Raw genomic sequence first — 143,404 nt, forward strand, 5'->3', positions numbered from 1 at the left:
TGGCACCAGGCTTTGAGGATCCAGTCAGACTCCTTTCCCAGGCTAGTGACATGTCTGAGTCTCTCTCTGCAGTGGGCAGAGACACCACAGCTCAGGGGCTGCTCCGGGGAAACAGTCAGAGGGGAAACAACAGCCTCCAAGCTGTGCCCTAGGCTGAGACATTCATGGACACAGATGTATAATGCAGATTTCCCACGCATATGGACGGCCTCCAGCTTAGGAGGGGTTTATTGGAATGAAGGCCCACCGTGAGCGAAGAAGCACATGACCTTATGCTGACACACGCATATAAATCGTGTTGAGATGTAAACCATGTGCCCCACACATCCCCCGGTTCAGCCTTCAGTGATTCACGGAGTTGCACAACCATCGCCACTATTTAATTCCAGAACATTCTCATCACCCCCAAAGTGAAATCCCTGGCCCATTAGCTGTCGCCTCGGATTCCTCCCACCCCACGGCTCTGGTAGCTACTCATCTCTGTCTCTCCCTCGGCCTCTCAGATAGTTCATGTTGGCACACTCACGCATGAGTACTGATGGAGTCTGGCTTCCCTCACCTGCTTTCCGCTGAAAGTGGTACTCGTGGGAGACATCCCCACGTGACCCACGTGACCCACGTGACCCGGGCTAGCGACTCCACTCCTCTTCTCTCCCCTGGCTTTTGGCCTCAGTTTCTCTATCTGTAATGGGGAAAGTTAATCCTCTAAGAAAGAACATCTCCAGTATGTGACTCTGCAGAGGGGCCTTAGAAAACTGTAGAGGGCGGGGCCAACAAGACCAAAGTTGTCCGCCAGCGGTGCCAGGCTCCTGGCTCCCCTCTGCTTACTGGCTTTCATGGCTGGAGGAAGTTAGCTCCCTGCTTGTACTTTCTCCTCTACAAGATAAGGAACCAGGTATTGTGACAGCTGGGTGAGGGAAGTTGGTGTACCAGGGGAGAGGGGGAGGGCAGGAGGGTGTCACACTGCATCTCCCAGAAAACAAACAAACAAACAAACAAACAAAAACCCAAAACAAACCGCATCCAATTGGAAGTCCACAGTGTGGCCCCGTTGGGAATAGCATCTTGGCACAAGGAACAGCTTAAAGTGAGGTTATACTGGAGCAGAGGGGGCCCTCAGTCAAACAGCTGTCATTATTGCAAAAGAGAGGAGCACCCAGGGTGGAGGAGAAGGAGGGGACACATACTAGAGGACCTGGCCTAAGCCTATGAGAGCGAAGGGTGACAGACAGCCACGAGGATCTGAAGGAGCAAGGGCAGTCCCCTGGGGGCCTCCAGCTGTCTCGGTCCTGACATCTGTTCCCAGGCATGAAGGAAGCAGCCTAAGAAAGACCGTCACACACTGACATTCTGAATTGCGCAGATTTTACCAAACAAAAGCGGATGGGAGCTCTCCCAAGGTCACACAGCGCACCAGAGTCCATCCCAGGCTCCTAGAGCCAGGAGCACAGGCCTGGCAGCACTGAGTGTGTATACCCACGTCTGCAGACCCAGAACGTGGGCTACTCCACTTCTTTCCTTCCCCCATCACCCAAGGGCAGGTTCTTTTGAACTAGGTTAAAGAGAAGCTGAGAGTTCAGCCTCCAGCCTTGGAGCTCATGCAAGCCACTGAGGCCCTAGGGAAGTCTGTTGTTTTGTAGATGCGGACAGAATTAGGGTTCTGAGCCTCCTGGGGATGCCGCCTCTCCACCATGGCACCCGTGTGGCCTCCACAGTGGGACAGACGCAGCATTTGCTCAGCAGGGTGGGTGTGCCGGATGCCTTTGTGTCAACTTGACATCAACTAAGGTCATTTGAGAGGAAGGAGCCTCAGTGAGAAACTGCCTAAGATGGGGCCAGCGTGTAAGGCATTTTCTTAATTAGTGACTCAGGTAGGAGGGCCCAGCCCACTGTGGGTGGTATCACCCTGGGCTGGTGGTCCTGGATTCTGTGAGAAAGCAGCCATAGTGAGCAAGCCAATCCCAGCTCCCTCCTATGGCCTGAGCTTCAGCTCCAGGTTCCTGCCTCAGTGATGACCAGGGATGTGGAAGCTGAATAAACCCGTTCCTCCTCAACTTGCTTCTGGCCATGGTGTTTCACCACAGCCACAGTAACCCTAACTAAGACAGCAGAGGGCACGCCCCCCACCTCCCACCCCACCCCCCAGCCCAGCTGCCTCCCTGTGCCATGGCTTGCGGTTCTGACTGCAAAGCTCTGCAGCTGAGGATCCAAGCTCCTGAAGGCAGCATGGTAAACAAGCCCCGTCAACCTACTTGGCGTGATCGAGTGAGGCTTGCGGTCCTTGTGGTCCCGGAAAGTGATTCCATGTCTCATGCCTATTACCCTAATGTCCAATTTGAGCCCTCGAAACCAGATGGGGTTCAAACCTTGAGGTCAGAAAAAACCGCCACCTGGTTCCAGGAGATCAGAAACACGTGGCTGGACGTTGGGGACTTCTGGGATAGCCTGGGCTTTCCTCCTGTTTTCCATAGGAAGATGCGAGTATCGTTCTGAGAAGGGGGAGCAGGAGAGAGCTGTGTCACCTCTGCACCCCTCGTGCGCACACTGTACCTGGCACACGTGGCTTAGGACACGGTTACTGACATAAGAGAAATATTGCTGTTATTAGGTGTAAGTGGTCTCTGAATTCTCTCAACAAACCCTGGACATCCCACAGTGCCTCAGCCTGGTGCCTGGTGTTGAAACTGTGACTGTAACACAAGGAGAGAGTAAACCCCTCTTACTTGCTGGGAGACCTCACACTTAGTCAGGGGGCAGCCAGTGAGAGCTAACACGTAACACGTGGAAAGTGGCAGGCGGAACGAAGAGCCAGGAAGCCAGGGAGGAGGTTGGAGAAGAAGCTCCCAAAATGGCCCCATCTCCAGACAATTTGCTGGGAACAGAAAGACCTGAGGGGGTGAGCATGTGGCTTCCTGGGTAGGCTGCTCCACGCAGAGGGAACTGGCAAGCCAAAGGCTCTGTGGTGAGAGATGTGTCAGCTCTGACGAGGTTGAGGAGGTCTAGAGGGCTGGTGAGAGGAATGCCCTCTCTCAAAAAGCATGGGGGGGGGGGAGGGCTGCCCTGCCTTTGTTTCTGCTGGAGACAGAGCAGACATGGCTTAGATTCTAGAAGATAAAGAGGTAGAGCTGATCCGCCCAGGTTAGGGCCTTGGAGACGTTTCCTCTTGAGGACTGGAACTGAAAGAAAATAGAACTTAAGACCTGTGATACATGTAATTTATGTCAAATAGCCCAAAGAGTTGTTTGTGAGCTTTGAAACCTGGGGCTGAGGACATAGCAGAACAGGACAGGTGCTGGGTAAGGGCTGTGGGGACAGGCATGGTGGATGAGGTCTGGTATCTAGGCAGGAGAGGTACCCAGCTAGCTTGAGGGCTCATCTTAAGCATTGACTGGTCAGCTTCTCCTCTAGGTACTTCTATTTTTTTTTATTTATTTATTTATTTATTTATTTTTTACTCAGGGGACTGACTCAACAAAGGGAGTTCAACAGACTGTGAGGGTGAGCCAGCCTTGACCACACATGTGAGAGGTACACATGAAGGGTCACTCCTCTCCTCAGACTTCTGTTTGGCCCTCATGTCTCCCTTTCCCATCATCCATTGCCCTGAAGATAAAGGGGAGCCTCTGCTCCCTGGCCCTAGGCCAGCTTCCCACTACAATGGGGATAAGCCTGTTTTCCAAACGCTCTCCAACCTACCCTGGGTGGCCCTAGACCCAATCCAGATACCTCATTTTCATTCCCACAAAGCCAGATTCATCAGCCTCCACCACGCTTCTGAGTGCGGTCCCACCCAAGCCTGGCCTTCTGCCCTTGGCTGTTCTCCTTCCTGTGGACATGTCGACATATCTTCTGAGAGGCCCTCCCTCCTCCCACCAGAACTAATCAAAGGCTCTGCCGGGAGCAGGTCACTGCCAGGCAGGGAGACATGTGCCCAGGACTGGTGCTTCTTAGCCATGGTTCAGTCACAACTCCTGTGAATCAAGGGAGAACCAGCACTGGCTAGCGAGGCCTGGCTGCACTGCCAAGTGGGGAAGCTCACAGCTTTTGAGCTTTTCTCAGGCTACACCAGCCCTAGGAATATACAAAGCGCCTATGGAACCCCAGATGGCTCACAATGCCACACCTCTGCAGGGTGCTGGGGAAGGCGAGAGACCTTCTCACAGGCTCCAGCTTACTCTCTTTCATTTTACCTTTCTGCTTCCATGATTTCGCATCCCCTAGCAAGAAGAGAAGGTGTCTGGAAACATTGCTAGGAGTCGTGAAATCATGGAAGCAAAAAGAAAAATAAAAGAGGAGGAGAGACCAGATGCCAGACACCGCAGGAGCATCTTTGCTGGATGAGTTAGACTCACCTCTAGAAACAGTTCCAGCCATGAACCTGGGCAGTTTCCAGCAGTAAGGGCAGAGCGAGACAACCGGGGAAATGAAGAGGGATGGCTGGCCAGTGGCTGGAGGGTCCTGGCGCTCAGCTCTCAGAGAAAGCCAGGAATTTCTGCATCTCTCACAGCCAGGTCTAGGGTAGCTCAGTTTCATGGATGCCAACTCACACCCAAACCAAACCCAGAGCCGTCAGCAAGGATTAGGAAAAGTGCGGCTGATCTTACTCAACTCTGAGCCCTGCATGAGTCAAACTTTTTCCCCCGAACTCACTGTTTGTACAATGGGGTCCACACTGATGGATTCTTGGCTGTGTGTCCTTCACTGCTCAAATTCAAGATGGGTTGTCCTGGTGTGCTCCCAAGAACCTGTGGCCAAATCCCAGACCTCCTGGAGCCAACAGGGAATCGGGGAAGCCATCACTCAACATCCCGCCAGGGGTGAGCCTTGAGAGTATTGGCCACACTGAAATGTGTCTTCAGGGCCTGTTTGCCAACACACAGCAGCTAGGCAAAATCAACAGGCCAAAAAACGTCAGTGGAGAAAGTGCAAAAAGGTAGTCGAAGAACCTCCTGCTATCCCTAAGCGAGCGAAAGGCGGCGCCACGCCCCCTTCCAAACCTCAGCCTCCTCTGGCTTGAAAGACTCACTTTTCTGGTAATCCCCTGTGACATCATGGGAAAAGAGGTGGTTTCATTTAAGACCAGTATGTGTCCAGAGAGCTGCCCAGGACAGAAACCTCCTAAGACAGCTGTTGCCATACAAAACCCCGGCTGAAGCTGCGAGCTCTTTGTTTTTCTGTCTGGGTAAGTCTATAGCAGTCTGTTTTCTTCTCAGGACTGTTAAATGGAATGGTAGAGCATGTCTCTTAGCAAAAGACAACTAACAGAAAGTGTTCTTGCTGACTTACGTCTTGGCAGAAGAGATAGGCTTCAACCGTTCATTTTAAAAGGATTTTTATCCTATGTCTGGTCTGTTTGGGTTTGTTTCTGGGTTTGGGAGGGGGTGGCTTTTTGTTGTTGTTGCTGTTTTGAGTCAGACTCTTTCCTGTTCACCCCCAAATTGCTTCAGGCCCCTCAGCTCTGGATATGCAGGTGTAAACCACTATACCCAGCCTCTGGTTAGGGATTTAACAATCTGTGTGTGTGTGTGTGTGTGTGTGTGAGAGAGAGAGAGAGAGAGAGAGAGAGAGAGAGAGAGAGAGAGAGATTCGATAGAGACAGCCCTTGCTGTCCTGGAACTCACTATGTAGACCAGACTGGCCTAGAACTCACAGAGATCCCATCTCTGCCTGTGGAGTCCTCTGTCTGACTAAAGGTGTGTGCCACCACGCCTGACCCTTGTCCCTTCTTAAAAACTCATTTTGCCTGTGTGTATGTATGTGCACTGTATGCATGCAATGCCTGTGGAGGATAGAAGAGGACACCAGATTCCCTGGGACTGAAGTTAGAGATGGTTGTGAGCTACCATGTGGATTGCTGGCACACAAACTCTGGTCCTCTGGAAGAGCAGCCAGAATTTTTAACCAATAAGCACTTTCTCCAGCTCCTACTAGATCCCTCTTTTAACCTAGAGGTCAGTCCTCTCTTCCTCTACAGAAACTGGTAGTAAATATTGTCAGCTTTGCAGGCTAGACAGACTGTGCTGTGCCCGCTCTAGTCTGCCATCATAACACACGAAAATCGTTGCAGATGCTCTCTACATAAGCATTGAGTATGGCTGTGTGCCAATAAAACTTTATTGTCTGGGATAGACCACAGCTGGGCTTGGCCTCCTGTACTCTCTACTCTGTCAATTTCAGGTTCCTGTGGATGGCGTCCCAGGCCTCGCTGGAGCCACAGCCTTCTAACCAAAGCCAGCAGGCTCCTGCCAACATCACCTCCTGCGTGGGCGCCCCGGAAGCCTGGAATCTGCTGTATCATGTGCTGCCAGGGTTTGTCATCACTGTCTGTTTCTTTGGCCTCCTGGGGAACCTTTTAGTCCTGTCCTTCTTCCTTCTGCCTTGGCGACGGTGGTGGCGGCAGCGGCGGCAGCGCCTAACCATAGCAGAAATCTACCTGGCTAACTTGGCAACTTCTGATCTGGTGTTTGTGCTGGGCCTGCCCTTCTGGGCAGAGAACGTTGGGAACCGTTTCAACTGGCCCTTTGGAAGTGACCTCTGCCGGGTGGTCAGCGGGGTCATCAAGGCCAACCTGTTCATCAGCATCTTCCTGGTGGTGGCCATCAGTCAGGACCGCTACAGGTTGCTGGTATACCCCATGACCAGCTGGGGGTACCGGCGGCGACGGCGAGCCCAAGCAACCTGCCTGCTCATCTGGGTAGCTGGGGGCCTCTTGAGCATCCCCACGTTCCTTCTGCGTTCTGTCAAAGTCGTCCCGGATCTGAACATCTCTGCCTGCATCCTGCTTTTCCCCCATGAAGCTTGGCATTTTGCAAGGATGGTGGAGTTGAACGTTCTGGGTTTCCTCCTCCCATTGGCTGCCATCCTCTACTTCAACTTTCACATCCTGGCCTCCCTGAGAGGACAGAAGGAGGCCAGCAGAACCCGGTGTAGGGGACCCAAGAGCAACAAGACAACGGGGCTGATCCTCACACTGGTGGCCTCCTTCCTGGTCTGCTGGGCCCCTTACCACTTCTTTGCCTTCCTAGATTTCCTGGTCCAGGTGAGAGTGATCCAGGACTGCTTCTGGAAGGAGCTCACGGACCTGGGCCTGCAGCTGGCCAACTTCTTTGCTTTTGTCAACAGCTGCCTGAACCCACTGATTTATGTCTTTGCAGGCCGGCTCTTTAAGACCAGGGTTCTGGGAACTTTATAAATGATGCATCTCTTTATAAAATGCCCGTATTGCCCAGTAGGAAAGAACTCTTCCAACTGTCCTGCTGGAATTGAAACAGCATCGAGCCAAGAAGCCTGGCTTCTTGACCAACCGTCTCTGCTATCATAGGGACCATCTGGTTGGCTGAGCCACAGCCCACAAAGATGCCGGAGGACAGGGTAGCCAGAGGACAGGGTAGCTGGGACCTCGCAGATGCACTTAACAAGGATCCGGAGATTAGGCTGATCCTGAAGCTTTTCAGGGGCAGAGCGAGAAGAACAGCCACAGAGGCCCTTTTAAGACGGGATTAGAAAGGGCTGGAATGTGTGAGGAGAGAAGCATAGGTCAGAGAATTGTAAGGAACGGACCACCAGCCAGGATGGCAGGCACCCTTAGAGGCTGGAAAAAAAAAAAAAGAACACAGACAGACATCCTCTCTGGAACTTCCAGAAAAAACCCCAGCCTGGCCAACATGCTGACTTCAGCCGTGTCCCCCATGACGGTGAGAGAATAAAGTTGTGCTCTGATTTGCCAAGTTTGTGGTTATTCCTACAGCAATGGCAGGAAACTTATACAAGCACCCAGCAAGCGCCGGTTTTTACACTTCCATTCACCCAGACCTTCCTAGGCGAACGCTGAGGAGGGCAGAGGTGAGGTAGCTGCAGACCCAGCCCAGAAGGAGCTTGCAAAGCTCTAAGTGACCCTAACTTGGAACAGGAAGCTCCATAGGCTGCAGACAGAGCAGCTCCCAGGGAACAGGTCAGTTCCTTCCTAAGCTCCATGTAGGGGCCCATGGAGTCGGACAGGAAGAGCTAAGTGCTTACCCAGTCTTTGCAGTGGGGAGGTTGTTGCCTGGAGTTCACATGAATAGTATCAAATGCTGGAGCCTCCATCCAATCTCTCCTTGGCTTCAAGGATCCAAAGGGGACCCTCCCAGAACCTCTGCCTCCAAAGAGCTCTGGATGCTACCCAAGATAGTGTCACAAGACAGAAGCATCCATCCAGGTGACAGGATGGGTATGAGAGCACAAAGCGGTGGGGGCTGGCTGGGACCGGTGGAGAAGTCTTCTGGGGAGAGACAGAGCCTGGCTTTGAAAAAAAAAAAAAACAAAAACAAAAACAAAACCCAGCAGTTGGCCAAGCAAAATGGGGAAAAGGCATGGTCCAGAAAGAAGCGCCAAGCTAGATGCAGAGTTGTGGGCTCGCAAGTTAGGATAAAGGAGTTGGAAGAGAGGCAAGGATGTCACAGAGGCAGGAGTTAGAGGAGAAAAGATGCAGCGTGTGGCTCTTTGGTACCCACCGACAAATGGAGCTCACAGAGCCAAAGGTGTTCTGGGGCTCCAAGGAGACCTGCTGAATACACCGAGCAGGATTCTGTGGTGGGAACTTATTCACTGATGCTTTGCAGGCACCACAACGCCTCCAGACCGTGCTGGGGTTGGATTTTGGCATATAGACTGTCGTGGTTCTGGGAGGCTGAGAGTGTCAGTCTGCCCGTGGGGAATGGGCTGAGGGATAGAAGGAAGCAAGCCTGGGTGGTACAGTAGTCAGCTTCCCCTCGCTGTGACATTATACCTGGAAATGTCAATGTAAGGAGGGGGAAGGTCCATCTCCACTCACAGCTTCAGAGGTTGTGGGTTAGGGGCAGTGCAGGGCATCTTGGCAGGGGTGCATGGTGCAAAGGCAGACAGGAGCCAGGGTCCCAAATATCTCCTCTAAGGGCACGCCCCCATGGTCCAACCTCCTAAACATCCTACCACCCCCCAGGAGCATCACAGGCTGGCCAAGCCTTTGCCCTGTGGGTCTCTAGGTGACACTGCAGATCCTGGCATTAGCAGGGGTGACATCAGAAGAGAAACAGAGCAGGGACGATGCTGTGGGAACACCTGAACCAGAGTGCAACAGAGAGCAAGGGTGGTGTCCTCAAACATCCCAGCAGGATAGCTGTCCCAGGGGTGACAAGGACAAGACAGGCACTGGGGCAGGGGTAGGATTGGGGGATGAAGGATAGTGAAGGAGATAAGGAATAGAGACTCAAGGAATTGCACAGGTGGAGGTGGATGGATGGATGGATAGATGGATGGATGGATGGATGGATAGATGGATGGATAGATGGATGGATAGATGGATGGATAGATGGCCAGACCCGCCATCAGGGAAGACCTTAAAGGCCTGAGGAAGAGAGGAACAAGGTCACTGTCCAGGGATGGGGAAGGCACAATGGCTAGACATTCTAGATGCATGGGAGATAGGTGATGAGCATCTGTCACATCTGCACAGAAGGGGTTAGTGGTCACAGAGCAGCCCAAACACAGTGATATGGGTTGATATGCCCGGCCTAGGGAGTGGCACTATTAGAAGGTGTGGTCCTGTTGGAGTAGGTGTGTCACTGTGGGTGTGGGCTTTAAGACCCTCATCCTAGCTGCCTGGAAACCAGTATTCTGCTAGCAGCCTTCAGATGAAGATGTAGAGCTCTCAGCTCTTCCTACACCTTGCCTGTCTGGATGCTGCCATGTTTCCACCTTGGTGATAATGGACTGAACCTTTGAACCTGTAAGCCAGCACCCAGTTAAATGATATCCTTATAAGAGTTGCCTTGGTTGTGGTGTCTGTTCACAGCAGTAAAACCCTAACTAAGGCACACAGATTTACTCAGTCACTGAAAAGTATCCCAGTACTCCTGGAACTTGGCCATGGGTTTGCCAGGCGGGGCCCCCAGAACCTTGGTACTTACTCTATGGCCATTTCCCTAGCTTAATGTTTTCCTGGAGAGTATAGTGTGGTCTGAACATACCCATAGGATCCAACCTGCTTGTGTGTCCACTTTGGACCCCATGGATTTAAACAATGCTTTTGAAATCATTGCTGATGTGAAATCCCATGTAAGAGTAGAGATCTCCAGCTTGTGTGAACAGCAGACAATGTGCTTGTCCAGTCAGCAGGTGGTCTAGCCTCTGGCCACTGCTATTGGCACTGAGAACTCTGCAAGAGTGAACAAGAGAGGGACTCCCTGGGACACAGGTACCTTGTGGCAGTATACTGAGTGATGGTATACTGAGAATAGTGTCTTCCCACAGGTGTCACACATGCCTGGCTGCACCTGATATAGTTCAGTGCTTTGGTTTATAGTCTAGGATGCTGGACCAGTGTGCCTGCCCTAATGGGTCCTATGAGGACCACAGCATCCTGTGAGCCATGTGGGACTGTGAGTTATCTTGCATCTTCTTGATTCCCTGGTGGGGTCTGTCACTTTATGTCAGCTTCCAAGGGAGAACAAGATCCAGGAAGATGGCACATGCCTCAGGCACAGGGGCTGAATGTACCGGCTGGTCTGACTTCTGTGCTGGTGTGAGTTCCGGGCCCCTAGACAAGAACTTGGCACCAAGACTCTGAAGCAAAAGCAGGAGATGGTAGGTCATTGACACAGCACCAGTGTCTCCTCCAGTGCTGAGATCAGAACACAAATGTATTTCTAATGGCTCTGTGTGCGTGTGTACAAGTATGCAGGTACATGTGAATTCAACAGGACAGACTCAAGCTGGAGAGATGGCTCAGAGGTAAGAGCACTGACTGCTCTTCCTAGAGGTCCTGAATTCAATTCCCAGCAACCACATGGTGACTCACAACCATGTGTAATGGGCATCTGATGCCCTCTTCTGGCATGTCTGAAGACAGCGACAGTGTACTCACATACATGAAACAAACAAACAAACAAGGACAAACATATATCTTTTGAGAAAGGGCCTCCTATTTGCCTAGACCTCAACAATTAGGGTGGGCTGGTTGGCCCGGATGCCCAAGGACCCTCCTCTCTCTGCCTACCCAGTGCTTGCATCACAAGCTCAGGCCACCATGCCTGAAATTTTACATGGGGGCTGGACTTGAACTCAGGTCCTGGAGCTTGCCAGACAAGCACTTGTCTGAGCTAGTCCTCTGGCCCTGAACTCTTCCTTCCCAACCTGCATAGATGGAACGGATGGTTGACACAACACTTCCTGGAGTCCCACCTTTAAGAGGGAGCTGGCATGTGGACCTTGAAAACCCTGCCCACAGGTCTGCAGGTTTCGGGGACACAAGAAACTCTGTAAGGCAGACACCTGATTTATTGGGCGAGGCACACAAAAAGGCCTGGAGTTCAGCTGGACAGCAGGATGGCAGCTGGCAGCACCACACAGGAAGGCTGCTGTGGTCCTCTGTTCAGCTGCAGGGGAGGGTGTGGCCTTGGTTCAGAGCAAGTGCTAGAAAAGAAAGAAGTTAGTTTTCAGTTCCCATAGGTCTGGTGACTGGCTCTACTGGCACATTTCACTTAGGACTGGGCTCAGTCACACCTGGGGTGCCAACACTGGTGTGGACAGTGAATTAGCCAGAGGTCCCCCATATCTCCTAGGAACTCCCACTTTCTCTTTTAGAGGGGCTAAGTCCAGAGGTCCCCCAGGGTCCTGCCAGCTTCTGGACCTCTCTGACTTTTGGTGCTCTGAACAGGTAAGGAGACAGGCTCTCATCAGGGCTAAGCCCCTCCAAATCCTAGCTCGGGGTGGGGGACACCTCCATATTGCAGTGGCCAAGACAGGTTCTTGTTCTCTGTAGATGAATTAATGATGTTTGGTGGGAAAGCTCTCCGCAAGCCTCCCTCCACCCCACCCCCACTGCAGCTGGTGGAGGCCTAGGGACCAGACTAAGGCTATGTTAATGCTTTGGTTACAATTTAGCTGATCTCTGAGTACCTTAGGTCCTTCCTACCAATAGAGCTGCTGATTGCTTCATAGACTGGGTCTGGCCACCCTAACAAGGAAGGCATTTCATCTTCAATAAACCACTTACAATAGAGAAAGTAGAAACAGGAGATCATCCAGTACGGCCACAGTGAGAGGATGAGGAGGCCAGTGACTAACTCTCCACAGGCCAGGGGTACGAGTACCTAAGCCGCTCTGGTCAGGGTGTGGTCCTTCCTATCACTGACCCGTCATGGTCTCAGCTCCAGTCTCGCTGGCAAGGTGGTCCAACAAGCTGTCAGAGCTGCATGGCATCTTTCTGGGAGATTCGTTCTCCTCTGACTAGCACCAAGCCTCAGCCTTTTCCTTGCCTTGCATGAATCCACCAAGGGATAAGGCCATGGATCAGGAGTGTCCCAGCTCATGAGCTCATGGGGGTGTCTCATATTCAGACCATAGCACCAAAGTTTGGAGTGTTTTTCTGGCCAGTGATGGTAGGTGGTTGAGCCTTGCTTCTCAGACAGCTGTGACTGCCATTCTTGCTGCTCATTCAATTCAGAGCAAGAGTGGGCTCATTCAGCCGGGTAGTGGTGGGTGCACGCCTTTAATCCCAGCACTTGGGAGGCAGAGACAGGTGAATTTCTAAGTTCGAGGCCAGCCTGGTATACAGAGTGAGTTCCAGGACAGCCAGGGCTACACAGAGAAACCCTGTCTCAAAAACAAACAAACAAAAAAACAAAACACATACACACAAACAAACAAAGAGTGGGCTCATTCGGCAGCGGGAAATGAGCCCCACACCATGGAAGGTTCAAGGTCACAGACCTCCATGTCCTTCTGTTACAGCCAACGTGGAAACCCTGTGTTAAAATGGTTCATAAAGATCTGGCCAGGCAATGGTGGTACATGCCTTTAATCCAAGTGGGAGTCAGGGGCAGGTTGATCTCTCTGAGTTCGAGGCACGCACGCTCTTACCAGAGCCTAGCTCTTAGATATCCCAACCTATACAGGACTATACAAAATTAAGTGTCTTGGAGCAGTGAGGTTGCTCAGTGTTGATAAAGGCATTTGCCACAAAAACTGATGCCCTGTGTTTGATCCCAGAAGCCCATATAGTGGAAGGAGAAAAATGACTCTTGCAAATGGTCCTCACACCTGTGCACACAGAGTGTACACACACACACACACAGACACACACACATCACACAAACTTTGAAAAAGAAATAAGTATATTTTAAATTTTATATACTTTTCTTTGTAAATTTCTGTCTTGACTGCTTGGCTATAGTCACAGGAAATGGACTTAGCTATGGGAGCATTCTATATTACAGGGAACTTAAATTCCAAACACTGGGTTGTCTTCTACTGTTTACATTTTGAGACACCCAAAGCTATTCAGATTGGCCTTGAACTTGGGACTCAGTTCCTGTGTCCTGAGCAGGTGGGGCTGAAGTCTCAGTGGGTTCCGGTTGAGAGTTACACAGCACTCTTAACTCAGGGTGTTATAAACTCAAACTGCACAGCACCACCAGGAATAGCCCACCCTACAGAATTCAACACAAATGTCTCTGATCTGACGGGTATTTCATAGGTGTGAGGCCTCTTCTCTCCAACCCAGGTAATGTAGTCCAGTTCCCCAAGAGCAGCCTCCAGGGCAGTGTGGTTAGCCTTAGAGGTGAGACCAGATCTGAGCACTGAATGGATGTGCAAAGCCAATGACTGCAGCAGGGGAGGCTGGGCCAGTTGTGACAGGATGAGGAGTGACAGCCAGCTATGTCCTTCTCTCAGACCTGTCTCCTGCCAGGGAGTGCAGCCCCACCTATCGCCGACTAGCTTTTCTCCTTCCTCATCTACTGCCCATCTGAAGATGGGAGCAGGTATGCCTGAATTTGGGCTGTCAGGCTTTGGCAGCAAGTGCCTTTACCCACGGAGCCAGTCAGTTTGCTGGAGTGACATTTTTAAAATTTTGAATTGAAACAAACCTCAACTTAGACACAAGCATGATTCTGGACAGGATTTTTTCTGAAGCCTGTGCAAATAGTCTCATATCTTACCCAGTAGAAGGGGCCACACTAAAGGGATCAATTCCCAGTTGAGAGCATGGGCGCCCTCTGCTGGCAAGGAAGGCAGCTTGCTCTGCACACTTTTTCAAGCGGAGCCTTCTAAGGACCACAAGGGATCTGCTCCCAGGCAAGCCTGCGCATGCACTCCCTGCTGCTTGGTACTGAGAGAAGGAGGAAGCAGGACCAAGGGCAACATAGAAAGGCTTCATCTCAAAACACAAACCCACAGAGCTGGAGGGATGGCTCAGAGATGAATAACGCTTACCACTCTCCCAGACGACCTGGTTTGGTTCCCACCATTCACAGGTGGGGCTCACTACCATCTGTAACTCTGGCTCCATGGGGTCTGTCTCCCTCTTCTGACCTCTGCAGGCAGCAGGCACCCACGTGGGATACAAACAAACATGGATGCAAGTGCCATCATGCACATAAAAAGTGAAATCTCAACAACAAACCCCCCAAAAACCCTACAAACAGCTCCAAAGTCAAACAAGGCGACTGTCCCCCTTTTTCTGATCTCTTTAAAATGCTTTAAAAGGGCTAGAGAAATGGCTCATGAAGTGGTTGCCATGCAAGTAAAAGGACTTGGGTTCGGATCCCCACACTCATGTAAATGCCTGGCACAGGACAGTCACCTGCTACTGAACCTAATCAGCAAGCTCCAGGGTCAGCGAGAGACCGAATCTCACAGTGAGAGATGCCCTCGTGGGGGGGGGGGGCACAGCATTCCACGGGGCAGGAAAGGCACCAGAGGGAGAAAGCCAACCACAGATAACTGCTGCCAGTTTGCTTGGAGCACTTCTTTTGGCGTGTACTCATGATAAATAACTGTTGCATGTCCAGCCATAAGATGGACATCTATGGTACCCCCTCCGATGCTCGGGGACCATCACCAGGAAGGCGGAAAGAGCCTAAGAGTGGGAGGGAGCGGGAGAGCATGTGCAAAACTCATTTCTGGGCAGGACGTAGCCTTTGCACTCCTAAACTCCCAGTGACCATGACCAACTGCACTAGATCTGCCCAAGAATGGCTCATCAACACCTCATCATGGCAGAGGGGAGGGAACCCTGAGGCCCCATTCTTCTCTGAGGAGCTATTGACAGTTAATGGTTGCTGGGGTAAAGAGAGAGACAAACCCTTGCCCATGCTCCATTGCACGCGCACGCAAACACACACACAGTAATTGCAGAAAGCAAGAGGTGTGGGGATCCCACGAGGCAGTCTCTGGACCTGTCTCTCCGCTGGCAAACAGGCTCCTATGCAGAGAGCACTCTGGAAAGCCTGGCTGACGTGTGCATCTCACACAGGCCCCCTTTCTTCTTTCTTGAGAGCCCAGTGAGCCGCCTGACTTGTCCCTTGCACCTGACTGCCAATGTGATGGTTAGAGAGTGACATGCCTCTGCAAGACTCCTTTTAAGTGTCTTTTCAAATGTCTCGTATGCTTCTCCACACAGATTTGCCAAGCACTTATCTAGATTCCTCAGCCCAACGCTATAAAATGTTTCTGCCCAAAGTCCACATTGAAAGGATAATGAATAATATCATCAGGAATGCCACCAAGGCAGGAGTGACACTTTAACAAAATAGTCGGAGACAGCTCAGAAACCGGTGGCATAAACATTAGACTGGAGGTGCCAGGATGAAGTATCCTTGTGAAGTCTCCCCACCCAAAAAAGTGGCTCAGGCAGGCTCAGGAAATGGCTCTAGTAACAGACAATACTTAAGTTTAAAGCAAAAACGGAGAGGTAATATTTTAATTTTTTCACAAGTATTCTTAATGTCATATTTTAAATAGTTACACTAACAAGTTACATTTTTTCACAAAAATACTTGTACAGAGGAGTATTCTTATTTACATCCAGAGTGGCCATACTTAGGAAAGCCGGGACAATTGGCAGAGAGACTAGGAGGACTCACAGAAAAACTCACGTGGGAACCCAAAAACTCCACGAACAAGTGAGCAGCCCAGTGCGCCCAGCAGCTACACAAACACAGCTAGACAATTCCAACCAGAGTGCAGTGAGACAGGAGTAAGATGTGTGAAGGACGGGGAGCCCCGAGAGGGGGCAGCCGACAAGATGCTCACCCCGGAAATGGAGCACAGGCAGCTTTTCTCTGATGCGGACTGAAGTGAATGGCTGCCCAACCCCAGTGTTGGCCAGAGAAGGCTGACACGGGCCTCTGAGCCCTACATCTACAGGAACTAGTGAGATTCAAAATGTGAAATGCTAAGTAAGACTCAACGATTTCCCCCACAAAGAAGCCTATCGTGGCAGCTCATGAGGATGCCTTTTCTGTCTCAAATGGAGAACAGTTCCGAGCCATGCAGGCTGACTTGCAACTGTGCACATGGAATCTCTCAAAGGTTAAGTGTGCCCAGCACAACCCTGAAAATGTCCACACCAAAGCTGGCAAGTGACATACTAGTGTTCTTACAAGACTGGTCCTTCCTGTACACTAAAATAAAATTTCCTGATTAAAAAAAAAAGAGCTTCATTTCGATACACTTCTCTACGCCACACAAATCACCTCTCTTTTCAGCCTTTTCAGCGCAAACGTGCCTTTGATTACTTTGATACCAAGTGGCCCGTCCAGCTGCAGAACATCCAAGTGATCATAAATAAGCCAACTCCCCTGACTTCTGCGGGGAGTGCTCTGTATGTGCAGCCTGCTCCAGTCAGAACATTCAACCCGATTCAACCGTGCAGCATGGTGCCAGACCCTGAAGGTGTCACTCTGAGAGCAGAGACCTGGAGTATCCCACAGCTGCCATGGTATGGCATAGCCAGTATCCATGTGATGGTGCCCACCAGCCTGGCATGGAAGGTCTGGGCACTTTTTGTGCACATGTCACTGTGACCTAATTGCCCAGAAATTCCCACAAGCCTTGTCCCAAGAAACCTCTTCACTTACAGAGGGGACCCTGGGGCTGAGTGAGACAAGGTGTTTTGGGCAAGTGAAGTCATTTGCTTGGTGACTGCGGATGAGGCAACCCAAGGACACTCACTGCCAACACACTGTATGACATCACAAGACCAAAGTCTGAGCAGACACCTTTTAAAAGAAACCACAGCAGATATGTAACTTAGAAGCATTCAAATACAGATAGGTCCTCGCTGGTGCCTCAACAATGCACAAAGACCTGGGGGCCAAATCAGCAGCTCTGGCAAGAGTGAAGCAGGAGATGTCACCTTTTTATAATGGCTTCATCAATTTAACTAGCTGGAAGAATTGTATGCTGCTCCAGGCAAAGGGGCCATTACTCCCGACTCCCATGCACACTGACCTTAAATGGAACCAAGGAGGAGAGAGGTGCAGGGTAAAGCCTGGCCAAATTCGACAGCTGTCACACATTGCCTGCTCCATTAGAGGGGCAGATACAGGCCAGCCAGTCATGGCAACAAATGCCACTACTACCTGCAGTGTCTGCTCAGAGCCATAACAGACATGGGCTCCACCTAACAAGGACGAAGAGTCAGCAGTTCCATGAGGCCCACCAGTGGCCACTCCAAGGTAGCTTTTGAAGTTTCCTGGCAACAAAAGGAAATCAAGCGAATGCAAATGTCTATAAGACTAGGTTTTTTTATTTTGTTTTGTTTTTGTTTTTTGAACCAGCTCTAGAGGTTGGGGTTGGGGCTGTGGCTGTGAGTCAAGGTTGACCTGGTTCCTTGTTCAGAGTTCTTTGAGGGTGAAACTGACTTCCTTCCTCACGCACAAACCAAATGCTGCTGTGGTGTCCAGCATCCCCGAGAGCCACCAACATTTACAAACCAAGAGGGAGAGCATGCAGCACTGCAAAGCCCCAGGTCCATTCTGCTGGACTACTCTCTAGGCACAAATCACACACAGTTACTCCTCCTCCTAACGAGTGACAGTGACAATCAGCTCCGAGGTATCTCCACATGTCCTTTGGTCAATCAGAGCACTGCATCAACAAATATGCTTTCAGAGAAACAAATGTTCATGGACGTATGCAACAATCTTACCTTTAAATAAAAATACTTTATTCATTCCCAACAAGTTATCAAAATGTACATTATTAACCAAGTAAAAATGGTACTTTGAATTAGTTGTCTAGAACATACTGGGGAGTATTTTTATTTATCTTTCTAAGAATAAAGCCCACTTCCAATGTCCTTGACACTAACGGTCTGCACTAAGTACTTAACAGTGGACACATAAGCAATGCGTGGGCCCCAGCTCACCACAGAGCTCACATTCTCACTTGCATTTAGGATACAGAAACTTACACTAGGTTACCTTCCTTTACCAAAAACTCTGAGACATCTTCACTTCACATCGTATTTATATAACCTTGTAAATAACACAGAGAACACAGCATACCTTGCATCATATTACAGATGTGCGCACACAACATACACACAGACACACACACAGACACGAACGCACACTCACAGAAGATAAAGTGCAGCACAGCACATGTTGCCTGAGGGAGGCACGGCTTTCGCTACCTGACAGACACTAGAGCCCTAGCTGCTTCACTTTCCCTGTAGCTTCTGTCACTGTGAGCTGAAAAATCAACTCCTCAGAACTATGAAGAGTGCTCCCCAGGGCCTCAGGAGTGCTCCCCTTTCTTTAAGCACTCAACACTGTTTACAAACTCATTCCCAATGAGCTCTTGTCAGTAACAAGTACAATTAGAGTCACTTTAATGAAAGCAAGCATTCCACAGGGCAGCAAATCTCTAGTGACTGTGACACCAGCCATTCCGAAAGGCAAGTGCCAGGCCCTAAAATGTCACAAGTTTTTGGCTGTGTGTTGTTTTGATATTAAATTATTTTACTAAGAACTGCTTTTGTTCCTGAGATGGGCACATGAATTGAACTAGTTTCCTAGGAAGCTGCCACTAGGCCCCTGCCCTCAGCTCCACACAGTGTGGTGCAATCAGTCACACTGTGGGATCAGTCCTCCCCATGGCGCCATTTCTGTGACTCGTCCTGCCGAACGTCTGGTCTAATTTGGTTTCTCATGCCACCTAACACATTTGATGTCGCCTCGGTGGCTACAATCAGGGGTCTGACCACTGCCGGTGGGATCTGCCGCAGAACTTCACCCACAGCACCAGTGACCCCTCTGCTCTCGTGTTCTCGAGCCGCCGTTTCATAGATGGTCTGAGCTGTGTCTGTGATTCCCTGCAGAGGTGAGAAGGCAGAAAAGAGGAAGAAAGCTCAGGTCAGAAGCTAAGGTGCCCGCACTACACACTTGAAGTGCAGCTAACCAATATGTCTCCACCTAGACCAACAGAGAAACAAGCAAACACCATGCCACCCTCCCCCAGCCGCTCAGGAAAGTGGTGCTCCCCATGACTCAGCATTTCTCTGTCATACTAGTGTGTAGAAAATGGAGCTGAATTAGTTCAAGCGAGGAAGCCCACAGAAACACATCCTGACCTAAAAAGCAACTTCTGCCTCAATTACTTCCTCTAGCTAAGTACAATTCTGCAAATAGGGCCTCTTGAGCACATGCCCGATAGAGGACCACAGTGAGGACTTTCTGATGCAGCACAAGAAAGCTCCAGCTGCAATTAATGGCCTTGTATCAGAAAAGAACCATAGAATATTCATTTAAGATAAGAGGCCAAATTGAACACTTTATTGGCTTACAAAGAAAATTCAGAGACCCTGAGGTGGAGTTCAAACCACAGTTTCAGCAGCATTCCACCTTTGCCACAACTTCTAAGCTTTAGGTTGAGTGTACACAGGCTGGCAGTGACAGCAAACTTTAGAGTTCTGGATCTGTGTCATTTACTGTGTCACTGAATCTGTGAGACTGAAGCGTGGGTCCACTGTGACAGCTTCAGTGATGAGTCCAGAAGAGACAGCCTGAGGTCCTAACCCAGAACCTAGCTGTCTGTCTGTCTGACAGGCTAGCTCACAGACAAACCAGCAGCAGCACAGGCAGACACAGGTCCAACAGGACTAAATGGAGGTGGGGTGCTCAGAAAGTCCTATGGAGCCGGAGAGAGTTGGCAGGGCCAGGAATCACCTGGGAAGGGAGTTTCGAGGAAGGACTGTCAGGATTAGAGAGGGGCTCCGTGGGGATTGTCTTGATTACCTGAATTGGTGAAGGAAGACCCGCCACTACTGTGGGTGAGACCATTGCCTGGGCAGGGAATCTTCAACTGTACAGAGTGGAAAGCAAGCTGCCTACGTCCTAGTAGCAATGCACTCTTCTGATTGCAGAAGCCATTTCCAGCTGATTCAAGCTCCTGCTGCCTTGACTTCCCCAACGTGGCACACTGCCCTGAACTGTGAGCTAAAATAAACGCTTTCTGCCTCAAGTCCCTTTATCAAAGCCACACACACAAGCAGAAGGACCAGAATCTGGGTCCCAGCACACACATAGAAGGTGGGGTCAAGTGGCTGTCTGTAACCTTGGCACTGGGATTACGAGATGGAAACAGAGAAAGAACTTCAGATCCAATTCTCTGGGAACCAAAGGCTACTCCTGTGCCATGAGGACTGCTGTACCTTCTGACTGTTGTCAGATTATGGTTAGAAACACACCCAGTGAAACCCTGGCATCAAATCCTACATAGAATGACCACAAGCTTCTCTGTGTCATAGCAGTAAGGAGGCAAAAGGAAGGAAGCCAGTGCCTGATACCCAAGGAGCACCAGGCCTCGCCAGAGAGTGAGAAGACAGCAACACAATGCTCCTGCTGCCACGCCTGGACCTCAGAGAACTGACCACACAGTAAACAGAAAAGTAAGTAAGCAAATGGCAAACACTAACCTGGGGCTTCCCATACTATTGCTCAACAATTCCACCCCGGGGAACTTCTTGCACATATGAACTCAGACATTCCCCATTTCAGCGTCACACAGGGAACAAAACAGAAACTAAATGCCCACCATCAGGAAAAGATGAGTGACCTATTCCTATGACAAATGCTGTGAGGCCATGTAAATGGCATTATGTGTCTATAGGTGGACCTTGAAAGATGGGTTACAGGATACACGTGTATATAAACCCTCTGTGTTCTACTTAGAAATACTTACATAATCTAACTGTACAAACCTGTCTAGAAAAGCTGTGACATCTTCACAACAGTGAAGGCCTGGGAACGGGGGCAGGGCTGGGGTCTTCCTTGAAAAGTAGCACTACCTAAGCAGACCTAAGGTAAGCACGAATAGGCACTGAACCCAGCAGTGAGTACTGGCTGTCTGCAGCCTCCCCTTCACACCACTGCATGCAGCCCACCACTCACTACCCGGCAATCTCCGAGTCTCACACACGAGTCACATGCTGTTACTGGCAGCTTACATTCCAATCCCATGGATTCCTCCAAAACAATAAAGTCAGTGAATACTCTGTGGGGAAGCCAGGTGTGCTGGCTGAGTTGTAGGTCAGTTTGATAGGGTTACAGTCATTTGGGAAGAGAGCATCAACTGAGAAAATGCCCCCACCAGTTGGCAAGCCTATGGAGCATTTTCCTAAGTGACTGATGTGCTAGTGTCACTGCTGGGCACGAGATCCTTAATATAAGAAAAGGGCAGGCTGAGCCAGCCGTTCTGAAGTGGTAAGCACTGTTCCTCTGTGGCCTCTGCTTCAGTTCCTGCCTCTAGGTTCAGGCCAGGTTTGAATTCTGCTCTGACTTCCCTCACTGATGGACTGCAGTGTGGAGCTATAAGCTGAAATAAAGCTTTTCAAATCCCCCCCAAGTTGCTTTTGGTTATGGGATTTCACCACCTAACAAGACAATAGAAGTGCATGCAAGCAGTCCTGACTTATCCACAGACGTCTCTACATACCTCTTTTACAACGCTGTAGGCCTTGGCCACGCCTTCCCTCAGGTCTACTGGCTGGTGGGCTAATCGGTGATGAGGAAATCTCTTTGCCTTCTTGGGCTCAATGGAAAGGGTACTCGGAGACACCATGTCATATGCAGTCTCTGCAGCTGCCTGGGTCATTTTGTCAGAAGGAAGAAATGGATTAGAAAATAGCCTGAGAGCTGGGCCCCAAGTGTGGAGGGAGAGGCTCTCCTGCGGGGGTAAAGAGAGCCCCACAGAGAGAGACAGACACACACACACACAGTGCCTCTGCTTCAACACTCAGAACAAGAGCTTAGGACTTCCCTATTATGAACAGGGATGCAAAGCTAGAAACTGGCATCTGGACTTTGCTGACGTACTCAGCCCCTCCTTCTTATTACCCAGAATGCCCATGTTACTCTGCGATGCTTAATACTTCATAGCGTAACTTCCATTACGTGTTCTTAAACTTAGCGGACCCTTTCACACAGCTCAGTGATAAAGCCCCTGATGACTCAATGGTTACCTTCTTAAACTGTGCATGCAGACTCAGCACGTATCCTACAACTGTTACAGAAGTGCTCAGTACCAGACATCTCAGTAACTACCAAGCACCAAGCACCAAGCAGGGTGTGGTGGTGCACACCTGAGTAGTTGGGAGGTTACAGGTCAAAAGTATGAGGACACTGGGCACTAAGCATAATAGTAAGTCATTACAAGTGATGTCCACCCTCAACGTTTCACACATCTTCATGGTGCCATTTGAAAAAGTAGCCCAGTTGCTGCCCAGGGCACCTATCTTTCCAGATGAGCAGGCCAGGAAATAGTACCTGTATGGTTTGGACCATTCTGTTTGTGAGTTCTAGGGCAGCCATTGCAGTTGAGGTACCAAAGGAAGCAGCGCCTCTCTGGAAGCCCCTGACGATTCGGCCATCCTTCCGGTATTGCTCAATGGGCAGCCACACCAAGTCCTTCAGGCCTTGCACTGGACACAGAAACCACAATGAGAAGTGTAGGTGAAAGCGCCCAACCCTGTGGCTCCTCATCTCATTCTCACCGAGGGCTCCAGAGCCCAGCTCCCAACAGAAACACAGGCTGGGCCATCTGTGTGGTTGAACGTGTTCTAATAGTCATTTCAAAAAGTTCAGTAAAAAAAAGTTGGGGGTGGGATGGTGGGTAACTCTATTTTAATATTTCTGTATCAGGTATATCGAGAACATTTTCATTGCAATGTAAAACCATCATGAAAAGCGCACACACACACACACACGCGCACACGCACACATGGTCTAACCCTGATGGAGGTTCTGACTGTGAAACTAGAGGCAAGCTTTTAAGTGCACGTTAGTATGCAGGTAGGTTCCATAGAAAAATATTCTTCACACAGACTCTCAAGGCAACCCACCTAGTTGAACTAGTGAATGCATAGGGCCAACACCTCCCAGGATTCCTGGTAGCTGGTTCTTCTTAATGTCACTGAGCCATTCCGAGATTGCATATGAGAACAATTTGTCAATACCTAGCAAACTAGAGCAAATGACCGTCAGTGCAAAGATGAAGTAAAGGTACATGTGTAAGTCAGGACTTTCCCCATTTAGAAACTACATATTACAAGTGCTACATACAGATGCTCCAAAATGGCTAAGTGCTTCTACACACAGAGAAATACAGATCAGCTACTAATTTCCCTTCCTAATTCTTTGTGTGAGTCAGTCAGAAGACTGTTGAGGGCTACAGATAACACAGAGACACAACAGATGGAGAGAGACCTATAAAGACTGGAAGTTTGGACATGCAGGACTGTCTCCCATTGTGCTTCTCCCTCCATGGTCCAAGGCTCAGCACAGAGTCCGACCAGTCACAACCAAATCTGTGTGCCTGCATGCTGAGTAAGCTCATTTACACTTCAGTAAGTTACAGTAACTATCCTGAACTGCAGACACTTTCAAGGAATACCTGCTCTGTTCCAGTCACAAGCAAACCCCAGCCCTGGGCAGGACGGTGCTCCAGGCTGAGCTTCCCACAGACTCACAAATGAGCATTCTTGCCTGTGAGAAACTCTGCTCTTCTCTACACTAGCTTTTGTGCCCTCACCTTCACGCCTCAGCAGCTCTGTCTACTCACCCATGCCGATAGAAAAGCCTTTTCAGCTTTAGCTCCGAACAGTTCAGCTGGGCCAGGCCAATCAAAATCCCAGCCAATGTACCCTAAAAACAGGAAGAATGGCCAATCAGTCCATAAAACAAGGAGAGACTCAACATTTAACACAGCTGTTACTAGGGAAAGTTTAAGCAACATTCCTTAATGACGAGAAACACTTAAACTATTTACAGAAAAATATATTTTATATGGCACAGCCCATCATATCAGCTAACTGCCGACATGTATGAAAGTCACTCACAGTACTTAGTGTTTACTTTAAAAGCAAGTACAGGTGCTTGGCACCAAGCCTGACGACCTGAGTTCAATCCCCAGGCCCTACACAGTGTAGGAGAAAATCTGCTCTCATTCCGTCCTCCACATAAGTGCTCCCTGCCTCACACACTCGCTCCCTCTACAATAAGTCAATGTAATGTTTTAAAGACAATTGTGTACTGTGCATGCATGCAGAGTCTCCACACCTGATCCATCGACACGTGCTTGCCGTGGTAGTCAAGCCGGATGGGAACTTCTGCCGTGAATCTAAATTCTCTGGGAACAAAAGGAGTTACTTACATTCAAATTACTGATCATGAAATTAGACCTAATTTATTAAAAATAAAAACAAAACCACAACATAAATTATAAGCACATCTTATGCTCTCAATAAAAAAGGATGCCTTTTAGTTCCCCCTTGTCTTAAAATCATGACTAAACATAAATTTTCTTGTTTTTAACTATTGTCACAAAATTCTTTTCTTAGTTTATTAAGTATTTATTTAAATGTTCTCTATTGTGTTTAAATGCATTTAAATATTGTCACCAAAAACTTTCCTTGGTTTACTAAATGTTTAACCATAGGAAAGTATGTTTGCATATTCTCATACAGAGGACAAATGATAAAACTGACCTTTACACTTAAAGCAAGGAGACCATCCCTGTTCAATGTGAGCAGAGCCAGGCCTGGCCCCTGTTCCTAACACCACATGGGATGCAAGTGTGTATGGTCACAGCTCTCTGAGCCTCAGTTCTTCATCATTGTAAAAATAACATACACTGGCAAATTTTGGTAAGAATTTCTGAAATTAATGCTTGTGGGCAGATACCAATATACCAACATTGAGAATGCTGGGGATGAAATTAAAACTATGGACTGATAGCAAACAGCCAATGAGCTATATACAGCCAATACAATGAGCTGCCTTCCAAAAGCTGACTGCAAACTGAGGGCTCAGAACCTGAAACAGGATTTTGCCCAACAGAGTAAATGCTCTTGGTTCCAGCAGCAAACTATCTCAGAGAAGCCCACCCCAGCACTACTGCCCCAGCCTTCCAGCTCCTCTCTTCCCCATGGGATAGGACGTGTTAACAGACAGAGCACTGGTCAGGCATGCATTCGGTAAGAGCCACTTGCAGAGGGAGAAGGAAGATTCCTACGGCATCACTGGGAAGTCAGCAGTGAGCAGATGGGTGAGGATCAGGACCGTAACAGAGCGGGCCAGCCTAACTCTGTGGACATTAACATGTCGAGGAGCGAGTAACTGAGACTCTGCTACGCTACCACTCATTATCACCTCAGGGTTCTGGACCTTCCAGAACAGGAATGAAATCTATAAGGTGTTTTCCACATTTCAAATAACCTAGCAAGAAATAAAAAAATCAACACTTGCCTAAGTAAGCAGGTAAAGCTACACAGGTCTGCCTTCCTTCAGTTAGATTATCAAGAATGGCACATGTCTGCATCCCCAGCTACTTGAGAGTAAGGAGGGAAGATCTAGGGTTTGAGGCTAGCCTGGGTCACACAGTGAGACCTGTCTCCATACAAAGGGTCAAATTTCTTGCTTTCAGGATTGTGATTACAAACTGGCAATTTATATGTGATTACTACAATATAAGACCTGAAGTTGTCACTAAGATTTAATTTTTCCTAAACATAAAAGAATCACTGTAGGAGACTAACAAAGGGAACACGTTACTGGAGAAGCGCCAACCCGGCAGAGTACATACCTGCCGTCCTCCCTGCCTTTCCTACACGGCATTATTTCTACATCTATCACCACTATTATACGGCATTTTAAAAATATCTTCTGAATATGCCCACTTGGGCCACTCCCAAGGTCTTCTCTCACAACATAGAAGGGAAAACAGAAAAACTGGAGGCCCTGGAATGAAAGAGGGGTACAGACAACGGGGGTGGGGATGAGTTTCTCTTTGATCTTTCTCTTTCCATAATGCCAAGATTCTAGCCTTGAGCAACAAGGCTAGGAAAGAGGAAAGGAGGAAGGAACAGACTGTCCGGCTGGCCACACAGCCAAGCAGCAGCCGAGCAGGGGCCTGGGCTTCCCAGAGTGCCCACAGCCTCAGGAAAAAGACCTGGCAGGGACTGAGAGGAGCAGACTGAGGGCTCAGCACCGGGAAAAGCGCAGCTAGTGGAGCGGCAAAGGCGCAGCGCACCGTGTTTATGAGGTGCAAACATTCACTCACATGGGGACCTGAAGTGGGAGGGGCAGCAGGCGGAGAGGAGCTTCCAGCAGAGATTCCAGGTTACTAAGTGGTGCCAGCTACACAAACAGCCGAGTTTATACATCAACGTGAAAGAACACTGACGTCACCTCATGCTTGTCAACCCACCCACACTCTCCAGAGCCATCTTTAAAACTGCAAGAGAACTTCACTTCTTAGCAAGATAAATGCACTCACCTAAAAAACACAGGCTGGTCACTAAATGAAGTTTCCTCAGCAGAGACGTCCTCCTCCAGTCCATTACCGCCCTCCGCTGAATTGGCACGATGGTTCGGGGAAGCTTGTTTTGGCCCAGGAAAAGAAACAACTAGATTTGGCTCCTTTGAGGTACTCAAATGCCTTGGCAAACTGCAGGTGACATCAGCTCCAGGAGACTTTGTAACTGAAAACACAAGGGGCTTTTCAAGTTAGCTCTGCTCCTGTTGAGCACCATAGCAATTGATGCTGGTGAGGCTGCATACTGCACTTGACTGACGGGTGCCCGAGCTCTGCCCTGAAGCTGTAACTGTTACATTAACATATGTGTACTGACTCAAAAAACTGTGCTTGGAACATGAGCTTTGAGCTTTTCCTAGCAGTGTGCAGTCCTGTCCTCTGGTGGTGCTGGGTGGCCATGTCTCTTCAGTCAGCAGTCACTCCACAATGGCGTGCGGCTGACCAAGTACTACGTGGCTTCAGGTACTAGACTCACTTCTGAGTGACTTCCTACTTAGGGCAGAACCCTCAGACTGTGTCAAGTACCTTCTGGATCTGGAGTCAGTAGAAGCTCCACTTCTGTAGAAAGACTTGTGAAGAAATCCTTGAGGAAGAACAAGGCGTCCTGGAATGGAGACAAGTCACTGTAACTGACAGGACAGCGTCTGAGGTCTCTGTCCCTGTCATTCACCTCACACAGCAGTCATTGCACCTGTCGGTGGCATTTCTACCACTCTGCCTCTGCTGCACTCATTCTTGTTCTACACACACACACACACACACACACACACACACCCCTCATCCCTTTATTTTTTACAACCATGAAAACATTTACAACATTGCAAAATAGGGAAACTAAAAACCAGCTAGGCCTGGGCAGGGCATGGTAGTATACGTTATAGGCCTTTAGTGCCAGCACTCAGAGCACTGGTCCACAGGGAAGCCACCTGGTCTATATCACTAGTTCCAGGATAAGCAAAGCTACTCAGGTCCTGTCTCAAAACAAGAACATAAACAAAACTAAACATAAATGTGGAGAAAGGATTTATAGATCAAAGTGCCTTTCTTTTGCTCTTTGCACGAGCAGTGGTGGGTGGCATCAGTGCTAACAGCAGTGCACACCCTGTGCGCTCACCTTGTGCACTGAACTCCATGGGAATCACTCCTTCTTTAACCACACCCCGTTACCTTAAGACAGCTTCCTTACTGAACACGATACCAAAATGGGAATTTAAAGCTGGTGAGGTGGCACATGCTTATACTTCCAGCATGCAGGCAGCAGAGGCAGGAGGACTGACAAGAGCTCAAGAACAGCCTCAGCGACATTAGCAGACTCCACATTAGCCACAGCATAGCAAGCCTGTCCTTTAAGGAAATAATAAACACAAACCAACTACCTCACCCCCTTTGGTGTAGTCTTTTCTGAGATCATATATGAAAGGCAGTGTCCAGCTCTGGGACAACAGTCCTCCAGTTGCCCCAAACTTACACACAAGTGAGCTAGAAGGGGTGGCACACACCTTCAATCCCAGCACTGGGAAGGTAGAGGCAAGCAGATCTCTGAGTTCCAGGCCAGCCTGGTCTACAGCATGAGCTCCAGAAACCAGGGAATATACAGAGAAACCCTGCTTCTAAAAACCTAAAACAATAACCAAAGAATCCACAAAATAGGTGCAGTGATGGCACACGCCTTTAATCCCAGTGCTCAGGGGGCAGAAGCAGGTGGATCTCTGTGAGCTGGAGGCAAGCCTGGTGTTCAGAGTGAGTTTCTAAGCTACACAGAGAAACTCTGTCTCAAAAAATAATAAAAACAAAACAACCCACAAAACCGAAAGTCTGAACTCACTCCTCCCTACCCTCCCCTCAATCAAAACCTCTAAGTTTATAAACAATTCACATTGCACCAGATACAGTACTACTTTGAGCTACAGGGACACAATGTTGATACACACAAAAGTCTGACCCACTAGTTACAAGAACTTAGTTACTGGCCATTCCATGTACATTATATTTAAATGACACAGATGACAATATTATAGGTACTATGGTGCCCAGAGGTCTGAGACAGGTCCACCAATATGGAACAACCTGGTTCTGAGGCAAGGAGCAGGTTCACAGAGGGTTCGTCGTTATGCCATGCTAGGTACAAGCACATACTATTTACCCTGTACATGCTTATTACATGTATGTATCATACTCAGCATTACATGTTAACAGTATAAAATGCTGTTCTTTAACTACCACTAGATGGTGACAGTTGAATTTTGTAAATGTCTTAACTATAACACTGTTCAAAAAAAGAAAGTATTAGATATAGAGTTGTTCTTGAAGAGGAAGACACAGAAACCCTGGCATTTTATGATGCTCTTTTTATTATTTACATCCCACTACAAAAACAGCAAATCACAATACCTCACAAAAGAAGATACAGCCAAAAAGGATGTGAAAAGGTACACATCACCAGCCATCAAGGAACCCCAAACAAAGACACAGAAACACTACATACAACACAGAACTTCTGCTTTTATGTACTATATGTATTAGATGTACATATACATACTACAAGTATGTATACATGTGTAAAAATAGACACACATTCAAGTTACCCAAAAGAAATGAAAAATATGTCCACAAACACTTATAAACAAATTTCACAATGGTCTTATTTATAAGCACTAAAAATAAGTGCAAACCAGCAGGGGGTAAGCCGGGGCCCATGTAGAGTGACCCCAACCTGTGACACATGAGCCTCACAGACACAGTCCAGAGGAAGAAGCAAACATACTTCCTTAACCCATACAGAACCCAGCCCAGGATGACGACAACTGAGGTGATGGAAAGAAGAATGGCTACCTCAAGATGTGGGGAGGAGATACAGCACTTCAGCCGATAGAGCGAGCAGCTACTCCACTGTAAGAGTATGCCAAGCTCCCCTGCAGACCTAAGAGCTGCATGCTTTGTTATCTACGAATACTTCAGCACAGTCATTTAAACACTTAAGACTTAGGGTCTGTATTCAGTGTTAAGCTTTGACTGTAAAACATTTATGCCTAGCTGAGGTTCCGTGACAGAGCAGATTAACAGTACAGTCAGGCTTAGAGAGTCACGGAATTGCTTTAATGTTATGCTCACTCCATGACACAGGATGACGTCATGTGACCACAGTTTTCGCTAAGATCATTCTTCCCTTACAGTATTATGCTTTATGGTTCTGCAAAAGCAATCGTAGTCAATACTAAAGGAAATGTGTACGTCCTACTCCAAGTGCTCTCCCAGCCCTTGGTGAGGGCCTGCATGGCCTCCACCCAGGCCCAAAGCCCTGGTGCCTTCACAGACACCCTCCCCTCCCTGGTCTTGCAACTGGTGAACAGGCCAGAGGAGTGCCATGGCCTCCAGAAAGTCCTTCCTGAGCATCCCTTCTTCCTGAGCATCCCTTGCTCTCTCCTGCACAGGCACGCCTGTGTCCATGCCTGTGGCCATGGGCTGTACTAAGTGCACCTGCTCAGTTAGCTTTCCCACCACAGAGGTCTTTGGAGACAGGGCTGCGTCTAGTGCAGGGTAGGGATGAGGACGCATTCCTGAGAGATCTTTACGCTCTGTCCTCCTCACACGGATTCCCAGTCAACAATACGGGAGGTCAGAAAGTCCTGCTTCTGACATCCTAGCTCTGCACGGCCCGGCTATGCAACCTCCACGGTCCTCAGCACCACAAACAGGACCTAGTCCCGCACTACTTGTCGCTAACTGCCTAGCTACAGGCCTAGGTGCTCTTTGGATGCACATGTGCTTCACTGCACAAGCAATGCAGTTTTTCAATACAGGAGGAAGCAGTGTTTTGGTATGGAAGAGGCTAGGCCAAGCATTATTACCCATTAACTTACTTGCTTTCATGAGAAATGAGAACACAGACATGTGGTCTCCTACACAATTATGGTGTGATATTTCAACGTGTAAGTGAGGAAGAGGCCTTAGACAGCTGTGGCAGGGCTGAGGTACTTTATAGTCTCAGGGGACTTTTTTCATTCTTCCTCAATGTGACCAGTTTGTTTCCTTTACTGATGCCGCTAAGATTAATAATTCTTCCTTACAGTAGCTATGCTTTATAGCTTTGCACAAGGGATTATAGTCAATATTATAGAAAACTGAGCTTGCTAAGATTGGTAAGGCCATGCAATAAAGACGACTCTGACTTAGTCTTCTCTACCCACAGATCAACATCCCCATAAATATTTCATTATATTTCTAGGAAGCCATCATATGAATAAACTACAATATGGATAGCAAGGGGCTAGAAGGATGGCTCAGTGGGTAAGAGCACTTGCTGCTCTTACAGAGAACCCAAGTTCAGATCTCAGCACCCACACTGTGCAACTCACAAGCACCTACAGATACATCTCCAGGGAATCTGAAGCCCTCTCCTGGCTTCTGTAGGCACTTGCACACACACACACACACACACACACACACACACACACACATATAAACAAACATATAAAAATAGACCTGTAAAAGTATGCATATCAAATATATTCCCATAATAAAACAAACAAACAAATCTTAAGTTTGACTGGCTCAGAACCTTGCAAGCATTATATGCAAGCCCAACGTGCTCTTACATCCATGACACATCCTCTCAGGCTGGCCTGCTCTGTTCACAATATGGGCATTTCACTTGATATCTGAGGTACCTGTCACTTGCCTGAAACAGATTACCCAAATTTTATTTAAGTGACAATACTAAATCAGTATTATTTAGGCAAATGAATAATGGTATCTACAAATATGCCTACCTGAACCCAAAGAAATGGAAGATGTATCAAGAGCTTTTGCTCTTTACAATTGCATGTATGCTCTGCAGCTGCTGCTTGTTTTAGCTAATGTTCATCTAAGTTCATATTCCTGATCTCTATATAGCATGCGATGCCAGGCACTAAGTAAGCGAAATGTTCCCCATACATCATCCCATGTAATGCTCATGAAACATGAGTTACTGCCTCTCTCCTTCAGAGGCCCAAGGACATCTGATAGAAGCTCGTCTGAGTATGAGAAAGGACTTTCTTTACAACCCGCCACAAATCTGCTTTACGGCTTCTTTACTAATCATTTACTAGCTGTCATTCTGCCTAGGACAAAAAAGACTCTTGTAGAATGTATAACATAATCCCTTCTAACATTTAACCTATCCGGGAGTCCTTAAGTCCGTAAGATCTATGTAGACCTGAGTTGGGGGTCCACGTGGAAAGAATCCTCAGTACATAGCATTCGCTCACCAAAAGGCCAGATTTCAAACTTCACATTGAGCTATATGACTTTCTGAGTCCAAGGTAACCAACAGTGACTCCTCACTCTGCTCACACAGATGGCCAACGGGAACAGCCGCTCCTCACTCTCACAAATGCATTGACCTGCCCACGGCACAAACCTGGTCAATATTGAGGCGAAGAGGCATCAGGGACACTCTCAAGCAGCATTCCTGTGGTGACCTGCCAGACTCCGGACGTACGTGCAACGCTTTAATTGTCAGCTACAAAAAAGAGAAGCGCATTTCCCCAGTGACATAATGACCTTGGTCTCGTTCAAATAATAAATAAATAAATAGTAAATAATCTTATTCCCATCTAAGGAAAAAACTGTAAAATTTTGAGTTTGAGGCCAGCCTGGGCTAGATAGTGAGAATCTGTGAAAGAAGAAAGAAGGAAGAGGAGAAAGAGGCTTATATTTACCCTCCCTTCCTTAAAAGCTTGTCCAAACCGCAATAAAATCTTCTATGGCTCTCTTTGGGGGACAAGAGCAAATGAAAACTCTGCAGATGCAGGCTCCAAGGCGCTTGCTGAGATCTCAAAGCCAGTGCACCGGCCCAGCTTCCCAGCCAGCCTCTGTAAGACCACCTCAACTTAGAGCCTGCCACCCCCACCTCACTAACATTTAAAGTCTAAGTGTGAAGAAGGGCCAGCAGCAACCCTAACCATTCTCACACGGCTCTGTACCTGAGGTGTGAGACACTGGCAATTATAGTCAGGAACACAGTTTGCACAGTTAACTCTTAAACACAAAACTTGAAATAGTACATTTAACAGGAATTTTCAAATTAAAAAGAGATAACCCACTTTTTTTTTCCACTTCTGGTAATTATCCCCACTCCAATTCTCCTGCAGTTAGACAAAAATAAACATGTTTTTCTACAACTACTAAGAGAGCGGGGCTTGCAGGCCTCTTACCATGTTGGAATGGGCTTTACGAGGCATGTCTTTGCTGCAATACAGGTATAAAAACTTATTCATCTGTGATGTTGCCAGCCGATCTCGAATTTCAAGGTCCTGCACGATGAAGACCTGCCTGGAGACTGGGTGTTCTAAGAGGCTGGATTCACACTCAGGCTTACACGGAGGGTAGACCTCATGCTGAAACTTCACCTTAACAGATAAGAACAACACAGCAATCTTGACTGTCACTTAAATTTGACTTTCTCCATTTTTTATGCGATTTTATGTATGTCTATTTTTGTGGCTGAGCTTGTCTATGCATCATGTACATGCAGTGCCTACAGAGGTCAGGTCTAGGGGATAGAATCCCCTAGATCTGAAGTTAAATCTGTGAGCCTCTTGGCCACGCTCCATCAATGTGAATGGCCTCCAGATGTTCACAGGGACTTTCCACAGGTACAGTCCAAAGGCAAAGGCAGGCCTTCCCAGTGAGACACTTCAATAGAGCAGAGGTTCTTCAAGTGACTTCACAAGAAAGGCAAATGCTGGGCAGAGCTCAGAAACCTCATCTTGCAGTGGCCACCAGGGGAGTCCGGGAACCCCTGCTCCAGGGGTGGCCGGGAAAACAAAAACACCCCAGGCTTCTCAAAGCATCAAAGAAAAAAGGTGAGACTTGTACAAGATCCTTACACTTTTCTACTCTGCAGGGCAGGGGCTGAAGGGCGAATGCGTGGGCATAACAAGAGATCACCTACGATCATGGCTACTGAAGTGATTCTTCCCTTTCCAATAAACACCATCTTACCTTGCTTAACTGTATTTCCATCAAGAAGTCATGGTTCCTTCCTTTGCCCCCACAGACTGTGTGGCGCCCGTGCCTTGTAGGTGTTTGAGAAGGTGAGCTGTGGGGACTACTAAAAATGGAGAAAGAAAAGGAAAAAACCTGTTAAAAAAGTATTCGATTTAGTAAATGACACCAGAAAAATTAATAAAATAAAGAAAGCACCAGAGAACTACAAGAATATTGCATAAACAGCACAACAAACCAAATCATACCGCTTAGCCAGAACCGGTGGTACAGGCCTGTAATACCTGCCTGGGCCCGCGGAGGGAGCGTGGGTATCTAGCACATGCTTACCACATGCAATGCCTTAGGCTCAGGGTCTTTTATTTTTGGATATGTTGAAAATGCAATTTGATTACCACCATTAGAGCAGGAGCTTGTTTGCTAAATATTCAGACCTAGAGCAAAACCAAGTCATGATGCTGGGCACTAGGAAACCCACGTCAACAGCAGAGCAGGGCTCGGTCTGCACAGAGCACTCAGACAGCAGCAGGAGGAAAGGGAGCTCAGCCACTGGGCCACACGGTTCTGCCCTCCCGGGAGCTCCCATGCCAGCCCACTGGCACACCCACCCACACACACACGAGCCCCAGCACACTCTTTCTATTTGTCCTCGCCTCCCATGACTGAATGCTGCTTTCCTTAATCAAACAGTTCTGGGAATGGAGAGATGGCTCAGAATCTAAGAGCAATGGCTGCTCTTGCGGAGAACCCAGACTTGGTTCCCAGAACGCACACGGTGGTTGAACCATCCATAGCTCCAGTTACCGAGGACCCAACTCCCTCCCTTCTTCTGGCCTCCAAGAGAAGCAAGCATGCATGTGGTGCACAGACCCTGACAGACAAAACAGTCACACACATAAAGTAGTAAGAAAAAAGTTTACAAAATAAAAATACTTGGTTCTGCTCCATACCCTGTCAGCTACTAGGGGCTCAGGGCAAACATGAGCTCTGCCTCCTGACACACTCACTTCATTTTGTGGACACTATTCAGTCATACAACTTTCTCTCCCTCTGGAACAAACACATGACGGGTTCCTGAAAATGCTTGCTGAGTGAAAATCCAAGTCAACATTTTAGTGAATACGTGAGCACAGCCAATTTTAGGTATGACTTTTAATGTATTTGAATACGAATTCATTCATCCTTAAGATAAACTCCAGAGCTGGAAAGATGGCTCAGTGGTTAAGAGCAATGACTGATCTTCCAAAGGACCTGAGTTCAAGTCCCAGCAACTTCCTATAACTCCAGTTCCAAGGGATCCAACGCCCTCTTCTGGCCTCTGTGAGCACTGCACATGTAGTGCACAGACATAGAGGTGTACTGATTCATCACGTGAACTTACATGTAACTCTTAGCTGGAGAAGTTGGAGGAGCTGTTGCAAAGTCCTTGCCTCCATAAAGATGCCACACCAGAGAGACCTCTTTAACAACATATCGGATGGCAGGAATGGGAAAGTGGAGCGGCGCTTTGCTGCTGTCCGTCCTCGTGATGGGCAGACTGAAATAGTCATCTTTGATCACAATGGCGTCATCAACCATGATCTTTATCACTGGCTCTTCTTCCTTCTCCTGAAACACACCAACAGTGGTACCCTCTCCTCACACCGCAGACTAAGGGGCTCCCCCAGGCTACATTCTCCCTCATTATTTCGGTATGTAAAATGGGCTAATTATTTTCTCTGACATGGACTCTCATACTATAGCTCTGATTGGTGCCTTGAACTAGTGATTCCCCTGCCTCGCTCCCGAGGCCTGGGATTACAGGCATGCACCACTACACCCACTTGGGAATAGTTTCTGGCAGTAATCATAACATACTATACTTTACTGTCCTAACAAAAAACCTGTTCTATAAAAAAAAAACACCTTATGAATAATTTCTGAATTTGTAATTTGGATCTTAGTATTTGATAATGAAAGTACACAGATTTTGTGTATGTTTCTTTTTTTAAAGATTTATTTATTATATACATTAAGTACACTGTAGCTGTCTTCAGACACACCAGAAGAGGGCATCAGAGCCGGGCGTGGTGGCGCACGCCTTTAATCCCAGCACTCGGGAGGCAGAGGCAGGCGGATTTCTGAGTTCGAGGCCAGCCTGGTCTACAAAGTGAGTTCCAGGACAGCCAGGACTATACAGAGAAACCCTGTCTCGAAAAAACCAAAAAAAAAAAAGAGGGCATCAGATCTCATTACAGATGGTTGAGAGCCACCATGTGGTTGCTGGGATTTGAACTCAGGACCTCCAGAAGAGCAGTCAGTGCTCTTAACCACTGAGCCATCTCTCCAGCCCGTATGTATATGTTTCTATTATTACTGTTTACAGTTATACTGCATTCTAAACCAAAACCTGACAAATTTCAACATTGGTTAAATTATCATGTTTCTAATTCTAGGCTTATTCTGAGTGTCTCTGTTCGTTTTTCTTTTACCAGAGAGTTCTCAGAACCTGTCCCATGAGCACGGTCACTGTGAGGGTGCTATAGGCTGTTCTGTGTGTGCACTCATCTCAACCAGTCTTCACAGACGTTTCCATTCTTGCAGAGTTTACACTAGCCATTCTGTAGCCCACTTCCTGTCATTTAATTACACTGCCCTGACACACAGCAACTGCATTTCACTAATCGTGCAAGAAACTGTGCAAGCGTGAAGCATCGCTGACCCACGTGTTGGAACGGTAGTGATGTAGATTACAAGAGGGAGTAATGTTGAAGTGGGAAGAGTTACAGATTCAAAACATCTGCAAATGCCCTTGGTCCACTTAATTTGTAACTGTTGTCAGTTTATTACCTGAACGGCTGCTTTTGGTGCAAAAAGAATACAGAAGTCATCGTTTTCAGCGGTCACACCGGTCACCCCATCACTGATCAAGTGGTGAGTGAGCGACGGATAGGCAGGGCTGGACTCCTGGGACACATTTCCACTCTCATCTGGGAACAGGAAGAGGTCTGAGCAGCACGGCTCCTGAGTGTGAGACTTTTCATCCAGGACACCTAGACAGCAAGACAGAAACATCCGGCCCTCTCTGAGCCACCGACAAAGGTCTCTTAACCACAGGCAGGCGCAGTGTACTGAGTGCCCTCATCTACGTGACCTTACATACTTCTTATAACAACAAACCTTCTCTACTTCTTACCACAGCTCTGGGAAGCTGGGGTTCATGGAGGGCTGTACTAACTTTCCCAAAACATCTCAGCAAGACACAGAAATACCTCAACAGCACAAACAAGTGACTGGTAACCAAGTTCAAGTTCTCTACTAAGAAAATGAATGACAGTGTCAAGAAAGGGACAGCTCCTTCCCAGCTATCCTGTGCAAGAGAAGCTCAGGCACTCAGCTCTGGTTGGCTCCCATTAATTGGCGATTTGACTTGGCCAGGATTCTCTTGTAGGTGGAAGAAACGGAAAAGTGTCCAGAGTTCAATCTTGGAAACCCTTGGGTAAAATTGCAAAGGGAAAGAAAAAACATTACAAGTAGCAGACCCCCCACCCCAAAAAACCTACAGGACTCTGCGTGGGAAGGCCGAGCTGATACCTGGGCTCCAGAACCCATGCTGAAACTTGTTCCCATGCAGCTTTCAGAATGATACCATACATACCAAAACTCTGTGCTAGAAGGGCTTAGACTACTTAGCCGTTATCCATTCTTTCTGTTCATTCAAACCAAATGGGACATGTCAGGAAGAATATAAAAATGCCTAAGTCAGTGCTTTGGTCTCAAGACTCCTGGACAAGCTTTGAACACTGCCAACAGCCCTGCCCACCAGCTCCCTCACTGTCCAGATTTTAATGAAAATGTGTCTATAATATGCAAGCAGGGTCCCTTCCTATTAGCCACAGCTATTATAAAGTGCATAGGAAGCTGGAAGCTTAGCTCATAGCCTTAGTTTTAATCTACCCTAAATTCAATGAATGGAACATTTATTGCATAATATTTTATAATGTCATGGATCTTCTTAAGATGCACTGAGCACAGGCTGGCCTTACACTCACTATGGACAGCCAAAGCTATCCATGAGTTCCTGACACTACCTCTGTCTCCCGTGCACTAGGTTCATAGGCAAGTACCACCAGTCCATCAAGTATTATTTTGGAATTAAGGTTTACAGAATTTAGAGTTAACAAGGTTCCCCACCAGGTGCTGTAGTATATGCCTTTAATTCCAGCACTCAGGAGGTGGAGGCAGGAGATCTCTGAGCTCCAGGTCAGCCTGGCCCACACAGTAAGTTCTGGGAAAGCCAGGATTTATATATAAAGAAACCCTATCTGCAAACAAAACACAGAGATAACTATGCCCATCGAATATACAGGATGCTATGGATATGTGCACGCTCCATGTGGCTGTCAGGCTCTTCATTCATCTGCTCCCTGGTGCTTATCCAACTTTACTGAGATGGGCGTGTACAAATCGCACACACCTACCTCCCTCTGTATTCTAGTACAGACAAACCTATGGCTTGCCAGGCTGCACCACCTCCACAGCCAGCTAGCCTGTTTTCACCGGACCCTAGGACTCCCAGGCCACACTCTGAGTCTGTTTTGTGTCATGTCTCAGTCACTCCGCAGTAGTGTCTGTCCCCTGACGGCTGGTTCTTCCAGGGGACAGCCTGCTTCTTCAGATGAGCTGATTGCTAGTGCGTACCCACACATCCAGATGAGTCTTAAGTTCCTTACTGAAAATGTGATGAGAACACAAATAACGTGGCATCTGCTACCCTAGCAGCGCTCCCAGGAAAGGCCCTCCTCACCATTAGCCTGTGCTCCGACGGGGACAGAGGCCTGCTGCAGATCAACCTCCTCCATGGCGTCACTCATCAGGTCCCGTAAAATCTGCTGATCTGCTTCAGGAAGCACTGGACCATGTGAAGATGACCGAGCGCTGGAATCTACCTACAACCGAAATCGGAGTTAAAAGTAAGTGAAGCCGACCACACTCCTGGCTGCTGCAAGAGGACCACAGGGATCCAGGTACGCAAGGCCAGCCTGGGAAACAAAGTAAAACACTTCTCAAACAAAACCAAACCCATCTGTGGTGGCTTGAATAGGTACGGCCGTATAGACTCCTGTGTTTGAATGCTTGGCCCATAGGGAATGGCACTACTAGGAAGTGTGGCCTTACTGGAGTGGATATGCCATGTGGTCTCCTTCTGCTGCCTTCAGATAAGGTGTAGAACTCAAGGCTGGAGAAATGGTTCAGCATTTAGGAGCCCCGATTGTTCTTTTAGAGGACCTGAGTTCAATTCCCAGCACCTACATGGCAGCTCACACCTGTCTGTAACTCCAGTTCCAGAGGATCCGACACCTTCACACAAATAGCATTAGCAGGCAAACACCAATGAACATTAAATAAAAATAAGTTAGGAAAAAAAAAAAAAAAAGACGTGGAACTGTTGGGTCCTTCAGCACCATGCCTGCCTGTACACTGCCGTGCTTCCTTCCATGATGATAATGAACTGAACCTCTGAAACTGTAAGCCAGCCCCAGTTAAACATTTTCCTTTGTAGAGTTGCCATGGTCATGGTGTCTCTTCACAGCAGTGAAACTAAGACTCCATCTGAAAATACTTTTTACAGAGGAGACAGGCAAGCCACTGAGCCTAAGAGCAGAGCAGAGGGCAGGCGAGCTGCCTAGAACCACAGCACTGCAGACATCAGGAGCAGTCCACAGTCACCGAGTACACTCATGGGTTACAGTCTGCCCAGCAGTGAGCTTTTAGTGTAATCATTATCATACCATTAGCTACCAACAAACCCAAATAAATATAAACATAGCTCAGGAGCAGACAGAGAACCAGGACCCTGCAGGGGGGAGGGGGTCCTTAAAACCCTGCTGGGCAGCCAGGTATCCCTGACCAAGTGTCATCCACTCAAATCCTTCTGCTGCCCTGTAGGTCAGGGCCTCCTTTCCTGGACTCCTGAGTGCAGTGGAAATATAAACAGGAGGGAATCTGAATGGGGATTCACAGGCTCCGCTCCACCACTTCACCACTGGTTGGTAACTAGATCCATTACACCCAGGCAGTGCTCCTTAAATGTGAGTACGGCTCTGAAATGGGAAGATACAAGCTGAAAGTATCTTTCATAAACTGGGCCATATTTTCAAGAACAGCAGATAGTAGAGGGGGTATCTTTGGTCACCTCACAACACAGGAGCAGGGGGAACAGAAAGGAAGAGCAGGTTGACTTAACAAGGCTCACTATGCTGGTCAGACCCTTGCTAACGAACTCTGACCTATCTGAATAGGTTCTGAGGAGACTGAGGAGTCTGTTCACAGAAAAGGCTGTAAAGAACAGCATTGCAAAATAAAATCACCAAAGTAAGTGCAGCACCATTCAAACTGAACACAAGACATCAGAAAGGGGACACTGGGCATAAGCAAGCAGTGACCTGGAAGTGAACCGGGGATACCCGCTGTTTCCCCTGCTAACCAGGGAAACACTCAAGCAGGCTAGGTGTGAGCGCTGGAGATAGCCTGCAGCCTCTCCTCACTGGGCTGCAATGGAGGGAGAGGCAGCTCCACAGAAGAAGCTGAACAGAGTGCACAGAGAACAGGGCAGACACTGCTGTAGAAGGAAGTCTTCCTGATGATGGCAGTAGCTGCCATCTAGCTGCCTGCAGCATTCTGACAGTTTGTTTAATAAACAAAATCTAAAACAGAATTATGCCTGCTGAGATTAATGTTCTAAAACAAAGCATGAGCAGTAGACGGCTTCTCACAGAGAAGGGTGACTCGGGAGTGGCCCTCCAGACAGACTCGGTACTCCCACTGAGTGACGTCAGTGGGATGGGTGCCTTCCCCGTACCTTGGGCTTTCTCTGTGGGACTCCAGGCTTCATCTCTGCTTTCTGAGGTACATGTAGGTCCCCGTAACTTGCGACATACTGAATGAGATTCATCAGCGCAGCGCACGAGTCTGAGCATGTTCTGATATGCACGACATCGCTGGAACAGTGCAACTCAAAGCGGGGAGCAGTCTGGGAGGGCACATGGAGAAAATGACAAACACTCTTTGAAGACAAGAGTCACCAAGTCCTCTCCAGGAGCACAGGAGGTAAAACATACATTCCTGGGCTGGAGACGCAGGTCAGACATTTTGAGCACTTTCTGCTCCTGCAAAGGACCAGAGATAATTCCCCAGCACCCACACGGTGGCGTGGCCCACAACTGCCTGGAACTCCAGTTCCAGGGTTCTGACGCCCTCTTCTGACATTTGCAGGTAGCAGGCATATACGTGGTGCACACACATGTAGGCAAAACATTCATACACATAAAATAAGTCTGAAATATACACTCATTTGTTTTGTCACATGAAAAGTATTTAAATTAATCCCAGTTTCCAAAAATTTTGAATAAAATTGGGTGGGAAAAATATGTCCTAATACACTATATTTATTTAAAATCTTTTAAGAATAGGACTTAAATAAAAATTTCCACTTATTACAACTGACCTGTTCTCCATCAGAATCAGATTTTACTGCGGTTATGGTCAGCTCTAAAAGTCCCATGTCCATCACACGAACATAATCTAAAATTTAATACAATATTTATTGTAGTATTTTAAAGACTATTTCTACAATCCAAACCTAACCTCTGTTTAAACTCCATGCACAACCCACGCACAGGTCTGTAGTGTGTGAGCTACAGACAGGTTAACCCTACCACATCACTGTGACTTCATCTGATACCTCACACAATTTTAGCTACAAGAGATGACTGCATATTAAATAGATATTTAGACGATATCTAACACCATTAGCACATTAAAACCTCAAACTGAAAACTCTGAAGATGTCACAAACATTACACATTTCAACATCTGTTAGAAGTTCCCTTATAAGAGCCCACCTTTCCAACTCCACTTCACACTAAAATTGCTTTAATACATTCCCACACAGTTCAGCAGCAGTAATCGGCCCCAGAATTTGTTTGGAACGCACCTCTATTCAGGTTTACAGTGACAGTGTTGCACTTGTCTGACAGGTGTAAAGCAGCCTCGTCCATGATGATTCTGGAAAAGACAAGAAACAACATCTGAAAATGTAAGCTCTGAGCAGAAGCACAGAGCCATCCACACCTCACTGCGCATGCTCAGTGTACTTCACCCCCAAACCTGTGTGACCCAAAACACATGAAGGTGCTAACACATGGCCATTTAGGCTTTTGGGCCAGTTGTTTGTTTCAAATGATGCCCGAGTCTAAAGATTTCCATTTCTGAGATAACACGTATCTGGTACCTGGATACCAATCAAAGGGTCTAAATTGCCACCTGAGAGTCTCAGGGATGCCGTCCTCCCCGTTAAAGTGGAAACATGACAGTGAGAGGAGCAGGGGAGCACGGCCCTGAGAAGGATCCCTGAGGAAGGATGACTAAGTGGTTCAGATTCAGCTGATGTTAGGGGCAGTTTGGGTAAGGGAGCCCGGTATCTCCAGCTGATGCACTTGAGCAGCAGCTGCTGCAGGGCGAGTTCGCAGGTACCTGAGAGTGGAGGAAGATTTATCCAAAGCAACACTGCTAGAAATGCTGAACGTCTCAACAGTAAGAAGGGATCGGATTGGCAGGTGAAGGGGCCTGGCAGCAAAAAAAGCAACAGATTACCAGCCAGATGCAACAGAACTCTTCCAAACACACTTCCAACTGCAACTCCTCAACTGTGGCATTGTTAGAGGGCTCTGCTTTGCTTGTTAGGTATATTCTTTTTGTGACAGAATCTCACTATGGAGCCCAGATTGGTTTCACATCTTCTGTCTTCTTACCCAAGCCTGGTAAGTATTGGAATTGGAGGTGTGCAACCCCACAGCAGGCAGAATTATTTATTCAAAAATTAGTATGTTTTAACTTTTATACTTTATTTATTTACAAATGTGTGTATATGGCTGTGTGGTACATGTGTGGAAGCCAAAGGACAAATTGGGGGAGTTGGTTCTTTTTTTTTTTTTTTTTTTTTTTTTTTTTTTTTTTGGTTTTTCGAGACAGGGTTTCTCTGTGTAGCACTGGCTGTCCTGGAACTCACTCTGTAGACCAGGCTGGCCTCGAACTCAGAAATCCGCCTGCCTCTGCCTCCCGAGTGCTGGGATTAAAGGCGTGCGCCACCATGCCCGGCGGGAGTTGGTTCTTTTCTTCCATGACTGGATCCCAGGAAATGAACTCAGGTTATCAGGCTTGGTGGCTCTAAACTCAGTGTGTTTTAAGTAAAACTGTTCTTTGTTCCAATGGACTCACCTGTAATCAAGTGCACAGCTCCAAAGATGGACGTGGAAAGTTGTGAATGAAGTTGGAGGGTTATATCCCAAAACAGGTTCATCAGCAATATTTAAGAAGTTTAAAATCTATAATCACAAAGACATAACTACCTGCTTTAAAAGAAATAACATTTTGCTAGAATACATTTAACAAATACGTAACAGAGTGACTTAAGATACTCTAAGAAAACACTGTTGTTCTGAAGGGATTCATTGTGAAAGTGTGTGCCTGACAGGGATGCGGAAGAGGAGGAGAGATGCACTTACCTGTCTATAGCAACTGTCTTTCTGTGTGTGTGTGTGTGTGTGTGTGTGTATCACAGCCTGGTGTCTTACTGTGTGTGTGTGTGTGTGTGTGTGTGTGTGTGCTTATCACAGCCTGGTGTCTTACTGTGTGTGTGTGTGTGTTTATCACAGCCTGGTGTCTTACTGTGTGTGTGTGTGTTTATCACAGCCTGGTGTCTTACTGTGTGTGTGTGTGTGCTTATCACAGCCTGGTGTCTTACTGTGTGTGTGTGTGTGTTTATCACAGCCTGGTGTCTTACTGTGTGTGTGTGTGTGTGTGTTTTATCACAGCCTGGTGTCTTACTCTGTGTGTGTGTGTGTGTGTGTGTTTATCACAGCCTGGTGTCTTACTGTGTGTGTGTGTGTGTATCACAGCCTGGTGTCTTACTGTGTGTGTGTGTGTGTGTGTGTGTGTATCACAGCCTGGTGTCTTACTGTGTGTGTGTGCTTATCACAGCCTGGTGTCTGACTGTGTGTGTGCGTGTGTGTGTGTGTGTGTGTGTGTATCACAGCCTGGTGTCTTACTGTGTGTGTGTGCTTATCACAGCCTGGTGTCTGACTGTGTGTGTGTGTGTATCACAGCCTGTGCCCCTTACGTAGCACAATTACAAGGCTAAAGTGGAACTTGAAATGAAGAGTCACATCCAATCACTGAATGCCACAGACACCTTAGAAACCCCACCTTACGTCTGTGGTCATGCCACCATAAACACTCTCAATCTCCTCCAGTCTTGGAAGCTAAACAGGACTAGACTGGTACTTAGTACCTGGATGGGAGAAAGCCCTGTCTTATGAAAATAAAAAGCATGCACAATCATACAACTGACATATTGTTCAGAACAATTCTTGGAAAGTCTTTGTTGAAGATTACTTTTCAAAAATCTGGTTTCTTCAGGAGGCAGAGCTAAGGAAGTAGGAACTTGAGTGTCATCCTCGGCTTCCTTAACTCTATGTCCTGGACGTCTGCTGCATTCATGTGCTGCTGGGGTCCAACGCAAGGCTTTGCAGTCTAGTGGGCAGTAGACCACTCAGTGTGTGTGTGAGGCCCTGGGCTTAGTCCCAAACATGGGAAAAATAAGTAGGTAGGTAGGTAGGTAGGTAGGTAAAGGTAGCTAAGAAGGCAGGAAGGCAGACAGACAAAAAGCGTATTGTTAACCCTAACCCTGGTTTTCAGAACTCAGCACCACTGCTGCTCTCCCAGGCTGGGCATTCTACATGCGCGTCTTTTCCTGACTGATCTAACAACAGCAACGCTGACACTGAGAAGCTATAGGGACCGCAATTTAAGCAAAAAGTCACCTGCCTTCTGGGCGTCGTGACTTGTAAATGCTATTAAAGTACTTGACAGGTGACAGCTCTTACCTGCTCGTGCCAACTGAGTCCGGCAGGCAGCACCCTGTGTTGTAGAGTGGCTCCTTTCAGCCCCACAGCCACGAGGAACTCCTGCACCACAGGACAACACAAAGACCACATTAATCCACAGAATCCCCAACTCAAATTTTTCCAAGAAAACAAAGGTGCTGCCACCCATACAGTCACCGTGGAGAGCAAGCAAGTCAATACGCCTAGCTAGCAGTATAAGGCACACACCTTCGTGTTGGACTCGGACTTATCAGACAGTATCTTCACTGCGACTGAAAGCATATTCAAATTGTCTCCCCCAACCCCATCTGAGGCAGCTCGGCTGAGGCCATCTTCTTCAGAGGAATAAATTGTAGGTTCCAGCCAGTGTGGGCGGGTGGAACAGGGCAAGCGCGTCTCTGTAGGGAGAATGGCTCCATCTACCATGCCTAGACACATGTTGAGATAAAAACACCAACATGATCACTTGAAATTAGCTCCGTAATTGTTTGGACTTTCACAGCTCACAACAAAACTCTCTGTGCAGGCTGAGTATGCTTTACCCAAGCGACTCAGAATCAGAAGTAGCTGGGCATTTGTAGGCAATGCCCACATACATTAAATGAGACATTAGGGAGCATATAGTTCTGCACATGACTCATTTTTGTCTTGTGTGCTCTTCAGACAACAGAGTCAAGGTCACTCATGCCTGATTCTGGCTCACCTGTGCTCTGATGGTAACCCGTCCCAAGAGTCAGGCACAGAGCATCCACTGCGGCAGCTCACTATCAGAGACATCTGAGATTCAGAGCATTTCTAACATAATTTCCAGGACAAGTCTATATTTCTTTGAACCTTGTTGGGTGCACAGAGGTCCTAGTGCTCACAGACAACCACTAATAAACCAGGAATGTTAATATACAGGGTTGTCTCTTCAAAGGAAGAGATATAGAACCTGTCTTCTGCCCAGGAGGCTGGAAATGGAGTCAGTTAATGGTCTGGTGACTCCTATGCTCTCTCTAGGGCCATACCTGGTTCCCCAGACTCTTACAAACAGGACTGGAGGTAGGGGATTCTGCACCACTGTATGACTAAGACCGCACCAGATCTTCCTCAGGCCCTTAAGATGGTCTATCTATACAAGCCTTCTCCATGGAAGAAATGACATGCACTTTGAGGAGAGTTTCACTGCACACAGGGCTGTTACAGCAGGAGACTGTTCCAAACGATGTTGTACTGAAATATGCCTCAAATAAACTGCCCACAGACTCTGCAGTTTGAACCACACTGGCTACTGATATGTGTTGAACTAGACTTTCTTCGTGCCTCACACCATCAATTACTCTACTGGTTGTTGTGTTTGCAAAGATCCCCACAGAACCCAGCATGGTTCTGGTGGCATAGGGTCAAAGGCCAGCATGGCAGCAACGACCTACTTCTTTGTGATTGTTGGTAAAACTGAGAGCAAAAACTCAGAAAATAAAAAAACAAAAATAAACTAAGCTTCTGAAATACTAGGGAAACAAGATTTTTGTATCTTTGTGCCTATTCACAGAGTGATTCAGGCAACAACTCACAATTTCTAAGTTTTAGTCAGGTGAGGTAGTGTGTCTTGAATCCTAGAACTTGAGAGGCTAAGGCAGGAGAATCTCAAGTTCAGGACCAGTGTTGGCTATACAGTGAGACCTTGTCTCAAAACAAAAAAATTTTAATCTATAAGTATGATTTTGACAACAAAACCAGAACTCCCAACAGAATAAAACTTACATCCACATTGTATTCTCAAAACTGTCTTTAACAGATAGGAAATTCACTCGCCAAACAGAGGAGAGGAAGATGCACAATTCCCTACCTTTGTGGTACAGCCTGAGGCTGCTGGAATGCAAGCAGATGTAGTGCTTGTCCTCAAAGCCCTCATACTTTGTCACGCAGAAGAACGAGCCGCTATTGAATTCTAACCAGAATTCACCATGCTTACTTTCCATTGGATCTCCATTCTCTTGCTAACAAAACAATCGGGGGTGGGGGGTTATAAGTCACTTTTTATTTTTTTTTGGTCAAATTTCAGTACTGTAGATAGAACCTAAAACACACAGTAGTTGCACATAGTAGGTAGGCTCTTGGTCACTGAGCTTCATACCGGACAACCATTATTTAAATGCAGGAAGATTGTGTCTTGGCATGCTCATTCTGAATCTAACTCAGGAAATTCTTCCACACCACACAAAGCAGTCTGATTCTTGAGCCATTTGATACAGTGGGACAAAACGCTGAATAATGTGTGTGCATAATGTGAATAAGTCCTCTTTAATAAATAGCTGTGCTTCACCCTCTTTTAAAATGAGGCAAAAAAAGCTACAATTACTGCCCTCACTGGCAGACTTAGCGGGTGCTGTCTACAGGGAGGCTACACAGCCTTAGAGCAGCAGAGAAAGCTAGCCCCCAAAGCAGCTGTGTTCCAGCTCTGGCATCCTGGAACACTGCTCCCCATCCCCCACACTAACACAACTTCACCCCACTTGATTATAGGAGACTGCGCAGCCATACCTTTACATCAGTGAGCACTGCCATTAGTCCATGATTGACACTCAGAAGCACTGAGAGGAAGCTCTGAGAGTTCTTGTTCTGAGAGTCCGACTTTTTTTTCCTACGGGAACGATAGTTGGGATCAACAGCAGAAAAATACTGCAAAGTCTCTTCTTCAGATCCACTGTCTTCATCTATGCGGGAAAAGACCTACGATTACAGGTTCTGACAGCTAAGCAAGGCAGCAGCTTACAATGACCACAACAGTACTTTGCATTTTCACAAAGGACAGAACCATGAGGGAGAGGGGCCTCCAAGTGAATATCAAACATGTACATGATCACTCCAAAGATTCCATGTTTGAGCCGCAAAGTTCTTGTCAGCATAGACACAGACATGGGGAAAGTCATAGAAATTTCCAAAGAAATTATAGCATAAAAATAGAAAACAAGTCTGAGACTTAGAAATAAGGTGTTATACCAGAACCAATGTAAAAATACATTACCATAATGAACTGCAGATTTAAAGGGACTGAAGCTATCTTTGCTGAAGGTGTTGATCAGCTGACTGGCCACGGAGAGTCCGATGCCATAGGAAACGTTTTCAAGTGTCTCCACTGGTGAAGGAGCTGTTGGCTCCCAGAGAAGCAAGTCATTAAAGATCCTAGACACAAAGCACAAGATGAACAGGAAACTTGTCAGTGGAGACAGACGGAGAACCCTCTTTCCAGGATCCTGTGTGAAATAAGGTTTCAAGCAGAAATGGAAAACAACCCTGTGAAGGGGCTTTAAAACAGCAGTCACATGCTTTCAATGGGAAAGCAAGAGCAGAGAAAGGAATCTGAGACTGGACCCTAATTAGACATCACCTAGTGTCAGCCATGTCAATACACTGAACGCCCTAATCACACTGCTGAGAACACTTTAAAGGTGAGAGAACAAACTACAGAGAAAACCTCAGTCAGATATAGTGAAGTATGCCTTCAATCCTAAGAGGCAGAAGCAGTCTCAGGCCAGCCTGGTCTACACAGCAAGTTTCAGACCAGCCAGGGCTGTACAGTAAGACCTTCTCTTTTTTAAAACAACCAACCAAACAAACAAACAAACCACTCCCAGATGACAATAGGAAGACTGCTGAGGTGCTTGACAGCTTTCACTTGGCAAACTGCTATAGGGACACTCGTAACAGACGGGAGACTCGCTACCCCAGACTCACTGACTCATGAAGAAGCCACCACTTAAAGCTTAAGTGATCTCCCCAAAGATACACTGCCAAGCAGAAGAAAAGCTGGTGTTCAAGATTAGACTCAGCTCCCAAAGACACACAAATACAAACATATACAAACATGCACACACAAATACAGATACAAACACAAATATAAACACAAATATAAAACACGCACAAAAGCCCGGAGTGGTGTCACCCGCCTTTAATCCCAGCACTCGGGAGGCAGAGGCAGGCAGATTTCTGAGTTCGAGGCCAGCCTGGTCTACAAAGTGAGTTCCAGGACAGCCAGGGCTACACAGAGAAACCCTGTCTCGAAAAAAACAAAAACAAAAAAACAAAACAAAAAAACCTGAGAAACCTAGCCAGTGCCTATTGGCCTGCTATTCAAATCTCCTAATGCTCTTCACACCACTGAAACCAGCACTTCTCAGCAGCTCGCTGGCAGACAGTCAACAGGCAGCACACAGGTTGGTGAGGTAAGCATTTCACACACCCACAACACAGGAGAACATACATGCAGAGAACACAGTTATCAATCAATCTTGGAGTTATAAACTATACAAACAATTTATGAACTATTCTTGTTGTTTTGGCTGTTAGGAGGGAGGTGTTGGTGGTGCTCTTTCTGACACAGTTGGGACTCTCAGCTCCACGGACACCATCAACTGCATGTTAAACAGTATCAAAGCAGGAGCTGGAGGCTGGGTGCTGGGAGCTCCCGCGCACCTGTTATAGAGCTTCTCATAGAAGCCTTTGCTGGGCAGCGTCAGGTGGATGTTGGGCAGCAGGAGCTCCAGCACGTAGTGCGAGTTGCTGATGGCTTTGTCCTGAAACTCCGTCATCTCCACAGGGTCTCCCGGCATCACCATCTACAACACAACAGTGTAATGTGAGACAGCACACCAAAGAAGCAACCTATGTCTAAAATTGTAGCAGCATTTTTAAAATTACTATAACATTTACTATGTGAGCAATTAAATAAAACATAACCTTTAATTAGGGAGAATATACATCAAGAAAAATAGATGACAAGAGTTACAAAGAAGTACAAAAACCACACAGATTATTTTTGTTGTTGTTATTGCTGTTGGGGAGTTCTTGCTGCTGGTGATGTTACTGTTGTTTAAGGGTCTTGTAATGACTCCCAATCTGGTCTCAAACTTGCAAACTTCCTGCCTCCACCTCCCAAGTAACAGGATTACAGTGTTCTTTCAAAAATAACTAGCCAAGTGTACTGCACAAGCTGTAATCACACAACTCAGAAGTGAAAGCAAGAGGATCACAAGTTCAAAACCAACCTGCGACACAAAGAAAAAAGGAAGGGAGGATGGGGTGGAGAGGAAGCGGGGAAGCATCTCCCCACGGCCAAGCAGGGTAACTCCCTGCAGTGCTCGCCATGATTCTCTTTACCTGCTCATTCTCAAACATCACTCGACGAGAGGAAAAGGGAGACGGGGCTGGCCGCCTCAGGTCACAGACATCTTTCAGGGAATGAGCCCCTCCGTCCTCCTCCTCCTGGTAGTGACCATCATTCTCTTCCTCTTCCTCGGCTGCTATTCTCTCCAAAATGGAATGCATGGCTGGTGGGTTTATTTTCAGTACCATTCTGATTGCAAAGATAATTTGAAAAATCAAGATAAAAGTATAAATGGCAACATGTTTACTTTCTGCAGGTTACATAGTGAACACTGATTACATGTCAATTTGATATGCCTGACCTATAAGTATAAAGCCCATGCCTACTGCAACCCACTTACAGACAGGTAGACTTCACGACATATAACGCAGTAAAAACAGAAAGGAAAGCCACTAGCAGTAGATTCTTACCAACTCAAAGGGTGACTTTTTGGAAATTCCATTACATCCCTACATTTGCTTACCGTGGCCAGTCAAAGTCATCTGACGATGCGGTGTCTCCATCTACTCCACCAGACACATGGAAGAACTTGACAGATGGCCCTCCCTTCTCTTCCTGAAACGACCCTATGGAACCAAGATGGCTTTACTGCCACATGAGTTTCACATGCTGAAGACACACCATTCTCAGCTCTGCAGTGCTTACTCATTGGTCCTAACTTAATGTGGCCTGTGCTAGGCACGATATTAACAAATGGGCCAGTTTTTAGTCACATAAAATTCTTACTAGTATTTCCTGTGTAAGATACATAATTAGAGTAAACATGTCCAGTCACTACCTACTGATACTGGTAAGGGTTTCCTGGTGTGCACTTGAGGAGTTAGGAAACCTCTTTCTTGCCATCTTACTCCTTTGAGGCAGGAGCATGCACTTGTTTTGTCTAAGCTGGCAGGCAGCAAGCCCCAGGGACTGCCTTCTACCCACTCTTAGGCACAGGTGAGACCATGCTCAGCTTGTTATGTGGGTGTTGGTATCTGAACTTAGGTCTTTGAGGTTTTACAGCAAGTCCTCTTAACCACTGAGCCATCTCTCTAGCCCCAGTTATTTTTTTCAGAGAAGAAAAGTTTACAGCTTAGAGCTACAGCTCAGAGACAGAGCAACTGCCCAGCATGTAAGACTCTGAATTCAGTCTCCAGTGTGGCAGAAAGGATAAAGATAAGCTTATGCAGCTAACCGAGCAGTAAAGACATAGAGATACAAGCACACTTTGATGTGTACTTCGTATGCATGCTAACTACTACACTGCCTTCTCCCTGCTCTTCATAACCTTCCTGTAAAACAGAAAGCTGCAGCCAACAGCAGCAAGGGATGGCAGAATGCACGGAAACATCCACTCCTGAATGCCACTGGCAAATTCCCATTTAAGTATCAACAAAAACTCAAACTCAGAGATCAGAACAGCCCAGGGAAACTCTGACTGCTGACGGGTGTGAGGTGAGCTGGTGACTGGGACAAGAATGCAGCAGATCTGTGTCATATTTTACCCTGATGTCCCCGGAAAGGCTGTATTGTAGTGACAGAGGACTCAGGTATCATAGTTGCCCTTACCACTGTGAGCTAGGGAGACACAGCCTCTTCAGCCACAGATCAGCAGTGACAATTAATTGCTGCTGGAAAGGACAGCATGTCTGTGACCTGCATGTACAGGACTGGCAGAGTGGTGCCCAGGCTACCCAGCCCCTATCACACAGTAAGTGGTATTCGATGACAGAAAATGCTGACACACTCATTCCTACGAAGATAAGAAGGTCACCAAAGCAAACAAGCATTGCATCGTTTTGTTTTGTTTTTAATTCTCCACACAATTCTGGGAAGGGGCTATTGCTCTATTCTCTAACTGTGCTCCCAATTTGCCATTTTAGGTTGTGAGGAGCGGTGTTCTACATGAAGTCTGCTCTGTGAACACACACTGAACAGGTGTGTTCAGCCTTACCAGACAGCTCTCGAAAAGTCAGCTCCAGTTTAGTTTGTTCTGGGGTGGATCCTCCCACGAACTCTGTCTTGGACTCCAGATCCGTAAATTCTAAATGAAGGGTCTCCTTCTGAAGTGACTTCTTAAACCAGGGTCCTCTTTCCTGGTCTGATCGGAGATCAGGAATAGGGAATCGAACAGACAGGTGCAGGGCTGGGGTGGCAACTTGCACGGACACCCGACGGTTTGCAGGACTGTGCGAGTCATCTAGGAACACTTCCGTGAAAGCCTTGTGCTGAAACAGGATGAGGAATACTCAGCAGTTCAGCGTGCGCCATCGCTGCTGCCCACGGGCCACAGCATGCACAGCTCAAACAACCCACTGCCGTATTAGCACCACCAAGTGCAAATGTAACAGCTACTGCCCATTCAGACCTTCTGGCAACAGCTGACTCTTCATATAAAAGTACACAAACATGAAGACAGGCACAACAGAGCCTCCCAAATCTCACCATAAACTACAAGGAAAAGGTATAAACTAGCCTATTAACAAACCCTATAGGGTTAAATGTAAATAACTTAGTCTATATGGACATGGCACCTGTCAATAATAAAACTGATGACCTATGGCTTAGGCAGGAAATAGGTGGGACATACAGGAGGCAGAAATAATTCTGGGAGAGTGCCAGGTGAGGAAAATTCACCCGGGAAGATGTGATGAGACGGACACATGTTCCCCAAGCACAGGTAACCAGCCAGGTGGCAGAATGTAGATTAGAATAAATGGGTTATTTTACATTATAATCTAGACAGAGAAGAATGTAGCTGTATGGCCAAGGTGTTAGTAAATATATTTTGAGTCTGAGTCTTATTTCTGGAAGTATGAGGCTAGAACGAAGAACCAGATCTAACTTCTACAGTTAAAAATCACTACTATACGCAATGGTCGAAAGCATCCATTCAAACAAAAGTTGAAAAAAGTACTGGACCCCAACAAGAATGACACAGAGGGTCGCAGTCTCAGCCCCCACTCTCCACAGCACTCCTGAGCTGCCTGGTCTTCCCTTTCACCTGGGTCATGTTTATGAAATGAAACTTTGAGTGTGTTACAGGACATTTCAAAATCCAAAGAAAGAAATCTGACCCCACTGTGCCACATGTTGTCAGCTCTCTGTGTAACCTTTCTTCTGTGTGTGACTTTTCTGTCTAGATTCCGTCTAACAGCAATCTAAGGGAAGCCAGAGTGCCACGTGCCTGGAATTCTCATACAGCTGATACCACACAGCAATCCTGTTAGGAGTGAACAACTGACCTCGCTGTTATCAGTGCATAGTGGGATAGAGAGAGAAGGCAAAAGCTCAGATCACCAGGCAGGCGGTACTGTGCACATCTTTAATCCCAACACCCAGGAGGCAGAGACAGGCAGATCTCTGAGTTCAAGGCTAGACTGGTATACAGAGTGAGTTCCAGGATAGTCAAGGGGTATACAGAGAAACCCTGTCTTGAGAAAAGAAAAGAAAAAAAAAAAAAGTTCAAAATCATCCTTGTCTAAATATAAAGTTCTGGGTTAGAACTGTGAGAGAACTGTAGAAGTCATTTCTAAGTTAGGTGTGGCGGTGCATGCCTTTGAAGTTAGTCCTCGGCAGCAGAGGAGGGAGGATCTCTGCGAATCTGAGGCCAGCCGTGTCTACATATGCAAAGACCTGTCTCAAAAAGTAAAAATAAGAAAAACAATTTTTAGATAAAAATAATTTTAAAATATCTAATTTTTACTATTATGAATAATATTGCTCTGGAATAGTCAATTTAATGTATAGGGCCTTTCTCATAATAATCCCCCCAATAAGCATATTTGCTGAGCCCTGCATGCTCTCTCTGTAGGGTCAGAATGACATGGTTCCTGCACTTGTGACAGGGCCAGCCAGTGTGAGTCGCCATGCATGTCAGATGTTGATGGCTGCTGTGGGTTTAAGGCTTATATAATAATGTGCATATTTTCACGGTCGGTCCTCAGAGGAATCCTCCCAGCTAACATTAATGACTCCATGATAATCAGAGACAGCATGAGTCTGGGAGGGGCCAAAAGTGTGGCTAAAGTTTTAGCAAAATGGTAAACACTGGGACCTTCAGGACAGCGCTTAAGGCTGTGAAAAAGAACTCTTAAAACATCATGAGTTTGAAAATACAGAATTTCTTTTTTTTTTTGGTTTTTTTGAGACAGGGTTTCTCTGTGTAGCCCTGGCTGTCCTGGAACTCACTTTGTAGACCAGGCTGGCCTCGAACTCAGAAATCCGCCTGCCTCTGCCTCCCGAGTGCTGGGATTAAAGGCGTGCGCCACCACAGCCCGGCGAAAATACAGAATTTCTTAACTATTCAAAAACATAAGGATGAAATATAAGTTCTATAAGGGGCTTCACAGGCCTAAGTGAGCAGAGGCTGCTGCACTATGAGCCAGCGTGTCAGAAAGATGCTAAGGAAGGGGATAAAAAGATGTAGGGAGTGGTGGTGCAAGGAAGATCCCAAGGCTGAAGTCCTGGATTGCTGATTTGTGGGATGGTGAAGAGGGAATCTGGAGTAAGTAACTGGCCTGATATGTAAATGAAAACACTGACCTTTTGGTCCAGTGAGATGAGCTAGCATAAGGCGGACAGCAGTTCTTTTTTGGAATATTTCTCTAGCAAGAACTGAGCTATCTGAACTCTGAAGAGTACAAAGCTCTTCAAGAACTTTTCCTAGCAGGATTTCTGAGCTCTTTTAGAATCTTTTTTTCTAATAAGATCCCAAGAATTAGGCAGGGCAGTGGTGACGCACGCCTTTAATCCCAGCACTCGGGAGGCAGAGGCAGGCGGATTTCTGAGTTCGTGGCCAGCCTGGTCTACAGAGTGAGTTCCAGGACAGCCAGGGCTACACAGAGAAACCCTTTCTCGGAGGGGAAAAAAAATCCGAAGAATTACTTAAAAGCTAAACACAGCCCTTTTAGAACTTTTTTCCAGCTTTCTGATTTTGATGGGAAAACCCAAGAATTACTTTTAGAATTTCTCTAACAGGTCTTCTGACTTGGTTGGAAAATCCAGGAGCTTTTTTATAGCAACTTTTCTGGCTTTGGTCAGAAGACCCATGAGCTATCCCTATCCAGAGAACTTTTAGTAATAATTTTTACTAGCAGAGTGAGTTGTCCCAACCAGAGAGAGCTGTCTCAAGCAACAAGCGAGATGTATGTGTCAACAGAGAGTTGTTTGGTTTTGGGGTTTTTTTTGGGGGGGGGTATTTTTTTTTAATTAATTTATTTTTTTAAATTTTTTATTAGGTATTTTCCTCATTTACATTTCCAATGCTATCCCAAAAGTCCCCAATACCCACCCCCCCAACTCCCCTACCCACCCACTACCCCTTTTTGGCCCTGGCGTTCCCCTGTCAGAGAGTTTTTAGGATAGCAAGAAAAAGCTGTCTAAAACAGAGCAGAACAGAGAGAAAACAGTCTGAAATGTTGTCTTGATCGGTCGAGCAGCCTACAGAGCCAAGAGCTATCTACAGAGAACTGTCTAGGGAGCCATCTCAAGGAGAACACAGGCCATCAACTTGGACCCATGAGTTGACTTGAATAGTCTGTCATCGTCTCAGAACCCCTCTCCAAGCTGAGGCTGGTCCCTGGTACAAATTACTTGTGCTTAAGGCACCACTTTCTGCATACTTACCAAACTAATATGCTTGTTATAGGACGCATACATGTGCGAGGCCATCATCTCCACGGTAGTGAGTTTCTGGGGTTGAAGCAAGGAATTTAACCTATCCACAATACTGATATCCAGCTCGCAACACACGGGGTTTAATTTAATGTGTAATTCTGCCTTTTGAGGAACTGAACTAAGTCTTGCTTGATTACCCTTTAAAAGGAAAAGCACAATATAATTATTAACAAAATGGTAAAACGAGGTTAAAAACTGACAAAATAAAGGTCAAACAACAAGAGAAGTGGTGGCCACACAGGCCTCTCACCTGGGGTCCTCTAGTCTCAGAGTGTTTATAGTGAAGCTGAAGACAAACGGGAAGGTGGGCATCCGTCCCTTCTTTGGAATGGAACGTTAGAAGCTTAAAGACAAGGATGAAGATGGGTTTCAGCTAGGACAGTAAGCTGAAGTCAATCACCTAAACCCAGCATATTAGCCTGAACTCAACCATGCAGACCACGGGAGCTCTATAGGTGAGACAGGCTTGCTGCAGTCACAACAGCCAGCTCCACCCAAGCTGCCAAGTGCTGTGAAACTCAGCACCTCATCTGCAGAGTGCAGGCGAGGGTTCAAACATTCAGTACCTAAGCAAACACTTTGAAAACAAAATAAACTAACAGCCCATACATAACCTGTCTGCCTCCTCAGATAACTCTCCTTTCATTTAAACTGTTTGCTAACATAGTTTAAAATGTTTCAATAACCTCAAAGATAAAAAGCAGCACTAACACACTTCATGATGCTGGTACATTTTAAAGAAAAATATTGTTGTTCACTCAATTCCTTTAAAAAGCAAAACAAATCTAAAAAGCACTCCAAAGGTGGTCCAGAATTTACCTCGGTGTAGTGAGGAGGGACAGAATGACAATCTGTTGGAAACAGACACTCCAAAAACTCCATTTGCCCAACGGACATGTCGGTGCTAAAGTGCCGGGAAGCTGATCTTTGTCTCTGCTCATAGGACACTTTGATGCCAGTACCTATAAATCTATCACAAAAGAAGCATTTAAGGGTCTCCACATGCTTCTAAACAACATAGCATAAACAAGCAAATGTTAGTAGTATACAACATTGCATATTACTATGTGATATATTATTATAAGAATTAATAACAACTACTCTAACAAGTCTAAGCCGTGATCATTATTAATATTCCTAACGTCCTGAGCTTCCCACTTCCTACTCTGTAACAGCGCTACTATGGTACACCTCTCAGGATGCCTGCACTGCCCAACAATGCCCTTCTTTCTTCCACATTCCAAGCTTATGCTGCAGTGGATAAAATACCTCACATCTGCCCAGGCACGGCGGCACACACATGCCTTTAATGCCAGCACTTTGGAGGCAGAGGCAGATGGATCGCTACAAGTTTTGAGGCCAGTCTAGTACATACCAAGTTCCAGGCCAGTCAAGGTTACAAGGTAAGACTCTGTCTTAAAACAAAATAACTTCTTTAAAAAAAAATTCAGAACTGTAAAATGTATGAAATGGCTTCTTAAAACAATCTAAAAAATAAAAACATCATTCAAGCTGCGCGTGGTGTGAACACCTGAAATCTCGGGAATCTGGAAGACGAGGCAGGAAGACCACTGTTTCTGAGAGTCAAGAGTGTCTCCAAAGCCAAGGAACAAAAATCATGCAGTAATTTTTTAAAACTTCAGTTGAGAGGTTCACAGGTTTTTTGGTCATATTTTCTACCAGAAGCTGTTTCGAACTCTAACAAAACTGAGGGAAAATGTTTTTATACTTTTATTAGAAGTACTATGGTCCTGGGCTAGAGAGATGTCTCAGCGGGTAAGAGCACCGACTGCTCTTCTGAAGGTCCTGAGTTCAAGTCCCAGCAACCACATGATGGATGGCTCACAAACATCTACAGTGAGATCTGACTCCCTCTTCTGGAGTGTCTGAAGACAGCTACAGTGTACTTAAATATGATAAATAAATCTTTAAAAAAAAAAAAAAGAAGTACTATGGTCTTAACCTATAGAGCGTCTTTTGATGGGAGTCAAAAACTACTTCAGATGTTAATTTTGACCCTCCAGAAAACTTACCTAAAAACCTCAAGCTAGGGCTAAGGGTTCAGCTCAGCCGCAGAGCGCCAGCCTTGCACACGTGAAGCCCTGCTTCAGCCCCCCAGCACTACCTAAAACCAAGCATGCTGGCTCACATCTACCACGTCAGGAGGCAGGAGCAAGAGGGCTGGCTTGAGCCCAGGGTTGGCTTTGGCTGCCTCAAAGGTTGAGACCAGACTAGACTGCATCATGAGATCCTGTCACCAAAAACAAATTTTATTTGTCCAGATATTATACAAATATCACTCATTTTACTCCTTTTATAGATCCCATACATATTAAAATACACAGTACTGGGGCTGGAAAGCTAGCTCAGTGATTAAGATTAAATAAACCCAGGTTATTCCAGAAGATCTAGGTTCAAACCCCAGCACCCACGTGGCAATTCACAACTGTCCATACACATACAGCCATAGACATAAAAATAAAAGTTTTATACACACACACAGCATTTGCATGCTAGTCCTATATTGCTGGTTCAATTAGCTCATCGATTAGGTCTCACTAGGAAGGCTCATGGCTCTAAGAATCAGCAGGAACTGAAGCATGCAAACTCGGCCCAGGCTTGGTTACTCATGGCCTAACAGGACCTTTCCCAAGCTCTCCCTCATCAGTCCCAACCTTACTACCACCATCACCTCTGTCACTGCCAGGGCCAAAAAGAACCATCCCATAATTTCAACAGTGGTGGCAAGAATGAAGCAAAATGTGGTCACACAAACTTGGCAAAGAAAGGGAGGGAGCTGCAAACTACCCAGTGCTGAGGCTGCACTGTTCTCACACTACACCACTGAAGGAGACCCTACGGATCATCTCTGCAGTACTGTAGTGACTATTAGCCATTAAAAACCAATGCAGAAAGGCAAACAGATGCAAAAGCGCGTATTTGGTTCTTTACGAAGTAGCTTTAGTAATCATGAGAGTTCACCTAAGGTGATCGTGTGAACAAGCTTCGGCAAAGACTGCTCGGAAAGACTTAAAGTCTCCCGTCGAAAATATTGCTGGGTCCATCTTTTCTATACAGGAGAAGAAATCGATGGCCATGCGTGTCAATGGGTTGACGTTCAGAGATGTTTCCGCTGGAGACAAAGGATCGATGTGAAGCACAGAGACGGAGAATATGCCGAGAGCCAACCTGCAGATAAACTCAGGTCTGGATTCATCCACTGAAACAGACCTAGAGGAGAGAGCTGAAATACATGAAGTTATGAGTTAGAATGACAAGATGTTACCTTAGCTTTAAAGGAGAGGAAGCCCAGAGCAGCCAGAGTAACAGCAGACATCTTAAATAGACTGCTACCCTGCTGCATCTGGCATGTAGGATTCTTGTACCTGAAGTACGAGAGTCCACCTCAGTAAGGAGAAATGTGTGGACACATCTTTTATACTATAAAACTGTGTGAGAAAAAAAAAAAAAAAAAACAAGATTAACCAAAATCTGCACGCCAAATTCTCCATTGAGATTAGTTCAGTTAAATTAGTTCAGTTAAATATTGAAGAATGAGGTTCGAGAGTGCAGAACAGTGGAAAAGCATTGCCCGGCATACTCAAAGTACTAAGTTCAATACCCAATTCTGGGAAGGGAATGCAGAATCAAAATTAAAACTTTCTTTTAAACAACACAGAAGCAGTGAAAAACAACTCAGCGAGCTAGTGTATAATGATGGAGCACTGGCTGGGCACTGTCAAGTTTTATGTCCAACATGACAGCCACATGCACTTGCATTGCATACACACCACTGCATACACACATAAGCACACACAGGCACACATGTGCACATAAGCACACCCACACATTCACACACAAAAATATACATAAACATGTATACACACATGTGCACAATATGCTTACACATATAAACACATGTGTATGCACATGCATATATACTGTGCACACACACACACACAAATACATATACCATACATATATAGGCACACATGAATGCACACATATCACACAAACATACAGGCATATATACACACACACACATGCACACATATATACACAACACAAATCAGATAGTTGACTGAAAGTTTAAAATTGCAATGATGTAAAACCTATTGTATATTTCCCCATAATATCTATGTATTTAAATATATATATATATATATATATATATGTAAATGTATTGAGAACCAGGCATAGTGGTGCACACCTAGTAACCTAGAACTCAGGAGGTGGAGGAGCTCAGGTGAGACCAAAGCTAGGCAGCCTGAGCTACATGAGACCCTATCTCAAAAACAAAAAAGAAATATAATGAGTAAGTAACTATTTTTAAATATTTTTCAATGAATTGTCCAATTATTCTTTCCTTCCTAAACTTTGTGACTCTCCTTGGCTAAAAGAAAACTTATGAAAGACACACACATAGAATGTGATAGAAAGAGTGCAGGCTTGCCATGTGCAAGCCCTGGGTACACACCCCAGGAGCACAGGAAAAGAAGTACTGATAAATAGATGATAAAGACAGATATATAGATAGATACATAAAGGTAGGTAGATAGACAGAGAGACAGATCAGATGTTTATTCTGAAAAGAGGGAGAGAAAAATGGCAAAATGCATCTTCCCCTTTACATTTTCAAAGCTTCCAGTGGGCACTAACCAGCCTTTTGTAAAGATGCCGGGTGGACCACGTCAGACTGGAACGCTGGCCCTCTGACTGGCTGCTCTTTGTGGTCGGCAAACTCTCCCCAAGTTGGCTGAAGCTACAAAAGATTAGTTTTAAGTCCATGAATAAAGGCGAGGCCCTTAGCAGCAGCGTTTTAAGCTGAGAAGAAAAGAAGGAATACTGTACCACAGTGGCGCTTAGCGGGGACCCCGCAGGTGTGTTGGTGTATGTACTCGTCAGGGACAGCTCCAGGTCCATGTGTGGTGGGTCCCCAAGGGGTGGAAGAGAGGACAGACTGTGAGACATGTCCATGTCGGCCATGGAGAAGAAAACTTCTTCCTCTGGAGAGAAATATACCTTGTCATTGATGACACATTCCCTCAATGCGCACGTTCAAGTCGTTTAGTCACACTTACAGAACCTTCCTTCCAGTTATCTGAGACACAGCTGTACAGCTCTGCTGCAGGAAGAGCATGCCTGCACATGGCCCTTAGCAGCACAGTAAACATGCAATGGCACACAGTCACAAAAGTGTTTCCTGGGTTTATATAACAGCAGCAATACAACAGATTGTTACTTGTCATATAGCAATTGAGAAGTTGAAATTCAGATTTTCAAATGGCATCAGCTCACATGGGGCCCTGGGTTTTGTCTCCAGCACCAAACTGTAAATAATGAAATTGTGTAACTGAACTGCAGTCTGGTTTCTCATGGATGAGAAGGAAGGACCAGAGACAGTTAGGACTCCACTGGTAGTTCAGTGCCTTCTCTCTGGTGACTGTCTGACCATCATACAAATCAAACTCATGTCTACAAGTTCTTTGAGTAGGCTTGAATTTTTTATTTGGTTCAACATTTTACATTTCAACAGCTTCTTCGTATTTACATCCACAGTGTTCATACAGTCTGAAATCCCTGTAACATAAAGCAGGCTGAGTGACAGACCAACAAGGTCAGCCATGCTTCCTACTTAAGGGAGTATGCTGCACACAGGCACACACAGGCACACACACACACTCAGGTGAGTGCACACTGAGATGACAGGTGTCCCCAAACTTAATGTCTGGATCTACAATTTACACACTGACTCCCTTAGGGACAACACCATCACTTTCAAGACCACCTATACCCTTGAAAATGGTAGCGTGGTGCCCGCAGCTGTGCATGTGGGCCAACAGAACAGAACCAATGTCGTCACTGAAGGTCTGTTCCGCACTGCAAGTGATTTCTCTTAGAAGCCAAATCAAGTCTAATTCCACACAAGGGAAAATGCAGGTCTAGTCTAGACTGCCCGAGCTGCTTACCACGGCTAGAAGGTGTACGAGCTGTTTCTGTCTCATAGAAGCTCTTCTCTGAAGACACACCCATAGAGAGGGAATCTTTCCTCAGATAATACCGGTTTAATTCCATCTGAATTCGGTACTCATCTTCCTGCTGCATGGGTCGATTTTTCCTGTCTTTATTAGCCAGCCCTATTTTGCTAGAATTTTCTACAAGTATATAAAAGGAAAGCAAAATTAAATTTGTATTTAGATACGTAAGCATTTCTTTCCCAAACCCCACTTATCCAATACCAATGGCAATGTGACCATACTGGCAGAAAACCACTCTCCCATCAACCAGAGGGCTCGGCAACAGTTTTAAGCAAGGAGCCAAGAACCTAAACTCTTACCTCTAGAAAATATGAGTATCTAAAAATACTGTGTGTGCTACCCACCTTGTACAAAAATTACATGGTTTTTTTTTTTTCTGGTTATATGAGGTAAATGAAATATCAAATGCAACATTCCCCAACCAAAGATACAGTCAAAATAATTTTTAAAATGAATGTAACACAAATAATCTAAATCAAATCCAAACTATAATACAATATAAAAGATCTAATCCAATAAAGTAACCAGGATATCTACTTAAAATATACCTTTAATGTCACATACCCCAAAAGAATACAAATTCATCTATGTTCTATATTTTCTCTTAAGAGTTTCAAGAATTACAGGATATAATCACAGCAGAGCCATACTTGCCTGGTCCAGCAATAGCTGCTAACATATCCAGAAGGAGGTGTACCTGCCTCGGTGACAGGAATAGATGAAAGGAGTCTATCTGTCCATCGACATCCAACTTAAAAACACAAGAACAGTTGAGAATAAATAGGTCCCAGCTCGTTGTCAGGAACTGGGGAGAGGTTATGGCACTGAGATAAGCATCGCCTTTGGTCTTCGGCAGCTTCACCTCACACAATTGATCCACACAATCTCAACAAAAGAGCTTAAAGACCTGCAACTGTTGCTCCAGGAAGGAAAAGCCTGAGGCATTGCACATCAGCACGTCCAGACCCATACGGGCAGTCTGCCTTGCCTAGCTCCATCTTCCGGAGACCAGAGAACACAGCAAGAACACAGCACTCGTCACCCTCCAGAACAACCGAATCCTCAGCACCGACTTAGAGTCTGGAAGCCCAGCTAAGCCGCAGCCGCGTCCTCGTGGAGACTGCACAGCCAGCCTCAAGGATGCCTGTGGGGCTGCAGCCTGCCTTCTGCACACAGGCTGGAAGGCACAGCTGACACCCAGACAGAAAGCAGTGCTAATGGGCCCTTCCCTCCTTGTTCCCTGTACACACTTTTCCCTCACATCTGTCTCATTATGTCTGGTGAACACCGAGCCATTACCCAGCCCCTACTCTCAAGTTATTGCTGTCTCTGTATTACAAACGAGGAAACAGATCCACAGAGCAAAGACCACACAGCCCCTCAGCAGAGCTGAGCCTAAGAGACACAAATGCAAAGGCTCCACCCCCTCCACAGCATGGCTGTCCATGGCACTCCTCACACGGAGTGTTTGGTGACACCCAGCCCACATCCTTAAGTGAGGCAGGGCAGAGTGGGCAAATGTGTTACTGAACAACTTTGTTTCTTGGATTAAATCCCACTCTGGGTTGTATTAGAGTGGAAAATCAGGAGTTTCGTTTCTGTCATAGAAATATTTCATTATTGGTACATTCTGAATTTGGAATTCAAAGAACAAAGCACTCACTGCTTTCTTTTGAAAATATAGAACACTGAAAATAATAACTAAGAATTTTTCAATTCTGTAATGTGGTAACAAATTTTTCTAAATTCAAACAGAACTTTCCCCAAACACCCACTGAAACTAAATGTGTAAGATGCAACAGACCCCAGAGGAAACGCTCTCAGGTATCAAAACATGCTTTTTTTTTTTTTTAAAGATTTATTTATTTATTATATGTAAGTACACTGTAGCCATCTTCAGACACACCAGAAGAGGGCGTCAGATCTCATTACAGATGGTTGTGAGCCACCACATGGTTGCTGGGATTTGAACTCAGGACCTTTGGAAGAGCCATCAGTGCTCTTAACCACTGAGTCATCTCTCCAGCCCCAGAACATGCACTCTTGAAAGACACCTGAACACACAGCTTAGAGACTCAGGTTTAAGGAACACTGGAAGAGACTATAAAGTTCTAATCTGGCATGGTGCCCCGTTATGACCATTCTGAGTTACGATTTCCAAGCTCTATGCTGCCCAATGCTGATCTCCAGAACTTAATGTTTCCATATAATATTCATTTATTTACATTTAACAAAATATACATAAATACTCAAGTAACTATGTAAAAACATTAATGTACAGACAAGAATAATCGTGTCTCTAAATACTCAAGACTGGCTGGAAGTGGAACACAATGTCACCACACAAAAGTGCTACGTGTTCCTCTGTCCTTTAATATGCAGAACTCTAAAAGCAACACAGAGAATAGTTACACAAATTTTTACATCTTAAAAATCAAAGCTTACAAATGTAAAGAACTGTATCTAGCCAAAAGAGAACCATGAAAGTTTCTTTAAGAAATGGCACATGCACTCCCCAAAGACATACATGAGCTTGTTTCCCAAGGATGTTGCCACAGCAGGGCAGTCCCTACAGAATTTACAGCTAACTACCTACAGTATCTGCTCCATTAACAACCCCTTAGAAGCCAACAAGGAAAAGACCTGATAAAGGACTTCTTAAGAGAGAGAGAGAGAAATTCAAAAAAAGGCAGGAAAATCTGGGACAGAACACTGAAAGTGAAGATAGATACTCGCTTGCCCACAGCAACCAACCACCATACACCCTATAGACTAAGTACCTCGAGTTTGGTAGAAGCAACAAAACAACACTAACCTTGGCTCCTGGAAGCACTTCATTCTGTTTTAAAGTGAGACTCAATTCCAGCCTGCCCAGTAGCCTTCCAATCTGCACTGGATCCGAGGGTGCTATCTCCGGTAACGTTCTAGTTAGTTGTGGGTGTGGCTCATAAACAATTTTGGGGTTCCAGCTAGGTGACAGCTTTGGCTCAGTTTCCTATAATAAGGGAATAAAAGGAAAGTAACCATTTAAAATACTTTAGCATAAATAATTCAGGGTATGAGGTATAAAGATCGTCTTGAGAATAAAGCATTTCGCCCAGTGGTAGTGGCACATGCTTTAATCCAGAGGCAGCTGATCTCTGTGAGTTCAAGGTCAGTCTGGTCTACAGATCAGAGTTCCCGAACAGCCAAAGCTACACAAAGAAATACCTTGAAATCCCAAAAACAAAAACAAAAGAAAATGAAGTATTTGGAAAACTGCATCATTACTTTGGGCATAGCCTTGCATTGTAGCTAAAATGAAGCAGTATTGTGTTAACATAGCACCCAGAAATAAAAACAAATCATGGAAATACTGAAACAGAACAGAGCCAGCAAGATGGCCCAGTGGGAAAAGCACTTGTCCCTACCTGGTGCCTGAGTCAAGTCTTATAGTGCACATGACCATGTGAGAACTGACTCCAGCTGTCCTCAGATCGCCACACACACGTCCATAAATACAGTACACACAAGTTCGTGTGTGTGTGTGTGTGTGTGTGCATGCGTGTATACATGTATACAATTATTTATTCAAATAATACACAATATAAGTAAGAAAATCAAACCAATGTGGAAATAACACCTGTAATCCCAGCATTCAGGAGGTTGAGACTGGAAATCACTAGTCTGAGATCAACCTGAGCCACACAATGACAAAGTGAGAGACTATATCTCAATAAATACATATATATGCATGCACACACACTCGCGTGCACACACACAGAGGAAGAGAGAGAGAGAGAGAGAGAGAGAGAGAGAGAGAGCCCTCCCCAAAGAACTGACTTGTGAAACAAAAGGCAAATTATAGAAGTACTTATAAAAGTAACTTATAAAAGAATGCTGTGCTCAGCAAAGAATTAAGACCTCTTAATAACGGGAAACACTTAAGGTATGGTTCTTGTGCTAATGCTCGCGAGGACAGGCACTTGTCATGGAAGGGAACGGTGCTTCTGAATGAGAAAGGCTGGGCACTGCATGATGTGTCCAGTTGAGTGGCATTACAAGAAGTGACTTAAGGAAGGAAGGGTTCCCTCCAGCCCAGGCCCAGGCATCCATCCCACTGTGCTGGGGAAGGCAGTGGGCAGGAGGCCAGCTCTTCACACAGCACCACAGTCAGAAAGCAGCACTGTACCACCGCGAGCACTGCACTCACTCTCCTTCTCCTTTTTCTGTGCCTTGAGAGCAGCCCATCGAATGACATCACCCACATTTCAGGAAGCCCGCCCATCTAATCATGTACACAGAGACTGCTCACAGACATGCCCAGGAGCCTGGTTTTCACACGGACTCCAAAACCCATCAAGACAATTAGCATTAGCTCCCTTAGATGTTAACATCTCATTCTACCTACAGATATACATGAAGCATTTCTCCATTAACAAGCATCAGGCTGGCAGAGCTTTAGGGGTTCAAGGCTGGTGTCTGATATACTAGCTGAATATTTGTGTTAACAGATTTGCTGAACTCATTAGTGGATGTTGTATTCAGGAAAATTTAACAGTCCCTAGACAGAGACTCACTAGTAGCCCTCAAACTGGAAAGCCTCCTGTTTCAACCTCTCATATGCTGGGATTACAACATGCACTCTCACTATGGTGGGTTGGTCTAATGCTACTATATTCTAATGCTAATTTGGGGCCCCCAAGACTGGTTACCCCAAAGGTAAGACACTGAGTGACCCTGCCCACAGTTAACTGTGATTGGTAAATAAAGATGTCAACAGCCAATAGCTGGGCAGAAGAGACATAGGTGGGTTTGAGGTTTCTAAGGCTTGAAGGAGAGAGAACCATGAGGTAGAAGAATGTGGAGGAGGAAGGAGAAGCTACCATGGGTTAGCTGAGCCATAAAAACATGGCCCTGGGGGCTGCCCAACTGAAGTTAAGAGCGGCTCAGATAGAACATAGAAAGTAATAACTCAGGGTTGCTGATAGGAAAGGTAATTCTAATAGCATGAAGGCTAGGCAGCTGCCCAGCTACTGTGCTGGTTAAGGCATATTATAAGTATAAAGACTGTGTGTGAGTGTGTGTTTAATCTGGGGACTCAATAACCAAAGAGGGGATAGAAACCTTAGGCCAGGATTATTAATAATTTCTATGATACCCACACCTGGCTGACAGACTTTATTTAAAACTTCTAAAACTCAGGACTATGTTTTGAGTTGTTCTATTGGGTTGGGTTTTGGTTTGGTTTTTTTTAAGTCAGGGTTTCATATATATATATATATATATATATATATAGTTCAGGGTGGCCTTGAACTCACTGTCTGAGGATGCCCTTGAATCTCTAACCCCCTGACTCTGCCTCCCAAGTGCTAGTGATGGGACCTAGGACTCCATGCATGCTAAGCCAGCCCTCTGCCGACTGAGCAACACCCCCACACCTGTCTGGGGGATTATGCTTCATTTTCCTTACCACTGGTGCAGTTGAACACACGGGGGAAGATTTTGCTGAAGCAGAAAATTCATCCCAGAACAGAGACACCCCAGAGAGCTGCAGCAATTTATGAGCAAAAGCTGTGGGCTGATGCACATTGACTCCTGAGGACTCGTCGGCTGTTTCGTCACAGTACACGGTCCTGAAAGGTACAACAAGAGGGCACTTGGGCAGACTCCTGGGGACCTAGGTGTTCTAAGTTAAAAGGAAACGTCATAGGTAGTGCCCCTAAGACCATGCCTATAACAACATTGCCTGTAGCCCAGCACCAGGGAGGCTGAGGGAGGATGAGCAGGCACTCAAGAGCTGCCTACCTACACAAGAGTCTGTCTCAAAAGAAGTTTGTTGGGGCTGGCGAGATGGCTCAGTGGTTAAGAGAACTGACTGCTCTCCAAAGGTCCTGAGTTCAAATCCCAGCAACCACATGATGGCTCACAACCATCCGTAATGAGATCTGATGCCCTCTTCTGGTGCATCTGAAGACAGCTACAGTGTACTTATGTATAATAATAAATAAATCTTAAAAAAAAAAAGTAGTAGTCTGTTTCATCAGGCGTGGTGACAGTCCTTTAATCCCAGCACTTGGAGGCAGAGGTAGGCAGCTGGATATCGTCAATCTTTGATATTCAATATGCATTTTTTTTCATTTATGTGTATAGGTATATAGGTGTGAGTTTTATGTTGCATATATATGTGCAGTTGCCCCCCCAAGGACAGAAGAGAATACTGGATCTCCTGGAGCTGGAGTTAGAGGCCATTGTGAACTGGTCTACATGAGTGCTGGGATCTGAACTCAGGTCCTCTGGAAGAGCGGGAAATGCTCTCAGCCACTGAGCCACGTCTCCAGTGCCCTTCAGTGGACTGTTCTGTGAGGAGGCCATATAACATGGCCAGAGTTGAACAGTTACTACTTCAACACTGTCAGAGCTCCTGTAAGAGCAACATTCTTGACTTAATCCTCACAAAATTCTCAAAAGAAACAGCACCATCATCCATTTTCACTAAAGAAGTAGGCAAGCCAAGCACCACGGCCTGGAGTCTTCCACACACCGAGACTCGCCTAACTACTGTGCACATGTGGGAAGCGCAGACTCTGTAGAGCGTCACCGTGGCAGCACTCAAGTTAACTAAGAAGACTGCCCAGGCAAGCTCCACATAGCCCTGGGTATAACGACACTCTAGCTGGGGCGTCCAGCTTCTGTATGGGATGAGAGCATACTTTAGAGAGCAGTGCTGTGCTCTGAAGTTATGCAATACATGAATTTAGCATCACCGCAGCGTCCAGCATCCTCAAGTGTAGTGTCAGAGAGTGAGGTCCTTAAGCTTTCAGATATAAAATCATCTTACCTGTCTACTCGGATTTCAAGTGCAGCTCCAGTTTTAGAATTTTCTGGCACATGTTCAATTCTTAAAACAGTATCTATAAAAGTGACTTTCACTCTTCTTAGTACTAGAGCAAACAAGCAAGTGTCAATGGTAAAACCACAGGTACACCAAGTAAGACCCGATCCCACCCACCCCACCCTACCCTTCCTCCCCTTCACTCCTGGGCTGCCATTACTCTCAGCAAGTGCTGATCACTGCAACTTCACCATCCACTCTCAGGAAAGAAATAATTGCTAGTCTGATAACAAAATAAAAAGGGCAGATTGGTTTCCTTTTAAGCACCCAGAGCCTGTATTATGCCAAACACACTGTTGCCCATACGCACATCCCCAAGTTCCATCACAACAGACACTTGGGACAAGGCTGATCTCTAGCCTGATCCTCCCACAGGCATAATTAACTAAACAAGGAGAACCCTGGGAACCAAAGCATACAATCAAACTGAATGCAATGTTTAAAACGGCCTCAGTTCTCAAGTGAAAAAATAATTCTTTTTTAAAATAATTGATTTATTTTTATTTCCTATGCATTGGTGTTTTCCTCCAGGTATGTTTTTATGAAGGTGTCAGATCCTCTGAAACTGGAGTTACAGGCTGTTATGATCAGCCATGTGGGTGCTGGGAATTGAACCTGTTCTCTGGAAGAACAGCCTATGTTCTTAACCACTGACCCATCTCTCTAGCCCCAGAGAACATCCCTCCAACAGAATGGGTCTTAGGCCCCAAACCACCACATAAAACCTGGGCTGTGAAGACGCTCATACTGCAAACCTGTTTCGATGGTTTCTGCAAACTTTTCCAGTCCCTCGAAAGGCTGCGATGCCTCTCCTTGCTCATCTGTCAGTTTCTGGCTAAGACACTCCTTTGCCAGCTGCATACTGCTGGTCATGAAGCTTGACCAGTACATAGGCTCGGACCCAGTTGCTGCAAAGTACAAACACACCTAGATAGTTTCTCAAAGGTCTATACATATCACTGCTTAAAATACTATAGTTATGGTAGATTGTCAACATTATGATGGTACCTGTAAAAATATTCTAGAAGTTACATAGGACATTAAGTATCACCTTATAACAACAAAAATACAGGGGGGAAAAGTCTGTAATATATTCTTATTTCGTTTTATTTTTATCAAGTTTTATTTTTATTGACTCAACAAAACCTAGTAGGTATAGTCACTCATACACTGCACCATGCTCCAGCCTACACCGTCCTGTGTAAAGGGTCAGGCAGTGGGTATTCACTTGGCTTTATGAGCTATGTGTTCTGTCACACTTGCACACAGCGTGGCTGTGTCTCAATAAGATCTGACTAAGGAAAACGGTGGCAGACTAAGGCCTGCAAGCTGAGGTCTGCTAAGCAACAGTAAAGCTGGGAAATCAATTATAAGTATGCACTCAAGACAGTTTATCAGCATTAGGAGAGGTAAGAGATGGCTGACAAGAATGAGTAGGGAGGTGTTGCCAAGAAACACTGTAAGACTGAGGAAAGCCTACTCTTCCATCTGCAGGAGAGGGTCCAGCAGAAGGAGCAGGCGACAGCAGATGCAGAGTCAGTATAAATGCAGGTGAATGAGTGTCCTCGGAGGGACTGCACACAGGGACCCTGAGAACCCTTCCCAGTTCTGGCCTGCTGAGGAAATACGAGCCTCCTTACAGTGCTCAGAACAAACTGACACTCTACTGCAACTGCTGCCTTCCACAGAAGAACTTAGAGCCTTTTTAATGGGCTCATTTAAAGAGGAAATACTTCAAGGCTCAACTTTTGAAAGGGAGACATATTTGCCCACCATGGTTGAAAGACAGAATCAGAGCCAGGACTAGAGGCACAGGCCTTTAATCTCTGAACTAGGCAGGCAGAGGCAGGAGGACCTCTGTGAGTACAATGCCAGTCTGGTTACATACTGAGTTCCAGGACAGCCAGGGAATCCTGACTCAAAATAATAGCAATAGTGATGGTGGTGGTGGTGGTGATGAAATCATTTTCGTTCTTGTTTGGGGGATTTTTGCTTTGTTTGAGATAAAAAACCTTTTTTTTTTTTAAGATTTATTTATTCATTTTATGTATATGAATACACCATTGCTGTCTTCAGACACACCAATAGAGGGTATCAGATCCCATTGCAGATGGTTGTGGTTGCTGGGAATTGAACTCAGGACCCCTCAAAGAACAGTCAGTGCTCTTAACCCCTGAGCCATCTCTCCAGCCCCAAGATAATCTTACTATCTAACTATTTGAAGGTTGGCTTCAAACTTACAATCATCCTGCCTCAGCCTCTTGAGAGCAGGGACCAGAAATGTGTGTTACCAAACCTGGCTAGATACAATGTGATAATAAATTATCAGGAACCTAGGATGATGGCTTAGTCCATAAAGTTCTTGCTTTTAAAGCATGAGGACCTGAGTTCAAACCCAAATTGGTCATAAAAAGTCTAACATGGTAACCCTAGCACCGAGGAACAGGGACAAGTAGATCCCCAGGACTCTGGCTGGCCTGCGAGCCTAATTGAGTCCAGACTCTATCAGACCCTGTCTCAAAAAACATAAGGTAAACAGAGTATTAGGAACAATACCAGAGGATGTTCTCTGGCTTCAGTGTTCATGAACACACACACACACACAACACACACAGATACAATTAAATAGCAGATTTTTCCAGTTGTAGTGGAAAACTCCTACAATTCCAACACTCAAGAGGCTGAGGCAGGAAGATCATGGTTTCAAGGCCAGCCTGAGCTATAGAGTGAGTTCAAGTTCAGCCTGAGCTGCACTGTGAGACTGCCTCAAAATAAATACATCAACAAAACAGATCACTACGGTTCTACAAAGCATCATTTAAATTTTTGTTTTTCAGGAAATACTTTGGATTATAACTTATGCATATGTACACAGACAGCATTTATCTAGAGTTACCGTTTCTACCCATTTCTCTGTGCTCCCCTCTACGGTTGAGAGAGAGCACATCAGCTTATCCAAGCCCAGCTTACATAACTATTACCAACATGGATGTGGTGAGTCACAAATTTAGTGCTATATAAATTCCTAGCAATCATTATTCTTCAACACCAGTTGGTTCAGATTTTACCAACTGAAGTCAAACCCCGTCCTGGAGGCTGGGGAGTTAAGAGCTGAACTACTCTTAGAGAGGACCTGAGCTCTGTTCCCAGCACCTACATCAGCTGCTCACAGCTGCTGTAACTCTAGTTCTAGGGCGATCTGATGCTTCTGACCTCCACAGAGACCATGTGCACACAAACCTAAGTCCCTCTCTACATACATATAATTAAAATAACAAAAATTTTAATTTTGACTTAAAAAAATATCTAATCCTATGCCCTCCCAACATTTCTCCATGAATCTTTGAATAGTCTTTCTCATTTGGGAACTCAATATTTTTAATCTTTAAAAGAGAAGTCACAGCCAGGCAGTGGTGGCGCACGCCTTTAATCCCGGCACTTGGGAGGCAGAGGCAGGCAGATTTCTGAGTTCAAAGCCAGCCTGGTCTACAAAATAAGTTCCAGGACAGCTAGGGCTACACAGAGAAACCCTGTCTAGAACAACCCGTACCCCCACTCCCCAAAACGAGAGAAGTCACTTCAGATAACTAGAAATAAATAAGCACGTATTATGTATACATTAGTGCTCTGGGGCATGACTTAGGAGGAAACCCTTCTATAGGCATACTCACATACATCCTACAGTGCTAAATCCTCGTATCCTAGCAACTGAAAAGTCTCACAGACCCAGTTGAAAGTCATCAACCCAACGCTCACTTGCTTACAGCTGGGTTAAGGGGCACCAGGAAACACCTACCTACTCGAGGTCGAGGCCGGAAGACCATCTCCAGTCCTCTCACTTCCAGGGCACAGTTGTCCTGCAGCAAGGAGCCCCATGGGACGGACAGGGAAATAGACTGAATAAATCCTTCCGTGACTTCTAACGGTGCATCTGCTGACTCCAGGATTTCATTGAGACACTAGAGAGAACAAAAACAGACTCATTTTGAAATCAGACAAATAGAAATACAGAATGTCAACTTTTTCAATGATGTGAATGAAGATGCCCACAGAGGTGCTGAGCACTGACAATGTAAGGCAAGGCTGGGCTGGAGAAAAAAGTCTCAGTGGCTAAAAGCACTGGCTGCTGTTCCAGAGAACCCTGGGTTTGATTCCTAGTGCCTACATGACCGCTCACAACCATCTGTAACCTTCTTCTGATCTCCAGAGACCTGGGCACACATGCAGGGAAAATAAAACATCTGTGATCATGCATATCTCTGTGTTCTTAAGAACAGCTGAGCTATCCAGCGTCATGGACTGAACAACTCCTGGCTTCTTGGACTTTCCATTAGTAGACAGCCATTGATGGACTAAGTGGACCACAGCCTGTAAGGCACTCTGGTAAATCCCCCTTCCCATGTAGAGTCATTCTATCAGTTCTTGACCTCTAGAGAACCCTGACTAATACAAAGAGCTTTCCTCAGGTCTGTCTGAGCCCTAAAGACTTTCCAAGGATTTAGAAGCAATGACAGATTTTTTTGCTTTGTTTTCCAAGACAGGGTTTCTCTGTGTAGCCTTAGCTGTCCTGGAACCAGCTCTGTAGATCAGGCTGGCCTTGAACTCACAGAATTCCACTTGCGTCTGACTCCTAAGTGCTGGGATTAAAACTGTGTGCCACCATACCCAGCAGCAACAATGATTTTTATTAAATGTTTAAACTAATAAGTTTACATTTATTTATTATTATTATTTAATGGGTGGGGTGGGGTAAATGCTCAAAGTGCTTGTGCTATGTTCCCACTGGTACACATAATACATGTGCCTATTTTGTGTGTGTGTGTGTGTGTGCACCTAGTACAGAGGTCAATATCGGGTGTCCCCATTGTCCTCAGTCACTTTCCACAGTGATACACGGTCTTTCACTGGATGTAGGCCTCAGTAATTGTGCTGGACTATCTGGCCTGGCAGCTCTAGGAACGCACTTGTGTGCAGCTCCACAGGGACATCACGTACCCAGCTTCCTGGGAGGTACTCAGCGGCCAACCTCAGGCCCTCATGCTCTCAGGGCAAGCACTTTCCTAGGCCTCAGCTTTCTTACATTCTCATCTAGCCCCTAGGATTACCCTACTTTTTCACATTCTAATTTCCCGTGGCTTCTGTGACTGTGTCGCTCACTTGACTGTCATCATCTGCCTTTGCTTCTCTACCCTTCTCACTGTAGACGTTCTGGGCAGCTGTGTCCTTTAGTCAGCACTCACACTGTCAGCTTCCAGTAGTTACTGACGCTCATGCTCGAAGCCCACTCTCCTGCAGTCTCTGACTACAGACAGCACCCTGGAAGCTCAGGACAATCAACCAATCTCGATCAGACTCAGCCTTCTCCTTCCCTCCTTCTCTTCCTCCTTTCTATTAGGCTGACAAAAAGGAACCGCACAGGCCAGGAGGTAAAGCCTGATAATCTGGGGCAAGAAGAAAGCTCACTACCACAGATTGCACTGTGACTTCTGTGTGCATGCCACAGCACACTCTTCTACACATCCACACCCCCACACACACAGTACACACATATGCATGCTCTTGTACACATACACAAATGAATAAGTGAGAAGTTAAATAAATAAATAAATGTAGGGTTATTAGAGGGATTGTCATTTTGCATCAGGGATTTTAAATCATTATAAATAGGCCTAAGCCTATCTTCATTAATCAAAAGAAAAACCATTACAGTCAACTTGTTTTGTTTTTCCAGTAAGAAATGTTTATTCCTATAGCATTAAAAAAAAAAATCTATGCAGCCGGGCGTGGTGGCGCACGCCTTTAATCCCAGCACTCAGGAGGCAGAGGCAGGCGGATTTCTGAGTTCGAGGCCAGCCTGGTCTACAAAGTGAGTGCCAGGACAGCCAGGGCTACACAGAGAAACCCTGTCTCAAAAAACCAAAAAAAAAAAAAAAAAAAAAAAAAAAAAAAAAATCTATGCTTTGATGGACTGGCAATGGCTCAGCACATTAATGCACTTGCCACGAAGTCTCAGGACTGAGCTGGGTCTCTGGAAGCCCATTTGGTAGGAGAGAGATGACTTGTTCTCTGACCTCCACATGTACAACATGACATGCAAAAGCCACAAACATACACAAATAAATATTGTTTTAGTCCCTGACTCAGGATTCGAGAGATTCTTGGAGAGTGTCACCTGAATCCTACTAGTTGTAGAAGCATCCTCTCTGGGTTTTGTTGTTGAAAAAACCTTGAGGTAGTCATCAGCTGCTGTGAGAAGTCTGTGAGGTTGGTGGTCGAGCTCAATTCGTTCAGCTTTTGACTCATTAGTTGTACAATGTGCACGTGGCTGCTACCACGGCGAGCTGGGTCCTTGCTGCTGCAGGCCCCGCAGCTTTGGGGGCGTCTCACGAGTCTGCTGAGCACATGCTTCGGGTGTAAGGGTTCTGTCAGGACTCAGAAAGCCCAGACACCACTGACCATGGTATTTTTTGATGCAAGTTTGGCTTTGGGGAGTGCACTAGAGCATCTTCTGTGTGCAGCCACCAATGTGTCTCACTGGTTGTCACATACAACTCATTTTCCTGGCACTTCACAGGCCGATGGAGAAATGGTGCCCTGCTGTGCACAACAGGACAGGATCACAGTACAAACCCGGGAGTTTTTACTCTCAGTCGGTTCATGACACCACGGAGCGGCCTTTTCATCTTTCCAATCTGTTCCAAACACTGAATGGCCACTGACTTGGCCACACTAATTCACACCATCTGCAGAAAGTCAGCCACTGAAGCCCTCGCCTTCAAGGCACTGTCCCTCGTGTACCGTGTCTTGAGCTGGCACGACACTTTGCACTGTCGGTTCCCAGGCCTTGACACTCCAGCTGCTGCTGCTTTACAACTTGGAACTCAGATAAAAAGTAGGATTTGTTTTGTGCCTAACATCATCACCACAGTATAAAATAGGCTGCATATAAAGAGTCATTAGTAAGAATTAAAGCAAGCTGTGGTACTACTCGCCTGCATTTGGAGACAGCAGGTGGATCTGTGAGTCCAAGGTCAGCCCGATTTACATAATGAGTTCCAGGCCAGCCAAGGTAGAGACACCCCGTCTCAAAAAAAGGCACAGAAATAGCAAATTACAAAACCCCAAAACTACAATTACTCTTTCAACACGCTGAGTTCCAAGCGGTTGTAAAGCAGCAGCAGTTGGAATGTCAAGGCCTGGGAACCGGCAGTGCAAACAGTGTCGTGCCGGCTCAAGACTCGGTACACGAGGGACAGTGCCTTGAAGACAAGGAGCTCAATGGCTGACTTTCTGCAGACGGTGTGAATAATTAGCCTATCCCACTGCTGCTAATAACTGTCCTGTAAGAGACTCTCCCTCTTCTATGCTTTACATTTCCCAGGCTAAAAATCACTCTAAGTCTTGATACTCATTTTAAAAGAAAGTCTTTAGATGCTGTGGTGGTTTGACTAGGTAGGGAGCAGCACCTTTAAGGAGGTGTGGCCTTGTTAAGGGAAGTATGTCACAATGGAGGTGGGGCTTCTAGGTCATATATGCTCAAGCTCCATGCCGTGTGGAAGCAGTCTCCCCTAGCTACCTGAGAACAAGACGTACGTCAAGATGCAGAGCCCTGTTTCTCCAGCACCATATCTGTCTGGATGCTGCCATGATAATGGACTGAACCTCTGAAACTGTAAGCCAGTCAAGTAAAAGTTGTCCTTTATAAGAGTTGCCATGGTCATGGTGTCTGTTCAGAGCAATAGAACCCTAACAGACAGATGCCTGACACTAAAAATGAAATCCCCCATATAAAATAGAAAAGGTAAGCTCAGAAATGCTTATTTATGTAGTATTTCCATAATTTAAATTTTAAATCTGGCTGCCCTATTTCCATTTGCAGACAAGCTGAGTTTAAGGATGATTGCTTCACACTCCCTGAATTGTTCCACCGAGAATATATGAGTTTTGTTGTTTATATGAGCAGTTAAACTACATCAAAGCATTTTCAAGTATACAAACCAATGACTTAGCCTCTGCACCCTAGGTATCTGTCAACATCAGTAAACCGTGCAAGAACCTGGATTTGATGGAGCTCTTTTCTCTGTATACACCAAATTTACCCCAATTTTTGTGGCTACATTAACCTCCTAAATACAGTGGTTTGGAGGCTGCATTACAGTATTGAAGGGTAGTATCAAAGAAAAAAGGAGTTCTGAACTATAGTCAATAGTTTGAGAATTTACACTGGGCTCACTAAACTACAGTACAATGTCTCTATGTATGAGATATATAAATATACGTCTCTGTACTTGGCAAAAATCTTCTGTACATTGAATGATAAATTCCAAAATTCACTCCTATGAAAATTCTTAGTTTATTTAACAAGCAGGAGAAAATTCTTAAGCTGATCAGTCAAACTGACTCAGACAACTTCTTCTCCCCTCGCCTTGGGAGTGTTCCCATGAGATTTCATAGTTCTAGAGCTGACGGCAGAGTGGCTTGAGCTAACTACTCAGCAAGTGTGCCTGCCTTCTGCAGCACCTCGGAAGACATTGTCCTGTTTAGGGCCATTCTGTTTTCAGTTTTCACCAATGAGTTTCATGCAGATAGTCAAAAAAGAAAAGTCATACTCTAGTATATACTCTAGCATTGGGGAAATAATTGCAGATCAGTGCTTCTTGAACTGAAGTCAATTTTTATTACAAGCACACATACACCTATAAAATATAAGTACCAAAGTAATAAAAAATTATTGAAGTGAAATTAGAAGGCTCCAGGGTAATAATTCAATGCTGTCCATCTTTCTAAACAAAGTCAGTTCTCATGAGAAAGGCTCACTATCCACTTCAGTATCAGACCACCCAGCCCTTGCCAGCCGCACACACCACAATGCACAACTATGCTAAACTATAAATAAAAGCCTCCATTTAAAACTTAAAACAGATACATAAAGGTTCCTGCCACCAAGCATGGGACCTGAGTTGGAGCCCCAAAGCATACACAGGGGAAGAAGAGAACCAACTCCTGCAAGCTGTCCTCTAATCTCCACAGGCATGCTGTGGCATGTTCTTGCATGTACATGAGTATGTGTATGTGCATGTGTGTATGTATACACTGCTTAAACAACAACAAAAAAGTTTTAAAATTCCCTCATTCTGAAAGTAATGATTAAAATAAGTTCCTAGACTTCAGGAGTTGAAAAGAAGTGAGTCACAAAGTTCACCCTCCCACCGGACAAAACCCCTTTTCCTTCTTTGCCTACTTCTAGGAACCAGGAGCTCATAAAACTTCTAGGCAGCCCATTCCAACTGCGGCACAGCTCCAAATCCTTGTTCTATCTCCCTTCTTCCACTTCCTGGGCCCAAGATCTCATAAGTGAAGTGTGTCTATCCAAAAGTCCAACCGGTAAGGCATAGGAGGATGAGCACACATTCAGACATGCTGTGTCAAATGTTTCACAGTTTAGATTTAAATATGTCCTAGTACTTAATAGACGCAGGGACACTCCACTACTTTCAGGCTATACCCCAAACTGGTACAGAAAGACCAGCAGCTATGCATCCGACTTTAGCAAGTGAAACTTACTTCAGCAGACGTTATCGTTATAATAAACAGTGGAATCTTGGTAAAGTGACAGTAACTCTAGCTTCCTAGTTTCCTTAATGCCAGTATTTGTGAGTAGGGTTTAGATAAGCAGCTTCCACCTATGTAAAGTCCTAGTTCTAACTGTAACAACCATCTCTGCAGCTAGGGAAGTATGCTACATGGCAGTTTCCAAAAACATACAACATACTTAATCTGACTTTTCAAGTAAGGAGAATACTTCCAAAGAAGTATGATATTAAATAGCTGCTTTTCAAAGGACAGTTGTATCATCTTTTTAAACTATAGAAATATTTTGTGGTTAAAACTATACCTATTGAAAACATAGACAACAGAACTCCAGAAGCAGACAAGTAGGATTTTGAGTTCAATACTCGGCTACCTTGCAAGATCCTATCCCAAAAACTAAAAGCAACAAAGAGTCTAGTCTGGAAAGTCATTAACTAGGAAGGTTTATAAAAAAAAAAAAAAAAAAAAAAATTTGAAATATTAGGCTCTCTGAACCTGCCTAAAAGTATTCCAGACAAAGAATTTGAAATAATTGAGTTTAACTGTAGTTTCACGACTGCACACAAAAAGCACACCACCTTCCGATTAGTTAGCAAAATAACCAATTACATTAGCAGCCAATTCCAACCAATTCCTCTGCATAACTGCGAGTTAAGGAATGAGACGATGGTCTGAAGAAACGGCTCAGCAGTTAAATGACCTTGCTACTCTTGCAAAGGATTTGAGTTCAATTCCAACAACCCAACAATCCACAACAGGCAGCTCAACACCTACCTCTATCTAACTCCAGCTACAGGGCATCTGATGTCTTCCTCCAGCTTTCATAAATTCACACACACACACATACACACACACAGAGAAGATGTGAAAATTTTGTAATTGTCTCTTTTAAAAACACAAATATTATAAGAATATGCTTTCATTTTAATCCCAGATGAAAGACATGGGGCTGCTTCAGACTGTCCACAGCAGCTAACTATGATCTGCCTCATGCCCTGGCAGGTGTGGTTTTGTCAGCTGCAGATACTTTCTGCAACAGTGTGACACTTGGAATGCTGGGAACTTTCTAGAGAAGATATAAAAGCTAGGTCCCTGAGAGGTGGAGTGCGTGGGTGTTGGTTGGCTGGTATTGGTCTGACTTTGTTAAGTAGCCATGAGCAAAGAAGAAAAAGAAATTAGATATCCTCACAATGAAGATCAAACTTGCCCCAAGGAACTCAGCACTCCTAATCAGCAGGAAGTGGTCTCACAATAACGTCTCCCCGTTTCTGATCCCTGACTTTATTCAGGGATCTCTTTCCTTTCCTCTCTCTTATCTAGTGTTAGGGGGCTGAAAGGGTGGAAAAAAGAACTCACAAAATAACAAAATCAAGCTACAGAAAAATAATTTTTTAAATAATTGAAATGTTAGAAATGTCATTCACTTAAGTCCCCTTTAGCTTGTAGGAATCTCTATAAGGGTATAAGGGTGTTTTTTTTTTTTTTCCTTTCAGTCCTGAAAGTCATTAAAATCAACTATCCAAAGTAACTGAGTTCTGAAGCTGACTGTGCACAGCGGCATCCACTTCTCCCACTCTGATTTGCCCCAGCCTTCAATAAGCACAGTAAGGCAAAGCACCAAAGGCTTTTGGAAGCTTTGCTATTATCACTTGGGCTGACAGCGAGTGCTCTAGGAAAACAGAACAGCCTTCCAGTTAAGCCTATCCACAACCCATCTTACCAGGGGAATTGTAGTCAAGCCATGAACCTCAGATAGCCTCATTTCTGATTTCCTGTGTCTAAAAACCACACAAATGAAAAAGCCTGGAATAACACCTGTACTGGCTGGTTTTGTGTGTCAACTGGACACAGGCTGGAGTTATCACAGAAATAGGAGTTTCAGTCAAGGAAATGCCTCCATGAGATCCAGCTATAAGGCATTTTCTCAATTGGTGATCAAGGGTGAGAAGGGTGGGACCATCCCTGGGCTGGTAGTCTTGGGTTCTATAAGCAAGCGAGCTGAACAAACCAGGGGAAGCAAGCTAGTAAGAAACATCCCTCCATGGCCTCTGCATCAGCTCCTGCTTCCTGACCTGCTTGAGTTCCAGTCCTGACTTCCTTTGGTGATGAACAGCAACATGGAAGTGTAAGCTGAATAAACCCTTTCCTCCCCACCTGCTTCTTGGTCATGATGTTTATGCAGGACTAGAAACCCTGACTAAGAAAACAGCTAATCAAACCGCTGCTCAGGAGTCCCTGAGAGCTTTCTCAAGTGTGCTCTTATACTATGCTCCCTAAGAAAGCAAGTCTGCGCAGCACGCCTTTAATCCCAGCACTTGGGAGGCAGAGGCAGGTGGATCTCTGAGTTCAAGGCCAGCCTGGTCTACAGAGTGAGTTCCAGGACAGCCAGGGCTACACAGAGAAACCCTGTCTCAAAAACAAACAAACTAACTAAAACAAAAAACAAAAAAACAAGCAAGCCTGCACTTGGCGTCGAATTTGGATTCTTGCTGTAATACTTGTAACTGTGGCACAGGACAAAGTATTAAATGCCATTTATAAAATAAATAATAATGTCCACCTGCTAGGTTTGGTGTCTCTTCAAAGAGTACTGCACTGCACACCAAGGCATCCATCAACATTCCACCCTCAAGACTCCTTAGTCAGCTTTTAGCAGTGACGAGACACCAAAGACATCTACCCTGAGGATGTCAGATCCTCTTGATCTCTTCAGCCACTGCCCATTTCCACTGCCTCGGAATAAGACAGTTTGGCCACAGAAAAGAAAAATGTAGCCCATTCAAACTGTACTGGAGAAGCTAAAGTGAGAGCTTTGTCATGAGTTCCAGGCTACCCTGGGCTACATAACAAGTGTCTGGGCAGCTAGGACTACATAGTAAACCTACCCAAAAAAAAAAAAAAAAAAAAAAAAAAATCCCGTTTGCTGATAGGAAAGAACAGCAGCTCTCCCTCGGCCTGATATAGCACCTGGCATGCATGGACTCTATTGTCCTTTATGATAGCTGAACTTGGGTTAACTACTATACCTGCCTTTCAGCAGACTGTGAAAGCCTAGGACTATTTTGGTATAAGACAGGTCTTTCTGTTCCTCAAACTAGAGCTGTCTAAACTAACTTGCGTGTGCTCTCTGGTTTAAGTCACCTAGTTTCGTTCCAATTACCTTGTGTCATACCTCTTAATACAAGTTGCCAAGGAATTTCCATAATTTAAGCTTTTCGAAAAAAGAGTAGACGCGACAAACCCCAAACCCAAAGCCTTAAGTAAAATACTAGGCATTTTAGCCCACTGATGCAATACAACTGTTTTTGGCGAACCGAATATACTCAAAGTTCAGGTGAAGTCAACTCACAGCCTCTAGGAGGAAACAGGTTCTTTAAAAAAAGGCTGACGCTGCGGCTTTGGCGCCTGAGCTTTTGCAACATTTGCGTTTACGACCTGTCGATCTATCACGTGAAGCAAAAGGGCAAATCTAAACAGCACTACTGGGGCCATTCACAACCTCACGCAAGCAGAGCAGGCAAACTGGCAAGAGGGGCCTTCGCCTAACTTTCTTTCAGTGAATGAAGACAACCAACCCGGCAAACGCAATATACCAACATCCAGATCAAAATAAATAACTGGGGATTTCTGTCACCTCCTCTTCATCTTTAATTTTTCCTAACGTCATCCACAGAAATAGGGTTTGTTTGCCTAGGAACACCGCAGACACTCGCAGCCCAAGAGGCAAGAGTGGCCACGTCCTTTCCTGGGCCTGCCTCACAACACCCCCACCACCACCACCACCACCAATGACTCGATTGTTTCGCCCCGTGTGTGCCTCCATTACACCGTTTAAGCCGGAGCACGTGATCTAGGAGCGCAAACTTGCTACACTTTACACACTTCACTGAGCCGGGCCACACTTGGATTTAAACAATTCCCAAAGAGGAACTGAACGTCCCCGATGCTGGATGACAGTCGCTCAGGTCTCGCCCTGGGGAGAGCCAGTTCCCACCCCTGCTGGCTGACAGCAGCTTACCCATTTGTCCAAGGGGACCTGGGCAAGGGACCCGGTGCCCTGGTACAGGTCCAGGCTCAGCTGCTCCAGGCTCAGCTTCTCCTGCAGGAAGTGGCCCAGGTACCTCTGTAGGAGGTAGCGACAGGCCCTCTTCTTGATGGATTCTGAAAATGGCCAAGGCATGGTGAGGGCTGGCGGCTCGAGGGAGACCGGGCTGCACGCGGCGGCGACTCGGGGGATCCGACCTGGGCTCCAGGCAGCGGCAGCGCCTCAGGGTCGGCCCGGCGGCGTCCCCAAGCCGCGGTGGGGGTCTAGGTTCGCGGTGGCAGCTGCATGTCGGTTCGGCGCCGCCGTCCCTCAGGGCAACCCCATGGCCCGCGTCGCGACGCTCGCACTAGGCCCAGCGGGGACTGGGCGCTGAGCAGAACCGAGCACCCCAAGTCGGGAGCTTCCGAAGCGCTCCGTCGGTCGGGAGACAGAGGGACAGACGGAGAGGGCTGGCGGCTGAGGCGAGACAAGACTCCGACGCGGGGCGACTAATTTGTTGTCATCTACTGGGCGCGCTCCCGCCTGCGAGACGCTCCTGGCGCGTTCGCGAGACCCAGACTCCCGGCACGCACTCGAGCAACGGGCACAAGCGGAAGTGACGCCATATTGCGGGGCTGGAAAGACAGGAAAAAAAGAGTCCGGGCGGGAGCATTTCCGGTAGTGAATGGGCGGGGCAACTGCGGGGGCGGGGGTGGTGCCGGCGCCGCGATCCTGGCCCCAGCGGTCTCCGGACGAGGAAGGAGAGGAACATGGGCGCTCGCAGGTGAGTGGGCGGGCAGGCGGGCAGGCGGGCAGGCGGGCGGGCTGCGGCCCCGTGGATCCATACCTCGCAGTCGCGGCTGGGTGGTGGGCGCCGGCGGACGCCCGGATTAGGGCTGACGGAGGTCTGGGGGCGGGTCCGGCCTGGGCTGTCCTGCGGGAAGTGTGATGCTCCGGGGATGCAAGGCGAGGACTGGAGACCAGGCGTTTCTGTCGGGGTTCTGACGGGTGCCTATTGTCATCAGGTTGTGTCGTCCGCACACCCCCCCCGCCCCCCGCCTCATGCCGGCTTTGTTTGCAAAGCATCTAGTAGTTTGGCGTTTGCAGAGCGCCACGCCGACGACCAGGAAACTTGGGATCGGGGCGACACGGTTTCCCCTGTTAAATCCTGGCGCTTCCCGACCCGCTGAGGGGCTGCTGCCTCCGCGAAGACTTTGTGCTCTCCGCAGGCTCTGCACAGCCCGATTTTTATCTTTTAGGGAAACAGTCTGTGAAGAGGCACAGCTGGCTCCTTAGGAGGCCAGCCCCTAAAGGCCCGGAAGTCTACTGTCCTGGGTTAGATTCCTGACACTTGGCACTGGGCCACCTTAAACCTATGCTACGCTCTCTGAGCCTACATTGCCACCTCAGCCAGGTGTAAGCAGATTAATATCATAAACTCGAAAACTGAGGCAAATGAAGTGACGTGTGCCGGGAAGGAACCTAAACCGAGTCCTGGATTGAGGAGACTGAATTAAGGAATTCTGGCCCGTGAATAGGGCATCCTCAAAATGGGTTCGTTTGGTTGGGTTGGGTTTTGAGACAGTCTCTCACTGGGTAGGTAGTTGAGGCTGACTTTGAACTTATGTGGCCCGGACTGCCCTAGAAATTAGGGTCTCCCAAATGCTGAAATGTCAGGCTTGCACCACCACACACCATTCGGACTCTTTATGTGCATTGTAAGAAAGGGTCTCTTATTTTTAAACGATGATATTTTAGTTGGAGACTTAGAGGTAGTAAGATACATGGACGTCTTGAGTTATTTTTCAGACAAGAACACCACCTGCAAAGCTTACCACTTGCGTAACGCTTGGTAAGTACCAGGCACTTGAGGAGGGAAGACAGGAAATAGTGTAGCCTTCTCAAGGAATGATGGAACTTGTGCTCCGGGTGAAATAAAAAGAAATGCTACATAATCTGGCCTAAGACTGCTAACTACAGTGTTACTAATAGTGGGATGTTGGGCTTAGAAGACCAAAGGTGAAAAACAGCCAGGGCAGTGCTGAAGGACAGAGCAGTGCTGAAGGATGGAGCAGTAATCCAAATTCCGTGGTTTGGCCTGGAGGAAAGCCCTGAAGACTAGAACCGGTTGGGTCTAGACATATTTTGATACTACTAAGACATGCTTACCGGGCATCAGGTACACAGTTTTATCCCAGCACTAGAGAAACAGATGCAGATGGCTCTCTTAAGTTGAAGGCCAGCCTAGTCTACATGGGGAGACCCTGGCTCAGAGAGACTCTGAACCTTACAAGTAAATAATGACAGTGCTCTCTGAACTATAAACAGAGCTGGGTGGGAGTCCAGGCAGGACCTTGTGTAGCAAGCTTTAGGAGGTTTGAACTGGACTTTAGGCTCTGTTCGGTGACTGCTTGATATGGTTTCCTGAACACAGAAAATAACACAAGCTGTCCAGAGGATGCCTGCATCCCAGATACCGAAGGAAGAAAGTGAGACTCCCACAAAGCAAGCGTACTGCACCAAAAGTGTTAAGGGTGCTGCCTTGAACACTTATACTTTCTAGGAGAAATTTAGCATAGTTAAGAGTCGAGAACTGTCATCACACCTTTAGCGGAAGTGGGATTCAAATTCCAAGTCACAGGGCTCTTTTAACGTTTATCAAAGGCAGGTTCCCAATGCAGAATGCTGGCACCTTAGCATTAATTGAATAAGATGGAGATAATTACCCAACCAAGTACAGTCAACTTTGTAAAAATTACAAAGGAATTCCCAGTGGCAGCTTGGTCTATCCCAGAAACCAAGGGCATCGAGTCAAAATGATAATCCTAAACCGGAATTCCCACAGTCCACTGTGACAGTGTGGATCGTATTGAAGACTTACCTGGGAGGGGCCGGGGGAGCACACCTGTAATCCCAGCACGCGGGAAGTCAAAGTGCAAGGATCAAGAGCTCCAGGTCATCCCTGGTTACAGATCAGGTTTGAAGCCTGGCTGGGTTGCCCTGACCCTGTCTCAACAGCAAAAGACCACATTCCAATGACATGGCTCAGCAGACAAAGTCACTGCTGCCTTGCCTGATAACCTGAGTTCAGTTCCCCAGGACCCACATGATAAGGAGAGAGCCAAGCTCCCCCAATTGTCCTCTGACCTCTACATGAACACCATGGCATGTGCGCACACACACACACTTTAAATGCACAGAAATATATAGACGTAAAATATATATATATATATACACACACACACACACACACACACACACACAGATGATTTGGGTCTTTTGGAAGAGCAAATCTTAGAATCTCACTTACAATCTCTGGTTTTGAAGCCTACAGTGTCACTACTTACAGTTTTGAAAACATCTCAGAATAGCACCCTGCATATCTTCAACCTAGCTTCTCCTTGGTCAACAGAACTCACTGCAGTTCCCTTGGCTTGTTTTCAGCACTGACGAACGTGTGTGTGAGCGTGTGTGTGTGTGTGTGTGTGTGTCATTGTTGAAGTACAGAATGACTTTACAGGGTATAGGTAAAACAGACAGTTGCCAGGTGTGGTGGCTTGTGTCAATTCAGCAGAGTCCTGGCAGTTTTTGCTATATTGCCCCCATAGTGGCTGATTTGTGTTTGGTGACGCTTTGAACTGGACTGTTGCTATCCTGACAAATGGAGATCGGAATCTTCCCAAAGAACTATATCTAAGCAGGTCCATAACCCCTGGTCCAGTTTACCATCTTTTCTCCCCTATCTTTGGACAGCGGGCTAGAAAGGGTGATGAAGTGTTTGAGAACCTTATTAAAGTAGGCTTTAAAAAACTAAAGCCGTTGGGCGTTGTGGCGCACGAGGCAGAGGCAGGCAGATTTCTGAGTTTGAGGCCAGCCTGGTCTACAGAGTGAGTTCCAGGACAGCCAGGGCTGCAGAGAAACCCTGTCTCGAAAAAAACAAAACAAAACAAACAAACAAACAAAAACCTAAAGCCTACAGGGACTTTTTTGGCTCTAATAACTGAGGCACAGAGGTGGAGATTGGCTGGGTGCCCCACTGTCCTCTCTGTCTCCTGCTGCTGTCTTTTTCCCCTTGTCAGCATTATCCTTGGCCTCCTGTCCTCATCCCAAGATGGCTGCCAAAAGTGTGCTGTGGCTGGACTAAAAAGACCATGAAAAAGTCCATTGTATGAGAACTGAAGTCAGTCTGTGCCATATCACCTGCTGACTCCACTCAGTAGGGAAGAGGCATCCGATTCTCCTCAGAAAATGTGGGTGTAACTGAACAAGGGAAAGACGTGGAAGCAAGCAAGTCTGATATTGGCGGGATAGAACAATGCTTAAGAGCACTTCCCTGGGCTGGAGAGATGGCTCAGAGCACTGGCTGCTCTTCCAGAGATCCTGAGTTCAATTCCCAGCAACCACATGGTGGCTCACAGCCATCTGAAATGAGATCTGATCTGATGCCCTCTTCTGGTGTGTCTGAAGTCATTACAATGTACCCATATACTTAAATAAAATCTTAAAAAAAAAAAAAAAAAAAAAAAAAGCACTTCCCTATTCTCACAGAGCAGCAAGGGTCAGCTCCCAGCACCCACTCGGTCACACGACCACTCAAGCTCCAGGGGGGCCAACGCCACCTTCTGGCTTCCATAAGCCCTTGGGTACGCATGTACATGTACAGACACACACCTACACATAACTAAAATCAATCATTATCAAAAGTTTTAAATCTCCCACATCGTTCTCAAAGGGATGCATGAAGTCCCCTAGGTATCACCTTTTAGGAACTTGGAGCTGATTGTTACCCAGTAACCATCTGGTGGCGACCTCTGCCAGCCTGTAAGGCTGTCCTCCTGCCAGTGCTGGACGCCTGCTGAGAGCTTTATGAACATCTTTTTCATAGAGTGCTTATTCTGATGTCTGTAACTGTTCCTTATTACCAAGGTAGAGACATGACACACTTGGTGCTTAGGAGCTAAAACCTTCCAGATTTTCCTTTTTTAAAATCAGTTCAAGGCCAAGTCAGGGAAAGTACTTATTCCTAACCACTGGACCAGTGGATCAAGCTGAGTGTATAGAATATAGTAAACGGTCACTCTTTAAAGCCAAGTGTATCTTTAAGCAGTGTATTAGTTGAGCAGGGGAGACATGTTTAAATGGTTGCATTGCATACAATCATTGTAGAAGGTGCATCATTGGCGTTGTGTGTTCGCCATTCCTTCACACGCAGGCTTTTGACTCCCAGCGTAATTGACTCCTGAGTTGTCTTAGTTTCAGCTTCATGGAAGGAGGTTTAATTTTGAGACCATTGCTCTGACACCCTCATTCTGAGTTTCACACGCAGCCACTCTGCATTTCAGTCCCTAGTCAGCACTTCATTGTCCTATTACAGGGCTTCAACGCTGCCAGCACTCTTTTACATAGAAAATTCTAGATTTGCACAGTGATATAGAAATTAGAATTAGATTTTAGGTGCATAACATCATCCATTTTCTTAGATATAGGTGTGAACTTATATTTCTTAAATATTGGTGTGATTTCAAACAAACTGGGTTCTTTTCCACTTCTTGTGTGAACTTGACAGATAAAAATATTCGGTAAGCCTCAAAAAAGGTATTTACTCAAGGAAATGCGTTAAGGCAGTGAGCTTTTGTTCTTGGCCTCACAGACTGACAAAAGTTTAAAAAGGTCTGGAAAGCTTGTGTTGATGCCCACAGTGCTTCTCTTTGGAGGAATGTGCACTTTGGATCTTTGGCTTAGGAAAGCAATGGAGTGCGCTCAGTGGGGCTCACTGGGCATCCTAGTAGGAGCATGGAGACAGGTGCTGAGGGTGAGGTAGACTGTGAGGTCCCAGATCAAGAGCTTTCAGAGGAGAAGATGTGTATGAGGCCTAAAGACTGCGCTCGCTCATGATACTTTGCTGGAGAATGTTGCTGCTTTCTGCCCTTGTCCAGTTGCAATGTTTTCCCATTAAAAAAATCTGTTACTCTTTTCTTGCAGAATGGAAACAGACTATAATCCCGTGGAGCTAAGCAGTATGTCTGGATTTGAAGAAGGCTCCGAGCTCAATGGGTTTGAGGGAGCGGATATGAAGGACATGCAGCTGGAGGCCGAGGCAGTTGTAAACGATGTCCTCTTTGCTGTCAACCACATGTTTGTCTCAAAAAGCCTGCCCTGTGCAGATGACGTGGCTTACATCAACGTGGAGACAAAGGAAAGGAACAGATACTGCCTGGAGCTCACAGAAGCAGGGCTCAGGGTAACTCACTTTTATTTTTAAAAGAAAAAAAAAAGCATATCTTTATCATTTTATCAGAAAGGATAAAGAGGAACATTATATAAAAATCAGACATGGGTATCTTCAAAAAAAAAAAAAGAAAAAAAGAAAAGAAATATTTTCCCCAAAATTTTGGTTAATAAATTTTTGATCAACACAGAATTTGAGGGCATAAATACATTTCGAAACAGTTGGTTCAGTCTGCTGTAATCGGTACCACCCTTCTTTCATTCCTGTAGCTAATTGTGTCTCCCAGAGTGGGCTCTCCGCAGGGGATACCCTTGTAGTTGCTGTGCTGAAAGAACTCTGCTCACCTTCCACCTTCCATCCAAACTAGATGCTTAGACTGGGCTGCGTACCAGGTGCATGTTGTACAGGCCAGAACCCACATAAAAGAGGAAAGAGAATACTTCACAGACTTAGCATCTGACTTCCATAGATGTGTCTCGTGTGTGTGTGTGTGTGTGTGTGTGTGTGTGTGTACAATATTTTGACTTTTTTGAAGATACTCAGAGGCTGGGCGTGGTGATAGGTGCTGTCCATTAATCCCAGCACTCAGGAGGCAGAGGCAGGTGGATCTCTGAGATTGAGGCCAGCCAGGATTGTATAGTGAGACCCACCCTGTATTTTCATTTATTAAAAAGGAAGAAAGGAATGCTTAGTGGTAGAGGCCTGGGTTCAGTTCTCAGCAGCAGGCTGGAATGGAGAGGCTTCATCACCAGTATTTTACTGCAAGAAGGTAGCTTGGGACGGGAGGTCATGAGTATGTGTGGAGCTCAGGGAGGGTGAGGCCTGGAGAGATGGCTCAGTGGTTAGGAACACGTTTCTCTTGTCCCTGTTGGACTCCCAGCACCCACAGGTCAGGCAGCTTACTGACTGCGACTGCGACTGCAGCTCAGGAAGTCGCCTCCTCTCCTCTAGCCTCCATGGCTGTCTGCGCTCAAGTGCTCACAAGCACATATGTACATAATTTAAAATTTTAAAAAAAGGATGAAAAATGGTTTCAGAGCCAGGCATGGCGGTACCTACCTTTAATCCCTGGGAGGCAGAGGCAGGTAGCTCTCTGAGTTCAAGGCTAGCCTAGTCTACAAAGTGGGTTTCAGGACAGCCAGGTTACACAGAGAAACCCTGTCTTAAAAGCAATACTACTACTACTAATAATAATAATGTTTATTATGTCATTTTTCAAGATTTTAACACTTGATAAAAGAACAAAAGTGAGCAAACCAAACCTCTTAAAGAGCAATGGGGGAAGCAAGGCACATTGTGGGTAGTGCTCCTGTGTTCTAAGCTACTTGATAGATTGCTACCAGCTGAAATGCATATCATCCGCTGAGAAACGGTGTCACTGCACAAGCCCTTCAGGCAGCCGACCCTTGCCTTGTGTGCCAGGATGGATGCTGACCACTGCTTACTGCTGCCCTTCTCTCGTAGGTGGTGGGCTATGCTTTTGACCAAGTGGAGGATCATTTGCAAACCCCCTACCATGAGACAGTCTACTCCTTGTTGGATACTCTCAGCCCTGCCTACCGGGAAGCATTCGGAAACGCACTCCTTCAGAGACTGGAAGCTTTGAAACGAGATGGGTAGTCATGACTCATCTTCCTCCTAATGGGGCCACTGCTGGTATAGAATCTAACATAAGACTTGACACCCTTGCATACAGTCACTATAGAAAATGCATCATTCATTGGCTTTCTGTGTTCGCCATTCCTTCACACGCAGGCTTTTGACTCCCCGCGGAATTGAGTTGTCTTAATTTCAGCTTCATGGAAGGGGATTTAATTTTGAGACCATTGCTCTGACACTCTCATTCTGAGTTTCACACGCAGCCACTCTGTATTTCAATCCCTAGTCAGCACTTCATTCTCTTATTACAGGGCTTCAACGCTGCCAGCACTCTTTTACATAGAAAATTCTAGATTTGCACAGTGATACAGAAATTAGAATCACCTAACTTCAGACCTGGATTCAGCCTGCTAAATCAGGGGTTTACTACTAGCTTGGACTGACTTTGTAGTGGTTATTTTGTAACTGGCCTTATTGGAAACAAACTGTCAACTAGTTTCCCCTGCACAAATTCTGAAATGTACTGCTCTACTTAATCTAGTCACATGACCAAGTGGACTGGTGAAGATGGGTTGCTCATCTGTTTCTTAACTAAGATACAATGAAAGCAGGGACAGAAATCGTTCTCCATTCCTTGTTTGCAACAGCCAGCCTAGAGCGGACAGAGCATTCGCACATGAATGTAACAATTACTCATCCCCATGATGTCTAAGCACAGGAGCAAATAGAGGAACAGGCCACCTCATCCCCCAGTGTGGATCTCTTCCAAGGAAGAAGATCCTGGCTTCCTAGGAAACGGTATTTTGGCCTGTGTTGATTCTTACTCCGAATGTTTGTTTACAATGTACAGTATATATATATATATATATGCACATATATATTCAGAAAGTATTTTTGCTTCAATGCTTACTTTCTATAAAGCAGTGCTTTGGTATTCCTACAGCGCCCTTCTTCCCCAGCAGTTGGACAGTGCTCTGTCTCATTGCCACATGAACAGTGTAACATGAGTGCATTGTATGGTTCGAAACCAAAGGATGAATGAAGCATTCAGAAACTTGATATTTAAAAAAGAGATGCTCTGTATTTTATATTTTATTACAGTCCCTGGTGTTTATAAACGTAATAAAGTCCTCCGTGCTGCTGCATGTTTTCCAGTATGTGACAAACAGAAAGGACCTGGCTCTGTTCTAGTTGTCACCCAGAGCAGCTGCCTCAGCTGCCACCGTCTGCATCTGGGCACACCTTCATCAGCAGATGTTTTTGTCGTTAGTTTGCAAAGGGCATTTTTAGCCTCTGAAGACCATGGGAGGAAAGGTAGAGCCCTTGCCTGTCGTGGGTAAGCACCCAGCTCAGTCCTGAGGATCAAAACAGTCTTAAAAACTCAAAATGCTTATGGGGACCAGGCTTGGTAGAGTTCCCTCTGCATTGCCAATGCCACCGAGAGTTCACTGGGTGTTTGACTCTGGCTTTACAAGGCTCTCTTTCTGGTGTGATGTCTGGTTGCCTGCAGGTGTGCACAGTGAAGCCCAACCTCAGGTTGAACTTTCTTGTGCTTAATCTCAGGCTAACATTTTAAAAAATGATGTTTGTAGAGTTTAAATAAGATTATTTCCTTGATTTTGAGTTGAGCATAAAGCAGTCATGCTTAAAAACTAAAATGGTTTATTTTGTGATAAATGACTGATTCAAAGATCTTATCAAAATGTGCCAACACTTTTTAAATTCAACAGTGTTATATTTTGAGTTGAAGTGAGAGAAGGGAGTTGTTCTTTTCTTTATTACTTAGAACAAAGGGGATCAGTGAACACACACACACATGTGAGCACAGGCAGACCTCTATCCTAAGCTAAGCTAGTTTTTTCTTTCTTTTTTTTTTTTTTTTTTTTTGGTTTTTCGAGGCAGGGTTTCTCTGTGTAGCCTTGGCTGTCCTGGAACTCACACTGTAGACCAGGCTGGCCTCGAACTCAGAAATCCGCCTACCTCTGCCTCCCGAGTGCTGGGATTAAAGGCGTGCGCCACCACGCCCGGCTTCTTTTTTTGTTTTGTTTTGTTTTTTTGTTTGTTTGTTTTGGTTTTTTGAGACAGGGTTTCTCTGTGCAGTCCTGGCTGTCCTGGAACTCACTTTGTAGACCAGGCTAGCCTCGAACTCAGAAATCCACCTGCCTCTGCCTCCCAAGTGCTGGAATTAAAGGCGTGTGCCACCACGCCCAGCTGCTCGTTTTTAAGATTAACCATGTAAATTAAACCTTAACAACAGACAGCTTGGATGGGAGTTCAGGACCTAAGTGGTGGGGGAGAGCCTATTTCCACAAGTCTTTTAAAAAGAGTTTTGTTCAGTTTTGTTTCTTGTTTTTTGGTTTTTTGTTTTGGTAGCCCTGGCTGTCCTAGAACTCACTCTGTAGACCAGGCTGGCCACAAACTGGGAGATCCCCCAACCTCTGCCTCTTGAGTGCTGGGATTAAAGGTGTGCACCACCAGTGGACCAGCTAAAAAAGAATTTAACAGTGCCATTTCTTCAGCTAATTTGTAGTTCTCTTAACATAGCCAGAATTTAATGGCAGGCACTTGAACTGGAGTGTGTGCTGTTGACTAGCTACACCCTCGACAGAACTTCTGGAGCTCGGTGAGGTCCCTCAAAGATAACTCTGTATTCGTTGCAATGCAAGGGGAGAATCCAGGCCTGGAGTTGTAGCTCGGGAGAGCTCATACTTAGATGTGCAACATCCCTGCATTGAAACCCAGCACACAGAAGAAGAAAAAAAAAAAAAAGACAAGAAATGGATGTGGGCTGAAAAGTTTGTGCTAGTCTGTCTGCTCTGAGTGTGTCCATGAAGAGAGCAGGGGCTCCCAAATGACATGCCCACCTTCCCTCCTGCTCTGCTGAGCCCAAGCGCTTCCTACACAGCAAGTCAGCTGCTGGCCCTGTGACTACCCTCAGTGCCTTCTATGCAGGATGCCCTGTGCTCCCTCCAGTGTTCAGGGGCAAAACCTGCTGCTTGGTTCATATTAGGAATAGAGGAGGAAACAAGTTTGGGAACGGGCCACACTGACTTCAGAACTCTTCCCTCCAAGCTCTTTATTTAGGTATAGCATTGCTGAGGCTTGCACCGATGAAAAACTTGAGTAACCACTTGGGCAGAATGGTCTTCTAGGGCTTTGCAGTACTTAATAAAAGGCACCACACACAGTTGGTAGTAACATGCACGCACAGGAAAGGACTAATGGAATGATACAGCAATTGCTATAATATAATCAATATAATCAATAGGCACAAGATGGCTCGGCAGTCAAGAGCACTGGCTGCTCTTGCAGAAGACCTGAGAGTGGTTCCTAATACCCACACAGTGCCTCATAGCTCTCTGTTATTCCAGTTCCAGGGACCCAACATCTCTTCTGGCCTCAGATGGCACCAGGCAAACATGTGACACAGAGACATTCATGCAGGCAAACACGCGTACACATAAAAATAAATATTGAATTTCTCTATATGCATATTTGCATATAATACGTTCATGTATTTAGATTTAACAAGTTAGTGTTTAAAACTATTTCAGTGCAGTCGGACCCTTCCAACAAAACAAGCCGGTTGTTTTCATAACACACCACAACTTTTTTTTTTGGTTTTTCGAGACAGGGTTTCTCTGTGTAGCCCTGGCTGTCTTGGAACTCACTTTGTAGACCAGGCTGGCCTCGAACTCAGAAATCCCCCTGCCTCTGCCTCCCGAGTGCTGGGATTAAAGGCGTGCGCCACCACGCCCGGCGACACCACAACTTTTGATGGAAACAGAATACACATTGTTTATTGCATTAGTGTATTTGGGGAAGAGGGGTGTGTGTGTGCCAGGGCACATGTGTAGAGGACAGCTTGCTGGAGCCCAGTCTCTTTGGGACAGAGGGATGGAACTCGCGTTGTAAGGCACCTCCCTCACCCTCCGAGCAATCTCACCTGCAGCTTTTGGTGGTGGTGGTTTATTTCAGCCACCGCACGAGTATTCTCATTTGTAAAGAAGGCCCGGAGCCTGAACGCTCTGAGTGTAAACTTCATGAATGTGTGTGAATTCCTGGGCACAAAGTCCCTCCAGGCACCTCCACCAAATCCCCAGGCAGGGTGGTGGCGGGGGGGGGGGGGACATCTGAAAATGCTTAGGAAAGATAATCTGGGAAGAAAAATCTCAATTGAGAAGATGCCTCCATAAGAATGGCTTACAGGCATGTCTATGGGGCATTTTCTTCATTGATAGAAGACCCAGATCACCATGGGCATCCTGCCCCTGATCCTGAATTCTCTTAAGAAAGCAGACCGAGCAAGCCAGTAAGCCACGTTCCTCCAAGGTCTTTGCTTCCGTTCCTGCCTCCAGCCAGGTTCATGCCTTCTGCCCTGGCTTCCCTGGGATGATGGTCTACAACCTGTAAGTTTTGGTCTGGTACTCTCACAGCAATAGAAAGCAAACTAGTCAAACCCCTAAGCCAGGAACCCTGTGCACCAAGCTACTGGGCAGTACAGGCTGTGTTGGTGGGCTCTCACACTGTGGTCCTTGACTCCAAAACTCGTGGCATCTGCTTTTCTTTACAGGAGAGAAATTGTTTACCCAAGCAGAGGATGTGGAGAAGGCAGATAGACAGTTCTGGGATAAGCTCTCTCCAGGGATAAACTCCAGGGAGATCAGCCCCGCCCTTTAGGACACGCCCCGGCCAGACCCGTGCCACGCCCCCAACGGACCCTCCCCCAGAGCTGCACCCTATCCAGAGCCCTCACTCACCACAGAACACGCCCCGCCCAAAAGCCAACCACACCCCTCTGAGAGCGCGAGCCGATCCTCAGGGAGCCTGACCCTTTCAGCTTTCCAAAGCCCAGCCTCTCCTCCTTAGCAACCGACAGGACTCTTTCACCTTAGCAACTACTACAGCTTCCACCATGGCTGAAGAGGAAGTTCCTGCGACGACCGAAAAAGTTCTGAAGATACAGAGGGTATTCATAAACCATCTGGACACCTATAGCAGCGGAAACATAGGAAAGGTGAGCGGTGACCCGAGCCAAACTGGCCCTCAACCCTCAGTGTGTGTCCCTGGTCTATCTCCACAGCAAAGGCCTGCATCACTGGCTGTTAGGAGCCTCCCCGGGGGAAGAAGATTCCAATCCTAGCACATCAGTGCCTCCAGGACCTGTCCCTAAGCAGGCGTGACCCATGTTCTTTCCTAATAACGCAGGTGTTTTGGCTATGGTGAAAATGAGGCTCAAGAGAGAAAAGGGCTTGCACAAATCATATAGGTATTATGGGCGGGACCTGGAGCACACAAAGTGTAAGTCCCGCCATTATGTCATCCAGGAAACATCCATCTAGCGTTTTTTTTTTTTTTTTAAAGATTTATTTATTATATGTAAGTACACTGTATCTGTCTTCAGACACTCCAGAAGACAGAGTCAGATCTCGTTATGGATGGTTGTGAGCCACCATGTGGTTGCTGGGATTTGAACTCCAGACCTTCGGAAGAGCAGTCGGGTGCTCTTACCCACTGAGCCATCTCACCAGCCCCCATCTAGCGTTTTTTTTTTTTTTTTTTTTTTTTTTTTTTTTTGGTTTTTCGAGACAGGGTTTTTCTGTATAGCCCTGGCTGTCCTGGAACTCACTTTGTAGACCAGGCTGGCCTCGAACTCAGAAATCCGCCTGCCTCTGCCTCCCGAGTGCTGGGATTAAAGGCGTGCGCCACCACGCCCGGCTCCATCTAGCGTTTTTAAGCATCTGTTTTGTGCTAGGCACAATTTCTGACCAGGTCCCATTAAGCTTCCTTACTTCCAGGAAGGGTATGGAGATGACTTAGCAGGAGACCTTACTTGAGACACAAGTGTGAGGACCTGAGGTTCTGACCCCCATCATCTATGGAGAAAGTGAGCAAGTAGTGTTCTACCTCTAGCATAAACACACACACACACACACACATGATCCCAAGAGAGAACCTAGGAGCTGTCATTCTAAATTGTTCATCCAAAGACAGTCATGTTTTAGGGGCTGGAGACCCAGGTTCAATTCCCAGCACTCATATGGCAGTCCAGATTGTCTGTAACTCCAGTCCAAGATGATCTGATGCCTCTTTTGGCTTCTGGGGGTACATTGCATGCACATGGCATACGAGTGCACACACGCACACACACATGCCCTCACAAACACACACACACATGCACATAAAATAAAAATAAATCTTAGCACACACCTGCAGAGGCCCTGCCATTGAGGACTCTGGATCCCTTGGGTTGAGGCCTTGGGTTGAGGAATCTGCAGGCTTGTGGGAAGTCAAAGGTAATGAGGTACCCTCGCCCTCGCTGCACTGCTAATTAAGTAGCAGAGGGGATTAGACCTCAGGCTTCCTGCCTCCCAAGATAGTTAAAAATGAGTGTGGAAACAAACCCCCTAGTGACTCATTAAAGCAAATCACCAGATGACCAGTTGTGGCGTAATTAAATTCTGGCGTGGATTATCAAGGGGTGGTAGCCTGCTGGACGGCTCTACAACTGTAGCACTGGATTAGGCAGAAAGGGATGTGAACGGAAGCTCATGTTCTCCACTGGACAGAAAGCTTTCATCCGAGCAAGCAACGCTGAGTGTAAGGATGCAGAAGAGAATGGTGTGAAGATACCAGAGGCAGCTCTTTCACAGCTGGGCATGCATTTTATAAGAGTTAGTTTTTTCCTCTTTCTTTCTTTCTTTCTTTTTTCTTTTCTTTCTTTTTTTTTTGTTTTTTGGTTGTTTGTTTGTTTGTTTTTTGTTTTGTTTTGCTTTGGGGGTTGTTTTTTGTTTTTTTTTTTGGTTTGTTTGTTTGTTTGTTTGTTTGTTTTTTCGAGGCAGGGTTTCTCTGTATACCTCTGGCTATCCTGGAACTCACTTTTGTAGACCAGGCTGGACTCGAACTCAGAAATCCACCTGCCTCTGCCTGGGATTAAAGGCGTGTGCCACCTAGACTGTCTAGTTACCTTCTTTCTTTTCTTTTTCCAGTTGTTTTGTTTTGTTCTCTTATGGTCTCGGTTGTTCTGGTTCCATAATGGTGATTGGGTTGTTGTTGGTTTTTTAATTGACCCTGGACTGAGATAGAGGTTTTTGCATTACAGATTGAGTCTTTAAAGATAAGTAACTAAATCTTAGCACTGTTTTATGCTTCAGTAAGAGCGGCCACTGGCCCCTTGTGTCCTCTGAGCGCGTCACTGTGGTTAGTCCCAAAGGGGAAGCACTGTAAGCAAAGTAAATGAAGTCAAATCCTAGAGAGCAGCATTAGAGCAGCATCGGATAAGAGAGGGCTGCAATCCCGCAGTGCCAGCATTCAAAAACTGAGGCTAGGGCTTGGAAAGATGGCTTGGTGGTTAAGAGCTCTGACTGCTCTTCTGAAGGTCCTGAGTTCAATTCCCAGCAACCACATGGTGGCTCACAACCATCTGTAATGAGATCTGGTGCCATCTTCTGGAGTGTCTGAAGAGAGCAACAGTGTACTTACATATATTAAATAAATAAATAAACAAAAACAAAAACCTGAGGCTAGCCTGGGCTACATAGCGAGCAATTGTCTACAAAAAAAGTAAGGAGTAAATAGCTCATCAATTTTTAGACGCTTGAAAGTATCTCAGTGGTAGAGCATTTGCCTAGCATGTGAGAAGCCCTGTGTTTTTTTTTTTTTTTTTTTTGGTTTTTCGAGACAGGGTTTCTCTTTATAGCTCTGGCTGTCCTGGAGCTCACTTTGTAGACCAGGCTGGCCTCGAACTCAGAAATCCGCCTGCCTCTGCCTCCCGAGTGCTGGGATTAAAGGCGTGCGCCACCACGCCCGGCTCCAAGCCCTGTGTTTAATACACACCATAACCATAATAATTTATATTGATTGCATATTAAACTGATAAATAATGTGTTTGGGTTTATTAGATCAAATAGAACATTTAAGGGCTAACTAATGGCTGTGGTAGTGACCTTGGCTAGCACATGCAAGGAACTACATTTGATCCCCAGTACTAAAATAAAGTTTTAAAATTGATTTCATTGGTTTTTCATTATTCAGATGTAACCATTAGACAGTTTTAAAGATGGCTCAGCAGGTAAGAGCACTGACTGCTCTTCTAAAGATCCTGAGTTCAAATCCCAGCGACTACGTGGTGGCTCACAACCACCCATAATGAGATCTGACGCCCTCTCCTGGCAGGTCTGAAGATAGCTACAGTGTACTTATGTATAATAAATAAATCTTTGGGCCAGAGTGAGCAGGGACTGAGAGAGCAGAGTTGATTGGAGCGAGCAGGGTCAACTGGAGTGAGCAGGGTTGACCAGAGTGGGCAGAGGTCCTAAAATTAATTCCCAACAACCACATGACCGAGCAGTGGTGGCGCACGCCTTTACTGCCATCACTTGGAAGGCAAAGGCAGGAGGATTTCTGAGTTTGAGGCCGGCCTGGTCTACATGAAGACTCACAACCATCTGTATAGCTACAGTGTACTCACATACATAAAATAAATGAATAAATCTTTAAAAAAAAAAGAAAGAAAGAAAGAAAAGAATAGTCCGTTTTAAGCTGGGGTGTTGCTGAGCCAACAGGGTGCTTGCTACCTACCAGGCACAAAACAGGTATGGTGGTGTGTAACTGTGTGGCAGTCAGGAGGTGGAGGCAGGAGCATTAGGAGTTGAGGTCATCTTTAGCTATATAGCAAGTTCAAGGCCAACCTAAAATAAGATGTTGCTTCAAGAAAGAAAGGAAGGAAGAGAGACAGAGAGAGAGAAAGAGAGAGAGAGAGAGAGAGAGAAGGAAAGAAAGAAAGAAAGATGGGGGTGGGGTGTTAAAGGATAAGCAAACTGATTTTTTTCTTTTTTTTCTTTTTATGTTGTTTTTTGAGACAGGGTTTCTCTGTGTAGCCCTGGCTGTCCTGGAACTCACTCTGTAGACCAGGCTGGCCTCAGAGATCTGCCTACCTCTGCCTCCTGAGTGCTGAGACTAAAGGCACGTGCCACCATCCCAGCAGACAAAATGATTTTAAATCACCCCAGGGGCTCATACATATTGTATATCTGTGTTCCAATTGAACAAGACAAACATTTGCACCAGAGCCCAGCTCTGCCTACTGCTAAAGCAAGCAGTTGCTGAAACTCTCTGCACCTGTGTCACCAGCTATCGAATGTCCCATCATATGGGTTCCCTTGGTCAAAACTCCACTTAGCACCAGGGACGTTTCTGCTCTCTTGCAGTTCCTAGCTAACTGTGTCGCTGGGGCTTCACTGGAAGAGATTGGAGAAGAGGAGGAGGAAGAGGACGAGACAAAGTCAGCTGCAGCTCCAGAAGCCCCCACTACAAAAGTGAAGGAAGGCACCTTCCAGATCGTGGGCACCTTGGCCAAGCCAGAGAGCGTCAAGCCAGACTTCGCTGTGGAGGCTTACAAGGTAAGCCCCCGTGGCTTTCCCTAGGACTTGATGAGGGCAGGACCCCTTTGGTGCCAGCTCCTTAGCAGTCTGTTACCAGTCCCTGCCATCTCAGTTCTTCTGTTCTGCAGGCCAGCTCCATGACGGGACATGGGAAATGTCTGTTTTAAGTAAGTTATTTATTTGTATTGTATGTACTTGGGTGGTTTTTGGCTGCATGAATGTCTGTGTGAGGGCATCGAATCTTCTGGAGCAGGAGCCACCAACAGTTGTGAGCCATGTGGATACTGGGAATTGAACCCTGGTTGTCTGGAAGAGCAGACAGTGCTCTTAACCTCTGAGCCATCTCTCCAGCCATTATCTTTCTTTCTTCCTTTTTTCCTTTCTCCCTTCCTTCCTTCCTTCCTTCCTTCCTTCCTTCCTTCCTTCCTTCCTTCCTTCCTTCCTCCCCTCCTTCTCCCTACTTTCTTTTTTAATCTTTGTGCTTCACCCTTGTGCACAAGTGTAGTTGTGCACATGCCACAGTGCACATGCAGAAGTCAGAAGACGTAGTCTGCCTTGCAGGGTTGCTTTGGGGGTTTTTGCTGCCTACGCTAGGTGAGCTGCTCCACGAGCTTCCAGGAATTCTGTGTCAGCCTGCCGTCTGCCTCTCCACACTCCTGCATACATCTCGATGCACGCCACCACAAGCAGCTCAACCTGGGTGCTTGGGACCAGAGCACAGGTCCTCAATATTGTGTGGCAAGTGCTTCCCTTACTGGGCCTTTTCCCCAGCCCAGGACACACCTTTCTACTGTGACAGAGAATACTACAATGTCTCTACTTTAAATTTGGGGCCAAAGCAAAGAATTTAAATGAGGTATTCTTGGAAGAGATTGCTCTAGTCTTTACCTACAAACTCATAACAATCTCTCTATGGAGGCCCTGTGAATATAGCTTACAGGAAAGAGGGATGGTGTAGGGTATTGAGCTCCTGGGAACTTGATACCTTGCATCACTCTGCCTACAGAGCAGCTGTGCAACCTTCACCTGACAATTGGACCCTGTGCTCACTGGGAGACATTTTTGTACCCCTAGAAGAGGTGCTTTCTCTCCCAGGGTAACCTCTCTGTCTACCTGGGTCTCCACTCTCTGAACCCACTGTAAATCTCTGTGCACCCAATAACCTGTCCACGCCTAAAGATTTAACTCATTGGCCTATTGTGCTGGCTAGTCTTATATCAACTTGGCACACAAACTAGAGTTATCTGAAAGGAGGGAACCTTAATTGAGAAGATGCCTCCATAAGATCCCAGCTGTAGGGCATTTTCTTAATTAGTGATTGATGTAGGGAGAGTCCAGCCTATTGTGGGTGGTGTCATCCCTGGGCCACTGGTTCTTCTGGGTTCTATAAGGAAACAGAATGAGAAAGCCATGGGTAGTAAGCCAGTAAATGACGCTCCCCTCCATGGCCTCTCCATCAGCTCCTGCCTCCAAGTTTCTGCCCTGTTTGAGTTCCTGTCCTGGCTTCTTTCAATGATAAGCTACAATATGGAAGTGTAAGCCAAATGAACCCTTTCCTCCCTGACTTGTTTTTGGTCATGGTGTTTCATCACAGCAACAGAGACCCTAACTGAGATATGTACATCAATTACAAGCAAAAAGTGAGAAAGGTGTGACTGAGATCTGTCCCGAAGCTGGTCCTGGTAGCTCACACCTGTATTCCAGCACTTAGACAAAAACAAAAGAATGCCATGGTCAAGTTCACTCAGTACAAATGGTGCGCCAGCCGCCATCTGAGAGCCAAGTGTTCTAGTATGTGAGCTCATGCAGCCAACTGGAATTCAAAGATCTGTCTTCAAGTAAAGTTGCAGACTGGAGTAGTAGGAATTAGGAGGTCAACACATATTGGTGGTTTGAATGAGAATGGCCCTGCATAGGCTCGTGTATTTGGTTTTGTTTTGTTTTTTTGTTTTTGTTTTTTCAAGACAGGGTTTCTCTGTATAGCCCTGGCTGTTCTGGAACTCACTTTGTAGACCAGGCTGGTCTCGAACTCAGAAATTTGCCTGCCTCTGCCTCCCAAGCCGGGCTAGGCTCGTGTACTTGAATGCTTGGTTCCTAGCTGGTGGAACTGTTTGGGAAGGATTAGGGGGTGTGGCTTTGTTGAAGGAGGTGTGTCACTGGGCTTTGAGGCTCCAGTCTCTTTCTCTCCACCTCCTAGTTATGGACCAAGTGTAGGCTGTCAGCTACAGCTCCAGTGCCATGGCTGCCTGCCTATTGCCGTGCTCCCTGTCATGGTGGACAAGGGCTTTAACAATCTGAAACTATAAGCCAGCCCCAATTAAATTTTTTCTTTTATCAGTTGCCACAGTCATGGTGTCTCTTCACAGCATCATTAGAACACTGACTAAGACAATATCCTCTCAGGGAGAGGAGACAATTTAACCCATGTTATCAGCCTTTTAGAGGGTCTTTTTCTTGGATGAATGTAGAAGGGGGAGCACACAGCCAGAACACAAGGTGAGAGCATCAAGACAGAGATGGGCTGGGCGTGGTGGCGCACACCTTTAATCCCAGCACTCAGGAGGCAGAGGCAGGCAGATTTCTGAGTTCAAGGCCAGCCTGGTGTACAGAGTAAGTTCCAGGACAGCCAGGACTATACAGAGAAATCCTGTCTTGAAAAGACAAACAAACAAACAAACAAAAAAGACATTTGGGGGGCTAGAAAGATGGCTCAGTGGTTAGGAGCACTGACTGCTCTTCCAGAGTTCCTGAGTTCAATTCCCAGCAACCACATGGTGGCTCACATCCATCTTTAATGGGATCCTATGCCCTCTTCTAGTGTGTCTGAAGGCAGCTACAGTGTAATCACATATATTAATTTTAAAATAAATCTTAAAAAAAAGACACTGGGATCTTGTGCCTGGTTATAGTCACCTAAGCAAATTAGGGTAAATGAATGCCAAAGATCCTGAATGAGCCTGGAGAAACATGTAGACACACACACGTGTGTGCGGAAAATGGAAGGCAGTGTTGGGTGTCTTCCTCAGGAGCGTTGTCTTCTTCCTCTGGGACAGTCTCTCGCTGGCCTGCTGCTCACCCGGGAGGCTAGGCTGGCTCAGCTGTCTCCCCAGCCTCTGTTTTGCAATTTCTTTTTTTTTTTTTTTTTTTTTTAAATCTAGCTGCAAGGCATTTTCTTTTTTTTTTTTTTTTTCTTTTTTTTAAAGATTTATTTATTTATTATATGTAAGAACACTGTAGCTGTCTTCAGACACTCCAGAAGAGGGCGCCAGGTCTCGTTGCGGATGGTTGTGAGCCACCATGTGGTTGCTGGGATTTGAACTCTGGACCTTTAGAGGAGCAGTCGGGTGCTCTTACCCACTGAGCCATCTCACCAGCCCTGTTTTGCAATTTCTAAAATCCCCCACCCCAGGCTGTTTTCAATGACGTCTTTGTCACGTGTGAACTGCACACCAAAGAGAGCAGAGATTTCAGTGGCATAGAAGTACTTCTGCAAAGGCTCCCCATGGGACTCTCCCAGGGTAGGGGCTGCGGAGGGGCACATTGCCCTGTTGACCTGTTTGATGCAGATGGACTGTTGCTTTGCTTTTCAGGGCATCTCCCGGGAAGACCTGCTCTCGCATCTCATGGAGTGTGATGCTGTCATCTATAACATCACGGAGAATGTGCAGCAAGTGGAGGAAGCCTTGTGGGCAGTCTCCGGTCAGTGAGCTCTGAGGAACATTGCTATAGCTAGCTGGGGTAGAAAGCACTCAGCCCCGAGCTGCAGTCTGAGTCCCTGGTTAACTCTATAATCACAAGGGGCACTGTTTATACCCACTTTGAGAGTCCCAGAAGAACTGGTCTGAGAAGTGCCTAAAAGTTCGAAGTGTGTGCTAATGAATGGACCTGGGGGTGGGGACCCAGGGGTCTCCTGGGGTGTGTTGTGTGTTTGTTTGCTTGGTGTTTCTTTGTATCTTGAGACAGGGTCTTACTGTGCAGCCCCACCTCTGCGATGGTTTGTATATGCGTGGCCCAGGGAGTAGCACTATTTAGAGGTGTGGCCGTGTGTGTGTGTGTGTGTGTGTGTGTGTGTGTGTGTGTGTGTGTATACACCCACAGAGGCCAAAAGAGGACTGGAACTGGAGTTACAGGCAATTGTTAGCCACTGACTTGGGCACTACAGGAACTGAACTCAGGGCTTCTCCAAGAATATAGCACATGTTCTTAACCAACTGCTGAGCGATCTCGTCCAGCAAGACGTGGTACTCAGGATGCTGAGGCAGGAAGATTAGGATCCTGAAACCAAGCTGCCTATGCAACAAAACTGTCCAAAAAAAGTAGCAAAAAAAGACAGGAAGGGAAAAAGGGAGGAGAGGGATGGAAAGAAGGAAAGACTACAGCACTGGAGACACAGCTCAAACGACGGCTTGCCGTCAGGGGTTCAGTCCCCAGGAGTACACAAACCAGGCACACCCATAACCCTGGCACCTGGAGGGTGCAGACAGAGCCACAAGTCTAAGGTCATCCTTTGCTATGTTGCTATGTTGTTGGCGGCTAGATTAGGGGACAAGGAAAGAGAGAGAGAAAGAGAAACAGTCCTCTATGACACACAGACACACAGTACTTTGTGCCAACACTTCGTTATTTAGACATGTTACGGAATTCTTCTCCCTCTCCGTCTTTCCTGTGTGCTCTGGGAGGAAAGCAGAAAGCATGGAAGAGAGGAATGACTCCCGGCCGGGGCGGGGGTGCATCCAAGGAGTGTGTCTAAGGGGGCACAGGCAGAAGACGTGCAACCTATTATAAGTGTCCCACATTTTTAAAAAGGTGACCCAGTTAGAGCCCTAGACATGTGACACATATTCACAAAAGGGGCCAAAGTGAAGCGCAGTGGAGAGGAAAAGTTAAAAAGGCAAAGTGGAGCAGAAGAGACGATTTCCTTACGAGAGTTAAAAACAAACCGTCAGAGAAACATTTGAAGTTGGTTCAGGCTGAAAGCGTAGCATGGTGTCCCCAGGCTTAGTTCAGTCCTGCTTCGAGATCTGAGGGTGAGACCCTGCGTTTCCCCAGTGAGGACGCCCACACCACAGGGTGTGATGGTGTAAGGAATCCCCTATGAAGACTGAAATGTGCCTGATGCCCAGAGTGCCAGGACCCTCTGACCTCACTCTGTATACGCCTCAACAAAGTCATACAACAGTCCGACTATTCCAGTGCCGCCATCTGGGATGCTCGGCACAGCCTGTGACAGTGATGCACTCAGAGCCCTTTGCGCATGTCTGTTGTACAGGCTCGTCACGCCTTGTTTGTTCATAAACTCCATTCCCACCTCACCTGTCCTCTCTACCGCAGCCTTTGGGATGCTGAGGTAGAGCCCCCACCCCACGTCCACCCTCCGAGCTGGCTGCAGTGTAAAGGGACGATAGAAATTACCTCCACGCCTGAAGCCCGCTAGGCAGAAATGCCCTCTGTGAAACCCTACAAGGTCTTTACCCTCTGACAAGCTACCTCTTGCAGAGGTCCCCACACTCATTATGGACTGCTCACGAGCACTTGTAAATCCAGCTCCAGGGAGATCTGACACCTCTGAGGACGGCTAGCCCCTGAAGTCATACAAGAATACCCACACCCAAGACACACACACACACATACACACACTAAATGGAATGAACATGTTTTAAACTAGGCAAAAAGAAGAAGAGAAAAGGAAAGAAAGAAAGAAAGAAAGAAAGAAAGAAAGAAAGAAAGAAAGAGGAAAGAAGAGAAGAGAAAAGAAAAGAAAAAAAGCTCTTACATAGATTCCAAAATCTAAATGGCTGCTCTGTTTTTTTTGACCCCGCAGCATTGAATGAAGAAATCAGCCATTTTGAAAAGCGAAAGGTGTTCATTTTGTTGTCAACTGTGATGACATGGGCGAGATCCAAACCCCTGGACCCTGTAAGTAGAACTCGAGTGAGCTGGGTATCCCTGCGCTCCTGAACCCCCTCCCATCTCAAGCATTCAATAGAGTTCGTCAGCCCTAAGGGAATTCATGTTAGGGTCTGGGAGTCGATACACAAACCACGCATACACTAATCTCAGTTAGGCAAGAATAGTTTATTGAACACACACCATAATACTGGACGTTCCAGGTCCACAAGAAGAAAAAACCTAATTGCGGCAACCGTCTGTCAAACAAAAGGGTAGGCTTTTGTTTTTTGTTTTTGTTTGTTTGTTTTGTTTTGTTTTTTATTTCTTTTGAGACAGGGTTTCTCTGTGTAGCCCTGGCTGACCTGGAACTCACTCTGTAGACCAGGCTGGCCTTGAACTCAGAAATCCACCTGCCTCTGCCTCCCAAGTGCTGAGATTAAAGGCGTGCGCCACCACTGCAGGGTAGGCTTTTTATAGGAAGAACCAGGTTCAAAAGTTGGAAGGCAAGTAGTGGAGGGGTACACCATTTTGGGTAACTAGACAATCTTGTCAGCTCACCTTCAAGCTGATTGGTCCCGAGTGAGTACGGAGGGCAGTGGACAGATGCTGAGCAGGGGGATTTCAGAACGCTGAGATAACAGGGTGCAAGGGATTCAACCGTAACGTTTTGGCTTATTAGTAGCATTCTTTAGTGTTAGTGGAAGTGTAACTATGACCTGAATTTCACCTTGTGAGTAACACGTGAGTCTGAATACAAAATGGCTGCAGCTATGTTAGAAGGAGCATGCCTCAACCATTCAACTCTAGGGAAGATTATTATTTTACACACCACCAAAGCCTGGTGAGGTTTGCATGTGTTGTTTAGTTGTTTTGCTTCCGCCGAGACAGCATCTTACCTGGTCCAGGATGCCTCAGACTCACTGTGAGGCCAGGGATAGCTTTCACTTCAGATCCTTCTACCTCTGTACCCAGAGAATTGGGGTTGCAGGCCTTCATGGCCCTATTTAGATTTTTTTTTTTAAAAAAGATGTGTACTGGCTGGTTTTGTGTCAACGTGACACAGGCTGAAGTTATCACAGAGAAAGGAGCTTCAGTTGGGGAAGTGCCACCATGAGATCCAGCTGTAAGGCATTTTCTCAATTAGTGATCAAGTGGGGAGGTCCCCTTGTGGGTGGTGCCACCTCTGGGCTGGTAGTCTTGGTTCTATAAGAGAGCAGGCTGAGCAAGCCAGAGGAAGCAAGCCAGTAAGGAACATCTCTCCATGGCCTCTGCATCAGCTCCTGCTCCCTGACCTGCTTGAGTTCCAGTCCTGACTTCCTTTGGTGATGAACAGCAGTATGGAAGTGTAAACTGAATAAACCCTTTCCTCCCCAACTTGCTTCTTGGTCATGATGTTTGTGCAGGAATAGAAACCCTGACTAAGACAAGCTGTATTCATTTATTTTATGTATGTGAGTACACTGTACCTGTACAGATGGTTGTGAGCCTTTACTGTAACTGTACACCATGAGCCTTCATATGGTTGTTGGGAATTGAATTTTTTTAAAACCTCTGCTTGCTCCGGTCAGCCCCACTCGCTCCAGTCTGCCCTGCTCACTCTGGTCAACTCTGCTCGCTCAGTCCCTGCTCACTCTGGCCAAAAGATTTATTTATTATTATATCTAAGTACACTGTAGCTGACTTCAGGCGCACCAGAAGAAGGCATCAGATCTCATTATGGGTGGTTGAGAGTCACCATGTGGTTGCTGGGATTTGAACTCAGGACCTTGGGAAGAGCAGTATGCTAAGGATCAAACCCAGGGCTTTGTGTATGTTAGACGAGCACTCTGCCACTGAGCCACATTCACAGCTATGACCACCAAGAAGTTTAAATTGCCTCCTGACAGACAGTGACACTACCTAAGGATGCTCTGGTCATGGCCTGACCATATATGTGATAAGGATCCAAGAGGGTTATCTCATTGGTTATTTTTCATTGCTGTGACAGATCAAAAGCAGGTGGAGAAAGGTCTGTTTTGTTGTTTGTTTGTTTGTTTGTTTGTTTTTGAGAAAGGGTCTCACTAGGTACCCTGGCCTGGAACTCACTATGTAAACCAATCCGGCCCTAAACTCAGGGATTTGTCTGCCTCTGCTTCCCTAGTCCTGGCATTAAGGGTGTGTGTCTCCACGGGATGAGTGGGTTTATCTTGTCTCACTGAAGGGATTTGGGTCACCGTGGAGGAGAAAGTGTGGCCGGTCACACCAAGGCTGCCTGCCCTCAGAAAGCAGAGATGAGGGCTGATGCTTCTCCTCTCATTTCATTGAGTCAGGGATCCCGGGATGGTGGCCCCTCCCTCCTCAGGTAGGTCTCAGGCATGCCCGCCCAGCAGTGTCTCTCCTAGATGACTCCAAATATGGACGAGCTGACCATGAAGATGACCTAAATTTACAGTTAGTTATAAAGGAGCTAACGTTCTTACTGCCCGAGGACAACGCAGCCCTCCTCAAGTCCCAGCGCAGCGCATTCCCCAAGTACCTGTGTGACTCTGGCGGACCTAAACCCGCGGTGAGCACAGCACGCATGCGCCAGTCGACCACAGCTGCTACGTAGTGACGAAAGACACGCGCCTTCTTCCGGGCCTGGCTGGCTGGCTGCTTCTTGGTTATCACACTCTGCTGCTCCAGAGCCCTGTGGCTGTGTGACAGCTTCTCACTCAGTGGAGAATCACCCTAGCGTTCTCTTCAAGACTCATCAGATGGTACGATCAATCTAAAGTGATGAGGACATTATAGAGTTCAACACACAAACACACACACACACCTGCCCCAGGGAAAAGACCACCAACTTAACCCGAATTATAATTAGTTAAGTGTATTGATACTGCTAGCGAGACGGGGATCTCTGAGCCAAATGAGAGACTGCCATGCGAAGTGGACTGAGGGAAGGACTTTTAAACGCAAAACTCACAAGAAGACCTTGAGTGTCGGCACAAGCAAGCCAGGAACCGCTGTGCACTGGCGAGATTAGGATGTCAGGGTAACCTCAAAACAGTCCTTGAATGTTTGCCTAAGCAGGTCATGGAAGCAAGCAAAGAAGGAAGAAGCAGTTATACTGTAACAAAGCAGATGGTTTGGCTGTATCTATGGGGGTGGGGGAGGTGTCACTCTGTCAGGGTTGATGGGACATGCCTTCCAGGGACTTGAAGCCAAGACAAATGGTTATTAGGGACCAAGACGAATGACTAGTATAAAATGGAGTTTCCTTAGCCATCAGGACAGTGCAAATGGTGTACCGGGTCTCACACACGCCAGCATTGACAGTGCTTCTCGGCTCTCCAGAGTGGGAAGTTATTGATTACGAGATACATTTTCTTAGCCATTTCCAGCCATGCTGAATCCCGGACTCTGGTCCCTATGCAGCAGGCACCTGCACTGACAGAGCCATCTTGCTAGCCCCCGTTTGTTTTTAAAGTCTAACTGTGTTCTGTGGGTGAACAAAGAACCCAGAGATGATGCTAACTCGGCCAAACTCTCAGAACAAGGATGGCTGACAGGTCCTAGTTGTCACAAATAATAACCAGCTAGCCAGGAGCCCACACAAGTTCCAGGCTGGTGGAACATAGTAAGTAGGCAGTCTGAAAGGTCACCTGCAGACTTGGCTCAGTGGCCCACAATGAAAGTCCCAGCTACACAGGAAGCTGAGGCAACTGGATCATTCCCAGCACAGGAAAAGTTCAGCTCCTGCCTGGGCAACATCGACCCTTGCAGAAAGAATACATCAATAAAACAATTAAAACAAAGGAAGAAGGTCCAGTTCACAGAGTCACCAGATTTCATTTAAAAAGTAAATAAGCCGGGCAGTGGTGGCACATGCCTTCGATCCCAGCACTCAGGGTGGGAAGCAGAGGCAGGCGGATTTCTGAGTTCCAAGACACCCTGGTCTACAGATTGAGTTCCAGGACAGCCAGGACTACACAGAGAAACCCTGTCTCAAAAAACAAAACAAAACAAAAACAATAATAATTATCATAATAATAAATAGATAAACAAGAGTGAAGCCATGGTGTGTGAGCTCAGTAGTTACCATATCTGTTCACGAACCAGTCAGAATTTCCAGAAATGCCAATGCCTTTTTATACATAACAAGGAAAGGTTACAATGTCGGAAGGAGAAGAGCTGCTCACTCAGCATCTATCAGAAAAGGAAATGATCACTTCCCTCAGCAGCAAGGAACTAGCCCACCCCCACCCCTTACCCTCCTTCCCCCCACCCTCCTACCCTGCCCATCCCCACCAGTGAAAAGTGGACTTAAAGCACTCTGGAGTCAGGAGGTAGAGGGTTATTTCAAGCCTAAGAATTCTGGGCTAGCCCACACAACACAAAGGTCTCACTTGGCCTTGTCCTGGCTTCCTGGGTTGGTTTGTTTGTTTGTTTGTTTGTTTTGTCATTTGTGTCATTTTGTGTTTTTATGTAAAATACACCTCACTGTGCTGATGTTGTTGTAGTAGTAGTAATGAAATTTAAGGACTAAAGGTGAATAGCCCAAAAACCAGTACCAAAGGTTCACAGCACAGAGCCAGGTCCTAAAGGCAAAAACTGAATTGACGACCATGACTGGTTTCAGTCACAGGCTTCCATGCAGCTGGCTAGACTGAGACCCGTCCCCTTTCTTTAGTGAAAACATGTGGCTAGAGTATCTTGCAGTCCACCTTGTAAAATGTGACTGTTTCTGCTGCAGACACAGGGGCTGACAATGGGGTAAGCCTAGAACAGTCATAGCGGGCAGACTGGTCATGTTTGCCAGGGCTGTGGAGCTCCAAGGCTCCATCCTTCCTGTACCCCTAGATGGTCTCCACAGCAGGCAGCAGCCACCATAGTCCAGGAAACTTAAAGCTGAACCTTGGGCTAGAAAGATGGATGCTTCTAGATCATTCTCTTTCCAGACTCAGTGCGAGTTTGATTGCTAAGGTCAGCAAATAAAAGTGCATACAAGAGCAGTCAGCTCAGTTTATATTTCCGGTAAGTAGTGACTAAGTTTTAGCACAAATATTATTTCAGGGCACATAATGTAAAAGTGTATTCATTTGTTTATCTTGTTGTCCCATTTATTTCTTCCAAATCTGGCAGCCCTGTCTATGGGTTGGACACGTCGATGAAAAAGAACAGCCGATTGTGTGATATGTAATTTGTCCAGGATATGCCACTTCTGCAAAATGATGGAGTCCCTACAGTTACCTTCACAAACTAATTTTCTGTCTTTCTGCTAAGAGAATCCCTGGTACTGGGGTTGCCCCAGCCCCATTCCCATCCACTCATCCATCCACTCATCCATCCATCCATCCATCCATCCATCCATCAACCAGTTTGTCAGCCAAAGCTCCTAATTCATCACTGAAAGTGCACCACCAGCCTATCTAGTAATAGTATCCATGGCAACTCTCTAGCCCCAGGCTCAGCTGTCAGCATCCCCAAGCATGAAAACCTCTGGATGACTGTTCCGGGCTGTGGATTCTGTCTTGGGATGGGTTTATCTTCTCGGCCAATCAAAGCATTAAAGGGGAAGAAAGAAGTATTGTTAGAAATCTCAGAGTCCCAGCAGAGCCATCATATGACCACTGGGAAATGGGACTCCCTGCTGGGGCTCATTCATAAAAGAATTTCTGAGTGGACACAAGCAGAGGCGTGAGGACAGTGTACCAGTTTAAAAGGAAAGCGCTAGAGTGGGCAAACGTTAAACCTCAGAGCTGCCAGGAAGGGAAGAAGGATAAATAAAAGGAGCAAAGCCAGGCAGCTGGAGCTGAGGCGGCACGGAGGTCGGCTGCCTGGAGGTAAGCGAGGAGGAGAGTCTTAGAAACTCAGTAACAGAATAGGCGATTGGGGAGCTTCGAAAGCACCCGTCGGTTCTGACCCATATCTGAAGGAAGAGAAGGAAAAGAAATAGCACGCAGATCCACGTGGTGGGGGCTCTGGGGACTGCACTAGAGGGCCAGAACTCTGGAAAGGAAAAAACGCTTTATCTCAAGGTGAACTCTCCTTCCTAGGTGTTTCCCTAGAGGTGACACCTAGGTCCTTGACCTGTCCCATTGGATTAACCCTTAAGGAGAATCGGGTGGTGGTGGTGCACACCTTTAATCCCAGCACTTGGGAGGCAGAGGCAGGCAGATTTCTGGGTTTGAGGCCAGCCTGGTCTACAGAGTGAGTTCCAGGACAGCCAGGACTTTACAGAGAAACCCTGCCTCGAAAAAAACAAAACAAAAACAAAAGCAAAACCCTTAAGGAGGTGTGCTAGCTAGTCCTATGTCAACTGGACACACAAATTAATCTGAAAAGAGGGAGCCTCATGTGGGAAGATACCACCATAAGATCCAGCTGTTGGGCATTTTCTTAATTAGTGATTGGTGGACACGGACCTAGTCCATCGTGGGTGTTCCAATGGTCCTGGGTTCTATAAGAAAACAGGCTGTGTATACCTGTTAGCAGCACCCCTCCAAACCCTCTGCATCAGGGTTCTGCCCTGCTTGAGTTTCTGTCCTGACCTCCTTGATGATGAACAGCAATATGGAAGAATAAGCCAAATAAACCTTTCTCCCCAACTTGGCTTTCTCTTTTCATCACTGCATTGTCTCAGCAATAGAAACCCTAGGACGGGGTGAGGAAGATTATCTATCGCCACCTAGTGGTAGATTCCATTCTTTACCTTTTTCCTTCCTTCCTATCTGTGGTCCATGACAACCTTGCTAAATAAAATGTAATTCAGGTTGTGCTGCAGGCCTGATTAAAAGGCGTCAGCCCTGGCTGGAGCACGGCTCAGAGGGCAAAGGTGCTCACAGAGGTTCCCCACATTGAATCCCCTGAACCCCGTTAAAGTCAATCACATAGTATGAATGGCTGTCATCTCAGAGCTCCAACATAGGCAAGGACGTCCCTGGAGGCTTGAAGGCCAGCCACCTTGGATGCTTGCTAACCAAAAACCAAAGAGACCCTTTCTCAAAGGAGGTGGACAGTGAGGACTGACACTCAGGGTTGTCTTTTAGCCTGCACACGCAGGCCACCTGCACCTGCGTGTCCACATTCACATGTGAATATTTACACACCAACCACCTGTCACGATCAACACGCCCCAGTGTGGCCCACAGCCCTGAGCATCTGCCTGCTGCTGCCTTCTTCATTAACTTCCAGTTTCCACCACAGCTCTAGTCTTTTGCAGCAGGACCTCAAATAGTCCAAAGTGGCTCAAATGCACGCTGCAGCCCCGGATGGCTCTGAATCCCTGATCCTCCCCTGCCTACACCTCTCCAGTGCTGAGATTTCCATGCCTGGCCCTTTTTTTTTCCATTTTTTTTTTTTAATGAATCCCCATTTTTTTTAAAGATTTATTTATTGATTATATGTAAGTACACTGTAGCTGTCTTCAGACACTCCAGAAGAGGGCACCAGATCTCGTTACGGATGGTTGTGAGCCACCATGTGGTTGCTGGGATTTGAACTCTGGACCTTCGGAAGAGCAGTCGGGTGCTCTTACCCACTGAGCCATCTCACCAGCCCTTTTTTCCATTTTTTTAAACTCACTTCAATTCCAGGGCCAGCTGAGGAGCCTGTGACAGGATCTCATCTCCTTAACTACAGCCTGTACTTTCCCCAGAATCCATCTTTAAAGTCAAGAGCATGCCTGTGAGAACTGTTCCTCTTTTTTTTTTTAATTTATTTATTTTATGTATGAGTACACTGATGCTGTCTTTAGACACACCAGAAGAGGGCATCAGATCCCATTACAGATGGTGTGAGCCACCGTGTGGTTGCTGGGAATTGAACTCAGGACCTTTGGAAGAGCAGTCAGCGTTCTTAACCACTGAGCCATCTCTCCAGCCCAAGAATCTCTCCTCTTAACTGAGCAAATTTGCAAATATGATATACTGGCATAAATACTGTCATTTGTGGGCTAGGGAGATGACCTAGCTGTTAAAGTATTTAGACAGCAGAAAATACCTGTACATGTGCACCTGCCAACACACACACACACAGAGGTATGCATAAAAAAGGGAAAATCCACCCTGGCATTCATATTTACATGCCACACCTTTCTTGTATTGTTAGTTTATCTTTTTGTTTACTTTTGATTTTTCCAGATATGGTTTCTTTGTGTGGTCCTGGCTGTCCTGGAACTCACTCTATAGACCAGGCTGGCCTTGAACTCAAAAATCCACTAACCTCTGCCTCCCAAGGGCTGGGATTATTATCACCATGCCTGATTTTTTTAAGTTCCTGAATGCCTTTGACCATGGGTAAATTTCACTCTTCACTTATTATACTATAAATGTATTGGATTTTTTTTTTCCCATGGCTTGAGATCAGGTCTCACTTTATAGCCCTTACTAGCCTGGAGCTCAAAAGATCTGCCTACCTCTGCCCCCTGAGTGCTGAGAGGAGAGAGAGCATGGGCACCACTCCCTGCCCATGTCTATGGTAATAATCCACTTCTTGTCTTGAATTAATGCCTTTCTCAGTGTACAGTCACAGTGTTACATCCAAGACACAGGGACCCCAAAGACCACCAAGGAGCCAGTGCCGATGCAAATACACAAGGGTCTTTACTACAAGCTTGGGTGTAAGAACGCTCACCATCACCACAGCAGGGGCTCAGTAGTGAGAGCCTTGAGTCTAGGGGTTCAGGGTATTTATTGTGGCTACAGCAAGCTTGGGAAATTTCCATACAGGTCAGCAAGTTAATATTTTAACAACTGCATTTCTGGAGTAATCTGCAGGAACCAAACATGGGGGCAAAACCACCTGACAATCAGGATGGCTAAGCTATCTATTTGCTGCAGGATGTCTTAGGTTATCTACACGTATCTTGGCCCTGCTGTTGTAGTCTGTCTGGCTATTGCTATGAGGGGTTGTCATAGGATGCTTGCTCTTGGGGACTTTGTGCACTCTCAAAAACAAAGTTGTTGTTTTTGTTTAGCCCAGTTTAGAGGTTTCACACACTCTGGTTACTGCAGTCACAGAAGGGAGAGGTCTAGGGCTCCCAGGAGCCAGATCTATAAATATAAATTCAAAGCAGGTGGTTTTACATATGTTAGTATAAAATGGCCATGGTATCCCATGCCTGTAATCCCAGGACAGAGGAGGTGGAGGTGTTAAACCTGAAAACTGCAAGGAGAAAGACCAAATCCATGACTGTCCAATTAAAGCAAGCTTTATAAAATACTGGCCAGGCTCATACCTGGGACCCCACCCCCAGCCCCCTGGGAATGGTGCTGAATTATTTTAGTCAGGCATTCATAAAGGCTGAAGCCACAGGCTATAGTACTTCCTGCCACCATCCAGGGAAAAGCATGCATCCTGCCTATTATGAGATCAAGTAGGCTCAGCGGTTAAGAGCACTGTCTGATCTTCTGAAGGTCCTGAGTTCAAATCCCAGCAACCACATGGTTGGCTCACAACCATCTGTAATGAGATCTGACGCCCTCTTCTGGTGTGTCTGAAGACAGCTACAGTGTACTTACATATAATAAATAAATAAATCTTTGGGTGGGGGTGGAGGGTGGGGTGTGGTTGAGATCAAGTACATCCTGTGCAGCTGGGACAACCAACCTTGTTTGGTGGAGTGAAAACACCTGACTTGCTATTTTCTGTGACCAGCGGCCCCCAGCATTCCAGGATGTTACGGGTCCTTGGGCACGCAGGGCTTACAGGTTACTCACACTATGTGATTCAGTTGGCGCATAGGAATTGCACGTGTCCATGGGGTACGTTTTGATGAGTATGCAGTGTCCTTGTTATGTCCATCACTGGGAATATCTGTCCCTTCCTTATGTGGGCACTGTTGGAGATTCTCTGAGCCAGCTCTTTGGAGATGCGGGCTTCATTCTGGGGAAGCATAGAGCATTACACTTCCATTGAGCCAGAAGGAGCGCCTCCTTCGGCAGGGCCTCTTCCCCTGGCTCTGGGGCACTCGCCTTGCACCTTGTGTCTCCCTTAGGACGACAACGAGGTTCCCTTCACAGAAGAGGATTATCGAAGAAGGAAACATCACCCGAACTTCCTGGACCATATCAACGCCGAAAAAATTGTTCTCAAATTCGGGAAAAATGTGAGTCTGGACGCAGAGACGGCTGTGGAGTGGGAAAGGCTCCTTGCCAGGTGGTGTACCTGGGCTTTTCTCTCCTCTGCATACTCAGCCCTGATCCCTTTTCAGACCGGTTTTTGCACGGCCAGGACACCTTACTACAACAGTGCAAACTCCGCGGTTTATTTCCTCGTGCATCCCCACGGGTGTGAGCTTTGGCTCAAGCAGTGTATCCTATCCTTAGGGAGTTCCTGGCCCAGATTATGATCCAGCCGTCTGACCTGAAAGCCCTCTGCTGGGCCCCCAGCTAAACTCGGCCTCTCCTCCACCGAGGGGTCTGGGCCAATAACTAACTCAGTAGGGATGGGAAGGAAGGGTCCACACACTATCGTGGTTCTTAGAGTCTCTCGCAGTACTTTTCTTCAGAAAGCTCTGAAACGTGCAACATCCCTCATACCAAAAGACATGATGGCCGAGCATTTGCCTTTAATCCGGGCCCTCAGAGGCAGATGGATCTCTTTGAGTTCCCAGACAGCCTGATCTACATAATGAATTCCTTCACAGCCTGGGCTACATACAGAGACTTTGTTTTGAAAACAAACAAACAATAAAGAGACCCAGGCTTGAGTAGGGGAGGAATTCGTTTGCTCAGGATCGCACAGCCAGGGATGGCCAGGCACTGTTCTGAACCTGCCTAAGCTTTTCTGATTGTGACTCTGGCAGTAGTCCCATTGGCTGTCCCCATTTCACAGCTGCGGTACTGTAGAAGTAGGGTAGGGAACTGTCATTCAAAACAAGATCTGTCAGTCACCAGACACTGGGGAGGAGGTAACATTTTTTTTTCTTGATTCCAACTCCATTATTCAATAAGGTTTATCTTGACACAGCTGATTGTAAAGACATGTCTATAAGCTGGATCCAGTGTCACATACCTGTTACCCAACGTTCAGGGCCAACCTGGGCTACACAACACAATGCTTTCTGACAAAACTACAGCAACAATGCCAGGGCCTGCAGGCACTCACCTGTACTCACAGCTCTCTGGAGAGACTGAGGCAGGAAGACCACAAGTTCAAGGCCTGTCTGGACTGCAAGAAGGAGTTCTAGACCAGTTTGGCAACTTTGGTCTAGGATAGGGACTGATAGGGTAGGGTGGGGCTGGAGAGATGGCTTGGTGGTTAGGAGCACACACCCAAGTTCAGTTTGTGGTTAAGAGCATGGACCTAAGTTTAGTGTGTAACAGCCACTTGGAGGCCCCAGCTCCAGATGTCTGATGCCTCTGACATCTTAAGGCACCTGGACTCATATGCACCCACCCCAAATAATTAAAAATAAATCTTTTATCCAGGCAATCATGGTGCATGCCTTTAATCTCAGTACTCAGGAGGCAGAGGCAGGCAGATTTCTGAGTTTGAGGCCAGCCTGGTCTACAGAGTGAGTTCCAGGACAGCCAGGGCTACACAGAGAAACCCTGTCTCAAAACAAAAACAAAAACAAAAAAACCAGAAAAAAAAAAAAGGGCGGGGGGGGGGGGAGTAGGACTGAGTCAGTGACAGAGTCTGCCTTGAATGTCAAGGACCCAGGTTCGCTCCCCAGCACCCACCATTAAAGAAAAGCTACCATTGCAGCAAAATTTGTCATTTGACATGTATGATAATTTTATCTTTTACTAAAATAGATTTCTGAGTGGCCTGTAATGGGTAATTAGTAACTGAGAGGCAAATCAGGCCTCGCTGAGCTGCCTGCCCTGGAAGATGCTATGCATCCTCATGACCCTCATGCTCGCATGGGACCTCTTTAGAACTCTGAGAGGCGGATGCTGCTGCTGCCATCATCCCATTCAGCCCAAACCCCAGGTTCCACTGAACTTAAAAAAAAAAAAAAAAAACAGCTCAAGCGATGGCGGCTCTAGAGCGCCACCTTGTGGTTTTATAAGATATGACAAGAGGGATTTCAAACTTCAGTTCTGTTCCTGAAGAACCCGTGGTTTTGAGGAATACAGTACAGAACATGAAATAGTTACGAAAACAACAGATTATGGGGGTGTTGAATCATGCCAGCAATTCCAGCACCTAGGAAGGTGAGGCAGGAGGATGATCCGTTGTTCAAGGCTAGGTTGAGCTACATAGTGAGACCCCTGACTCAAAGACAAGCCCAGGGTTGTACTAGCTTTTAATCCCAGCATTTAGGCGGCAGAGGCAAGTGGATTTGAGTTTGAGACCAGCATGGTCTACATGGTCGGTTCCAGGACAGCCAAGAATACACAGTGGGAGCCAGTCTCCAAACAACAACAACAACAACAACAACAACAACAGACAAACAGAAGGGGAGAGAATTAGACATTCTAGTTCAACTTTGGGGCAAGCTGGATGCTGGGTAGTGAGCCAAGGCCTTACATATACTCAGCCAATGAGACATATCCTAGACTGGGAAATAAAAGGAACATACAGCTTATCTAAATGTCTTCCAGCTCCATATTCTGCTATTTTGTTATAATTTACACCTTGTCCATCACTCAGATGTCTCATTCACTAAATGAAAATGTAACATCACGCAGAAACTAAGTTTCTGCCAGTCCACAGTGCCTTCTTCACACCTTTGTTTATTGCTTTTTTTTTTTTTTTTTTTTTTTGGTTTTTCGAGACAGGGTTTCTCTGTATAGCCCTGGCTGTCCTGGAACTCACTTTGTAGACCAGACTGGCCTCGAACTCAGAAATCCACCTGCCTCTGCCTCCCAAGTGCTGGGATTAAAGGCATGCGCCACCACGCCCGGCTCACACCTTTGTTTAAACAGCTATTTATTTGTAAACAATGCCTTTATTATAAAAATATACTGACTCATCCTTAACTCTAAATGATAAAAAAATTATTGGAAAACCCTTTTTAATGTTTAGTTTATGTGCAAGAGTTTTGCCTTCATGTATGTATATGTACTGTGTGTGCACACCTAGGCGCATGCGTGTGTTTGCCAAGTGAGTTCCTGAGTGTGTGGAGTTACAGGTGGTTGAGAGCTGCCGGGCAGGTTCTAGAAAACCAACATAGCACAACTGAGCCATCTCTCCAGCCCCATCAAATCAAATTTTTTTTGTTTTGTTTTCCTATTTGAAACTGTGTCTCACTAGCTAGTCCTGCTTGGCTGTCCTGGAACTCAATATATAATCCAGGCTGGTCTCAAACTGAGAGCTCTGCCTGTGCCCACTGAGTCTTAAGAGTAAAGATGTTTGCCTGTGTGCTTGGCCCCAAATCTATTTTCTTTTTTAAAAAAGGTGTATGTATTTATTTTATGTGTGTGAGTACACTGTAGCGGTACAAATAGTGTGAGCCTTCATCTGGTTGTTGGGAATTGAATTTAGGACCTCTGCTCACTCCAGTCAACCCCACTTACTCAGTCCCTGCTTGCTCTAGCCCAAAGATTTATTTATTATTATAAATAAGTACACTGTAGCTGTCTTCACATGCACCAGAAGAGGACATCAGATCTCATTATGGGTGGTTGTGAGCCACCATGTGGTTGCTGGGATTTGAATTCAGGACCTTGGGAAGAGCAGTCAGTGCTCTTACCCGCTGAGCCATCTCACCAGCCCCCAAATCTATTTTCTAAGATAGAGTTTTGGTATGTAGACCAGTCTATCTTGAATTTGCCTTAATCTTTTTAAATTCTTAGATTCTGTACATGTGCCACCAGGCTCAAACTAAAGAAAAAAAAATCTGTCCTTCTTTCTGCTTAATCAGTGAACATCACAAGATGCCTGCACCCGTGAGTCATGCTAGGTCAGCTATGATTATCTGTTTAGGTCAGCTATGATTATCTGTTTATGCAATGTCTAGACCCAATCATCTTCCCCTCCCCCCCTTCCCTTTTTCTTTTTCTCTTTTCTATTCTTTTTTTTTATCCTGACACAGGATCTTACCCTGTAATCCTGGGTGGCCTGGAACTTTCTTTTTTTTTTTATAAAATAATTTTATTTATTTATTTATTTATTTATTTATTTATTTATTATACATAAGTACACTGTAGCTGTCTTCAGACACACCAGAAGAGGGAGTCAGATCTCCTTATGGATGGTTGTGAGCCACCATGTGGTTGCTGGGATTTGAACTCTGGACAGTCGGGTGCTCTTACACACTGAGCCATCTCACCAGCCCCGGCCTGGAACTTTCTAAGCACACCTTAAAATGTGGCAATCCTTGCCCCAGCCTCCCACGTAAGTCCTGGGATTATGATCATAAGCCACTAGGTCCAGCCAGGACAGTGTGTCAATGACAACTACTACTGCTACCATTACTACTTCTTCTTCCTCCTCTTTCTCCTCTTATTCTTCCTCTTCCTCTTCCTCCTCCTCTTCCTCCTCTTCCTCTCTCTTCTTTCCCCTCCTTCCCTCTCCCTCCCTCAAGTGTGTGCACACAAGCACACACACACACAGTCTTTTTTTTTTTAGATTTTTTATTATTATATTTAAGTACACTATAGCTGTCTTTATACACACCAGAAGAAAGGGCGTCAGCTCTTATTACAAATGGTTGTGAGCCACCATGTGGTTGCTGAGATTTGAACTCAGGATCTTCAGAAGAGCAGTCGGTGCTCTTAACCACTGAGCCATCTCTCCACCCCCTACTGCTACCCCCCACTCTTGAATCTCCCTTGAGTGAGAATAAGTCACCATGGTGATTAAGCAGACTTTAGCAGTTCCACTCAAGGCTGGGCACACTGGCAGTCTGTGAATAAAGCTTCAGGGGTCAGGGGACCAGGTCTGATGCCTGAAGGTGTGCCCGGCATGCTGGCGGATCTGGGGGTCCATCTCCAGTTCTGGAGAGCAGTGTTAGGGAAGGGAAAGAAACCTAGGCATCACTCCGTCTTTTGTATTTGGACCTCATGTCAAGGATCCAGAAAAAAACAAAACAGACAAACAACAACAACAGCAAGGAACGGTGCCAACCACACTCATTGCACAAAGCTCTCTGGTTTGCCAGTGTCTTGCTGAGACACCCAGGCTGGTCTGCCCACTTTCTGAGCCCAAGTAATCCTCCAAGCTTAGCCTCCAGAGCAGCTTCATCAGACACTTACCACTGAGGCCAGCTTGGTCACCACTAAGTGTCACCAAGACCACAGTGACTTCATCTCCGGGCAAAATAGAGCATTTATATCAATCAAAACCCTCGTACTGAGACCTGGTACAGGGCCCGGGGCCATAGCTGAGTTGCTAGATTGCTTGCCCAACGTGCACAAAGCCCTTGGTTTGATCCTCAGCCCCACATAAGCTAGGGGTGGAGGCACACAGCTGTGATTCCAGCACTCACCAAGCAGAGGTCATCCTCTGCTACATAATGAGTGCAAGGCTAGCCTGGGCTACGTGAGACCCGGTTTCAAAACAAACCAAGCAAACCCCCACCGGGTCCTGAGCTTCACAGTCATGTGAGCCCTGTGATAGGTGACTGAAAGGTGACTGAAGATCCTTCTAGAAGGACCTGTTTTCACAGCTTCCCTTCCCCTCGGGGCCAACATAGAGTTCACAGGTGTTGTCACAAGGAACAGCTCTGCCTTAATTTAGTTCTTCATTCCCATTAAATGTCTGTGGTGGCTGGGAACTTTTCTGTATTGCGTGCAGTTTTTTCTTCTCCAATAAGGGACCCTGTCTCAGCCCTAAGCAGTGCCTAAAGAGCCCAGAAAAGACGGCAGAGTCTGTAACAGCATCCACTTAACTTACTAAGTCTGCTTCAATATAACTAATGTTATATCCTTCCTCTCACTCTCTCTCTCCCCCTCTCCTCCTCCCCTTCTCTGTATTTTATCCATTTAGGCCAAAAAGTTCGCAACTTATGTAGTCGCCTCGGGACTTCAGTATGGAGCAGAAGGAGGCATCTTACACACATTTTTTAAGGTCTGGCTTTTCCAAGGACTAAGTAGACTCTACTTTCTTCATTATTAATTTAATTTCACTTTCAAGTTAGGTTACAAAGTAGCAACTCCCTCATCCCATGTCCCTGCCTTCAACCTCACTCAGAGCCTGAGACTCCCGGGATTCTTTGTTGGCATTTATTTGATTTATTATTATTATTATTATTATTATTATTACTACCACTACTATATACATGTATATTATGTGTGTGCTGGGGCCTGCACACGCCTCAGCTCCAGTACACGAGTCAGAGGACAGCTTGGTGGAGTCCCTGTTGGAAAGTGTTTACCTGCTGGGCCATCTGTCAGCCTACTGTGTGCATTCTCCAACAGTGTTTTACAAGGCAGGGGGTGCCAGCCTGCAAAGGCAGGACTGAGATCAGCCTAGAAGACAATGGTAAAACTGTCTCAGGGAAGAAAGAGAAAGGAGGGGGGGGGAGGGGATGGGGGAGGGGAGGGGAGGGGAGGGTTCAGTCCTCAGTGGGTGATGGTAGGAGAACCAAGTCACACTTGTGCTTTGACACACACCGCTACACACACTCGCTCCCTCACACAATAAGAACTTTAAATTTAAAGAGAAAGTTCATAAACATATCTGGCTGTCTTTTCACAGCTATGCTTTAAGGAAAGGTGAAAATAAAAAAAAGAAAATAATAATGATAAAAAAGAAAGTCGAGGAGGGAGGAGATCAAGACTGGATCTCTGGTAAAAAAACCAACAACAACAAAAAAAAAAAAAACAAAAAAAAAAACCCGGAGTTTCCTGTAGGGTCAAATACTGCAGATCATTAAGATGAGATCTAAGTGTTGACAACTAGATTTTTTTATGGGGCTGACTGGATGAGAGTCTGAGAGAAGGGGACGCAAGAGGGACAACTAGAAGCCAGGCATGCGCGCGCGGTGGTGCTTCTGGAGCCCCCTGAGAAACACATGCTGGGTGGGGCAAATGCCCCCTGCCCGTCTCTTTCAGATGGCCTGGCTGGGCGAGGTCCCCGCACTACCAGTGTTTGGAGATGGGACCAATTGCATTCCGGCCATTCATGTTGTTGACCTCGCAGGGTAAGAGGCCTCCAGGAAGTGTGACGTGTTCCGGAAATGTGTCTGATGAAGCATTCCTTATCCATCCCAAGTCTCCACACTTCTGATCACGAGTGTAGCTTCATCACTTAGAGACCCTGTCAGCCGAGAAACAGCCCTGGGAAAGAAAGGGCTTGGGGTGCACTGCTGAACAACCCATTTCCTTCCCCCCTTGTCTCAGCTAAGATGGGTTGCAATGGGAGACAAAGTTCCAAAAGCCGGGCAGCGAACTGTAAGCCCGAAGCCTCCCCTCCACCCGCGTTGAGACAGGGTCTCACTCTCCTCTGCCTCCAGCCTTAGCTTCCCCAGGGGCAGAATTCAAATCTTACAAGTAATAAGGAAATAGTATATCCTGAGGCCATGGCCGGTGAACTCCGATTCCTGGAGGAGGTCACAAGGACTCTCATAGCCTCAGAAGCAAGGAATCAAAACCGAACTCATTCAATAAACACTGTTGCCAGGTGTGGTGGCCCACACCTTTAATCCTAGCACTTTGGGGGCAGAGGCAGGCTGATTTCTGAGTTTGAGGCCAGCCTGGTCTACAGAGTGAGTTCCAGGACAGCCAGGGCTACATGGAGAAACCCTGTCTCCAAAAACCAGAAACAACAACAACAAAAAAACCCCACTGTTTCCACATTAAACAGGTGACAGATATCACAAAATCCTTTCTATAGTGGGTTATAGTTTTGCATTTGTTTTAGGGTCAGAAAAGGTTAGAGATCAGCCAAGCTTCACACATTCCATTCCAGAAGGTTTACCTAATAGAATCGTTTGTTAGTGTATAGAGGTTAAGAGTGAAGAATTGTGTTTCTCCAAAAGGCCTGAAGAAACTTTGGTTCTCAATGTGAAACTTTCCAACCCTCAGTCGGCCCCACTGGGAGCTCTCTGCCCTGGGGGGTGGGGGGGGACAAGCCCCCTGCAGTGTAACAAAGAGGTGCCTTCTTCTAAGCACTTGGGTCTCACACTTGACCTGAATTTCCCACACTCTCCAAGCCTCCCAACCCAGTCCAGGTAGGTGCTGACGCAAGCAACAGGGTGGAGAGCTGGGTCACAGTTCTTGAAATGCCAGCCTTGCATTCCAACCGCCTGGGCTTTACACTGCCCTACAGGCTGGTCTCCAAGGGGGCTGGTTCTAGAGGCCTAGATTTTTTTTTTTTCCCTCTTATGGATGGGAATCATTCCGGGTCTTAGAGAGAGTCACATAGATTGAACTTCAGGGCCACAACTGTGTAGATCCCTGGAAGCCCTGAACCTAAGTGACCCCTATTACTATTCTGAGAGCAGAGTCTCTGGAAAAAGAGACCAATCCCAGTTCACAGCTCGCATATCTGCCCCATCCAGTGGTGTGTGCCTGTGATCCCAGGAGGAAGAAGGCAAGACCAGTCTGAGCTACACAGCGAGTTCAGGGCTAACCTGGGCTAGGCAGCCATTTCTTCTCTTACTCTAACTCTCATTCCTGAAATACTACTACTACTACTACTACTACTACTAATAATAATAATAATAATAATAATAATAATAAAAATCCCTAGATTTGCCACAGCCAAAATTAACTGGAAGAAAGAAGTAGTGAAGTATGCCTTCTCAATGCAGGAGGTTTTCATTGCCTTACCTGGTTTTAAAGATTGAAGATCACAGGCTGGCCTTGACTGGGAAAATCCCCCTGCCTCAGCCTCACCCATGCTATCACACTCAGCCAATCTTTTTTTTTTTTTTTTTTTGGTTTTTCGAGACAGGGTTTCTCTGTGTAGCCCTGGCTGTCCTGGCACTCACTTCGTAGACCAGGCTGGCCTTGAACTCAGAAATCCACCTGCCTCTGCCTCCCGAGTGCTGGGATTAAAGGCATGCGCCACCACGCCCGGCTCAGCCAATCTTTTAACATTCTTCAAACCAAATACTCCACACACAAGTCCTTTATATCTTTGTGATTACAAGAAAAATACTCCAGGGCAAGCAGGCCTTAGATGTTAACAGTTACACAGAGGAGGAGAAGAGGGTGGGGGAGGGGATCCATACACCTGATTTCCACTAGTCCTTAACATCCTATTTAATTTTTTTTAAGATTTATTTATTTATTATATTAGAGATGGTTGTGAGCCACCGTGTGGTTGCTGGGATTTGAACTCAGGACCTTTGGAAGAACAGTCAGTGCTCTTAACCACTGAGCCTTCTCTCCGGCCCAACATCTTACTTATCAAGATCCATTATAGGGTGATTTCTTTATGTATATGAGTACACTGTAGCTGTCTTCAGACACACCAGAAGAGGGCATCAGATCTCATTAGAGATGGTTGTAAGCCACCATGTGGTTGCTGGGATTTGAACTCAGGACCTTTGGAAGAACAGTCAGTGCTCTTAACCACTGAGCCTTCTCTCCGGCCCAACATCTTACTTATCAAGATCCATTATAGGGTGATTTCTTTATGTATATGAGTACACTGTAGCTGTCTTCAGACACGCCAGAAGAAGGCATCGGATCCCATTACAGATGGTTGTGAACCACCATGTGGTTGTTGGCGATTGAACTCAGGACCAGTGAGTGCTCTTAATCACTGAGCCATCTCCAGCCCCTGCAGGGTGATTTCTTTTCCTCTTCTTTTGTGGGGCCCTTTCCCCTTGCAGTTACACCTTCTTTCATCCTGCAGATTATTTTGAAGACTGAATCATTTACCAGAGGAATGAGAACTGATGGCTACAATCCTCTACGATGTTGACATGAAATAGATGGGAAATGAACACTTATTGCTGCTTTTCTCATTTCCAGGGCCGGGGGGGGTCGAGCCCAGGTCCAGGCACAGGCTGGACATTCACTCTACCGGGAGCCAAATGAAGTTTTAGATGTGCACATTTTAATTTCATTTTACTGAAGAAGAACCTAAGACTCCCGTAGAACTAACAGGCCACTGTGGTGGACTTCCAGCCCCTATCTTTTCTACAACTACAAGGATCTGCCTCAAACCATAATGTCTCTCATCATCAGATGGGGACAGTCACAGCAGCTGTCCGACAAGAGTGTTGAACTCATTGTTAGTCATTGAGGCAGGTCACCTCTGCATGACTTCCTTAAGACAGTTGCCAAAATCTAGAGTCTGCATCTCACTTTGCAAATCACTGACCCCAAGCACAGTTGTGAGATTCAAGTGAGCCATGGGGTGGACAAGCCTTCTTGATGTGAAGCCTGGGTCAGGTCCTCTTCCTGGAGTTGAGAAATATATATACTTAGAAACCAGGTTGCATCTGACCAAGTGGTTCTGTAACAATAGTTACCGAGGACACTGAGGCAGGAGGATCAAAAAGTTCAGGGCCTGCCTGAGCAAGGATAAAGCTAGCCTGGTCAATTGAGTGAGATCCTGTCTCAAAATAAGTAAGTAGACAAAAAGAGAGAACTGGGGGTGTGGTGGTCAGCGGTAGCATGCCTGCCTAGCATGCAAGGCCTTGAGCTCAAGGGATAGGTCAGAATAATGATAACAGTGATTGCAACAACAATAATATGATAAAAAGTGAAACAAAGAAACAGAAAAATAAGTCACAAAGAAAATAGGTTTGGGACACAAATGTTTCTGTCTTCAGACCTGGCTGTCTTTGCCAGGAGTTCTTCAGTCTGGGACATGTCACCTAGCCTTTTCATCCCCCTACCCCCTTCATCTGTATACTACAGATAGTAGCCCCTACCCTTTCTTGGTGGACCATGAGACCCCCTTATCAAAGTACCACCAAGCACCTCCCTGGTCCGGGGACAGGAGGGGGGGCGAGGTCTGTTTATCTCACTGTCTCTTCCTGTCTGATTAATGTGCCCCTTGCTCTACAGAGTGATCCAGAACATCATAGACCACGTGCCCAAGCTTCACTACCTGGTGGCTGTGGATGAGGCTGTGCACACCTTGGAAGACCTCGTCAAGGTCTGTGTCCTCACACCCTGACGGGCTTAGCTTGAGTAGCTGTACACTCTGGATGCTAGTTACTGACTTCCTATGCTAGCAAGGGCTTGGGAACACATAAAATAAAATGGCCTTAAGCCTCAAATTAACTGGCTGTGGACTGCAGCCTGAGCCATGGGAAGTTATTCCCCCAAAGACCTTTGTCTAATATGCATCTGTAAGAAAGCAAGAAAGGCCGCCATTGGATCCACAGGGAGGGAACGGAGGTCATCACCGAAGGTATGCCGGAGTCTGTGACACTTGGCCTGCAGAACTGATAGAGAGGGCCATTCAACCCACAGGCACTTCTAGGCTCTCTAGACAGGGGTCAGTGACCAAGCCAGCTCAGCGTGTCCACAGGTTCTCCAGGGCAGGAGCAAGGATTAAAAAGAACAAGACAATCAGACAACAACTGGATCCCAGCCAGTTCTAAGGCTGAGGGGGGCTTATTTTTTCCTAATTCTACTTTTATAACATTTTAATTACATGCAAGTAAGAGGTCAGTTATAGGTCAAGGAACAAGCAAGACAATAAACTTTTTACCTTATCACTGTTGTTGCAGTCCTTGGATCAGTGTTTCTAAGAACTTATCAGGATGATCAGGATATCTGAACCTACTTCCCTGCCCTAGCCCAAAGTCAAATTCTTGCCTGAAGCCTACTTCTTTGTTCTATTCCCAAATCAGATTCCTGCCTGAGCTTACTTCCATGTCCTGGCCCAATGCCAAATTCTTGCCAAGTGACCCCCCCACCTCCCAGCTCTCCACAGGTCAGGCAACCTCAGATTGTTCAACCAGCCCATGGCCCAGCTGGCCCAGCTGCCTGCTGTGGCCCCCTCTGGCCCTCACTTGGCTCCTTGGAGCTTAACTTTAAGATTCAATTCCAGGATCTTCCTCTGTAGCCTTCCTCCCTCTCTCTCTCTCTCTCCTCTCAGATCAGACATCTCCAAACACTCTTTAAATCTTTATTACATTCATTTAGTGTGCACTGTGCACACCAGGCCTCACTGCACACCTTGAGGTCAGAGGACAACTTTTCAGAGTTGGCTTTCTTCTTCCACCACGTGGATCCCAGGGATTCGACGCAGGTTCCCAGGGCTTGGCAAGGAGTCCACTCACCCACCCAAAGCTGTGTCTCTCCTCCATGTACCTTTGTCTGTATGGATTACTGTAACAGAATGTACAAAGTTGGAAGGTCAGGAAACATGGGCATGTGGCACTCATGTTTGGGGGTGGTGGTGGTGGGGGGGTAGGGTACAAAGTCCAAGGTCAAGCATTGGCAGATCTGGTGGCTGCTGAAGGCCTCACAGATGGCACATTTCTTCGTGCACCTCACATGGGAGAGAGACCGGGGACTCTCCCAGGATCCTGTGATGAGGGCACTGCCCTTCTTTACAGGGATTCCACTGTCACTGTCATGATCTATCTGCCTCTGCCTCTGCCTCCTCCATCAGACACTTCTATCTCAGGGGTTAAAATTTCAATGTGTGAATAGGGAAGAGGAGGGCACAAATACTCGGAATGCCTAAAGATAAAATTACTGGCAAGTTTGCTGATAGAACTATTCGGCTTTTATTCTTAATTCGTGAGTTCAGGCAATAATAGCCCCCACTGAGCTATGGTAAAATAGTAGGAATTGAAGTTGGCACCCCCCCCACTCCCCAACATACAAATCCATTCCCCAACCCATACACAAAAACAATAATAATAAAAAAAAACACTGTAGGGGTAGTGTCAGGTCTTTCCTGGTTACATCTTTTTTCCATCTAAGGGTTAAAACAGAAGGAATTTGCAGTTTTCAGGAGAGAGAGAAAAACGATCTACTATGGAGTCTGTCCCTTGGTGGGAAGCATCCTTCCATTTCACTTGCTTATATGACCCTTAGCCTGAGGGACTCCATTTTGTTTTGCTCTGGTCTGGTGGAGCTCAGGGCAGGAGCACAGTCTAAAAAACAACAGGTTCTCCACATGTGTCTAACAGAGAGCTGCATGGACTCTGTTTGTCCGGCCGGAAGCATCCCACAGGGCAGTGATCCATGCACATGACTGTGTCCTTCCTGGACCTCCATGGTCCCTGAGGGCAGAGACCAAGCCTTGCTCATCTCTGCTCCTGGGTGTTTTCAGAACACGTGAGGGTATGATAAGTGTACTGTTTTGAAAATGTCTCATAACTTGCCTGCTTGGTCACGTTCACATTCACTTGAGTCTTGTGTCAAACCTTGTAAGTGAACCAAATAGTACCTCTCTGTTTCTCCCCCTAACAGTGCATCAGCAAAAATACCGGCCCTGGAAAGATCCAGAAGGTGCCCAAAGAAAATGCTTTCCTGACAAAGGACTTGACAGTCAGTATAAGGAAAAAACATTGTTTTCAAGAACTGTTTCCCTGAATAATATTAAAGGGGCATAATGGGATGGGGGTGGGTAGGCTGTGGGTTAGAGAATTTTTTCCTCTATACTTATTAAAGAGGATCAACCATGAGATTGCATTATTTTTTAAAAAGTAGATGCTAGCTGGTGTAGTAGTGACTGTTTGTAACCCCCACACCCTAGGTAGTGGCAGAAGGATCAGCAGTTCAAAGGTATATCATTAGCCAGCCTGGGCTATGTAAGACCCTGTCTCACAAACAAACAAAATAAAGACAAAATGTATACAGTAAATAATAAAAATTTAAATTTAGTTTAAAGGGCTAGGGCCAGGCTTGATGGACGTATAGCTACTAGGGAGGCAGAAGCAGAAGGATCTGACTCCATGGCCAGCCCAGGCTACAGGAGTGAGCTCCAGGCTAGCCTGGCAACTAAGTGAAACCCTTCATCAAAATAAAAAAGGCTGGGGAGTGAGCTCAGTGGAGTGAGCTAGCCTGGGCAAGGCATTGACCAGGATCCAGCACCACACAACAGAAGGAAAGTCTCAGAAGGCTAAGGATGGAGCGGAGTATGAAGCGCTTACTAAGCATATCCAAGGCTCTGGATTCCCTTGCCAGCACTGGTGGCGGGGTGGTGGCAAGCGTAGGCATGGTGGTATGTACCTGTGATCCTAGCACCTGGGGATGGGAGCCAGACTTGTCAAGAGTCGGAGCTACAAAGTGACTTCAAGGCTAACCTGGGCTACGTGAGTCTGAGTCTTAGAAAGGAAAGGAGAAACGAATGTGTGGAGAGGGAAGGGGAGGACTGAAAAGAGTTGTAGCTTGCAGTCCAGTGCCTTCGTACTCTCGAGCTGTTAGACTAAAGGAAAAACGGGAGCTGCTCGCTCCAGAGAACAGATTTGAAGAGCCTTTAAAAATATCTCAGGGCCGGGGCTGTAGCCAATCAGTAAAGGGAATAGGCGAAGCCCAGGCTCCCATCTCCAGGACGCGCTGGACGGTGCTGAGGTTGCTGACGCAGGAATAAATAGCAGGTGCTCTGTAGACACTTAGTGCCCGGCTGATCGACTTCCCTCCTCAGCGCACAGACACAGCTTTCCTTAGCAACTGTAGCGATTTTGTCCGAGATGACGGTCAGATGATAACACGACACTCTCCCCCTTGCCCTCAGCAAGAGTACCTCGACCACCTGCTGGTCAACCTGAGGATGGAAGCCCTGTTTGTGAAGGAGAACTTTAACATCCGCTGGGTCGCCCAAACAGGCTTCGTGGAGAACATCAACAACATCCTCAAAGAGTACAAGCAAAGCCGGGGATTACTGGTAACCACCATAGCTTACGGTTTCCCCCCGCTTTGGATGTAAAGTCTGTGGAACTCACTGCTGGCGTCTCCGTACCAGCGGGAGGGTTTCCACGTTAGAACGTCTAAGCACACGGTTCACGTTTGCCTTGTTTCTCCGGTCTTATAATTGGCACATGTATCGCATTAAAACTTGTAAGCCCAATGTAAGAACAATTAAGGAGTGAGCATCGATCATAACAAACTGGTCAGTATGGACAAAGGGATAGACTACTATTTCTGGTTTTAGTCCTGGATAAGGCCAACCCGGCCCAGGAAGCAGGATTCACTCTTGGTCTATGGACAGACCAGGCAGACCAACCCACCTACTCAGTTGACAGCTGGGTTTCATGCTGGTGACTTCAGCAAACCCATCTTGGGATCCAGCATGGCCCTGTCCCGCCTCCACCACTGCCTGGCCTCTTGGTACTCACCTATCACCCCTCACCAGACAGGAACAGTAACTCCAGGCACTCAGATCCACTTCAGTGTTCATGCTTATCAAGGGTGTCCAAGGCAACCAACTGATGACTGGGAAGTTCTGGGTGAAACAATGTGTTCTTTAGGCTTACAGACACAGCCAGTGGAAATTCTTTCCATCACTGGGGCTCTAAAATACAACTTGCAAAATGCTAGGCCATAGTTTCTCGCAACTTGTTGGAAGAAATGATTGTTTGTTATTGATATTTTATATTTCTGTTAGATGAAAGTATTTGCTAACTGCTTATGGATGCCATAGCACCTTTAGCATTCAGGCAAGCCTGCCTGCCTTCTTCCTCCTGCCCCCTCTTCTTTATTTTTTTATTTATTTGGTTTTTTGAGACAGGGTTTCTCTGTATAGCCCTGGTTGTCCTGGAGCTCACTTTGTAGACCAGGCTGGCCTCGAACTCAGAAATCTGCTTGCCTCTGCCTCCTGAGTGCTGGGATTAAAGGCGTGCGCCACCACACCTGACCCCTTTATTTTGTTTTAAAGACAGGATCTTGTGCTGTAGCCCAGGTAGTCTTGAACTCTCTAACCTCCTCAAACAGGAAAAAGTGTTTGTTTGTTTGTTTGTTTGTTTGGCTGGCTGGTTCTTGGTTTTGGTTTTTGGAGACAGGGTTTCTCTGTATAACAAGCCCTAGCTGTCCTGGATTTGCTTTGTAGACCAGACTGGACTTGAATTTATAGAGATCTGCCTCCTGAGTGCTGGGATTAAAGACATGTCCCAGCACAAAAGTAGTGGTTTTAACAAAATGATCAAAAGGGAGAAAGAAGCAAGATGTTCACAAGTTCAAGGCCAGCCTGGACTACGAAGGGAGCACTTGTCTGGAATAAATGAGAAATAGAAAGATACATAGATCTTTTTTTTTTTTTTTTTTAAGAATCAAAATAAATTAAACTACTGAAGACCAAGTTCAGTCCAGAGATATCTAAGTTACAATGTAGGATGCCATGCCCTGAACCATAAATTCTTGTCTTCTTAAGAATGGTCCAGGACAAATGAAACTGGTGGCATGAAAACCTTGAATACCTGTAGGTGTTCCTGGGCACATGGGTGTTTTCTCTCTTTTCTCTATCATTCTTCATTGTTTGTTTGATTTTTAGACAGTCTTACATGACACACCCTGGCTTGTTTCTCTCTGGTTTGTTGGGCCTGGCCTTGACCTTGTGATCCCCCTGCCTCCATGATCTAGTCCTGGGACTACTAGCTAGCATGTACCACCACGCCCAACATCCTGAGCATGGCTTGAGTTCCATATTCTCCACTGGCCCAAGTCAGAACACTGATGCTATTAAATTCTTTTTTTTTTTTTTTTTACTTTTTTTAAAGATTTATTTATTTATTATATGTAAGTACACTGTAGCTGTCTTCAGACACTCCAGACTCGAGGGAGTCAGATCTTGTTACGGATGGTTGTGAGCCACCATGTGGTTGCTGGGATTTGAACTCCTGACCTTCGGAAGAGCAGTCGGGTGCTCTTACCCACTGAGCCATCTCACCAGCCCGCTATTAAATTCTTAAGGAGTGAATGACTCTAAGCTACCTTGATAGGGGGCAGGCATCTTCAGGATGATGGGGTAGCAATCACAGTAGCAGGGTGTCTTAGTTTGGGTTTCTATTGTTGTAAAGAGACGCCATGGCCATAACAACTCAGAAAGGCAAAAATGTAATTGTGGCTGGCTTACAGTTTTAGAGGTTTAGTCCATTATTGTCATAATAGGAAACATGGATGTATGTTGGCAGACATGGTGCTGAAGAAGGAGCTGAGAACTCTACATATGGGTCTGAAAGTAGAAGGAGACTGTGACATACTGGCCAGACTGACCTTTGCAAGATCTCAAAGCCCGCCCCCCAGAGACAAACTTCCTCCAACAAGGTCACACCTATTCCAACAAGGCCACAGCTCCTAATAGTACACCTCCCTATGGCCAAGCCTTCACACACGTGAGCCTATGGGGGCCATACTGTGCAAACTACCACAGATAGAATAGTCAGGGGTCTTGGCTGAGTTGCTGAAGTCAGACTAAAGGGTCCAGAGACCTGGAAAAGAACACAGTCCTGAAATGATACTCCTTCTATCTCCTAAGCCCTAAGAGACATATTGTCCGTTCTCTTTCAGCCAATCAAGATCTGCATCCTTGGTCCTCCTGCTGTGGGAAAATCCAGCATCTCTGAAGAGCTGGCCAAGTACTACAAACTGCATCACATCAAGATGAAGGATGTGATTGCTGAAGCCATAGCCAAACTGGTAACGGGCTCAGATACTCTGTTGGGGTTCTGCCTCCAGCCTATCCCAAGTGCATCTCATCTTCTCCCTGTGGGCTGGAACATTTTTAGTTTTGTTTAGTTTTAAAACTTATTGTATTTTTCTCAGTCTAGTATCAGACTATTTATTATCTTTTAAAAGCGGTAAGACCAAGATTTGCTCCTATAAGTAACCACGAAAGGTCATTAAAGGGGCCCTAGGGATGGAACCCAGGGCTTTGTTCATGCTAAGCATGTGATGTACCACATGGCTACACCTCGGTTTAAATTTCGAGTTTTATCCAAATGTGTTCCCTTCAAGTAAAGTACAAACTGGGTGCTGCCCAGCACTTGGGAGGCAGAGGCAGGCGGATTTCTGAGTTCGAGGCCAGCCTGGTCTACAAAGTGAGTTCCAGGACAGCCAGGGCTATACAGAGAAACCCTGTCTCGAAAAACCAAAAAAAAAAAAAAAACAAAACAAAAACAAAAACAAACTGGGTGCTGGAGAGGTAGCTCAATGGTTAAAGACACTCACTTATAACCACTTATAGTGAGACCTTGCCACAAATTTTAAAAAAAAAGAAAGAAAGAAAGAAAGAAAGAAAGAAAGAAAGAAGATAAAATAAATCTAAAAAAAAAAAAAAAAAAAGCCAGGCAGTGGTGGCCCATGCCTTTAATCCCAGCACTTGGGAGGCAGAGGCAAGCAGATTTCTGAGTTTGAAGCCAGCCTGGTCTACAGAGTGAGTTCCAGGACAGCCAGAACTATACAGAGAAATCCTGTCTCCAAAAGAAGAAAGAAAGAAAGAAAGAAAGAAAGAAAGAAAGAAAGAAAGAAAGAAAGAAAGAAAGAAAGAAAGAAAGAAAGAAAGAAAGAATCGGTGCCTTGGATAGTAATTAGTAACTCCTAGGTGGTTGTGGAGTTAGCACAGAATATAGCACCGCTCTCCTAAGTAGAGTTAAGGAAAGCCTTAAGGCCCCCTATCCATCTTGGGAGATGCACACATCCCGCAGATTCGTGCATGACATCGGTGACCTGATAACTCCCAACCTAGGCTTTTCCCAGGCTCAAGAGCCAGATGACTAAGCGGTACCCCGAGTGCCAGGCATAGTCAGCCTGATTACTCTCGTGGCATACAGGAGGCGATTGTTGCACCCAAGGAGTCAGTGGAAGGAGAAGAGGAAGGCGAAGAGGAGGAGGAGGAAGAGAACGTGGATGACGCCCAGGAGCTCCTTGACGGCATCAAGGAAAGCATGGAGCAGAACGCAGGTGACGCCCAGAGAGCTGGTGGGGTGAGAGCCAAGCCAGGCGGCCCAGAGCCAGAGCCAGGCTGGCGGGAGCGGCTTTAGCTTCCGCTCTGGTTCTAAAATGCCCGTCTGCAGGCTGGAAAGATAGCTCAGTGGTCAAGAGCTTCGGCTTGCTTTCCCAGAGGACACCAGTGTGGTTCCCAGCACCCACACACCCGTGTGACAACCTTTAACTCCAGGGGATCCAAAAACTTCTGGACTGCACAGGGACTGCCCTGGTGCATGCAAATGTACATGGGCACACACACACACACACACACACACACAACCTTTTGTTAAAGCATCCTGCGTGGTAGAAAATATAATAACAACAAAATAGATAATCCATTAGCTCATTTCCCAGAAAAATAATTTGGTGACTGTCTGATAATTTCCTAATTTGAAAACTAAATCAGAAGTTGGCAGTGTGGAGCTGTGACAGAGCAGTTTCTTTGTGTTCTCAGGGCCGTCACTGTGAATCGCAGCATCACCAGTACACGATCTCACTTTAACACAGAGATTCTCACACCGTACACAAACCAAGCTGCATACAGTCAATGTTTGGGACTCCCACCTGGTCAGGCTCTCCAGTGGCTCTCTTGTTTCCTTCTTCCTTACCCTGCTCTTGTCAGCGGCTATTTCTTACGCCCCGGGGTCTACGTGGGCACTAGGTCACAAGGACACAGCTTCCTCAGATGGCAGAAACCACTGGAAGCTTGCTGCTCTTTTGGGTGTGGCGCATATCCTGTGGCTTAGACACTGACTGTCTTCCTTGGCCCTCTTAGGCAGTGGCTCTCAACCTTCCCAATGCTGCCACCCTTTAATGCAGCGCCTCATGTTGTGATGATCCCCACCTATACAATTATCTTTGTTGCTACTTCGGGACTGTAATTTCACTACTGTGATGAATCATACTGTAAACATCCGACACGCAGGATATTTGTCATGTGACCCCTGTCATTTAACCCCTAAAGGGATCACAGTCCACAGGTCGAGAACTTCTGCCTTAGAGATTTCTTCTGCAATACCACGCCTCTGGCACCAAGATGGGACTCTTCCCAGCTAACCATCTCACAGTGGTTGGGAATGTAATTCCAGGTCCTAACGAAACAAGAGTCCCCAACAGACACCCAGCCTTAGGGGTTCCCACACAGTAAGATCCCACACCACCTGCTCCCGTGGTAACAGCAACCGTGAAAAGACAGGAAAGGGTTTGTGTCACAGTGGCCCTTTAGGGGCAGATAGAAAGTGAACAGTTCGTCTTCTAGCTACTAACATGACTTTATTATAGCAAGGGAAGACCTGAGCAGGGTGAGGGGTATGCATGGTCAAGCACTCTTCATCCCCATATGACCCTGCAGATCGTCCAGATTCAGGTTCCTTAGGACAAAATGGAGAAATCTTTGTCTCCAGAGAGACAAGCCCGTTCCCATGAAAAGGTGATTTGGGCTTCGGGGCGATCTATGAGGTCTGTCTGTGAAGTGCTGCTGTTTCCAAATCCAAAGTGACTGCAGGCTCAGGACGACCACTGTTATCATTGTGTCCTCAGCCTAGAAGGTGGGTGACCTGTGGTGGGTATTGGCCTGGCAGTTTTTAGAGGATTTCCTTGAGCTGTTTAACGTGCCTGTCTGCAGAGCTCACTGGGAGTCTGACCCAAAGTACAGAGGACAGATGAGCAGTGACCGCGGAGATGCCTGCCCTCCAGTCTGCTTTTAGTTACCTCGTGGGCCCAAGAGAGAAGTCAGTGGTTTTTAAGTAAAAACATTTTCTCAAGTAACTGCTAGCCCAGCTGTGGCCCTAACTACAAAACACCCTGGTCACCTGTGTAATACCCCACACAGGGGACATGCCACTGCCCAGGCATCTTTGATTGGCTTGTAGAGAATAAACTCTGGTCCCAGCCCTTGAGTATCTAGTTACATCCCCTTACCTTTTAAGACCTTTGGTCCTCCTAGCCTCTCTCTCTAGTCCAGGTTACCTCTTTCCCCTCTTATCACAAGCTAACCTAGCCTTGTTTCTGCCTTGCTATGCCCATGAGGAAATGAAGTTTAAATACATATAGATTTACCCAAGGGGAATGGGGCCAACACACACACACACACACACACACACATGGCTAATATTTGAAGATACAGTGAGGCCTCTGCCTTGCCCACAAGACCTTATTTGGAACCATAGTCTGTGCTTAGAATCTAAACCAACCCTGGCTTCCCCCATAGCCCTTGCTCTCTCTCACCTTGGGGAGGGGAGGGAAATCCCTCAAGATAAGGCATTCCAGGGGACAAAGGAACTATGGAAAGAATCTGCTGAATGGAATGTTTATAGACAGTAGGGACATTATGGCTAGGTTTTAGGCTGGGCTTTAGGAGCCCAAACAGGGCACAGTGAACTGTGCAGGCTCTAGAGAAAGGGCCTGGACATCCCATACTCAACCTACAGAATGAGACAGACTTTGTCTTTATATTGCTTTGGTTTTGGTGCTTTGAGATAGGGTCTCCTTGTGGAGCCTAGTCTGGCCTCAAACTCATTACTCTTCTGCCATGACCTCTCTTAGTTGGCACCCCAACGCATACTCCCCACTTCCTACAAAATTAGAGGTGTTTATCTGGTCTTCAGTTACTCTAGGAAGATCTTCAATTTCTCAAGTCTGCTGATGAGTTTTAATGGTCAACTTGGCACAACCTAGAATCACCTAGGATGAGAGTCCTAGTTAGGGATTCCCCAGTTCAAGTTGGACTGTGGGTATGTCTGTGGGAGATTGTCTTGATTGTTAATTAACACGTGACAACTAGGCCCACCCTGGGTGGCGTCATCCCTTAGGCAAGGGGCTTGGACTGTGTAAGCATGGAGGAGCTAAGCATGCATGCATTCATCTCCCTCTGATCCTAACTGTGGATGACGTGTCTGGCTTTTCAGTTCTTGCCGCCTTCATTTCCCTGTGTGGATGAACCATAAACCTGTAACTGAAGCCCAAATAACCATCTTCCCCTACCGTGCTTTTGTCATGATATTTTAAACACAGCAACAGAAACGAAACTAGGACGACATCAAGTCTGTCCGTAAATCCCCCCTGTCTGTGTTTACTTGAACTGAGAACATGAACCTTGAGTGTGTTTGAACAAAACAGGACCTTTGTACCCTCTGCGGGGACAGGTGTCCAGCACACCCGGGGAGCTCACTCTCGCCTCACCCTCACGTGACCCTCTCAGTTCCAAGCTCTCCAGCAGCATCGGTGTCCCATCCCCACAGGGAGGTCCCCCACAGTCCTGGTCAAGGCTCCCACCCGCATCTGTCCTTCAGCCATAATGCTTCAGCTATGAGTTCTCTGTGCTCACTCGGATCACCTACGTCAGCAGAGTCGAGAGTGGCTGGTGGGGTTTGTCTGGGAGTTTTATACTAAGAATGGACCAATCTTCAGGCTCCTTTCCACTTTGCATCTTCCCCCAGCACAGGATACTGGAGAGTCTTGGCTTGGCAGCTACTTTTAAATCCTATTTTAGAGATTTTGAGTGTGGGTTAATAGCAACATATTAATTATTCTTAATATTGGAAAAGGTAGAGTAAAAGTTAGAGAGAAGAAAAGCAAGGTCGTGGTTTAAAAGCTGTGACAAGTGGGGCTTCATTTAAAAGTAGACAAGTCCAGCTCTTATGGAAAGCACTGTGGGAATTCCTGAGGTAGTAAAGCATAGATGGGCAGGTGGGGAAACTGAAGGAGAATCATGAGTTCCAGGGCAGCCTGGGGTTAATAGAGAGACCCTGTCTAAAACCATAAAAGGGGCTGGGGAGATGCCTCAGTTGATAAAACTTACTGCTGCCAAACCCAAGGACCTGAGCTCAGATGCCTGGCCCACATCTGTAGCCCTAACACTGGGAGGGTGGGGGGCTGGTGACAGGTGGATCCCTAGAGGTGACTGGCCAGCCCGCCACCCACATTAGGGACCTCCAGGTTCAGTGAGAGTCCCTGTTTCAAAATCTAAGGTGGAAAGTAGAGGGTGATGGTGCATGCCTCTAATCTTACAATCTGCGGGCAGGGGCAAGTGGATCTCTGAGTTTGAGGACAGCCAGGTCTACATAGTGAGGTTTAGGATAGCCAGGGCTATGTAGAGAGACCCTGTCTCAAGAAAATAAAAACCAGGCGGAGGGGATGGAGCAATGGCTCTGCAGATAAAAACGCCTGCCATTGTTGTAGAGGACCTGGGTCTGAACCCCAGCACTCACATGGTGACTCACAACCATCCATCACTCTAGTTCCAGGAGATACAATACCCTCTTCTGACCTTCTCAGGCACTAAGCATGTATTTGGTGCATAGACATACATGTGAGTAAAGCACTCATAACAAATAGAATAAATAAATCTAAAAGTTTTTTTTTTGTTTTGTTTTTTTGTTTGTTTTTCGAGACAGGGTTTCTCTGTGTAGCCTTGGCTGTCCTGGAACTCACTTTGTAGACCAGGCTGGCCTCGAACTCAGAAATCCGCCTGCCTCTGCCTCCTGAGTGCTGGGATTAAAGGCGTGCGCCACCACGCCTGGCTAAGTTTTTTGTTTTAATTTTACAAAAAATAAAATTGAGAGCTACTGATGAAGACGCCTGATGGCATCCACATGGACACACACGTATACACACTGGACACACATGCTCGTGTACATGTCTCCTCTCACTCTCCTCCCCCTACACATAGAGGAATCTTATTCTCTCTTTGAAAAGGAAGCTAACCAGGCACGGCATTCCACAACTGAGTTCTTGGGAGGCCACGGCAAGGGGACCTGGACTTTGAGGTCAGCTTAGACCACAGCTCAAGAAGAACCAAGGAGAAAACAAAAAGTACCCAAGACCTGAGACACACACACACCCTTCTAGGGACAGGAATGCATCTGCGAAGAGAAATAAGAAAGGGACTCAAGCCGGGCGTGGTGGCACACGCCTTTAATCCCAGCACTCAGGAGGCAGAGGCAGGCGGATTTCTGAGTTCAAGGCCAGCCTGGTCTACAGAGTGAGTTCCAGGACAGCCAGGGCTATACAGAGAAACCCTGTCTCGAAAAACCAAAAAAAAAAAAAAAAAAAAAAGAAAGAAAGAAAGGGACTCACGGGCTGGAGAGAGGGCTCAGCGGTTAAGAGCACTGACTGCTCTTCCTATGGTCCTAAGTTCAAATCCCAGCAACCACATGGTGGCTCACAACCATCTGTACAGCTATAGTGTACTCATATACATAAAAATAAATAAATCTTTTTTTTAAAAAAAGGGAGTCACATGATGCAGCATGGAAAACATGTGTGTGTTCTCTCTTTTGAGACTTTACGAGACAGGGTCTTTCTAGATAGCCCAGGTGGGCTTCAAACTCACTATGTAGCCCAGGCTAACCTCAGACTCTCAGGGATTCTCCTGACTTAGCCTTCTGAATGCTGAGTTTACAGGCAGGAGCCTTGTAATCTTGTTTGTGGAGTATCTTTTAAAAATAAATCAGCCGGGCGTGGTGGCGCACACCTTTAATCCCAGCACTCGGGAGGCAGAGGCAGGCGGATTTCTGAGTTCGAGGCCAGCCTGGTCTACAAAGTGAGTTCCAGGACAGCCAGAGCTATACAGAGAAACCCTGTCTCGAAAAACAAACAAACAAACAAACAAACAAAAAAAAGTCAAGCCAGGCAGTGGTGGCACACACCTTTAATCCCAGCACTCGGGAGGCAGAGGCAGGTGGATTTCTGAGTTCCAGCCTAGTCTACAGAGTGAGTTCCAGGACAGCCAGGGCTACACAGAGAAACTCTTTGTCTTTTTTGTTTGTTTGTTTAAAGATTTATTTGTTTGTTTGTTTGTTTGTTTGTTTATTATATGTGTGTACACTGTAGCTGTCTTCAGACACTCCAGAAGAGGGCATCAGATTTTTGTTAAGGATGGTTGTGAGCCACCATGTGGTTTCTGGGATTTGAACTCAGGACCTTTGGAAGAACAGTTGGCGCTCTTAACCACTGAGCCATCTCACCAGCCTGAGAAACCCTGTCTTAAAAAACAAAAGCAAAAACAAAAGTCAAATATAAAGGGGCTTATAGAAGTTGAAGAGAGGAGAAGATGGGTGGAGGTTGGTGGGAGAGATGAGTCAAGAGACGAAAAATGAGAGGACTGGAGAGTTTGTTCAGGGATTGAGAACACAGGGTACTCTTGAAGAGGACCTGCGTTCATTCAATTCCCAGCACCCACACAGAAGCTCACAACCCTGAATCACTCTAGTTTCGGAGGATCTGACATCTTCTGACCTCCACAGGCACGGAGCACGTGTGTGGTGCACATACATACAGGCAAAAACACCTAGACACATGAAACAAAAATAAATATCTCTTTAAATAAAAAAACCAATTATCCGTGAGTTGCTGGTGGCTTCCTGCTGCTAGGTGAGCACTAGAGATTTAAGAAACAGGGTTCTCTGGGAGAACAGCCAGTGCTCTGAACGGCAGAGCATCTCGCCAGACTCCAAAATAAATGTTGTTTTGGATTTTGTTTTAAAATGCAAAACGGCAGATATATAGGAAAGCGGGCACAACATGCAGATTACAGTTTATATCCTATTGGAGAGATTGGTGTTAAGCAGATTCTTGCTGCTTTTGTCACGAGTAAGAGATGAGGGAGGTGTTCATCTGCTTCTCTATGGTTACCATCCTATTTCCTGAATATGTCGCATACACCTTCCTGTGACCCTCAAATAAACATTGTAACATTTATCCCTGAACAAGTAAGCATAAAGGGGCAGTCCCCTGCCTCAGATGGAGCTCAACACTGTCCAAAGGTCATGGATTATCTCTAGGGAGCCAAGAGTCGTCCAGAGAAAGACACACAGGCAATCCCTTAGTGTACCTCTCTGTATTACTCTTCTGTTGCTGTCACGAAACGCCACGACCAAAGCAGCTTATCATTTACTTGAGCTTACGGTTGGTTCCAGGGCAGGAAGAGTCCCTCTCGGGAGGCGTGGCGGCAAGCAGCAGGTGTGGCAGCAGGAGTGGGAAGTGGGGGGCTTACATCTTCAAGTCTAAGCATGAAGCATAGGGAGAGCAAGGAGGCGGCGAGACGATAAACACTCAAAGGCAGCACTCAGTCATCTACACATGGCCTAAAGTTCCCAAACCAGAACAGCCAGGGGTTCAAACACCCATGCCTGTGGGGGACATTCCTCATTCAAACCACTGCATCTCCTATTCCAAGTGACCAAAAACTGCAGTACTAACTCCATTCTCACCTACTGGACACCTCTCTCTCTCTCTCTCTCTCTCTCTCTCTCTCTCTCTCTCTCTCTCTTTCGAGACAGGGTTTCTCTGTGTAGCCCTGGCTGTCCTGGAACTCACTCTGTAGACCAGGCTGGCCTCGAACTCAGAGATCTGCCTGCCTCTGCCTCCCGAGTGCTGGGATTAAAGGTGTGTGCCACCGCCACCACTGCCTGGCTGGATTTACTTCTTTACTTATTTCTTTGTGCCAACTACGAACTTTACAGGAAAGTGGTGTGGAGTCATCAGGGGGAATCTTTTGTCCTAAGCAATACCTTTGACTTCTTGTTTGTTTCAGCATGACACTTGAGTTTCTGAAAGACAAGACTTTCTGAATTCTTACTACCAGTGACCTGTGTGACACAGAAAGTAGAAGAAAGGAAAGGTTTTTGGTTTGCTTTGCTTTGCTCTGTTGTTTTTTACATATTTTGTTCATTTGTTCATTTCGAGGCAGAGTCTCTTGTAGCCAAGGCTGGCCCCAAACTGGCTAAGTAGTGAAGGGTGGTCTCGAATTCCTGGTCCTCCTGCCCCTCACTCCTGAGTGCTGGTATTGCAGGTATGTGCCACCATACCCTGTATGTAGTGCTGGGGATCAAACCTGGAGTCTAGTGTGTGCTGGGCAAACACTCTATCAAATGGACTATCACCTCATTCATATATATATATATATATATATATATATATATATATATATATATATATATATATATATCCTGCCTGACTGTGGCACTATACCCAGCTTGAGAGATATTTTAATGAGATCATTTTGTTGTCATCTATAAAATGATAACAAGTGGCCCCAAACTATTGATTTCACATCTCAGACTCCCTGGTAAGCTGAAGGTGCGATGTGTGCCCTGGAAGAGTCTTTGGGGCTTGGGAGACACACTAGCTTTTAGGCCTCATCAAGCCATGGACAGACAGGGTGCCTTGAACGTAACCACAGCCAGGAAATGGTAGCCCTCTGCAGAGGAGGCATGCACACTGCAATTGACCTGCCAAGCCCTCTGTAGGGCAGACTCCTCCCTCTCAGGCTCTCCTAGCAGTTTCCAGGAACTCTGGGTTGGGGCTAAAGAAAGAACCTACCAAAGGGCAAAGGTCAGAAATGTGACCTGGAGGAGAGGGTGTGGGGGCAGGGCGAGCACAGTCTGACTGCAGCTTCATTTTTCTTTAAGGACGAATTTTATTAATTATTATTTAAGGTGCTAGGAGTAGCAAACCCAGGGGTGCACCCAGCAGGTGCTGAGCCTCTAGGCTCTGGCCTCAGCCCTTTTCTGGACGTGTTTAAAGTCAGTTTGAGTTTGCTGTTCAGATCCAGCAAATATTTACTGAGCGCCTCCTTTTGTTGGGGAGGGATAGGGTGGAGGATAGGATGGAGGACAGTGTGTATGTAAAACACAGGTCCCGGTCTGTGCTGAGCACAGGTTCTACCACTGAGATAGAGTCTCAACCTAAATGCCTGTGTTAACAAAATTGTAAAAATGTAATCGATAAGTTGTTTCTCCGCCAATGGAATGAGCCAATTCAAACTAGATTAGATTATATATAGGCAGGTTTACTAGGAAGCTGCCCTCTGACCCCAAGGATTGATTGAGGCCAGGGATGTCCTCAAAAATGGGAAGAGGTGTGGGGAGGGGCGGAGAGAGAAGAGAAAGAGAAGGAGAAGGAGAGAGAAGGGGGGAGAGAGAGAAGAGGATGAGACATAAGGAGAGAGAAGAGAGACAGACAAAGAGGAGAGGGAAGAGGGGAGAGGAGAAGATGAGAGGGAGGGAGGGAGGGAGAGAGAGAGACAGAGACAGAGACAGAGAGAGAGAGAGAGAGAGAGAGAGAGAGAGAGAGAGAGAGAGAGGAAAATGTCTTGATTATATAGGAGCCTCTGGGGAAAGGGCAGCCCTGTCCCTGGGCTGGAAAGTTCAGGGTTGGGGTGGGGGCAGGGTATGCCAGGTAGAGACTGAGGGATGCTGAGAGAACCTGGAGGCCAGGTCTGCTTTGATATGTAATAATTGTCATCTCTGAGGCTTACTCTCAGAAGCTTCTGGCCTCCACACAATCTTACCTGTGCCTAGACTGTTCTCAGCCCCTGAGACTTGCTCCTGAGTAAGCTCACCCTTTTTTGTTCTTTCGGCCCTCTGGCTGGCTGGTCAACTCAGCTGTTCTGGCTCAAAACTCCTCTCTTAAACTGGCTGATTCAGTCTGGCTTCTTTCCTGAATTGCTCTGCTTGGCCTCATACTAATTTTGGCAATCTATTCTAATCCTTGGCTCCTTCTCATTCTCTGGCTCTTTCCATCTTCACCTGTGTCTAGCTTGTTCTCTCTTCAACCTGCACAACCTTGCCAGTAAAACTGCCTACTTCTTTTTTGCTCTTTCTTATCTCTATCTTCCCTTTTCTGTCTCTTCTAGTGAGAATTGGACATATCCTATTCTGTCAAATCTTTCTCTGGTTCATCATTTTGTCTGCCGCTCAACTAGACACCACTTTCAAACATGGGTGAATCCTTCCCAAAACTACCTTTACCTTCATTGTTTGGGATTAAAGGTGCGTACTGA

General features: G+C 46.4%; 4 protein-coding genes across 5 annotated transcripts in view; 3 read left to right on the forward strand and 1 right to left on the reverse strand.

Annotated features, from left to right (window-relative positions):
• The first annotated feature begins 5,109 nt into the window (after nucleotides 1-5,109).
• Nucleotides 5,110-7,224, forward strand: Bdkrb1 (bradykinin receptor B1). The gene is made up of 2 exons (XM_021179762.2): nucleotides 5,110-5,182; nucleotides 6,178-7,224. Exon 2 carries the CDS (start codon nucleotides 6,188-6,190, stop codon nucleotides 7,190-7,192), a length of 1,005 nt encoding a protein of 334 aa, XP_021035421.1. The 5' UTR covers nucleotides 5,110-5,182; nucleotides 6,178-6,187; the 3' UTR covers nucleotides 7,193-7,224.
• A 10,725-nt stretch (nucleotides 7,225-17,949) lies between these two features.
• On the reverse strand, nucleotides 17,950-82,513 carry Atg2b (autophagy related 2B). Its single transcript, XM_021179653.2, has 42 exons — nucleotides 81,863-82,513; nucleotides 72,050-72,212; nucleotides 69,009-69,161; nucleotides 68,200-68,302; nucleotides 66,832-66,994; nucleotides 64,195-64,374; nucleotides 62,034-62,130; nucleotides 61,311-61,496; nucleotides 60,193-60,347; nucleotides 60,001-60,103; nucleotides 58,324-58,585; nucleotides 56,161-56,311; nucleotides 55,592-55,684; nucleotides 55,291-55,479; nucleotides 51,617-51,890; nucleotides 50,147-50,249; nucleotides 49,677-49,872; nucleotides 48,993-49,135; nucleotides 47,545-47,702; nucleotides 47,061-47,233; nucleotides 46,366-46,516; nucleotides 44,763-44,962; nucleotides 44,535-44,615; nucleotides 42,868-42,974; nucleotides 42,124-42,216; nucleotides 41,585-41,655; nucleotides 41,096-41,172; nucleotides 40,451-40,621; nucleotides 38,396-38,537; nucleotides 36,439-36,641; nucleotides 34,991-35,217; nucleotides 33,607-33,715; nucleotides 32,817-33,011; nucleotides 32,021-32,122; nucleotides 27,145-27,223; nucleotides 26,581-26,785; nucleotides 24,363-24,432; nucleotides 23,866-23,948; nucleotides 23,147-23,268; nucleotides 22,572-22,726; nucleotides 21,742-21,891; nucleotides 17,950-19,120 (listed from the first exon to the last, which is right to left on the reverse strand). The coding sequence occupies exons 1-42, from the start codon at nucleotides 82,022-82,024 to the stop codon at nucleotides 18,890-18,892; spliced, it is 6,231 nt and encodes a 2,076-aa protein (XP_021035312.1). The 5' UTR covers nucleotides 82,025-82,513; the 3' UTR covers nucleotides 17,950-18,889.
• Nucleotides 82,514-82,548: 35 nt separating this feature from the next.
• Nucleotides 82,549-90,853, forward strand: Gskip (GSK3B interacting protein). The gene is made up of 3 exons (XM_021179655.3): nucleotides 82,549-82,652; nucleotides 87,851-88,109; nucleotides 89,562-90,853. Exons 1-3 carry the CDS (start codon nucleotides 82,639-82,641, stop codon nucleotides 89,715-89,717), a joined length of 429 nt encoding a protein of 142 aa, XP_021035314.1. The 5' UTR covers nucleotides 82,549-82,638; the 3' UTR covers nucleotides 89,718-90,853.
• Nucleotides 90,854-94,509: 3,656 nt separating this feature from the next.
• Ak7 (adenylate kinase 7) overlaps nucleotides 94,510-143,404 on the forward strand; it is a 73,559-nt gene continuing 24,664 nt past the window's right edge. For both annotated transcript variants that reach the window (XM_021179123.2, XM_021179124.2), the window contains exons 1-12: nucleotides 94,510-94,713; nucleotides 98,906-99,097; nucleotides 102,670-102,778; nucleotides 104,901-104,995; nucleotides 114,930-115,040; nucleotides 120,815-120,895; nucleotides 121,882-121,970; nucleotides 125,797-125,887; nucleotides 128,167-128,244; nucleotides 129,434-129,583; nucleotides 132,202-132,330; nucleotides 133,464-133,593. In XM_021179123.2, the coding sequence (XP_021034782.1) occupies nucleotides 94,612-94,713; nucleotides 98,906-99,097; nucleotides 102,670-102,778; nucleotides 104,901-104,995; nucleotides 114,930-115,040; nucleotides 120,815-120,895; nucleotides 121,882-121,970; nucleotides 125,797-125,887; nucleotides 128,167-128,244; nucleotides 129,434-129,583; nucleotides 132,202-132,330; nucleotides 133,464-133,593 (1,357 nt within the window). In that variant the 5' untranslated portion in view covers nucleotides 94,510-94,611. The remainder of the gene's footprint in view (nucleotides 94,714-98,905; nucleotides 99,098-102,669; nucleotides 102,779-104,900; nucleotides 104,996-114,929; nucleotides 115,041-120,814; nucleotides 120,896-121,881; nucleotides 121,971-125,796; nucleotides 125,888-128,166; nucleotides 128,245-129,433; nucleotides 129,584-132,201; nucleotides 132,331-133,463; nucleotides 133,594-143,404) is intronic.

This window comes from Mus caroli, unplaced genomic scaffold (genome assembly GCF_978045245.1).
Source record: "Mus caroli unplaced genomic scaffold, Mus_caroli_1 scaffold_14, whole genome shotgun sequence".
Classification (NCBI taxonomy): domain Eukaryota; kingdom Metazoa; phylum Chordata; class Mammalia; order Rodentia; family Muridae; genus Mus; species Mus caroli.

What these genes read in the sequence shown, in the direction of transcription:
- Atg2b (XM_021179653.2), bottom strand. Translation starts at nt 82,024, where the DNA reads ATGCCTTGGCCATTTTCAGAATCCATCAAGAAGAGGGCCTGTCGCTAC. An exon ending in GATGACTTTGACTGGCCACG is followed by an intron (nt 49,873 to 50,146) that starts GTAAGCAAATGT and finishes CTTTGCAATCAG; the next exon opens with AATGGTACTGAAAATAAACC. An exon ending in AGCACGTGTCGATGGATCAG is followed by an intron (nt 23,949 to 24,362) that starts GTGTGGAGACTC and finishes TCCTGTTTTTAG; the next exon opens with GGTACATTGGCTGGGATTTT.
- Bdkrb1 (XM_021179762.2), top strand. Translation starts at nt 6,188, where the DNA reads ATGGCGTCCCAGGCCTCGCTGGAGCCACAGCCTTCTAACCAAAGCCAG.
- Gskip (XM_021179655.3), top strand. An exon ending in TCACAGAAGCAGGGCTCAGG is followed by an intron (nt 88,110 to 89,561) that starts GTAACTCACTTT and finishes CTTCTCTCGTAG; the next exon opens with GTGGTGGGCTATGCTTTTGA.